At 36.3% G+C, this 144,179-nt stretch overlaps 8 protein-coding genes across 11 annotated transcripts; 3 read left to right on the forward strand and 5 right to left on the reverse strand.

Annotated features, from left to right (window-relative positions):
* Nucleotides 1-253: 253 nt before the first annotated feature.
* LOC115920756 lies at nt 254-4,775 on the reverse strand. The gene is made up of 2 exons (XM_030977337.1): nt 4,456-4,775; nt 254-2,436 (listed from the first exon to the last, which is right to left on the reverse strand). The coding sequence occupies exons 1-2, from the start codon at nt 4,761-4,763 to the stop codon at nt 1,749-1,751; spliced, it is 996 nt and encodes a 331-aa protein (XP_030833197.1). The 5' UTR covers nt 4,764-4,775; the 3' UTR covers nt 254-1,748.
* Nucleotides 4,776-7,659: 2,884 nt separating this feature from the next.
* On the forward strand, nt 7,660-57,019 carry LOC579438 (band 4.1-like protein 4A). Of its 3 annotated transcripts, XM_779556.4 has the most exons (22): nt 7,660-7,984; nt 17,564-17,668; nt 18,868-18,910; nt 20,035-20,211; nt 30,319-30,439; nt 30,967-31,143; nt 31,602-31,662; nt 35,974-36,125; nt 36,820-37,062; nt 37,744-37,839; nt 38,405-38,530; nt 38,855-38,929; nt 39,254-39,301; nt 42,797-42,925; nt 44,920-44,970; nt 45,915-46,025; nt 47,058-47,162; nt 47,843-48,065; nt 48,665-48,823; nt 49,306-49,547; nt 50,733-51,470; nt 53,367-57,019. In XM_779556.4, exons 1-22 carry the CDS (start codon nt 7,901-7,903, stop codon nt 53,452-53,454), a joined length of 3,354 nt encoding a protein of 1,117 aa, XP_784649.3. In that variant the 5' UTR covers nt 7,660-7,900; the 3' UTR covers nt 53,455-57,019. The 3 variants fall into 3 exon arrangements, with proteins under 3 accessions (XP_784649.3, XP_030832476.1, XP_011673331.2); XM_030976616.1 differs by lacking the exon at nt 53,367-57,019 and having other exon boundaries at nt 50,618-50,828; XM_011675029.2 differs by lacking the exons at nt 50,733-51,470; nt 53,367-57,019 and adding an exon at nt 50,256-50,583.
* A 2,135-nt stretch (nt 57,020-59,154) lies between these two features.
* LOC100888705 (zinc finger protein 687b) lies at nt 59,155-68,699 on the reverse strand. Its single transcript, XM_011675032.2, has 3 exons — nt 68,587-68,699; nt 65,292-65,668; nt 59,155-64,096 (listed from the first exon to the last, which is right to left on the reverse strand). Exons 2-3 carry the CDS (start codon nt 65,632-65,634, stop codon nt 61,371-61,373), a joined length of 3,069 nt encoding a protein of 1,022 aa, XP_011673334.2. The 5' UTR covers nt 65,635-65,668; nt 68,587-68,699; the 3' UTR covers nt 59,155-61,370.
* A 28-nt stretch (nt 68,700-68,727) lies between these two features.
* LOC105442689 lies at nt 68,728-77,029 on the forward strand. Of its 2 annotated transcripts, none has more exons than XM_030976585.1 (4): nt 68,728-68,796; nt 73,398-73,490; nt 73,985-74,145; nt 75,372-77,029. In XM_030976585.1, exons 2-4 carry the CDS (start codon nt 73,449-73,451, stop codon nt 75,556-75,558), a joined length of 390 nt encoding a protein of 129 aa, XP_030832445.1. In that variant the 5' UTR covers nt 68,728-68,796; nt 73,398-73,448; the 3' UTR covers nt 75,559-77,029. The 2 variants fall into 2 exon arrangements, with proteins under 2 accessions (XP_030832445.1, XP_030832444.1); XM_030976584.1 differs by having other exon boundaries at nt 68,746-68,771.
* A 1,857-nt stretch (nt 77,030-78,886) lies between these two features.
* Nucleotides 78,887-88,624, reverse strand: LOC582090 (coatomer subunit epsilon). The gene is made up of 11 exons (XM_030976842.1): nt 88,441-88,624; nt 87,973-88,035; nt 86,829-86,929; nt 86,049-86,151; nt 85,440-85,489; nt 84,915-84,968; nt 84,043-84,124; nt 82,264-82,419; nt 81,440-81,508; nt 80,883-80,957; nt 78,887-80,372 (listed from the first exon to the last, which is right to left on the reverse strand). The coding sequence occupies exons 1-11, from the start codon at nt 88,540-88,542 to the stop codon at nt 80,328-80,330; spliced, it is 900 nt and encodes a 299-aa protein (XP_030832702.1). The 5' UTR covers nt 88,543-88,624; the 3' UTR covers nt 78,887-80,327.
* Nucleotides 88,625-93,958: 5,334 nt separating this feature from the next.
* Nucleotides 93,959-109,050, forward strand: LOC105442685 (EGF-like repeat and discoidin I-like domain-containing protein 3). Its single transcript, XM_030977426.1, has 10 exons — nt 93,959-94,025; nt 96,624-96,678; nt 99,732-99,893; nt 100,982-101,086; nt 101,780-102,124; nt 102,808-103,139; nt 104,954-105,110; nt 106,362-106,554; nt 107,337-107,504; nt 108,382-109,050. The coding sequence occupies exons 1-8, from the start codon at nt 93,999-94,001 to the stop codon at nt 106,382-106,384; spliced, it is 1,206 nt and encodes a 401-aa protein (XP_030833286.1). The 5' UTR covers nt 93,959-93,998; the 3' UTR covers nt 106,385-106,554; nt 107,337-107,504; nt 108,382-109,050.
* A 5,051-nt stretch (nt 109,051-114,101) lies between these two features.
* On the reverse strand, nt 114,102-116,097 carry LOC115920564. Its single transcript, XM_030976485.1, has 2 exons — nt 115,999-116,097; nt 114,102-114,389 (listed from the first exon to the last, which is right to left on the reverse strand). The coding sequence occupies exons 1-2, from the start codon at nt 116,055-116,057 to the stop codon at nt 114,134-114,136; spliced, it is 315 nt and encodes a 104-aa protein (XP_030832345.1). The 5' UTR covers nt 116,058-116,097; the 3' UTR covers nt 114,102-114,133.
* A 2,332-nt stretch (nt 116,098-118,429) lies between these two features.
* Nucleotides 118,430-138,722, reverse strand: LOC100892266 (angiopoietin-1 receptor-like). Its single transcript, XM_030976427.1, has 14 exons — nt 138,677-138,722; nt 135,996-136,304; nt 133,728-134,003; nt 132,961-133,095; nt 128,409-128,557; nt 127,297-127,420; nt 126,374-126,502; nt 125,086-125,379; nt 124,526-124,831; nt 123,922-123,992; nt 122,951-123,182; nt 122,030-122,268; nt 119,187-119,256; nt 118,430-118,455 (listed from the first exon to the last, which is right to left on the reverse strand). Exons 1-14 carry the CDS (start codon nt 138,720-138,722, stop codon nt 118,430-118,432), a joined length of 2,406 nt encoding a protein of 801 aa, XP_030832287.1.
* Nucleotides 138,723-144,179: the final 5,457 nt, after the last annotated feature.

Consider the following 144,179-nt stretch of genomic DNA (forward strand, 5'->3'; position numbering starts at 1 on the left):
AATTATACGTAATCGTTGAGTCGAAATAAAGTAATTTGAAATACTCACGGATCTTTATTTCAACTGTTTTAATTAAGAGTACAACATATCAGTAATGTTATTATAATAATAGCATATGGTCACGGTGACAATTTGGTGATCAAAATATGCATTATAATCATGCTTCTAACTCTCTACACTGTCGAACACTGCCAATACGTGGATGAATTAACATGTGTATACATATTATCGTTAGAGTAACATAATTATCACATCATACTTTCTGCTCTCTCTCTCTATATATATTAATTAAGAAATTTAAATGGTATTGTAATTATTGTATGGATTAACATTTTTATACTATGCGCACCGTTTGTCCAATATTTAATTGTTTTAGTTTATATTTCATTTTGTCTTTATTCCCAAAACTATGATTACCGTAGAAACATTTTTTAATGCGTAAAACAATAAAGTAATACATACAAATATTGGTAAAATATATCTGGGATTAAATAAAATGTTGTGTTTTACAGTAGAAATGTTTTGCGAGGCACACCTAAAAAGGCCTAGAGGCCTTTGGGAAAGGTATATCCCACGTAGAAAATAGATGATAGTACAGTTGTAAATAAAAAAAAGGAACACAAATAAGGTTTGAGCATTAACATACTGAAAAGTGGAAAAGTTATAACTCTATAAGGTTTTAAAAAACAGAGAAATTCGGTTGACTAAGTACAGAAGAGAGAGAGAGAGAGAGAGAGAGAGAGAGAGTGAGAAAGAGAGGGGTAGAGAGAAAGGGGGAAAGGAGTGTAGATAAGAATAAATAATGAGAGAAAAGAAGACAAAGAAGATAGACGAAAAGACGGTGGCTCCATGAAAACAAGCACGAGATTACTACAAAGCATTTACTTTTTGTTTTAAACCTGCACGAACCCGCATGCCCTAATAATAGATTACGATCCAATTTTTACTTATGAGCTTCTAAATTATGTTTTTAAGGGTTTTGTTAAAGTGTTCAGAGAAGTAGGACGGTAAATTGTTCCACAGCTTTGAACCATTCACTGTAATGGAATTTTAAGATAATTATATGCATACTTTTTTAAAGGGGTGGACGGAGATGTTTATTTTTCCGGGTGTTATGCGTATGAATGGATTTCACAGTACTAAAATATTACTAAAAGTCATTGGCATTATTGATTCGTTCTGTTCATTGAATTTTGCAAAGTGTGGGAAGGTCTTCTTAACGATTAAAATAAACGTGAGAAGTTACAGAGTAAGTATGTTTGTATTGAATAATCTTCTTTTTGTTGGGGGGGGGGGGGAGGGGTGTTCACCAAATATTTTACCAGATATTATCATTTTGTGATATAACATATAATTATATAGATCAGCTTGATATGATTTGCATTTCGATTTATGTTGTTGAGGACCAATCGGACAAAGTCTGATCTTGGAAAACATCCCCAGATAAGGTTTTATTGGACTTTTAACAAACTGATAACTCTGATGTTGTTCTCTATAGAGGGAGATATTTAGTTATCGCATAGCATACTGAGAGATATAGTTGTGACACGTGAATATGTATACACCTGTATCCGGACCTGTATTTGAAGGAACTATTATGCCATAGAGATCCTTCTAACACAGGATCTCTATGAGTTACCAAGTTATCCGGGAGGTATATGTCCGAGGTAGATTATCTGGGTCGGGTCCAAGTGGTGTAGTTGTCCTGACATAGGTCTTGCAAGCTGGGATACAATTGGAAAACGTCGTTAAATGGTTAATCTTAGATTATACATCTCCTCATAGAAAGGCATTTCTTTTTCGACAACCTCCTTGATATCATCAGTGGCGTCATCGAGGGATGCCGTGGTCGATGAAGCTTTGAAACAGGAGCTCTTGAAGGCATTGGTGAACCACATGGCGTACCTGGGAGAATCACGGACGTTCGAACACGAGCTCTTCCACTTCAGGACGACGTCGGACGATGCGTCCCACGACAGCAGACTCTTAGAGTACGGGATCGCCAACGCGTTGCACAATCGCGGCATCATCGCCGACGGGTTCTCCAGGACCTCATCGATGTCTACAATCACCGGGTCCTTATCCACCGTCTTCCTGATGTGGCTCCAGAGCTCGTGAATGGCCTGGTAGTTGTACAGCGTTCCTTCCCGCGGCGAAGGTATGTCCTTGATGATATGGAAAGTCTTCTCATCGGGCATTTTAATTCCCACATCTTCAGATGCAGGATCAGAGGGGAGTATGAAATTGAGCAGACATTTGCGCAACGACTTGTAGGCTTTGACGGGATGTCTGATGAGGAAGAAGTGCTTAATACCACTTGATCGGTCGGGTAGGTACGGAAAGCGACTCGGTGGCATCCCCAACGCCAAGTCTTTGATGAAAACAAACTTTTTAGCGGGATCCAAATTATCGAATATGCGTTTTAATGACACCGGCCTTGGCAGGAAAGAGAAAGAGAAGGACAATCAGGAGAATAAAAATATGCGATTCAATACAAGTAGGATCTACGGAAGCGTTAAAGTGCCATTCTACTTGACGACATGACGAGATATTTCATCTTGTCAAGTCGACTTAATATCCATATCATGTCGACATGTAAAGATATTTAACCTACCATGTCGACTTATCAACTTTTATTAGTCGACATGGCGAAATAAATTATCTTGCCAAGTCGACTTCACAAAAAGTTCATGTCGTCATGGCGACATAAGTTATCTTACCAAGTCGACTTCTAAAACATACATGTCGTCATGGCGACATATTATCTTACCAAGTCGACTACCCAAAAAGTAATGTCGACATGGCGAAATAAATTATCTTGCCAAGTCGACTTCACAAAAAGTTCATGTGGATATTATGTGGATATTAAGTCGACTTGACAAGATGAAATATCTCGTCATGTCGTCAAGTAGAATGGCACTTTAACGCTTCCGTAAGGATCAGCATAACAAAACTTGGAATTTATTATTCGGTCAAACTTAGTGTTAGACAGAGATTAATAATAATTAATTCACGAATTCCATTTATTTTCGTGCTTCATTTCAGAGTATATTTGTAGGTCTTTATACTTGTATTCGATATAAACATCATGCATGTTTAAAAATCTATGAACTGATAAATAAACTGATATTTCAGTAAAAACTGCACGATATATTTAACATATACGTTCCTATGACAACATAATTATATCAGTTTAAATGCTTGGCCCTAATCAACGTGTTATCAGCGGTGGGCTATAGGGTGCAACAACAGATACACTTAACAACTAAATTATTTATGTCCCTTTTAAGTTTGATGTTTTTGTAACTTAAAGGTAATACAAAGTTTTGGGAAATTTTGAAAATTGGGTGGATAGTGATTCTTTAAAATTTTGATATATTTGGATGCCCCTGTGGATGTATTATAAGCACGAGAAAACTTAGCCCCTAAACTACTTCTGCTTTCGAGAAAAATTGAATAAAAAAATTTACCGGTGCTCCCGGTAAATTTTGATAAATTTCAAATAGCGCCTACGGCCGTACAATGGTAGCTGCGACCGTGAAAATCTCAGAATATGTAGTTGTGATATATAATTTCCGAACGGGAACAACTAATCGGTAGATTTTAGTCACTAGCTTGATTAATATCTTGACCTTGAGAGTGAGCTATACAACATACAGAGTTTATTATTCACAATTTCATAACTTTAGACTCGATTTCAACCGCGACAACGATCACTGAATATTGTAGGACCGCATATGCATCCAATATGTTCATTTGAACCAAATTCATTACCTCATACCAAAACTTTGTATTACCTTTAAGAATGAAATGTGGACTGGTTGCATTAGGGCCTGTGTTGATTACTTTTCGATATAAGCTTTAATATGTCATATTTTAAATAAACATACATCAAGACAAATCAATTTTTCACAATCGTAGAAAATTACAAAACGTGGTGAGTGTATGAATAATTTAGTTGCTAACCGTATGTACCCTGTATTATATGTAAATCTCCCACTGCCCCCGAATGACACCAGTGCCCCAGTGCGCCCTAAATTATGTTGGCCGCGTTGATTTGTTTTATGTGACTGCCAAAAGAGTAAACTATGTGTGAGCTTGTAAATACAATGTAAGCAACAAGGGGATATATTGCTTTGAGCCTCCACGAAAGGACTTGGTTTTAATAATAATAATGATTTTGTTTACACAGGGGAGCCTCATCAGCATCCATACTGATGGCTCTGCAATGGATATTACTCCAGCAATTACCAGATACCCATTTACACCGAGTTGGAAGTGGCATATACATTTAAGTGCCATGCTGGGATCGAACCAGGGAACTCCCGGTTATACAAGACCACTGCTCTTCCACTCAGTCATCGCGCCTCCCCATTAATTATTTACATGTAAAATGGTCATTTATTTATATTGTTATATATATATATTATTTTGCTTCATTTTTATATTCCTTACGATAACAGGTCGAGGTGATCCCGATCGAAATCATCTCCTCCAAGCGCCAAGTTTATCGCAGTTTCTCTGAACGAGTCCTCGTTGCCCTCCAGCTCCAATGGGAAGCTGCTGTCGGGGTGGTGCATGTGGTGGGTGTCGTCGGCGGCCTTGCTGGTGTAATACGGCTCGAGCCAGACTTCGGCTCCCTCGACGAAGCTCATACATTTCGTCATTGCCGTCGATACGGACCGCGACACGCACCACATCATTACGCGAGGGTTCCTGTGCTTGCCGTCATCATTTCCCGGCGGTGATCCATTGGTAGACATGTTGGTGATATCTGGAGTCAATCTCAACCAAAAAACACACAATATATTTTTTAATAAACTGTCTATAATATGTCGGGTAAATAATTGCAAGAGTCTAAATAAATGTGGTTTAGTTGGTTGCCAGATGCTAAGCAATATTGATCATTGATTATCAGTTGATTGATTGATGGTCACTACTGGTAATCAACTGGTTGTTCAACTGTTCCAAGTTAGCGTCGGTTTCAAATATGGAAAGTGGTAGACTGGATCCAACTGGTACCAGTTCATGATTGGTGGTTTCAACTGGTCCTTACTGGTACCAGTTGACAACTGGTATTCCAACTGGAATCAATTGGTTACCAGTTGATTCGAGTATTCCAATATCCATATTGAATCCAGTTAACTAACTGGAATCAACTGGTACCAGTACCAGTTGATTCCATTATACTAATTGCCATATTGAAACCAGTTCACTTTACTGGAATCAACTGGTATTCCAACTGGGATCAATTGGTTACCAGTTGATTTCAGTTTCCAAAATCCATATTGAAACCAATTAACTAATTGGAATCAACTGGTACCAGTACCAGTTGAATCCATTATACCAATTTCCAAATTGAAACCAGTTCACTTAACTGGTATTCCAACTGGAATCAAGTGGTTACCAGTTGATTCCAGTATTCCAATATCCATATTGAAACCAATTAATTTATTGGAATCAACTGGTACCAGTACCAGCTGGTTCAACTGGTATCTAACTGTTTTTTCGACCTGGGTTGTACTATGTCCGAACTCTTTGACCTCAGTCTTCCCTTCTTTGTCCAGAAGAATGGTGCTATTCAGATTAATCATTCAGCATGAAAAGCTCGGGGTGAAAATGGCGTAATGTACATGTCACTCGATGTCTAAAAAAACACAATTTGCCAGTAAATGTGTTTCTCCTGAAAAATATTCCTTTAAAGTCGTCTAGTAATAGCACAGACATATTCCAGTCGGTTTGACACACATTTCAAATCACCTGGTTCAAACAAAATCCGGAAAAACGGCGGAAATCGGGAGCAGTGAAGATTGACGGCTGCCGTTCAAGCGCACGTATACATGTTGCTAATGTAATCATATTTCAATATGTGATGAGAAAAAAGCCTCGAAATTCCCTGGTGTTTAAATTTTTGAAGTATTATATGGGTTTCTTTTATAAGTAAGAGTGAACAAATATCCGCGTCTCGTTAGTTAAAACTAAAAAGAGATTTATCTTCAAAATAAAGTTGTCAAGTTTGTAGTTTATATTTTATAGTTTATACAAGTAAGGCTAGTGGCTTGCTGTGTATAATCCTGCCGAGTTTGTGAAGATTTTTGCGATCTCAGTTAATACAATTGTTTCCCAGTCCAATAAAAAAGGATCTTCTGACCTGACTAGAAGACTTGTTAAATAAATAAAAAATAATCCTGATCGACCTTTGATTCCAGCTGTAATAGTTAAATATAGAGAACGTGACGTTTAAATGATTTAAAAAATGTTTAAATAGATTGTTTCTATCTGAGGAGGCTAGGAACAGTGTGTGGTGGAAGTGTGGTCGGGTGGTGTGTGTGTGTCGCATGCTGGGGAGAGGGGGGGGGGGGGGGGGGTAGTAGTGTGTTTGGTTGGATGGGGTTATTTGTTTTATGTTACAACTGATTTCATATTTTGTTTTCATCAATCGTACAATCTATGTAATGAAAATGTTTTGAAATCATGTCAAGGAAAACAACTGTATTTTATTTTTAAGATTGATTTGTATTGTTTGGAATCAATAAAAAAAAATTATTGAAAAAAAGTGGTAGATCCAGTTGCCATGGTTGCGTAGCGTTGATCAACCGATCTTTAGGCCACGGGCCCTTAAAGGTAATACAAAGTTTTGGTATGGGGTCATGAATTTGGTTCAAATGAACATATTGAAAGCATATGGGATCCTACAATATTCAGTGATCGTTGTCGCGGTTGAAATCGAGTGTTAAGTTTTAAAATCGTAAATAATAAACTCCTTATAGCTCTCTCTCAATGTCAATATATTAATTAAGAGATAAAAACAATGTTTCTTGACAACAAAAAAAATCAACCGATTTGCTATTCCCGTTTGGAAATTATATATCACAACTATACATGTTCTGAGATTTTCATGGTCGCAGCTACCATTGTACGGCCGTAGGCGCTATTTGAAATTCATCAAAATTTACCGGGAGCACCGGTAAATTTGTATATTCAACTTTTCTCGAAAGCAGAAGTGTTTTAGGGGCTACATTTTGTATTGCTTATAATACATCCACAGGTGCATCCAAATATATCAAAATTTTAAAGAATCACTATCCATCCAATTTTCAAAATTTCCCAAAACTTTGTAGGCCTATTTTTATACTGTTAAACCAAAAAAAAGTAAGCGACCCCTACGATTAATAGGCCTATTTCGCAAACTCTCCATGGCCTGGCCAGTCCGCCCCTGATTGTAGTAAACTCTAGGAAGCGCATCACGAAACAAAGCGAAGAGCTCCGCATTGGCATCCATGCAAATAACTGATGTGTCGAAACGTCATTTTTGCACAGCGCCATCTAGTGTCTAATTAACATAATTATTATTTTGTAAACCATTTATTGATTTTTGAATGGAATTTAAATGCTACATAATAGTCAGAGTTTCGAATCACAGACGGCCGAGTCGGTAACGTGCGTGGACACTATCAATGGAAAAGGATCTGCCTAAAACAAAATACTTTTCGCATCGGTAAAATCCTCTGATAGTATAGATCTATGTCTACCATTTTCGCTCCCCCTTTCCTGAAGGGTAACCACCGATCCTCCACAGGTGAATGCATGTATGCAAAGCAATTATCTTGGCGTCTCGAAGCAGAATTTCATCTTGGGCCTGGCGGTGTCGTCGTTCTCAGCGGCTTCTTCATCATCGGTTGATGACTAAGTTGTCAGTTATTTATTGCACATGGATGTTATCGACGCTCTTTTAACGGGATATAAGAATACCTTCATTTTATCATTTTGTGAATGTGATTAAAACATGGCCAGATACGCAATCGCAAATGCTATTGCCCATCTACGTTAGAAAGCACAAAGCAGCTGAAATTCAAACGGATTGTTGACTTCGCTTCTCGCCGCCGGCTCTCCGTTAGAGATGGCTTGTTGTGGTGTACAGACGTCCGACGCGTTCTGCAGTATTCAACTGCTCAACGGCTCCGAAGTAAACATGAATCTTGAGGTGAATATCTCTTGAAATGTAATTGAGTTTGTGATGTAGCACGAATCTGACATCTGCATTGAGATGTTTTTCATTATTCAGTCATACTAACCTCAATAATGTTGAGATAATTATTTTAACTCGATTACATACATCCTCTCTCATTCCATTTTCTCTCATTCTCTCTAATAAATATTAGGCCTAGAGTCTTAGACTATTCTATTTTCATTTATTCTTCAGCATTTAGGCTAAACAAGTATTGAATTGACTTTGTTTTATGAAATGAATCTGAGGCAAATCTTATTTGCTTTCATTTGAAATTCAAGTGAATCTATTTCTGTCTCTGTTGATTGATTGTGGGTGAACAATACAGTGTTGTATATAAAAACAGCTGTAAAATATAGATTCCTTAAATTTCAAAATGACACAGAAAGGTAAGGAAAAAAAGATGGTCATTAGATCTAATATTACTTTAGAAAGAAACAGAATGAACAGTAAGTTAGAAAGTAAGGAAAGGGCTTGTTAGATACAATACCAAAGTCTGGTTCTTTTTTTTTATTTTTTTTATCTACCACCTGCTGAATTATAGGTTGTGGACAAATTATGATAACAATGATAATAATTAATACAAATTATGTTAATGTCAATAATGATACAAAATAGAGAATGAATGAAAATAATGACAGTAACAATAATTATGATGATAATAATTGTAATAATGACATTAATAATTATAATAATTACAATATTAAGAAATACAAAGTAACATAGTTGTAAATAGTACAGTGTATTAAAAAAAACATGATGGTGACCATGATAATATTAATAGTGATTTTTTCGTTAAATATATTTTGAGAAAGGTTTATTGATAACAAGTCATTTGCGGCCACAAGGCCGAATCACAGATTCTTTTACAATCAGAATACATACAATTGATACATAAATTGTTTATAACATTAATATCATGTAGACAAACAACATACATGTAATCCAGGCCAATTCCAGGGTAGCAATAAAAGCTTGTCATGATAAAGATAATAATAATAAAACAGTGCTTATTAAAAGAATACAAAGTTTTGGGAAATTTTGAAAATTGGGTGGATAGTGATTCTTTTCAATTTTGATATATTTGGATGCCCCGGTGGATGTTCTACATGTATAAGCACTAGAGAATTAAGCCCCTAAAACACTTCTGCTTTCGAGAAAAATTGAATATAAAAATTTACCGGTGCACCCGGTAAATTTTGATAAATTTCAAATAGCGCCTACGGCTGTACAATGGTAGCTGCGACCATGATAATCTCAGAATATGTAGTTGTGATATATAACTTCCAAAAAGGAATAGCTAATTGGTCGATTATAGTCAAGAAACATTGTTTTATAGCTTAATTAATATCTTGACCTTGAGAAGGAGCTATATATCTTAAAGAGTTTATTATTTACAATTTCATAACTTTAGATTAGATTTCAACCGCGACAAAGATCACTGAATATTGTAGGATCGCATATATGCTTCCAATATACTCATTTGAACCAGCCTACGGTATACCAAAACTTTGTATTATCTTTAAGTGCTTTTCACCGAGGTCTCTAAGCGCTGTAAGATGGCGTAATGGTCACAATAGGCATAGCATCAGGTGATGACGAATTCCAGCAAATATGAGATTTGTTGTTGTTGTTGTTTACAGAGAGCATGGACCTATAACAGGTCCATGCAGAGATGGAGGTGGGAGGAAAGAAAGAGACGGTGTACCGTGTAAACAAGAGACAGAAACAGATAGAGGGTATAGAGATGGGGATTACACACTAATTGCACTGATTCTCATAACAATACTACTCAGTTAAACTGCAATTTTCTTAATACATGAATGTAGACGAACCTCATTGACAGTTATAGACTATGTTGCCGAATTGTGCTGAATCTATGGTGTCCTCCATATTGCTGAAAGTCCATCTAGCAATGAAGTTTTCAGCTACCTTGCCAAAATTCAATCAATTCAATTCAATTTTATTTCATTCAGTTAAAAAGACAACATTACATATATATATATATATATATATATACAATCAGATATATAACATAATGACATAAAATAAACTGAATAGGTTGCAACCTGAAAGTAAACATAATCCTTATATAAAGGTTGACCCATTTTTGATTTAAAAAATGAAATGAAAATATGATCAGTTAAAGAAACCGGCCTAAGGTTACGGATAGCAGGTTGAGATGACTTGGGTATGGGGACAACAAGTGTTCTTTTACAGCAGTCTGGTACAGGTGAATGACTAAAAGAAGCATTTAAAATGTTTCAAAATGCATATTCTTTGAAAGTCTAGCCAAAAATGCTATACAGTCGGGGAGCTTTTTGTTGTTTAATGACTTTCAACTTGAGGTAAAATTTCTATGGCTGTATAAACTAGGAAAAGTAGTCTATATGACGGTAGACTGGATGGGTCCAATCTTGGAATGTCGTTTGCAATGTTCATGAAAAAGTTGTCACTAGAGGATGTCTGTTCGATGTAAAGAAGCAGGCATCTACAATGTAGTGTGGCTGCTTGTCATTGTCCTGATGCGCCTATAAATACCATTAATGATGGTGGGTTGGCATTTTCAGTTTTCTCACACGATTGTTGTATAGTAGTCCTATTTGATGCATTCAGTGATGATGGTGATAGTGACTACTACTACTACTACTGCTAATGCTGATGGTGCCGATTATGATGATATTAATTTTAAATCGTGAAGCCAGTGAATACTATTGCCCTAAATTATTGATATACCTCTGAAGAAAGACAATGCAACCTAGAACAATTAACTTCTATTGAATTAGTTGTGCAGGATGTAAGAGAGGGTATATAACCCTAGCCTCATTTTGTCCTATCACTTCTATGGCTGCTACAAGTGAATATACCAGTAACTGAAAGTACTTTGCCAAGTTGTCTGTGACTGTAAATCTTGCATATTTTATCATTTTCTATAATAATAGACCTTGGAGGAAAACTGAAAAAAATAACTTTAATTCTGTGTTAATTATACAATTTAACCTTCCTCACTCTTAACATATGACTATGACACGAGGAACTTGAGGTTAAGCATAATTGAGTAATATGAATATTCTTCAAACAGAATAAACCTTCGGCCTGTACATGTACATGTACGTCCCTGCTCAAGTCCATGTTTAAGAATCTCCACAATTTGCAAATATTATGATTTCCTAAGAATTGAATATTGGCTCTGAGCAGCTGAGGTATATTGATATTTGCTTTGAAATTCTCACCTTTTTGATTCGTCAGAATAACTCCTTTGACTGACAGGCAGCTACAGAGAATTGATGAACAAATATTTCTCCACTCCACCTTGAATTTACATGGTGAAAGAATGTCACCTCGCCTTTTGTTGTTTGAATAAACTTTACTCCATGGATGTTCCTCCTAATTGTCGCTCATTTCAGCACCCTGCCCAAGATCAAACAAGGAGTCACAGGGGAGTCTACTTCAGAGTGTTGACAAACTTGACATGGTTTTAAAGAAGAGAAAAAGAAGTTGATGTGTTTGATTTTTTGACAGTGAACTTTCCATCAAGATAATACTGTATGTACACATTTTTCATGCAAAAACATAATCTTTGCAAATGTTTGAGTAATCTACAGTTCTGTATACTATGTGTATGTATCCAGGCCCTAATGAAGCCAATTTGATATTGAATTAATGAACATTCATTTTTGACTCCCCCTTCCCCCTTCCCCCACCCCCCCCCCCCCCCTACTGCTCATGAATACTTGACAAATTACATGTCACCGGACATTGGGAAAGAAGTACACTAATTAGGATTATAGAACATACCTTTTAAATTTGAAATAAAGATTTATAGAAGAATTTGCTACCCCCCCCCTCCAAGAATTTATGAGCCATTAGTACATTGTAGTATTTACTATGCCACTGAGAATTCATTGGTGCTTGAGAGGGACTTTACATCTTTGTAACTAGATCATTTATACAATGGTGGATTATTTAGCTAAATGTACCTGCAATCAGTTGGAGCTTAACTGTTATTCATTTCTTTGTCCCCCATCGAGCCCAGTCAACGAACAGCCATGTTGTCTACCCCCAAATTTGAGACTAAGAGGCTGTAAAAGAATTTCTGCATTCTTGAGACTTGGGAAACAAAAGAAAAACAAATTTAGAAACAGAAGTCTTTCATTTGTTGTTACTCAAGATCTCTCAACCATAACTTCTTTCCCAATTTTGTTACACATGACCATGTACCATATTGCTTTATTTCCCACTAACACTTTTAAATTGTATTCCACTTTTTTTTTCCTTTTGCCTTGTCTTCTACAAGGATGTTCGAAAGTTTGAAACAGATGTAGAATCTTGTTATACACATGTACATGTGTATACTTGATAAACCTTAAAGCTGATACTCTAAGACAATCCCAAATACTGAGATAATTACATAAATAGGAAGCTTTTAACCCCCATAATAACACCAAATGGTGTCCACCCGACAAAACAAGTTTAGAATAATGAATTTATTAGAGTAAACTCTACCAAAATATCTAAGTCTGAAACCCGGAAGTGCACGTAGAGTCGGGCCTCTATCCGTGACGTCACGAACGGGAGTCATGGGCTCAGTGAGAGTGAATGGCAGTGATATCCCTACGTAAATGCTATCCTGTCAGAGCTTAGATTTGTTGTTGTTAAGGAGTATATTTGATGGATTTTCTGTTTTCATTTGAATGAAGAATAACGAAGCAACATTTTCCAGTCGCTGATTTCTTTTTATATCCTCATATTCACCTATTTGGTAGAGATTTAAGACGAGTTTACTGCTTAGGAATTAAAGTTGAATCGTGCACTTATGAATAGGCGGATGCATTATTAGGCGGATAAATTATTGTCATCAGATGTACATGAGCAGTTTTGTCAAACGAATAGGTCTAGAACTATGATAGTACTTATCATAGATGTGTGTGACTGCCTCAAAAAAGGATACAGTACCAGTTAAACATTTTATGTTGTAAAATATCAAACTTGAACGAGATCATGCAAGCGCGCTTCCTCTATAATATTTTGGCGAGTGATGCGGCTCTTGCATGAACGTTCGTGGAGCGAGCAGAATCGGGAGGTAAGACCAAGCCGCTGCTCTAGGCGCTGCTTGCTTGTGATGGAACGTACGTGCGCTAGTTATATGTTTATCGGCAATTGCAAGAGAATGAAAGTGACGTTGCCAGCTAAGAAAAACAACTAACAAAGACTTGCTCCGGACTACCGGTGTCAGAATTGGTAGATGAAGGATGTTCAGGGCCAAGGAAGGCGAAAGACATGGGAAAAAGGAAGAAGAAACCATCGGGAGATCGCTGCAGTGTAATGAACTGTGCATGGGTAGACAGCTACTGTTCACTCCGTGCCTGGGCCGATTTCAACACCAAAACAAAAATTACATGGTGAAAATATCGACTAATAGCACATCGTTGGCATGTATATGTCATAATTTATAAAAGGGGAATTGATATTAATACTATGAAGTACTAGGGGAAGGTAAAGAATTGTACATAGAATTATGATTTATTAGACTTTTCAGCCTTTGAAACAAAAATATGCAGAAAATCGTATCACTCTGCACATGTTTGCTATGGAACATCCGGGTACGTGAATATACTCTCTCCCGGACGTGAGGTCATAAATAGTAGACCAGCGTCGTGACTGATTTTCTATGCAAAGAGAGGCGGATATTTTAGACATTTCAATTGAGGATCTCGAGTAGACAGAATTTTTTTGTGATATACTAAGTAATTGAAAAACTTAAAAATAACATATACTTGCCGTAGGTAACAAATTAAGGGACATTTATTTGCTTAGAGTATCAACTTTAACATTGACATCAACTATGGGAAGGGGAAATGGAGATGAAAGGCCCCCTCCCCCTATATTTGACCAGCCAGCTTCAGGTAATAAAAGCATATTTGGACAGTTTTTATACAGATGAAGGATTCATAAAACAGGCAGTATAGTTGTATAGTTTGATGTGACAAATCTGTGTATTTATTCCTAGTATACAACATACATTCATTTTACAACAGATAAATGAACAGTGTCCTTTTCTCTACTGTTACCTTTATACACTCCATGTACATTGTACATGTGTAGCACATGGTAGTTGTCAACTGAGACACTATTTTTATATATAAAGGCTTACTCCTTGACATGTTATCAAACTTAGCTACCAAGTTTTCTTCCTGCCGTCCATTCCCTGCGGCCTCATTCCAACACGTCCGCATAATCCTCCCAAATCATTAATTTGGCAAGTTAACCAATTTTTTTCAAATCTTGACTCTCCTGTCAGTCACGATGAGGATCACATTTGATGTGCCAGACACCACGGAGAGTGTCCATGGACTGTTACCCAAGCTGACACACAAGGGGGTAACACATGATCCTCAGGCGCTTATTAATTTACCAGTCATCTTGTCATCGCGAGTCTCTGTTTTAAAGCTCGATGGGGGTATTGAGCAGTGAGGGTTCAACAATACAGGCAACTACCGATTGATGGCATGGTGTTGGAAGTATATTCAACTCCACGACTCTGCCATGACTACACATAAATATGTGTTAGCCTTCATTTAACCTCAGCCAATGGGAACCCCAGCCCAAACCCTTTATTATTTATAATGACTTAAATAACTTCAGGATAATTAAAGCCCAGAGCACATTAATATAGGCATTAATTTCAGGAATAGTTTTTACACCCTCCCCCTAATTCCCCCTTCAAAAAAGCAAAAGTACAGTATATAACATTTCATGCGATGAGGACAGTATCATAATTATCTTTTCGTTGGGTAAATATCATATAGCAAAATGAGCATAGGTTTAAACAAGAACTTGATAAGAAAACGGGGTCAAGTCATGACCATTGCACACATTATTTACTCTTATCAATGAATTATGCATTTATAAATCCTGTGTATACCAGAGCTGCCAACTAGTACGGATTTCCCGTAATTGGTACAAAAATCCGTAATTGGTACAAAAAATTAACGATCATTACGGAATTACGGAATTAAAAAAAGTTGTTGTTGTTGTTGCTAATGTGTTATGACCTGATAATCAATATTTAGCAACTTTGTGTGAGTAAAATCACTAAAATTTCAAACAATCATGTGCTCATCCTTCCGCGCAGTGTTGGCATGCCGTTGTTTTACAGATTCATAGCGCCGTTTAGGAAATTACTGATTTATTCCCAAAATTATGGATTTTGAGCCTTGTGATTACTGATTTTCTGTTCTGGAGGTTGGCAGCTCTGGTATACACTCTAATATATTTACATACGCTCTAGTATACTTTCACTAAAGGTTAATGAATGTGACATTATACAAATTGTCCTTTCGTGTGAAAAATGTTGTATGACACACATTCAGGAACTGTAAGTTCAGAGCACCCTGCTCTGATGAAAAAGCTCTCCCGCTGCCACCGATGAATAGTGTTTGATCTAGAGATGAGAATCATATTGATATTCAGTGAACTTCAGGTGGAGAAGTCTGGCATCCATAATAAAAGCTAATTCAATATCTCCACTCACTCGAAATAAACCAACAGTATCTACCCTGTGCTGTTGTTGATAGATGTTGCTGTGGTTACTGGCAGTGATAACATGATGGTCAATTGACTATGCTGGTACTTTTTTTTAGCTATGATAGATACAAATTAAAATATATTGGATGATACATTTGATAAATTTGGAAGATTGAAGGATATCTTTATCAATCAAGAACTGTTAAATTTTAACTTTTAAAATATAATGACATTGACTTTGGATGTTCATATTAATTTTATTTTGAATATATATTATGCATGCAAATCCTTAAGATTGAAGTACAGTGTTATACTCTGTGATGTAAAGATATCAATGCAGAAAAACTTAAAATTTAAGTGTTTTGATGCTTGTTATGGCTAAATTTGCAGTGTGAAAGTCCCACTAGGTATCCAAAGGTTGTACTGTGGTCGTATAAATAACCAGTATCACTTTCATTTTGTTCGTTCTGCACCTATTGCTTGCTATCCACAAACCATACATTTACAAGCAACAGTACACACCCATATTTAGCAAAATATTATTGTTTTGCACATTTACGTGTAGCATGTCAACGAAATACATGTTTTCTACCGACCACTCTGTTTCAGTATCCTAACGATGAACTAATAAAACCCAGTAAGGCTTTGTGTACTTTTATAGGGGCAGCGGCCATAAAATACAGTGTCCAAAGTGAAAAGCACACTTTTTTATTGTGAATTTGAAGGATGAAGTTTGATTTGTACAATTTGTTCATGTAATCTTTCATAAAAGAAGACACTTAAAAACAAATCTGTTGCATTCAGTCTATTACCTGTACTTTGCCGGTGAATGCTTTAAAAATAAATACACCTCAATGGTACTTTATGAGCGAGTTTGTGTTAGCGAGGGGCTTTAGAAAATCAACCAAGCAGAGAGTGACGCAGGTTTTAGACAAGGGGGTAGGGTTTTGCTCTGTTTGGTTCCCCATGAATCGCTTTTTAAATCTTGAGTTGTTTTGTTGGACTGACAACTTTTAAGGGGAGGATTTAATGGGTATGTTTTGGTACATTGTGAGCTGTGAATCTATCAAAATGGTCACCCATCAAGTATTTTACAGTTCTACATTTGTGCTTTCCTTTGTCAAGTTTGAAATATACGTGAGATGAATTTGTATGAAATGAATTGCCTTTGAGTTCTGAGCATTTTGTAGCTACTGTACTCTTTGCTTTGTTGCTTTCTACAAAGTATTCATCTTCTCTCTTACTATCTCTTTGTGTTTTTGCCCTTTCATGTCTTTCTTGCTCTCTGCCAGTCTCACTTTTCATTATTCGCTTTTTTTCTGAACTAGAATATAAATGTAACTAAATGTATTAGGCACTATTGGGAATACTAACTTCAAAATCATAGATTTGTTTTAATTATAGGGTTATAATTGCTATGTTAATTTTGTAATTTTAAACAGGTAAATGTATGTTATACCCCTTTTGACAGAATATGTTAACAACACAGATTTTGTTTTCTTTTACAAGGGCTATTATTAGACATTTGGGTTTACTTGTAGCTACTTGCACCCTCTCTATATTAAACAATGCCTAATCAGTGACCATTGGTCCCCCATGATCCTCTTTTTCTTATGTTAACTGAGAGTTGAGTTGATGAGATAACCACCTGTCCAGTGACCTTGCAGGGCGGTCTAATCCCTCCTGTAAACTAGCACTGATAAGCTTTAAATAGTCTCTAGTACTATCACTTTTTTTTTTTTTTTTTTTTTTTTTAAAGTTCAAAGTATATTTCCAAATTTGATTAAAACAGAACATACATGTATTACAGTATTTGAAACAATATTCCATGTCAACTTCACAGTCAGTACATAACAAAGAATGAAGAAAGATAACAAATGATTAACATTAAAAAAGATTAAATGTACAGTGTATTAATAAGAATAGGAAATATGTATTTCTTATACTCCTTTTACATGTAGTAATTACTTACCATGCATATTTTATTCATGTGTACATTAACTTGTGTTTTAATCCTCCTACATTCAGGTTAAGATGAGAGGAAGTGATATTCTAGACAGAGTCTACAGTCACATGAATCTACTGGAAACAGACTTCTTTGGACTCAGGTTCATCGATAAAGACAACCAAACTGTAAGTAATTACCCATCCCTGCACCTGTTCCTACATGTAAATGGTATTGCTACATTTGAATTCCGGTATGTGTCTTTTTGTAGTCAAAGTATAGTTTCTTTACCTTTCACCATAATGTTCTAGATGCAGTTAAAAGCATGCCATTTTGAATTTGTGTAAGCAGTATTGAAATCAATTTCAGTATGGATCAGATGTATCAAAAAAATGTGACCCCTACTCTCTTGATGATTGTAATCTTTGAGGTGCACACATACATGTATGTAGGTATCAAAGTTATAGTTAATTGATAAATATCTCATTGCATATTATTATTTTTATTGATTGAAGGATTTAATTGAATATTATCCATTTTCGCAGATAAAAGCAATTATACTATAGTTATTAAAACAGTCCAAGCAATCAACGATGAAATTCAAATAAAAGTGATCAAATGACAATAATAATGGCAAGTATCGTTAAATTAATAAGCAATGAAAATCTTAACTGAAACATTCTAAAAATATACTTTTGAAATTAACATTAAAACCATACCATTGCGAAATTGGCATGCCGAAGGGTTGATTTTTTGTCATTGGTGGAAAATATTGGAAATCTAAGAGTTGAATTTCATAATGAATTAAGAAATAATGTGAATGATATTGCAAATTTGCGTAGAATAATACAATTTGTTGATAATTTATAATAAAAAAAAAACATATTGCACTGACTCTAATCCTTGGTGGTCGGTGTGAGTTCATTTATATTCCAGTCATAATCGTTATTGAAAATTCAATGCTATCAATATAAATATTTGTTCACAATTAGATATTAAGTAATTGAAAATTGATTGCAAAATTCAATGATTAAACACCTATTGCAAAATCACTGGCAAATACACCTCGCAAAGGTTTTCATGCATTTCACTATATTACAGCAAGAGTGAATTAGAATTAAAATTCTTTGATACAAAGTTTACTTTTGCATCTTTAAATACAGTCTTTCAGTGATTCTGAATTTACAGTGAATAAATCATTATCAATGAACAGACTAGTTAAGAGTTTTACTATGGTTGCAATATTTTTACAGCATTTTGATTTCTGATGAGTGCTCATTTTGGCTATGGATATACAAGAATGAATGTGTTTGGTCAAACTTTTGAATAAAATTAAAATTTAGTAATAAGAGGACACGATTTTTGTTTATATTTCGTTTTATTACAGCATTGGTTGAATCCTGAGAAACAAGTAGTAAAGCAGTTAAAAAGTGAGTAAGATTTGTTAGTATGTACTATTTAGCTGTTTTTAATTTAATTTTTCCCAAGAGCTTGATTGATGAAGGGTATAATTATATAAAGGAAATATATTTTATAAGTTGAATTGTTTGCTCTCTTTTTACAATACAATAGTATTCTGATATTGCTTCTGTCATTTATTTGTTAACTTTTGGTATTTCAAATTTCAAACACTGTCAACCAAGTGGAACAATCTATGGTATGGTTTACTGCTTATTACGAGCTTTTAATTAAAGCTCAGTTGATATGGTATATTCACACAAGGTTACTTTACTTAGTGTTGTCTTTAAGGCTTGTTCAGATGTGACTAGGTTAACCACCGTGATGTTTTACGTGTGAATGAGTGGCAGCTGCTTGCAACAAGATGCCTGATCTACTTAAATTGTAGCTCTGTGCTATAACAAAAAGTGTGCAAAATTGTGAAGCATATTACCATTACATCATCTTAAAGAAATGCAGCGGTTTTGCCACGTTGTATCTGAAAAAGGCTTTACTATGAAGTAACACGTATCAGTGTATTTATGTGAATTTTTCTTGGTTACAGAGTAATGATGTGTTTGATTTTGAGTAGGTTACCTCTCTAAATTTATTATGGAATAATTCTCATACATTTACATTGTACATGTACATGTAGGTGCTATAAATACTCAAAAAGGTACCGTCCAGTATCATTTCAGAAACCCTCATTTTTAAGTGGCATGGCAGATCACCAAAGTAACATTACAATTTCCAAAGAGAAAGTACTTTACTATAGTCTATACAGTCTGTTTAGTTTTATATCAGAGGTAAAGACCTAATCAAGTTATTCCATAGAGAGTAAAGAGGTAATATTTTTTGTATGCATAGTTTCCTATTCTAATAATTTTAAACCTGTTGATGAATGTGAGCTCAGTCTAAAGTTGAGTTTAACAAAGGAAATGAGACCAAGGCATTAGTTTTCATTTTGTGTGGCATAATGTTAATACATGTACTTGCATCAGGTTTAGCTGATTGAGTAGGATTCATTCCATTTGGGTTTTATAAGGAGAGTTAAACAGTTACCTAACAATCTGACTTATTATTTCCATCCCATTCTACGTACTCATCCTCATCTCAGACGTGAGTCCGATGACCATGTACTTTGGGGTCAAGTTCTACGTGGAGGATCCCTGTCGGTTATCAGAGGAGGTGACTAGATACCAGTTCTTCCTCCAGCTGAAGATGGATATGCTTCAAGGGAGACTTCCATGCAGCTTTAACCTGGCTTCAGAACTCTTCGCCTATGCAGTGCAATGTGAGTAGCAAAAGCAGACACCAATGGTGTACAGTTAAACCTGCTTTAGTGACCACCTGTCTACAAAGGCCACATTTTTTGTTCCCTTGAAAATGGTTTCTCATTGAAACATGTACTAAAGGAACCTGTCTACAAAGACCACATTGTGTGTTTCCCTTGAGCGTTCGCTATGGACAGGTTTCACTGTATCAATGTCCAACTTATGCCTCAGTCAGACTGACCGATTCTTGGCCATTCGTGTCTCCATTGGTCCCTTGTCAGTCTGGTCTTGGGTCTTGTTGGTGTGGTTGGGATATGAAACCTTAATGAAGTATCGAGAGCCAGAGGGGCGTTAACTCTATGTGAAATGGTATGAGTTAATGCCCTTTTGGCTCTCAACCAGACATTTTTTAATTTTATTGTGAGATGCTCCCACCAGTATAAACAGTTCTTACACAGTAGAAAAAAATAAAGGGATTGACACAAATCATTTATCCTGAAAGGTCTTTAGATCCCTCATGTATTGTTTAGGATGTTTGCTGTATGTGTAGTAAGTACTTACGAAAGAAGGTACCGGTATCATATTTTTGGTTCAAGATTGTATCTACAGAAAGAACATCAAATCCCACATTTATGGTTACAGAAATGTATTTCTTATTCTTATTCTTAATACAATTACAACAACAAATACTGAGTTCTTTCAAATTCCTTTTGTTGTGTTGTAAAACTGTTTCTTTTTAAATGGAAATGTTTCATTCAGATCTGACTTATTTAGCCAGGGGCAAAATCTGTTTCTGTGCTTTTTTTTTTTTTTTTTTTTTTTTTGGGGGGGGGGGGGGGTGGGAGGGGGGGCTCTCTGTGATGTCATGAACTTTTCTAATGCCACATACATGCATCATTCTTGTACTTCAAAAACTGAAACGACTTGTAATGAGAGATAATTCATTATTGATATTTAATACAACCTTGAAATGCTGAAAATGTGATTTGCTGTGGATTACTTAAATAATCATCAGTCAAACATTAATCCATTTTGACAATTACGTTACATACCATTGCCCTGCTCCAAGTTATTGATTGCCGTTATTTGTCATCATATGCCTCTACTCCACCACACGCAGCCCCCCAAAAACAAAATCGAGCGCTAGACAAGCCAAATTCTTATTCCAGTGGGTATTTCTCCCGTCAAAACAGTCTCAACGAAGTATGATGACACTTCATTACTGCCAGGCCATGGAAACGATCAAATGTTTCATTGCAGTGTGGATTACAACTTTCAATTTCGGAAACTTAGACCAGCATTGCACTACTGGTGAAATTTAGCTCACTGGTTACTAAGCAAAACAGCAGTAGAAAATATACACTGCTGTGCTTTCTTGTCACAGAAGCTCTTGTTTGGAGTAAAAGTTAGAGTTTCTTGCAGTACGTGATTTCATGTATTTTGTTGTTTTTATACCTGATCTCTCTTTAAGTTTCCAGAGCTCATGAAAGATTTTTCACTGGTTGTAGGGTATAGCGGCAAACTCTATGTCGCGAGTGTTATGAGCAGCCAAATTAATGACCCTCATGAAATATATTTGAACTTGTTCTCTATTTACATTTCACCTTCAGATACCTTGTCAGTTTTTCTCCTGACAAAAAGATGAAAATGCAATATGATTTAGGTTGTCACTTTAGTTTGCAAGAAAAAAAGCTAGTACCTTCAGTATTTAGGCTGGTTTGATAGGCAAACAAGAGATTTTGGCGCAGTTGTACACACTGTATTTTGCACATCTATTGATAAAAAATAATATTTTTTCTTCAGAAAGATATGTGTCTATTAAATGCAGTTTGCATGACTTCTTCTTAATGGACACATAGTTATAGTTGAAATGTTCATTGCTTGAAATATATTGGAATTGAAGTATCGAAAGTATACATGTTCCATACAGAATGAAATAGAATTCTAGGTTCCCATCCGTCTGACCCCATACAGTAATTTTTGCATTATGAGCAAACTCTTCCTGGCCTTTCAAAAATTCTTTGTGAGCTTATTCTAATAATATCTTAAAGAATGATATCATACTGTGCCTCAGAGAATCGTAAATCACCTGTCACTTCTGTATGGTATAGCATCTATTGAATACCAGGAGTCATTCTCTGTTTGTGATATATATGGTAATTTATTTCACCCATTTCCTGCCCCACCAGAAAAAGTTCAAAGAAATTTGACTATGTGAGTTTGAGGTTTGAACAAAAAAGGTATATAAGAAGAAAAAATTGACTTATGGCACTTTTCCAAAAGTCCTTTTATTCATTTCAATAAAAAAGAGGATTCTATATATCAGCATGCTCTGAAAATCGAACTTTTGGAATTTTCTATTCTGGAAGATGACATGTTGTTCTGATGCTTATGGTACTTGAAGAAGAAGGAAATGTGAGAGAACAATTAAGGGCATTTTGTCACTAGATTGAGGGGATGGTATTGGAGGGGTTGTACTTGTATCATCTTAATTTCAAGTTCCCTCGCTACTCTTCCTTTCTCTCTCTCCCCCTCCCCCTTTGCCTTTTAAGTGTAGGAGGGGGGGGGGGGTCCTTACTCCCTACAAGTGATGATAATTGCTGTTAGCATTAAATTCATTTCACAGGCTACAAACACTGCTATTAAATCTGCCTTCACTGAAATGTGCTGAATTATGTCTCAAGAGTTGGGATTCTGATGACAAGATTGCCATACAAACATGTAGTACTGTTTTCACACTGGCAATATTTTGCTTAACCCTGTACTATAGGTGGGGTTAAGGGGGGGGGGGGGTCTTAGCCCCACCTATAGTACGGGGTTAAGCCTATTCCACTTTCTGTTCAGACTGGCTTTTACCAAAGTGGGCTAAAGTTGGCTAACCCCACCTATAGTACAGGGTTAACTAACCCTGCAAAATAGCAGGGCTAACTCCACAATTGTGGTGCTAACTCCTGCTAACCCCGCAATTGCGGTGCCAAGCAAATGAATGAGAACAGAAACGAAAAATAGTCTGGTACTACGCAATGGAGCGTATCGCAGCTGGCCAGATGCGAAGTATATGTCCAATCATAACATTCACGATATCCGGGGTTAACGGATTGCAGTGAGAATAGCATGAATTTTCTTATTCCGGAATAGGCGCTAGTCCGGGACTAAAAACAGCGTGTGTGAAAAGCCAAACAAAATAGTCCTGGGTTAAGGATAGTACGGGGCTAAGCAAAGTACGGGGTTAAGCAAAACCAGTGTGAAAAGAGTATAGGAGGGAGAATAATGTCTGAATGTTGTGGAGAGATTCCTTGCAGTCCTAGCTGCCTCTTTGATGGGTTTCAGGTCTGTTTTAATGGTAGTTTGATATCCCTCTCCGTTTACCGCTAAACCAACAAGTTAGAAGCAGGGTTAGATTTCTGTTTGGGCCAAGGTCTCATGCCGAAGTACCTGTATTCATGACATGAATGTTCAAATGATGTGAGAAAAGAAGAAAGCAAAGGGAATGAAAGTGTGGTGGGGTGAAAGAAAAGGGGGAAGAGGCAGATTGATTGAGAAATGAGATAGAAACGTGTTATTTAATACTTGAATGGAAGATGATAGATAATACAGAGGAGGGAAAGAGAGACAGACTCAGATAGAATAATACGAAGAGCAAAATCGGAAAGAGAGAGAGAGAGAGAGAGAAAGAGAAAACAATGGGAGAGAACATCACTCATTTTTTTTTGTTTTTTTTGTTAAATTGCATGCAAAACATTTTTTGTAATCACAAATGAGTTAAAAATTTGTGCAGGTGTGACAAATGGTGTTGCAAACTACAAATTATGAGCTTCCTTTTTTTTACTCAAATTCTCAAACATTTGAAAGAGCATTTATGTGGAAAAAATGGAGAATGATTCTAAAATTGTTCAACTTAAAGTAGACCCCAAATAGAAACTTGACCCAAATGCATGTTGATTCTGGAGGGTATATTTAGAAGTGAAGACCTTTCATATCTGTAAGGTTTAAATTTTCCAATTTGAGTTTTTCTTTTGCTCGTAAACATTGTCTTCAACTGCAGTTAAAGTCTTCACTAAAAAAAATATTGTTCTCATGAACTTAACATGACAGGAAAGATTAAAGTTGCTGAACTTATGCATGTAAGAATGCACAAGCATGAAATAGACATACCAAACGTGTTGATCCTTTCTTTACATTTCACATCCATGAAAAAAAATCCTAATTTAGAATTAGGGTCATGCCAAAAAATATAGCGAAGTTTATGATTTTATGATGAAGTGTTTTCAATCACAGGCGTCTTTGGAGGGAAAACACTGTTTGCTCTGTAGTTGTAACCACACGCTGGGCGTCTGTCTGAAGCATGATCAGAAACAAAAACTGCCTCCAGGAAAAATTATAGGCTTTGATCGTGTTGAATAAGAGCTTTGTGAGATTATGTTGAATGACTATAATGGGTTTTACCTCCCTGTCGGCAGATCAATCTTATATTTTTATGATTTAGCAGGAAGTTTTTTATTGTACTTTTTACAATGTATGTGCCTTTGAGGTGGAAATAGCATGGGTTTATTCCATATTTCCAATATCAACAGTAGTACATGTATGCCCCTCTATACAGTGAAACCCCCATCATTACCGGTACCAACTCTTTTTTTGTTGTACCGGTAACTTATTGTAGCACTGACTTTTTAATTTTTTCGCTGTTTACTCAAAAGCTTTTCAAAGTTCATGCATAGTTTAGTTCTTTTATATTTCTTAGCTGGTTTACAGCTTGAAATATTTACCCAAAGAAGTGTCCTCTTATAGTGCATTATAATATGTTTTGAATTTATAGCAGGATAATGTTGAATTGTATGTTCATGTACTTATACATGTAAATGCATGGTTTACAAAAACTCCAGATAACCTTTACTCAAATCATATTCATCCTGCCTCAAAAGGAACAATTCAATGTCATTCTCAGATAAAGCCCGCTGGTTAGCCAGATCCTCAAGCGGCCAGTTACTGTTCAAAAGAAAAATGATTGCTTTGGATCTAACAGCTCCCAAATTGCATCATAAAAGTCCAAAGTTATTTGTTCCCAGCTCATCATAAATTTTTGTCCTGAGACCACAGTCAAGATCGTTTTGAATGGTTTGATAGTTTTTATGGCTTGCAGGACATGTAAGGCTACATTTGACCTTTGACCTGACACAGTGGGACAGAAAGCAAATAGCTATAAATTGCGCGTCTATTTGGAGATAGAAGGGCAAAACTGTTAAGAAATTATATGAGTTTATACCCTTTCTGGCTCCAAAGAGACAGTGTGATAATCATGCTGTTTTGTAGATTTGGTCCTACCACTAGCTCTCAGACATGATGTGAAGATAAAGAAAAATTTGTAAAATGTTTTGTGTCACTCAGAGAGAACACTTTCAAAACCTTTTAGCAGAGATAAAAATTCACGAAACTTGAGTGTCTTTATAGTGATTTGTCTGTGTTTAGATTACAGTAAAATTACATGTAGTTTGGTTTTAAGAAAGTTTACTTCATATGCCCCACACAACTTTGATATACTGACTTTGTAAGAGAAAACAAAGAAAGAGTTTGTAAGTTTTTAATGACAGAGATAAAAGGAAAGAAAGAAAATCATGAGAGAGAGAGAGAGAGAGAGAGAGAGGGAGAGAGAGAGAGAGAGAGAAGGGGTGAGGGATGGGGGGGGGGGATGAGAAGAGAAATAAAGTGACTTTTGTATTTATTTCAAGTGTAAGGTTCTTTGAAGTATCTCGTTATTGTGCATCTCCATAAGGCAAATTCCATTAGTTATTTATGAATGACAAAAGCATTGAGTGAAGTGTAAGATATGCAAAAAAAAAAAATAAAGAAACCATCAATGTGTATCATCATCCTATATTTTGCTAACCCTTCTAGATTTATTTTTTCTATAAAGATACATGTTCATCTGTATGGAGCAAGAATAGCCTTAACTTTAATATATACTTTAACACAGACTTAATGTCGTTCTGGCTCTAAACAGACAAGTTAATGCCTTCTCTATAAAACAACCCAAATAAAACTTCAACAGAAGACAGTGAACTTTATGTTGACAATTCTAGAGAAACATTTTTTTCTTCCTGACAATGCAGTGATCTAAATGTTCCTTTTAAGGGCTCCTTGATACGAAGAAAAGTTCATGCAGCTTCCGAGATCGTCAGCATGAAGCTCACTTTGGACATGTGTGTGTTTCCTCTTTCCCTTCCAGTCTATTTTCAGCGGATCAGGGATGTATTTAGTTAACTTTTTAGAATGACAATGTATAAAAGGTGAACTGTGAAGTGATTTATAGAAGAGCTTTTAAGGGACTGACTAGAGGAGAGGCATCTAGAATAAATCAGTGAATAAATCGTGAAGTTTTCTTGTAAGAGGTCAAAGACCCATGTTCTGTAAGTCCCAGTATTGACTTTTGAATAGCGCATTGAAATATTTATTCACTTCAGATGAGATATAATGTTATTTATGAGTATATATGGCAAGAGTAATCCTATTTCATCATAACCAGTTGAACTTTTCTCTTTCTTTCCTCTTTGCCATTGAATTGATTCTGTTAGCAGTCTCACCATACTAGCCACTGGCTTGATATAAACCTAGATTTGTCTTTTCAAACAGTAAATGATGTACGCTGTGGTATGTGAATTACAGGGAGAGATCATAGAGTGGAGTGGCAATAAATGGGAAAAGAGACTAAAAATCACTATTTTCGATTTAAGGAACTCTTTAATTAATCGATATTCACTCCTAACTGAGTGATCACTGACATGGCTCACAAGGGAGTGAAAATGAGAGAAAAATCACTTTATAGGGGGAGAGAGAGAGAGAGAGAGAGAGAGGGTAAATCTAAAGCTGAAGAGTATCACTCTTGAAATGATGAGATGTATCTGAGAATCATATCTGTATCATTCATGAAGCTTATGTATAAATCACATCATTGCTTTCACTCACTCAAAATAAACCAATATTCATCTGTTCAGATCCAGAGGGGTGCTAACTCTGTGTTAAAGGTACAATGTCCCATTTGCAGGCCAAAATATTGAAAAGGTTAAATTCCAATGGCATTTGAAAGATAATATACTAATTGAGAACATCCCTTACAAAAGGGCTTGAAAATGTCTTTAAGTGGGAAAATAACAACCACTAGTTGTCAAATCGACTTTGTGATTGCAATTCATCTAATAATAGTTTGATTTTCAGATCCTTGTACTGAATGGTTGTACATTTTGTGCTCCGCAAAGATTCAATCAGTTTAATTTTGGCTGTTACAAGATGTGGGTTATTGATGTAGACAAATGCTCATGTACCCTTTTCAGCTCATTTTCTGTATGTTATTACCAAAGAAAATAAAGAAGTCAGTCAGTCACTAAATAGTGTCTGACAGAGTAATCTAGAAAGTGAAATAGTTTTCTTGCATTACTTGAATATTAGGACACTGCTAACGTTTAAATTTCACAGATAGGACATACAGTACATGTATGTGACATATCCATAATTCCTGCAAAGTTCTACAGAATTTGATGTTGGCTGCAAATGGGACATAGTACCCTTAAAGCGAACATGAGTCAACGCCGTTCTGGGTCCAAATAGATGTTTATTAATGAAGAAATTATGTTGACTTCATATAGCTTAAATTTTATCATTGCTTACACTCACTAAGAATAAACCGATATGGAATAAAGACAAATTTATGTTAATCCGCAAGTACACTCAATCGCTATTTGCATAATCTTGTTGGATCATATTGGATCAACAAATGCACTGTTACATGTACTGTAGCAGGAGAATGAACTTCCATAATAAGCGAAATGTTTAGCTCTATTGCTTTGCCTCTCGTACTGCGTCCTTAAAGGGGAGCAGACTCAAAATAACAAAAACAGATAAGAGGATATTTGAGGGGGAAATCTGATGAAGAAGAAAAAATAGTTATGCAGTATTGAATTTGCGATCAATCAAGCTCAAATTGGCAAATACACCTTATAAGCACCTCTCCCATAAATTTGCTCTGTACTAAAAAATTCATAATTAAAAAAAAATTCTTTGTGGTAATTCTACGTCCTAGATATATACCGGTAATAAAAGCACACGCTTTTTTTTCTTCAGAACAGCTATTATCATGAAACAGATCTATTCTGTCTTCAACCTCAAAGAAAATGAGAATTTATGCAATTTTCAGGACAAAACAAATGGGACAGGTGCTCAAGCGGTATGGCACAGAATTGCTAATTTGTGTTTGATTGATTGTCAACATTAACTATTCATAACTTTGTTATCCTCGGAAGGATTTTCCTCAAATTATCAATGAACTGTTTTTTATTTCTCTGGTTTTAAATTGATACCAACTGAATAGCAGGGTGGATTTCTGCAATATAAGAGGGATTAAGGTCTTTTTTGGTAAGAGATTTTAGGCATGTATCAGTGATGTATCATTCAATTTTAATTTGGAACTAGGGGTGAAAAACATGTGTTTGTCTGTAAATATATTATTTAGTGTGTAAAAAAAAGAGAGAAAATAGCTGTAGATTTTTATCTTCAGCAACATGTTTCCATACTTCTAACTTACATTGAAAATTGTCATGAGAAATGGATACATTCAGAACATAAGCCTTCCACTTTTTTCTTCCTTTTTATTGCATGGAACATTAGGTTGAAGAGGAGTGTGTAAATATGACTCTTTTGTGAGAAAATCATTGTCGGTCAACTAGTTTGTTTGCACATTCTTTAGAATCAGCCAACTTTGAATCAAACCTTGTGCAGAGCTTCCCAAACATGTACAAGTGTAGTGTTTGTACAATTTCAACCAGGAAACAAAAGGATTGTTTGCTTGCCCAACCCTCTGAAGTCTGAAAGGATTACTTTTAAAAAATTGCAGTTACTACTATTTGTACTTGTGCATCCGCCAGTGCATGTAATGTATAAATTGGCAAGGACGGGGACAATGCAGCAAAAACAATACAAGGTTTTGATATTGATATTAAATTCTTATGTGGTAATTATGGTGTAAGTCTTATTCTATTTTAAATCTTCAACGTATTGCTTGTTTATGGATTATAAATACCAAAGAGAGAAAAAAAGTTCGAACTTTAAGAACAAGCAACAGAAACAGCTTTAAGTTACGGTAATTGCCATGCATTTGAAAAATAACATTTATTAATTATCCTCTGGGGTATATATTTTTCAGCGTGCCTGATTATGAAATATATTTGTACTCTTATCTTCAATTGTGTCATACTTATAATTGGCTTCATATTGCTTATATACAAATATTGATAAATCATGATAATGAAGATATAGTATGCTTATAATTAATCTTTTTTTCAAATTGTTTCAGTTTGTGGTTGTTTGTTTGTCACGCTCTATGGATGCAACTTTAATCAGATAAAATAATTCTTAAACAAAACCTGGGCAAAGTCCCATTAGGATAAGACCAAATACAAATATATCAGTCATAAAGTAAATATATGTATTGTTTTATTTTGTTGGTGGTTTTACATACACTTACATGTATTGAGACATGCATATGACACTTACCGGTACCATATTGATGGAGCATACATGCGTTTTTGTATTCAAATGTCTAAGCAATGTGTGCAAATATTCATTCATGTTTAGAAACAAGTGTACTTGTATGACTCATTGTTTGATCAAAGGTATATTTATTTTACTTTATCTTAGAATGTGCATCTTGAACATAAATAAAGAAATAGTTGAATAAACATCTGGTTCTCTTGATATTGAGTAATCATTTCATGTGACTAACCTTTTAGTACTGGGGCAACAAGAAAACATGAATATCCCTCAATGAAAACAAAAATATTGGAATGCTTCCAAGAGAGTTGGCCAGGGGTGTACTTTATTTTAACACAGTATACAAGGCTTATAAGCCAGAAGTTTGTATTATTGTTCACTTTTTGTCAGATTTTCACCAACCAAACCAGAACAATGTGTCTAATACTATTACCATGACAACAGTATAGTATAAATTAAAAAGTCATTAAGGACAAAAGGAAATCATGTACATGAAGACTATTCTCTTTGCTGAAATTGTATTATCATCAAAACGATTAATCATTCAGTATGATTCAATTAATTTTCCCTTTTATCTTTGACTCTTGAAGCTGAATTAGGAGATTATGACCAAGAGCTTCATCCAGCGAGCTATGTTTCTGAGTTCCGTTTCGTTCCTAATCAGACTGAAGAGCTGGAGAAAGCTATCTCAGAACATCATAAAAAACTCAGGTAAGATTCACACTTCCAATTTAAAAAAATCATATCCTCTCTTGCACAATGCACAAAACTACTAGTTTTCGTATCATTTTGCCATCTCTGCTCTTCGTAATCTGAATTAAATGCAACTCTGTAAATCACTATTAACTGTCAGTGGTCTCACCAAGCAATTTAAATCCAGTACTTCATCCATTTCAGATACATTTCGCTATCATCAAGATTGACAAATATCTTTGAATAGGATATACTTCCAACTGTGCATTAGGTACCCTCCCTCCCTTGATTTCTTCTTGTCCCAGGCATCCTCCTCATTTAGACCAACCTTACTGCTTTCTTTCTTCACCATATTTATCCATGAAATCTTTGGTCTCCCTTTCTCTCTTATGCCACCCACTTCCAGATCCCATGTTCTTTTCACAGATTCATCATTTTCCCTTCTCAACCCATGACCCAGTCTCAATCCACTTCTCTTTACCACTGCCATCACAGTTTCTTCCAGACCATGAGCTCACTTGTGTTCTTTTCTTTCTTTATTTCAGGAGTCTTCAACCCTCGAAAGCAGAGATGGGGTTCCTGGACAGGGCCAAGCGCCTAGAGATGTACGGGGTAGACCTGTGTCCAGTGGTAGGCGGAGACCACATAGAGTACTTCCTAGGGACCACGCCCAAGGGTGTGGTCATCTACCACAACAAAAAGAGGGTTGCTTTATACAACTGGTGAGTAGAGCCGAGCAAATATTGTGAGGGTTATAAGAGAGTCAAAATTACTTGTCTATCCTTTTCTATTACTACCAAACTATATTTAGTTTGTGATACATGTAGATGATTAGTCCGTACTTTTACAAAGATTTTACTGTTTTGGTATAGAGTAATGCAGAGAAATACATTATGCACTTTTGGTGATTATTTCAATTTTCCATCGTACTTCTAAAGATAGGGCAAGATTATTATTCTCAGTCCTTCTCCATCAACCTAGTTCTCTCCTCTCCCCCTTCATTCTCTCCTATCTTTCGATTCTTTCATTCTCATCTTCTCATTTTTTCCCATCTCCTTTTCATAATTTTGTACAATCTTTTTATAATCCATTATCTTTCCTTCATTAATATCTTTTCTTATACTCCTATCCTACCAAACCTATTTAATACCAAAAAGCTCTTATTTTCTCCTTGTTACAGGTCAAAGATCAAACAGATGAACTTCAGACTTACAGAGTTCAAGATCACGGTTGAAGGCAAGGTAATGAGGAGATCTTCTTTCTTTATAACCTTCATAAATTTCACTGATTTATTTAATATGTTCAGAGAAATGATGCTTTGGTATTCAAGAGCATGACACTATAACATTATTTCGCTGAAAATGGAATGACGATGAGTTTAATTCCAAGTCTCTGTAGAAGTTCTTTGGTCCCAGGGGGGCATAACTCAGTGATGATTGTTGTGTCATTTGTTTGTTTGTTTGTTGTTGTTTTGTCTTCTTCTTCTTCTTCTTTTTCCCTCCTTATATTCTTCTTTCTCTTTTTCTTTTTCTTCTTCTTGTGTTTTCCTTGTTGGGGTTGGGTTATTGTTTTATTCATTCAACTTGCCATTATTTCTCATTAAATGTTATCATTTTTTGAGAAATTATTTACCAACTTGAATTTGATAGTTAAACAGCATTCAGTGGAGAAAACAAGCAAGTGTTTCAGACTTGACCTTGGCATTTATAAGATTTCAGACATTGTGATTTACATTCTACATTGTATATCTCGAAGATTTTGACTTTTTTCTGTGGATGTACTTGTCATATTCATGTAATATTGACTATTTATATTGATTTTGTCAAGACCATGGAAGAAATTAACCCATTGAATGCAATTTGATTTCAGCATAACATACAGTAGTCATGTACCCAATTTTTGGTTATCTCTGGCTTAGGATTCGGTTAATATGATAGTGGCAGCCGATTTCATTTAGTTTTCAACACTTATTCCTTATTGAAACTTAGGTGATGTCAATTGTTATTTATATACCCTTTGTGTATTTGTTCACTTATTTATTCATTCATTTAATCATTTTACATTAAAAAAAAAAAGCTTTAAGAAAGCCTATAAAACTACTTTTGATCTGCATTTTAAGTACAATTTTTATTAAGAAAATAAATAATATCACTGTATGAAATATCTTATAGCTGTAGAAAGATAAGCTTCATTTTTCTGTCTCCATAAAGGAGGTTATAAGGATCAAAACAAGTAGTTTTATAAGGGAAAACATGTCTTGTGTTATTTGATTTGATAAGGCTCATCTCACTCATCAAAACCATTACACTTAGAGAGAAAATAAACCCCCAAAATCCCCAGTACTCTCTCCCTCTTGGTATGTATACTCTAGCTCGATGTTGATAGATGAGAACGAAACAAAATTATAAAACTTGTTTTGTTTAATAGTGCTGTAAAATTGGAGGGGGTGGGTTGAATGTGCAATGAAGAAATGGAAGATGAGATAGAGAGTGGAGAGAGGAGAGCGAGAGAGAGGGAGAAAGAAAGAAGGATAGAGAGAGAGAGAGAGAGAGAGGGAGAAAGAAAGAAGGGAAGAGAGAGAGATAGGGAGGGGGTAGTAAGGGTGATAGAGGTGGACGATGATGAAGGGACAGTAGGAAGAGGTAATGAAGGAAAAGAGGGAAAGAGATAGAGGTAGAAGGAAGGGAGAACAAATTTTAAAAAATAGTGAGATATAGAGAAAAGTGACCGTAAGGAGATTGAGCAGTGCAGAAGTATGATGAAGAAAGAAGGAGAATTAGACAGATAGATGAGAATAGGAATTGAGGAATGGATATAGAGATAAATGAAAATGACATAATATGTATAAAACGAGTGGGAAAGTGTGTGTGTGTGTGAGAGAGAGAGAGAGAGAGCGAGAGAGAGAGAGAGATGGAGTGGGAGACAGCTTTAGACAGAAACGGGTAGAAATTTGACATGAATCGAAGGAGACAGGCCAATCCTACCCCCTGGCAAAGTGGAATGAAATAGATACTGTTGACAAATTGTTGTGTAGCAACAAATCAGAAGAGGCATTCATTCCTGTAATATAAGTGACATTTATGTTCCTTAAACACACAATGAAATCACAGATAAAACATACCTCAACTGTTCTGACACCTGACTCATCAATCAACAGGGGCAAACATATATTTTTAATTGGCGTAGCCCATATTTTCAAAACTTCAGCTGTCAAGCATTTACAGCCCCCCCCCCCCTTCATTTATGATTTTGGAGAAGTATGTGGATGTTGAATTTTATGGCCCATTTGTGTGTCTTGTTTACTATGAGATCATGCTCAGCGTTCTTTAAGATCATAAAATTGATGAAAAGCTAACATTAGGTGAGAATTTGAAGTTGAAGAGAATTGAAAAGGGGAAAGAAAATCAAACATATTTTTCGACTCTAGTTAGACAAACAATGTATTTTAACTACCGTAGACAAAGAATAGTGCTCACTCTCTCTTTATTTCTCCCATCTGTATTTCTTCTCTCACCCTTTTTCCATTATAATTGTTATGTACTCTTTGTCTTCTCTCTCTCTCTGTCTCTCTCTCTTCTTCTTGTCTCTCTTTCTCTCTACTCTCTCTTTTTCTATCTCTCTCTCTCTCTCTCTCTCACACACACACACACATTTCTCTCACCCTCTCTCACTCTCTCAATCCTCTACTCTTCTCTTCTCTCTCTTCTTCTTTCTGTATCTACCTGTCTCTCTGTGTCTTTCTTTATTTTTTTTCTCCCATACCTAGCATGCACAAAAAGCAAACTGTTACCGTATCTTACAGTTACACCCAAACTTTCCAAGTGTCTCCCAATTTTCTGCGCGTTAAAGGTACTATGTCCCATTTGCAGGCCAAAAAAATGAAAAAGTTAAATTCCAACTGCATTTGAAAGATAATACATATTTAGAACTTCCCTAAAAAAGGTGGGGATTGAAAATGTCTTCAAGTGGGAAAATAATGACTATTAGTTGTCAAATCGACTTTAGGGCTATAGAGCCCAAAAGTAATAGTCTTGATTTTCAGACAATTGTACCAAATGGTCATACGTTTTATGCTGGGCAAAGATTTAATCAGTTTAATCTTGGCCATCACAAGAAGTTGGTTATTGATGTAGACAAACGCTCATGTACCCTTTACAACTCTTTTCATGTATGTTATTACCAAAGAAGGAAAAAGCCAGTCAGTCACTCAATAGTGTCTGACAGTGAAGTCTAGCAAGTAAACAGGTTTCCTTGCATAATTTGAATATGAGGACACTGCTAATGTTTAAATTTCACAGATAGGACATACATGACATATACCATAATTCCTGCAAAGTTCTACAGAATTTGAGGTTGGCTGCAAAAGGGACATAGTACCTTTAACTTGGCATCCCTACCTTCCAGTTTCACTTCACTCTTTGTATTGTTTCAATAAACAGCAGGCCAGGTGGTCGGCCAACATGAATGTTGTTCTAATGCGGCATATGCAACGTGCCCAACACTTAAAAAACCTGCCGTGCTTGTTCATGACCTAAATATTGTTATTTGATACCTGTTAGCAATGAGGCACTTGACTCTAGAGCACTTCTTAGCAGTCCTGTAGTTTTGTTGGGTGGGATAGATGGATGAGGAGTTAAAAATAACTTAAAGTATCTTTTCCTCAATCTTCAAGACTTAATGGCAAAAACTGATATGTCTTCTGTCATACCAAGACAGCTTCCCAAAACATGTCAGGTACAATACTTTTTTTTTCAAAAGCAGAAGTATTTTAGGGGCTAAATTTTCTAGTGCTTATAATACATCCACAGGGGCATCCAAATATATCAAACTTGTAAAGAATCACTATCCACCCAATTTTCAAAATTTCCCAAAACTTTGTATTACCTTTAACTATGGTAAAATGTCTGTGAGGTGTGTTAGAAGAGTACTTTCCTAGGAAAATTAATGTTTCAGGTTTCCTGTGTATGACAACACAGCTATTTGTTTCTCATAATCCCATGTCAGACTTAGCTCAGAGATTGGTTCATTTGTTTGTTTCTTTACTTGACTGCTATAAGAAAGCATGTGTATGTTTGTAAGTAAGCAACCAGGAAGCCGACGGCTTCAGGTCCTCTCTGAGGGACTTTGTAATGAGGATTAATACCTACCAAAGGGCAAAAGCATATCGACTTGGGCTTCAAAACCGAGGCTAGAATGTCATGAGACCACTGTTCTACCACTGAACCATTGCGCCAATGCAAAAATTGTACATTTTAGAGTTCTAATGCTGTCTGCTCAGTTACAAAGGACTGTCCTTAAACTCATGGGGCTTCTCTTCTGTTATCGTAGGCCATTAAACTGCTCTAACAGCATGTATGGGTAAGGTTTCACAGGTCTCTCCTAATGGTATTAGGATGTTATAGCTATAATAAGGGAATCTGAACTTTGAAGGTGACTGGAGGAAATTGAAACTAACCCTGCCTTCCCCACCCCCATGCAGTTACACCATACCATACAGCCACATGTTCAGTGCTCTTAAACACTCCTGTTCCATACACCCTTGTGTCTTTCAGGAGTCCTCTTGGTCCCTTCCATCGCACAGATCCTGCAAGCATCTATTCCAGTGTTATATAGAGCAGCATATGTTCTTCAGGTTAAGACCGTCAATGCTAGAACGCAATGGAACGCTCACAAAGTCACTCAAGAGCAATGGCAGCAGATACAGGTATTTATAGTTTATTTCTCTCTTAGTACCGTACTTTTTATACAACATTATACTATTTTATATTTCATCACCTGACAAAGTGTTGCAGCAGCGCACAAAACGTCATGACCTTTTATATAGATCCATTGTTGACCATACATTGCGAGACAAACGAATATCATTAGTGATATTTTTTTCGATTATACTAACTTTTGTTCAGAGAACAGCTGACTCCTCCATGAATGCTCTTGAAAATAAGTTAATGCCATATCATATATGAATTCACTTTTATTACTACTGCTGCTCAGAACTGCTTTGAAGTTTAGAAAACTATGACACAATTCATATATACGTAATATAATAATTTCCTTGTTCCTTCTGCCAATGAATGCTTGTGATGGCTTTAAAGACTGTTCTTTGTCCTGCACGACTGACCTCGTACTAAATCACTTTTAACAGCAATGACTTTTGAACAGGTGAATGTAACCATCGTTTCTTAACGTGTAATTAGTTGAGACTCCATAGACTGACGTAATATCATTTTGATACATGTGGCAGAGTTATATGTGAATGTGAAATATGATAGATGATCAGGCATCCCAAGCCTCAGGTCCAGAATGTCCCTAGGTGAATAAATTATTCTAAATTTTCACATAAAAGGTTTGATAAAGTTAAATTAATAATTTGTCTAACTTTCTCTTTTTTACCTCTTCAGTTTCAGAACCCAGGAGGAGGCACTGCAGAACTCGATGAGGCTGAGGCGACCTGAGCCCCAAGTCCAGAGGGTCCCAAGCCGACGCTACCTCAGGAGAGTTGCTGGCAATGATGTGGATGAGAGCCTTTACATCAACCATTCCTCTCTGATGATGAACGGATCACTGGGTGTGGAGGAGGCAGATGGGATGATGATGTCATCTGGTAGGGTTGCCAAGACCATAGCTCCTGAAGCAGTTAGGAGGTGAGTTATTGGAACTTTAGACATCATGTAGATATCAGTAATAAGTCAGGTAAGGGATTTCAGTCTGAAAACTTGATGCCTGGCTGGCAGAAGGGTGTAAGCTCCAATTTCAGGTAAAAAATGAAGCGCTAAGCAGAAGGGCGTAATCACTATAAATCGCCTCAAACTTTTATTAAACTGACTTATTTCCGAAAAGAAATTGTGGCCGTGTTCTACTATAACATTTCTATTAGTCTTTTAAGTTGTAAACCAATTTTCGGGATGTAAAGCAGTAAAGCACAAATCTTTAAATGCAAATAATTTGAAAAGTAGTTTTCGAGTCGCTAACCACGCCCTTCTGCCAGCTGGGCAACAAACTACTGACGTTCAGCTAACATGGACATGAAGCTTGTCCCACAAAAAATCTAGAACTGTGAATTGGCTTACTTTGCTTTCGCAGTAAATTCTCTAACCTACTCACTATGATGTTCCTGCTGTGAGAATTGTCATTGATTGCATTTGTCATAACTGGTAGCTGATAGCAATCTGAAGTAAATTCTTGGAGATGATAGTTAAAACCTTCCTTATGTTCATCTTAGATATCTAAGTACAGGCCTTAAAACCATGGAAAAATTACAAAGATTCATAACTTGTATTATTCAAGTAGAACTTAATAAGCATATTCTTTCTCTTTGCCTCCAGGGCACACAGTCAGATGAGTGGTAGAGAGAGTCCAACCTCTGGTATCAGTATCAGGTCTGTACCGTGGGATGATGCTGATGGAGCTCTATCTGATAGGTAAGGATGAAGAGGATAATGATGGTGATAATGGTGGTGGTGATGGTGGTGATGGTGATGATGATATTGATGATGATGATGATGATGATGATGATGATGATGATGATGATGATGATGGTGGTGGTGGTGGTGGTGGTGGTGGTGTTGGTGGTGGTGGTGATGATGATGATGATGATGATGATGATGATGATGATGATGATGATGATGAGGATGAGGAGGATGAGGATGATGATGGCAATGATGGTGAAAATGATAGTGATGATGATGGTGATGTTAATAATGATGTTGATGATGGTTATAATGATGACGGTGATGATAGTGAAAATAAATGATAGTGATGGTGGTGATGATGGTGATGATGATGGTGAGGGTGATGGTGATGATGATGATGTTGTTGTTGATGTCTGTAGCATGCAATTCTTTGCTCTTCATTCTAAGGACAAACTTGGATTTGTTTTCCATAACTTAAAGATCATTTGATGAAGACACTTTAAGTCTGTGTGCTCACCTGGGAATAAAGAAAGGAAGGACAATGTTCATTGCTATTCCTTTCCATGGCATACAGGGGTTTGTTCACACGGAGCGGTGAGTCACCTGTCACAACAAGAAGTGCACACAAACCAAGGAGGAGACATCACCATGGTGACAGATCAGGCAGCGAGACAGAGTCTATTAGCTCTAGGAAATACAGGTAAATGATATTCAGAATCGATTACTCACAGAATGCCATTTGGTGCCTTGACTAGGAATTCATGAAATAAAGCCACCAGGGAATAGCCTTGAAATTGAAGAATGTAATGAATCTTTGTATTCATTGTATTGGTAGTCTATAAAACATAATTAATTGATCTGTTACTTTTACTTTGACCCAGTTGTAGTAATATCATATACTTTGGCTTGATTCTAAATCTTTTTTCCCCATGTATATATCAATATCTCATAATGAAGAAGTATTGAAATTATCTGTTCCTATGATCCAAATTAATTTAGATGTGGCTCTTTTTCATCTGTACAGGTACCGAAGGTCATTAACAGGGTCAGAGGCTAGCGGAGATGAGACAAGTCATCGGAGGAGGAGGAGAAGGAGAAAGTGAGTGAATAAACAAACTAACGTGGAGAAAAGATCATAGAGTATGGAAAGTGTAACACAGAAGGGCACGTAATGGCTACCGGTGCTCATCATCCACCTGTCATAATTGTGCATTTACTCTTTAGACGTTTTAATGATTTTTTTAAAATTTGACTCAATATTTTCTAATTATCTCCAAGCTATCTCCTGCGTTATACCTTCTTTAATTGCACTTTTGTTTGTAATTTGTTTTTTTCTTCTTCTAGTTTGAGATGTGTTTTTTTGTACAAACAAATGCTTCCACCTAAAAAAAAAAATCTATATTTTGTTTTTCTTTATGTCTAGGTCACGAGATAGTAGTGGGAGTGATGGAGAGGGAAGGCATCGGAGAAGGTGAGTTTCAATGCCTTTTAGTATTTATTTATATACAGATGATATGACCATGTGTAAAACTTTTGTTTGATTTGTTTGCCTTCATGCTTGATTCTCAAATTTAGCCTTAGAAAAGTATTTTTACTTTATTTTATTGATCTTAAAATATTGTATTTTATACCTGTAATATGTCTGCAAAAAGCTCTTATGTATCAAGAGTCGCTAACAGTCTAACATAGCTAGATCCAAACAACAATGAAAATTGATAAAAGAAGTTAGGTGGAAAGAAAATGGGGGAGATGTATGAGAGCACATGTGGAAGTGACACTTCATCTACCAAGGGATAAATTACAGAGCTGCCAAAAATGGCAAGTTCCAACTCCCCAAACAGGCCTATTCCCATCGACATAGGCATATCCTACATACAGGCAGTGTGATATGCTAGGTGCACAACCCCTAAATGTGCATAACAGTTATGGAAGAGAGCATATTGCGATTAAGTGAGGCAAACGTGCATGGGCACAGTGCCAAGCATGTACTGTATGGCTACAAACTTTTTGTTATAGCTTGTTTGTACATGATCCGCATGGAGAGGTCTTAACCCTGTGCCCTGTCTTTAATTTCCGTATGAAAAATTAATGAAGATGAATGATCGGGCTCCCTCTGTTTTCATGATACTTCCCAATGTTCATCAGTCAGACGTCTTGGTTTTTAACCCATAATGATTTGATACCATGCGGGAGATATTGAAAGGAATGAGCAATTGGGAGTGAGAAGTAAATGTCAATTTTTTATACTTGATGTTGAACTGCTATCAGTCTAGAAAAGGAATTGCTATCTATGATACGATTCAAGCAATAGGTTATGCTCGTGAGAGTTTGGTGTAGATTTAATTTGGAAGGGGGCGGGGTAGCAGATTCCTTGGTTTCTGTCTTTTCTATTTCTTTCGTTTTCTATCCCACCTGTTCACTGAAGACAGCTCAAATTGACAATGATTGAGGGTAAATGCAAGATCAGATTTACTGTCTTTTGGATGATGATCAACTTCAAATCCCTTACTAACCTAACTCTCTTTGGCATTTGACCTTGCATTGGCATCTAATCAATATGCATGTGATTCTCAACTAAGATATATAACTATGGTTTGAGTCACCAGTCATTTTCATGGCATGGTTTTATATCCCACCTCTGTCACCACGACAATAAAGAACTTTCAACCTCATTTGTTACCACAACATAGGACCATTGTTTTGGGGTGGTATTAAACTGAACACAGTCACAGTGCACTGGTTTAAGTCAATGGTCATTTTGATTGCATGTGTTCATATCCCACTGCTGCCACCATGATGGTAAAGAACTTTCAACTTCAATTATTACCATAACCTAGGACCATTATTTTGATGTGCTTACTGAACACAGACACAGTGCTCTGGTTTGAGTCACTGGTCACTTTGATTGCATGGGTCCATATCCCACCGATGTCAGCATAATTCTTCTTTCTGTTATGGGAATGGGGAAGGGGGTACCTGGCCCACTCATTTTTTCTGTTGGGCATTATCACCCAACCATGCACTGAGGGGGACCTGGCAGAGGCCACTGATGTGGCTCTTACTTTTGCTAGATAGTGGGAAACAGTATTGTGATATATGTATAAAAATGATGATGACCCCTTCATTTTTAAGAAAGTTTTTACCTCCTTTCAGAAAAATGTGCCATCTCCATTGATTCATATTTGAAAAGAAAACATGATACCAAAGCAGATTTGATAAATGGTGCATTAGCTTCTATTCTACATGTATGCTCTGAAATCGGATCGTACAGGGGAGATGAAACAAGATGAAGAGAGGGCGGGAGGGGAAGAGATACAGAGACAGACATGAAAAGACAGAAGGATTCAGAATGAATACCTTCCTTCATTTCGCATGCCATACACCCATTAAATCATCCAAAGTCACTGCCGCTGCTATTTAGCCCAAATTAAAAACAGGTGCCATGTACGTGTGAGATATGTCGACACCACCTGAACTTTGTGATGTGTTTGCACTTTGTATCATATGGAATTCATTTTCATGTAATGGCATCTTTACTCTATACACATGAAAGAATAATAGATGAGATGTTAAATTCATTGTGAGGAGAGGAGGATTGAGCGATAGATCACACGGAGGGTGAAATATTAAACGATTTTTTAGGATTTTCAAAAACCTTTCATTTGCCCACAAAAGTCAAACACAATCAATTTTAGAAGTCATTTAATCTGGGTCTTTGATAATGTCATTCACATTGCTCAAAAAATTATTAATAAAAAAAATCATGTGAAAATGCTACTCATTTTTATTAGTTTACAAAAGTGAACTAAATGTTATCTATAACTGCTATATGATTAACTAAATATATAATTTCTATTGATACATGTATACGTTTATAATCACTATACCCCACACTCATAGCCATGTAGTTATTTCTTATAAAATCCATCCAAATCCTAGTATCAGTTTGGATTATTCAATACTGCCATGTTTAGTGTGATCAGATGGATAGATAAGATTAGTGGTGCGTACAAAAGTCTCTTGCATGCTTTCTGGTTGTCAATAGTTACTTGTTTTGGTGGGCGTTTTTGTCAGTCAGCAAGATTTGTTCAGATGATGGTGTAGTTTGTGAATATACTTATCTGTGAAAATTGAACATTAAATGTTAATTAGGCTGTAGGAGAATAATATAAAGTGTACATCTAATATAATGTCATGATGAAGACTGTATAGAGCATGGAATGAAAGTTCTGCACGCTGCATGAAAAAAGAATTTCTCAGTCATTCATATGGAAGATATTGACACATGGTCGTACTTTGCGTAAGAACTGTGAGAAAATGCTGGCATACTTGTATTTAAAAGTTCAGTGACATTTTACATGTTAAGTTCCCTCCTTAACACAAAACATGTGCTTGACACTATGAACATGACGGACAATGAAAGTGAACAAAATATACAGTTCCTCAGGTAGACAAAGGAACATCCCTTCACTGCTATTATGTAAAAATGTGTCACATGCATTCACCTGTTCTACACATTTTTACATAATAGCAGTGAAGGGATGTTCCTTTGTCTACCTGAGGAACTGTATATTTTGTCCGCTTTCATTGTCTGTCATGTTCATAGTGTGAGGTATGTGAAAAGATAAAGCTGGATAAATGACCGATCCAAAATTAAATTGTATATCATTTGAAAAAAGGGGTTCACTCGTTAATTTGCCTTTTAGATACCGGTAAATAAAACTATGAGACATCAAATGAAGGTCACTAAAGTGAAGCACTTTTTAAGGTCCATAGGCATATTTACCTTTCTTAATCTCTGCATGCCTATAATCTCTATAGATTTGCATCAATTATTCACCTATCAAATCAAAACTACTGTATATGTCTGTATGAAATTCATCTTAAAAATTTATGTGATTATAAGCACTTGTACATATATAACCACTAATTTAATTAACAATTTGCTGTGTTGTGATTGGTTCAGATCAAAGTCACGTGATCACATGGTAGAGTCGGAGTCTCAGTGGAATGCCATCCAGACAGGAGAGTTAGAGCAGAGTCGAGGGGAGGTGAGAGAACCAGGAGAAACGATCGTCAAGAATCTCAAGAACGGGTAAGAATATACAAATCTCTGAAGAACTCATGTGGTGTTATTTGGATATACAAACTTGAACAAATTTGAACTTTAACATTATCTATAAAAAAGACTGAAACCCCAAATCATATCCTATTTAAAGGGTCAACAAATATGGAGCAAAATAGATCAATAGTGTTATGATGCTACTGTTTAATACACATTTGTTGTTAGTTTGGGTATGGTCACTATTATGTTCAGTTATTCTCATCCATTCTTCTTTGACTATTGCTATAGATTGTGTCAATTTCATCATAAAAAGTATGGAAGAGTTTCAGAAACAAAAATTCTGCAATTTTCTGTAATTTTGAAGTTAGAAACAGGAGCTGAAAAATTCAAGACTTTTTTCTTTCTTGGCTTTGTTACGTCATTCTCCCAACCCCCTTTAGTGCATAAACAGTCTCCAGCACCTGTGGTCTATTATAGAAAAAGACATCAGTTTGATTTGGACCTATTTGTTTTGCTCGCTTGGTATTTTTCCTTGATCCTCGACAGACCTGTATTTTTCTCCCCTGTCTCTCTACATCTTGTCATCATACGTCAGGTTTATGAAGTGAAAAGGAGCGGGGAGGAGGCGCAAGCACGCAATCATTCAAATTCTCCCCCTCCCACGTTCCGAGGTGACACAGGCGGTCTTACGGCAAAGCATTCTCGGATTTAGAAATAATTTGGGGCATTTTAGCAGAGATCCTTCGGTAAATGGGCTGGAAATCCCTCAGGATCAGATCGAGTCACTACACTTTTCCACTTTGTCACTGTGATCTCTCTTTCCATTTTTTCTCTCTCCTTCTGTATCTCTCTGTCTCTCGCTCCTCTCATCTCATCTCTCTCTCTCTCTCTCTCTCTCTCTCTCTCTCTCTCTTTCTCTCTTACTCTCTATCTCTCTGCCTCTCTCCCTCTCTCTGACTTGCATCATGTCTGCAGCTAAATAGATCAAATCAATTGACATCATAACTTTATTGGTTGGTTCACATTTACCAATTCGCAGTCATCTTACTTTCCAAATGTGATCGAACTGCCCTTCCTCCCTTTTTTTAAAGCTTTACATGTTACAAAATTTTTATCTCTTATCATCACAAATAGTTTGAGTTGTAGTTTCTCACAGGTGGAACTTCTTTTCATTCATTTTCATTAAATGTATTTGCTGCAATTAGAAAAATACAGGATTTACAACATGAAAATGGATCTGTGTGTGTAGCATAAAAATGTGCTTGGTGGTATCATGCAAAGGACACTACTGTTAATAGAATACATGAATTTCTTTGTAAGTAGGAACATGGACCTTACCTGGTCCTTACCTGATTGGAGATTAGTCTCACATCCAAGACTGTACTTGGCATTCAGTTAAACCTCAATAAAACACTTTTCCTAATATTAACAAGCAGGCCAACAAGTTTCATGAGGTATTTAGGCTCTCATGCACAATAGACCAAAGTCTAAATCTACTCATATTAAAGCTGTCCATGGTATTGTATAATTGTATAATTCGGTCCGTTATGAAAAAAGTTGTTATGGACAGACTAGTTGGAGAGCAGGAGGGCTTTAGGGGTGATTGTTATAGGAGTTAACAGAGGGTCCTTAGAGGGTATAGGGAGTAATTGGAGAGGGCATGGTGAACCCTTGTTTGAAATGGGATATGTTTTCTTGCTTTTCTTGCCTAAGGGTATAGGATTTAAAAGAAGGAGGAAGAAGCAGGGGAGGGGTGGGGGCAGCATGGTGGTAATCAGAAAAAGAAATAGAATTCAAGGTTTTAGACCTGTAATTCAATCTAGGGTGTTCAACTCAATTTAAAAAATGATTTCTAGCTGCAAAATTTCAAAGTTACACAGAATATGATATGAACATACATTTTTTGTTTTAAATTGAAGTTTGAGATTTGTACCTGATTGAAACATTCTAAAAGTTTTGACAGAAATCTGTAATGAATATACATTTGCATTCACTTTTATGTTCCATATATCTTCACGTACTAGGTATCCATCGCCAGATACACCGGAGGGATACACGTGGTATAAAGAAAGAAGGTTAGTGATTGAAGATGGGTTAGGATTATGGCTCTTGAAGGGGATGTCCACCCTAATATTAATAGATCGAATCACAGAAATAAGAGGGACAGGTCCGGGAAAGTTTTAGGAAATCAGATAAAAAATCAAAAAGTTATCAATCAGACACATATTGGCTTATTTGCAACTCTGTGATCTATCTTGCAATGTTCTCTTCCATTTGCTCTGTACTAAAAAATCCCCCCAAAAATCAGAAATGTCTATTTTCCCTTTTATAAATATGCAATCATTCATGCACCCTAAATATGATTATTGCAAATATGTTTTTATTCAACCCTAGTATGAAAGAAATCTATTCCATCATCAATAACTAAGAAAATGAAAGTTTATGAAATTTTCTGGACGGAGCGAATTAGAGAGGAGCTTGCAAGATACGTCACAAAGTGGCCAATTTGTGTTTTATTGATCGCAGCTCCAAAAATTCTTAACTTTCTTATTTTTAATTAAATTTCGCTCAAACTTTTACTGAACTGTTCTTGTAATTTTTCTGCTTCTATTTAAACCAACTTAATATCAGGGTGAAATTCCCCTTTAATAGCTTCTAGCATGTACATGTATCTAATTAAAATGATCTGACATCTAATTGATGGAGAGAACTCCCTGTTTGCATCAGTGATTAAGGATGAAAGGGGGGAAATGTAAAATTCAAGTGAAATATTGGCTCAAAAACTAGAAAAGACATTTGTCCAATAAACAGATTGTTACATGGACATTCTTTAGCAGAATAACAGATGAGAGTCAATTACAAACATTCTAGCAAAATATTGGCTATTTCCACTTGGAAATAATCATGGAATGCACTCCATTTTGGGAGGTGTCTTAATCTGCACTTGTTTATTTACCTGACAGAACATGTTAAGAAAATATTGCGCTAAGAAATGTATTGATTTTGCTTTGTACAACAGACAACTTGAAGACATCAAGGCTTCCACCGAGCTAAGGAAACACATCCAGCTCGGTCTTCAAGAACCTGGCGTAGAGATAGATCCATTAGATATACCATACACCCAAGTAGTGTGAGTACCAGTACAGCTAGTTCAAGACCAATCCTCAGGGTTGCACTGGGACTGAAGATCAGTTAGTTAGGGAATTTGGATAAGACCGACCCACTGGACCTCTTAAAGGGATTGCTTGACAATGTTAAATCTGAGATACACGGTCCTACATGTTACCAGTGTCTGTGATATGGTGTAATATTGAAGCCCTAAAAAAATTGCGCTTCAAAATGATCAAGAAGTGCCTCAAAAAAGTAAAAATCAATGAGTGACCGGTTTTACCATACCCGTTTTTCCCAATAGACTGCAGTGTTATGAAAAACGTTCGGTGAACGGTTTTTTAAAAATTTGTAATTCCAATCATTAATATCTTGATAATCAGACAGGCAATCAGCTGGTAAAAGTCATGGGATTCCTGCCTGACCTAAAGATTTATAATTATCATTGCAGCATGAGCTAAATCAAGGATTATTTCTAAAGGATCTAAGACAAAGTTACCGGATCCCTTTAAGATACATATCAACCAACCTTCAGACCACAAGTTGACCAGCCCTCATGCCAAAGAATTAAACAATCCTTTAGGCACCCCCCTCCCCCCAAATCTCCATGGCCAGTTTACCCTTGCCAGTTCTATAGTTCTTTAGCAACCACCTGTATAGAAAGACCACTTGTTTATGAAGACCTCATATTTTGTTTCCATTGAATATGGGTTCTCATTGAGACCTGTGCTGAAGGAACCTGTACATAAAGACCACTTTTTATGTTTCCCTTGAGCAGGCTTTATATACAGGTTTCACTGTATATGTATTTTATCCCTGAATGAATAAATCTCTTGATATGACAATCACTAATGGTAGTGATACCAGAAAGCACCATTATTTTCATTCTCTTTTCTTAGGACGTATATCATGGACACATGACACAGAGTCATCCTTCAGATGAATAACAACTCTATATAAAACATGTCTCATATGTCAACTATATTCATACAATCTATTTCTATAATGCACTTTACAATATTCATCCTTACTACTATCTATCTCTCTGCCATAGTACTGAGGATGGTGTTGCTATCAGAGTATCTCACTCTCCTACCCGTCAGAGATCTCGCCCTTCCAGTCATGCCTACAGGAGGAGTAGAGGGGACTACCCTGATGAGTAAGCATCTATTTTCCTGCTTGATACCTAAGATATAGTTATCATTTATTTGGGCATTTTCTTTATATTATTTTGGTTGATTATTGTTTTACCCGATTGCTAAGAAAGCATGTATATGCTTGTAAGTAAGCAACCAGAGGACTGATGGCTTTTAAGTTCTCTGTGAGGTACTTGGTAATGAGAATTAATGCCTTACCAATTAAAGGGCACAAGCACATGGAATTGATTTTGATCCTGGAAGCTCTCGGCTAAGAGGCCACTGCTCTATCACTAAGCCATCATGTCTCCTTCTGGCGACATTTTGCAGACAAACTATATCTGTAAATTAACTGAGTCCTATGTTTCCATCATGATTGTATTTTTTATAGCTTATATCATATTTAATCATGTAATTTTTAAGGTGACCTGAATATTGACATTAGTGACAATTGCTCCAGTCTTTATTTCATCAGAAGGTTAGGGTTGCAACTGGGTTTTAAGTTAGGTGTAGGGTTGGGGTTAGGTTTAGTACTTGGTCCAGGATTGAAATAAGGAATTCAGTTAGTATAGGAAATTTCTGCAAAGCAGTTGTCACAGGAGCATGTGTTGTGTAACTCTATTTGCTAGTTTGTTTGTTGCCAGTTTAATTATTCTGTAATTTTATTAATGCTAAAAATATATCTTATTTCTCCTCGCTATAGAACGGAGAGCATGCACTCAGCTCAGGGCAGTGTTCGCTCTACAGCCACCCGCAAGACCGATCCTGGTCCACACAGAAGCCGTCAGAATAGAAACGCAATGCCCTTTGACCTTGTCCAGCCAGGGTCAGGAGGTCAAGGTCGTCCAACGAGAACGGCGACGTCGACGTACGAGAGTGATGACCAGCGGGGTGGCAGAAGGAGACATAGAAACCAGCAAGACCAGGTAAACTCACTATTGATATTTCACCTTCGCTGTTAAATTTACAAATTATTATTAAAAATAGTAGAGAATGTTGCTGTAGATCTCATAAGTAGTTTTTCTCCAAAGTTTATATTTTAAACACATTGAAATTTAACAATGATGTGATATTAAAGAACTGGTGAGCATCATGTTTCATGCATAGTGTCTGCTTGGAGCCAGAAGGGCGTAAACTCATATACTTCAACACAGAGTTAATGCCCTTTTGGCTCCGAATGGACGATAGATCAAAACTACGGCCAATTGCAGCCAATACAGAATGACAATTAAAACGTCTTGGTTTACATATTACGCAGATATGTGTTGAAACTAATGTCCATGGTAGTAATATCTGTGCAAAAGTATTTTAATTAATAGAGACTTTCATGTGATTTGTGTTAAGTGCTTTCTTATCCAACCTATTACTTTGCAATAGTGCAGTTTTTTTTTTGACAAGGAAAAGCAAGTTTAACAAAAAGCTACATGCATCAACTGTACACAACTCTATGTTCTGTTGCTGAGGCAGATCTTCAAGACAAAATCCCAAACCGATGATAAGATAATTACTTTTATTTGATATCCAGGTAAACAACAATGGGAGGCCCTCTAGGTCAGACGTGAGTAGAGGAAGAGGAGATGATATACCTGGTTATCTTCTAGCCCAGAGAGGTCAGGGAATGTTTAGCCATCAACAACAATCTGAAGCAGACCAATATGACAGTGCAATAAACCAACAACGAAAAGTAAGTACATGAACAGTGTTTTATTAAGGAAAGCTCTTTCCTTCTGTACTCATTATATATTCCATATGATGAGAGATAATCAAACTTCCCGTTTGTCTTGGATTAATATGAAATTAATCTTTCTGAAAGACAAATATTTTTCCTAAAATTTCTTATAATACGGTGGTTGATAGTGGAGAAATCTTTTTTTTCCCAATGTGTATGAAAAACTTTGTAAACATCAAATTTTTATAGTTTTTACGTTCAAACATTTTTTGTCTATATATGATCATCCTTGCAATATCGTTATTTGAATTTTTTGTTTCAAACTAGTGTTGAAAAACTTGAAAATAAAGGCATTATAATTTTTGGGGTGGGTGGGGATGAAATTTTACTTGATATGTGTGTTTTTGCTTATCCTGGTGCCAGTTACACTTTATTTATTAAAGAAGATAAATGACAAGTTTAAACACTTATGTTCTCTTTCTTTATGAATCTTGAAGCATAAACAGCCATCCGTGCCTCATCCAGAACCTCCACCATCAACAAATTCAAAGCAATATCATGCCGACCAGCCACCCCCACCGACCTATCCTCCACCCCCTGGGTACACATCTTCCCATGCTGCTGTTGCCAATGGCAACCCAATCAGACCCAATCCTGCATCTTCCATCAGACCTAGCGTACATCACACCAGAGAAGACTCTGGGTTTGAGCAGGAAGAGACTAATTCATATAACACAAGGTAACATTCTCAGCCTTTTATATGTTTTGGGGTTGTCTGTCAGTACGTCCCGTTCTCATGATCGCGTTATCTCAAGAACCAATTGATTGTTTCCTGCCAAACTTAAGTCATGTATGTATCTTGCAGAGACAATGAACTGATTAGATTTTGGAGTCATGAGATCCAAGGTCAAATGTCACAGGGCTCATTATGTATGCAAAACGGATAACAATCAAAATTGAATTTTAAAAATTGTATCTGTTTTGGTTTGTAAAATTGCGGAGGCATAATTTTCGACTGCGCGCAGTTGAAGGTCCATCTAGTTATTCAAGTCATTATTAGGAATCATTGGGTCTCTCAGTTTTAATTACTGCAATATATTGCCTGTTTTTGAAGAAAAAAAATGTTGTTCACAACTTTCTAAAATAAGCTCAGCAGCTACATCAAATATTTTGGAGTAATTTTACGTATGAAAAAGGGCCTTTAATTTCAAAGAAGATTGTTTGTAAAAGACATATGCATTCATTTCTCTTCCACCCCTTCTCATACTTCTTTATTTCTAAATGAACGTACTACTCTGCTCATTACTTTTCGAAAATGAAATTCCAGCCTTCCATAATCACATTAATATTACAATTTGTATTTCTTTTGGGAGATAAACTTTTTTGTTGTTCTCGCTTTCAATTTAGTAGATTAATATTTGTATCATCATTGTTTCTTCTATTACAGCTCAGAAAATAACAAGGGTATACTCAAAAAGAGGGATATCTTGTTAAACTAGTACTCCCTGGTAGACCAAAAATGGAGAGGTAACTGATGGGCGGTCATGCGTAACAACGATTATACCTAATCCAAAGCATGTGTTGAATTCATATTTCTTATATACCTCAAATATGCTATACTCATTTGACTGTGTAACCACATATTGCATCGGAATGAAAGAGTGCTGATTATAAAGGTATATATGCTTAAAAAGACACTAATATTTAACCAATCTCTTTCCCTTGTCCATTTCTTTCTGCCTTTCTTCCTTACTGAAACTTTATTCCAAACATGATGTGATTTGTGTATTCCTCTTCTCTCGACTATAGACATACAAATATAGTGTTTGTTTAGTATCCATAGCAATGCATGCGTTTTCATTCATTTCTCATCTGCTCATCATTCTGTTCTTCTTTCACCTCCTCCTCCTCAACTATTCGCTAGGTTGCAGCAGAGACCCGTCCAAACAAATGCCCCTCCTCCTTTCAGAAATAACCCCAGCAAACCTAGCAACACCTACCGTGGACACGCCCGGCAACCACCACCGCATCCATCCATGCAGCATCGTCAAGCCTCTAAGCAGCAACATCCATCTTCAAACATTGCTAGTGATTCCACTGCCAAAAACAACAACTATCAAAAACCTTCCATGCTACCACCATCATCTTCCTCTACCACTCATCAAAACCCCCTCCCTCGCTCCCATCCTCTGGGCGACAGGCAAAACTCGTCGCAAAGTGACAAATCATCTAGACCTCATAGATCTGATGGGTCTGTCAAACACATACAAGTTCCAAATGGTGGGCTTGAACAACGCAACAGCTATAACTCTAACATCAGCTCCGGCAGCCAGCAACCTCCACTCCGCAATGGACTGCATCCCGCCACCGGTGGGAGGCTGCATTCGGGAGTAGACATCCTAGCCGTAAGTGAACTCCTTAATGAGCTGGACAAACTCGGCCAGGGAGCCAGGAGCAGCAATAGATCAGTCCAATCCAATTATAGTAATATTGAAGGGCGAGGTCCATCGTCACGGCAACAGGCAGGGACTGGTGCCAGGAGGGGGAGCTATGGGCATCCTCCCGTTCCTCAGAACAAGGATCGATTGAGTGGAAGACAGAAGCCTGATTTCATCCCTGATGTGCAACGTCCTCCACCACCTGTTGTAGTCAAAGGAGGGGGGTAAGTACTTTTTAGGATGTATCAGCTAAAAAGTAAAGATGATTGATAGGTCCTTTATTTTATTATTTATCAAACCATTTTCTAATTGTTATAAAATTGAATTCAATATCAGTGAATTCCGAATTTCCGATATTACAGTATTATCTTGGATGCATTGTAAAGTTCTTTGTAAAATTTATCCCTTGTCATCTGCTGCATAAAAGTATGCATGGAAAAGCTAGTACCGGTAATTTCTAAAATTTCTTAATTTAACTTTATGTATATTACTTTCATTCCTTTATTTATTGTGCCTCTGTGCTGCATGTTTAAAAAAAAAATTAAGGAATGATAAGATGGTTAACATCAAAATTTGTCAGGGTGACTCATTTATATTTCAGGCTCCTTTCCTTATAAAGTCCCCCACCTTCTTCAAATCTTTATTCAATCAAATCATATTCAGTTACATTTTCCTTTCCCCCCTCCTTCCTCACATCATATGCCATTCTACACAACCATGACAATCATTGATACCCCCCCCCTCCCATGTCACTCTCAATACGCAAACTATGGTTTTATCTTTGTCACACAATTTTTATTTTTCGTTATTATATAAGAAACATTCCATGGAATTCCATTTATAATCTTTGATTATTACTACCCCTTCCTCATATCACTTTCAATACACAGACTATAGTATTTTCTCTCATAGTATATATATATATATATATTTGGATATTACATGTTTATATAAATCAAATATATTCCAAAGATTCCATCAATATGATTATACAGTCAAACCTGCTTTAGTGACCACCTGTCTACAAAGGCCACCTGTCTATAAAGGCCACATTTGTTGTTTCCCTTGAAAATTGTTTCTCATTGAATCATGTACTAAAGGATCCTGTCTACAAAGACCACCTGTCTACAAAGGCCACTTTTTGTATTTCCCTTGGGTGGTCGCTATAGACAGGTTTGACTGTATCTACCTATTCCCCTCCTTTTGTCACATTCAACACCCAGACTGTTATCACTGTACACACATATATATATATATATATATATATATATATTTCATGTTTATTCTAAAAAAAGAGTATATTACAAAGACTTCCGTCACTACCACTCATTGGTTTTCAAATACATGATCAAGTGTATATTTCACATTTGTTTAACAAAAGAATGATATATAATTCTCTTAAGTACAATAATCAATAATGTTATTTCAAATTACAATTATTCAAAACCTTGCTAATATAATCCTACCCCTGAATGTTATGCTTTGAATGCATATTTATGCATGATAAAAGTTGCTGTTATCAATTATGCAGAGTCTGATGTGAACTGATTTTAATATTGCTAGCTTTTTTAATTTTTATTTCTGCAAATTCATTTGTATGATGATAACACTATTGTAAGTTGTATCTAGGAAGTCTTGAAACACCATACATAACTTCTGAATTTGATGCTGTCAGGAGTTCAATATAATATCAAGAATCGTTTAATTCCTCATTCTCCACCTCAAAAATTTTGTAGGAAGTGAATATTCAAGTACTGGGATGTCTATTTAAATATGTCTAGTCATGTTGTACCGTGAAGGAAGAAGAGGTCAGACATTCAAATGATGGAAAATTGAGAGTCAATATCTAGGGAGCTTTTTTTGAAATATGGTCATGAGAGATCTGTAGTATGGGCATCAACCAAAATGATGACGGTTGGAATTTATAAAAAAATGATGGGTTCTTACCTCTGAGCTAGGACAAGACTTTTGATTATAAGTCAGTCAGTCTTCATGTTTTGATATTAGCTTTTAATAGTATATTGTCAATATCAAAATCAAAGATGTCATACATGTAAAGTTATGTACACTCACTATTGACCCTCATTACCAATTCTTCTTTATTTCCTTTGACCATTTAGGAGCAAAAGAATGAGCATCACAACTTCAGAGATACTACGGGTGAGTCGATCTGATGGCCACAATCGCAATCTACTCACAGAGCTCTGATCTGACGAAGAGCTGCCTGGTGTATTAATGGTTGACACCAATAACCTGATAATTATCATGTATTCTATTTGGTATATGTATTCATATTTATTTCATTCATATCAGAATCCATACATACAGCTGTTTGGAGCCAGAAGGATGGTAACTCATGTACTTTGATACAGAGTTAATGCCCTTTCGGCTCTGAACAGACGATCAATCATACATTGATGAGGTTTTAATTAGTTTTTATGTTGGATTTTAGAAACACATGAAGAAGATTTAGAATTTTTTTGGGAAACAACTTAAAAAAAACACAGATGAGTTCAGTCATTTGAAGAATGCCAATTCAATAGGCTAACTTTCTCAGTAAAGAAGCAAAGTGAAGATTTTGATGACAGAACTTAGATGAAGAAATCCCTATTTTGTTTAAATTTCTTCAAATGTATCTGAAATAGACAAATGGGGGGGGGGGGGGGATGAAGAAGAAAATGTCAAGGAACAGCTATTGTGAGACAGATAATAATCAAGACGCACCTATTGACTGGCCTTTTTAAAAAGTTTTCTAATCAAGTTTTCACCAATCTCTGGTCGCATTTATAGAGAAACAGGTGACAAGTCATTGGTGTGTGTGCTTTTTATGCATTTTGATATGTATTTTATTACTTTTTAATATATGCATCATATTTATATAAATTTTATATGGGTGTATGATGAAGTTGTTCTCAGGATATACATGTTGGAGGACGAGTCTATCAGAACTTCAAATCCCCACATCTATCCACCTTTTCTGGGATCCTATTCCTTGTTGCGCTCTTGATATGTCTAAGGGCATTTAAGTGAATCCATAGTTTTCAGAGAGCAATTTGCAGTATCATCTGTACACAGCCAGAAGGGCGTTAATGCTGCGTTGATGGATCTGAGTGACTCCCTTCTGGCTGCAAACACATATATAGTATGAATAAAAGAAATGGAAATTTTTATTACAAGTTCAAATGATCAAAGATTGACAATTCAAATTGTTATAAAAATGTCTCTATTCAGAGTCATTACATTGAAATGAACACTCTGAGGATTAATTTCTGATTAAACTAGAAAGCATCGTCTTATCTCCTTAATTTCAAATGAGTTCTATCATTTTGTGATACTATATTATTCCTACAGTGCAGATGCATGCTATGATATGTATGTGTCTTCGCTATGTATCCACTAATGTTTTTGACATTTGAACTATGCAATCAGTTTCTACAAAGTTTCTATGAAGATTCTTCAACACTTTTCCTTGTTTTGTAGTAAATGGGTGCTTTTCAATAATGACAAGAATCTTTATCTGTAATTTATTCCTGGTGAAATTGTGCCTCACTTGAAAAGAAAAGAAAAGATAATAGTGTTTTGAAATTTAATCTAATTAAAACAGAAAAACATCATCACCTTCTTCATTAATACTGTTAATGTTATTAAATCCATCATAATTTCATGAAATACCAGTAATAGGTATAAAATAGTACAATGTAATTAGATTGAAATACTATCGCAGAAATATAATATCTTTGATACCTTACAGATAAAGCCTTAAACACCTTTGATCCAAATATAACTGGGATGCATGTCTTTATTTACAGACACGTTTTGATATTCTATTGTGTGAGAGATAATGTTGTAATATTATTCAAACATATATTTTTAAAAATGCATACATGTGTTGACTGTGATTATACATTTTGAACTATGTTTAAAATATGTTGATATATATAATTATACACAATTTTTTTGATATTGGCTTCTTAATTATTCTATTACCTAGATATATCTCTGAAATACAGTCCTGAAGATATTTATTTTGACATGCACAAATAAGTGCAATTGAAATTTTAACACAAAAAGCTGCATGAAGTACTTTTAATCTATTTATTCTATTCTAGTATCATCAATATGAAATTCAGCTGAGCTAATGAAGTATACATTTAGATCTGTCTTATTAGCATATTGTATATAAATTTGTGTCCAAACTTTGCTGCAATGCACTGTGTTCAATTTGCTGATATTTCGGCGCTACTTAGAAACAGTTCAAAATAATTTACAATTTATTTCCAATGGTTGAAGTTTAACTTGGATTTGTGGTCAGTAGGTTAAATTTGAAAATGTGTAAAGATAGTCCTGCACCGATTACGTTGGGAGGGTTTTTGAAACAAGAAGGCAAGAAATGCTCATGTAATAGTTATGTATATCTATTTTCAAGGCATGTTTCCCCTCATGAAGTTGATGTGACAACAGAAAAATTGAGCTTATATTTAGCATTTGTTCAAAAGAGGGTTTAACAAAGGAAGTTAGTCTGAAGTTTTCCTTTATTGGACAGGATCTAAATATATATTGCATTTTGAAAAAATATGATTTTCAGATTGTGATCACTTCTGGCTCAAATAGATATTTCTACCTAGTTCTTGAGTTCTAAAAAGAAGCAAAAAACTTTCTTGAAGTGTTCCTCTTACTATCCTCTACCTTTCTTCACTGTTCATATTTTATCACTTCTTTTAATTTTCTTTTTTTAATTCATGAATTAAAAAACGTCAGTACTTTCAAAAGCACAAGAATACAAACTTGAATCATGAAAATAATGTTGAATGTTATTTATTGAGTGCTATTTTTGTACATTTTTGCTTCTATTTCTATTTTTCATAAGATGAATGAGTCTTTCCATTTTTAAAATTATTTTTAATATTGCTTGTGATATATGTAAATTTTGCTAGAGAAAAAGATAACATTGCAATATGTTGCAGTGCCTTAATTGATTAATTTTCTATTTCTTCACTTTGATACATTTTTAGTACCGGTACCATATTAAGCAATTTCTTGCAATTTAATGTAAGCATTAGCTGAAAGCTTTGTTTTTATTTCTTTGTTAGGTTTTGTTTCATTCTTTTTACCCAGTTAACCTGTTACCATTTTTATATGTGCAGATGCAGTTGATCATGAGGTTTGGTGCATTCACAGAAACAAATTCAATTTTATGAATATTTTTTATGTAACCTTTATAAAATGATTGATGAAACATTAATTGTTAGAATTTTCCTTCACTCATACAAAAATAAACCCTGTAAAATTAACAATTACCTTAAAAAAGAACGAATATGTATTTCAGCTAAGATTTGACATTTACTAAATATCACTGTTGTGAAATCATAGGTCATTATTATACATATGAGCCTATTTCCAAGAAAATAAAATCATGTATTTGATTCCCATTGTTTGATCAAGTTAAGTATTGTGAGCATATTGCTTTTCCTCTGTATATTAACTCACTCCACCAATCATGGAGCATCAGCATGTAACCTACTGTGGGCGCAAGCTATTGAAGCCAGCAGCCGGCACTGCTTGTGAATAGATGCTCTTGTGCATTACAATAGTGCATGCCGAGCGTGCTTACTCTTGATATTCAATCCTGTGCATGTGCAAGAGCATTTATTTGCAAGCAGTGCCGGCTGCTGTTTTCAGTCACTTGCGCCCTTGGTAAATTTCACTGTAGATATATTTCATCAAATTTTTATGTATTATAATAATAATATTGGCTTTCTTTTGTGGTATATCAGATCTATTGCATTCACCGAGCATGAATATTGCACTCGTATAATTCGACTCGTGCAATATTTGCACTAGGTGTATTAAGGCAATGTATTTGATATACAACTCCATCCTCCACTTATATCCCCTCTTTTGCAACACTCAATCTTTACAATCATTTAATCTTTTGTCTCCCCTTCATGTAAACAAATTTACTCTCACTTTTTTTTCTTTCATAAATACAAAATTAAATGAAACTGAGCTACCTGTGTTGGGCAAGAAACATTCTATGAACTGAATTGCTAAAGTCCACTTTATTTGTCTCAAGATGCTAGGTAACTACGATTATGTTGCATAGAAGGCCATTAGAATTCTACTCAAAAATATGTTTGAATTTAATAAAGGCAGGGGCCATTATACATGGACCCCAACATTTGAACTAGGGCCTCTTGCACATTGGCCCTCTAAATGCGTCATATCTCCTCAAAGAAAAAGGTGTAGAGCCCTGATGAAGATGTTTATTACATATAAATGTATCAGGATTCCAACAGCATGGTTAGTGGTATAATCAAGGAGTTACTACACCTTGGTATAATCATGTCTGAGCATAATTATTTTAAGGTCATCTCTTCTTTTTTTTTTTATCTACCAAGGTTTTGTAATGATTTTAATTGTATATTTGCATTACACCACATTCTTGATGCTGGTTAGATACAACTAATTTATCATTACACAATGAAAATATGTCAATTTCAAATCCAGTTTTGTAAAGAAAAGGTTACATTTGCCTATTTAAATAAATGATTATTTTGAAGTACTACCACGTTTTGACTTTTTTTTCATTTACGTTAGCGTTTTGAGAGAAGAGGGAGAGAGAGAGAGAGAGAGAAAGAGAGAGAGAGAGAAAGAGAGGGGGGGGGGGGGGTGATAACAGAGAGAGAGAGAGAGAGAGGGAGTAAGAAGTAAGAGAACAAAACAGGTAGGGAGAAAGAGGGAGAGGGAAAAAGAGCAGGGGAAGGTGTGGTTGAAGAGAAAATAAGAAAGTGAAGAAAAAAATATATCGATATATTTTTTATTGTAAATGTACAGTAAGTGGAATATTAAGGATTTCAGATAGTAATTCTGTTCATCTTTTGGAAATAATTATACATGTACAGTGGAACCTTAGTATAAAGAGCTCTGATATTACAAGGTGGTTTTGCTGGTCCCAGCTCTTTATATTCTTGTGTTTTTTTACCCCGATATAACAAGGTAATTTCCTTGGTCCAAAGGACCTTGTTATAACAACTTTCCACTGTAGTTTACTTATTACTTCAAGGCTTGACAATGCTGTAAAATGTTGTAAATGGTCTTATATGTGTGTCAACATGAAGGAAGGAGTCGTAAGAGTCATGAACTTCATCTATACAAAGGTATATATAAAGATTGATGGCCTTCTGGCTCTTATAAGCCAAACTGGTGATTTTCATGATTTTGTGACTATCGGAATGATCCACCATGCAATCACATTGAGGGTTCAGTGACACAGACTTAACTCCATATTTTGCCAAAGTGAGCATTTGATATCAAAATGTTCAGAAAAATGTGGGCTTTCCAGGAAACACAGACTTAAATCCACCCAACACCCCATTGAAGTCAATGGCTAGTGAAACATAGAATGAAGGCCAAAGTGCTCAGTGACACATAAACCACTTTTTCTCAAAATGGAGTTACGTCTTTGTGACACTGACCCCTCAACATATACATGCTGAATTATCATCACTGGTTCACTCATTGGCACTTCGTTCAATCACTCAGAACACAGACATTAGAAGTGTAGTCCCGAATCCAGCCAGGTTTTTATCCTGTTTCGCAATCTCTCCTCCTTCCTACTGCCAGCTCAAGATGGCATGATCCATAAATTTGTACGACAAGCCTGCGACTTCGGGATAAATTGGTCATCTTCGTCTGGCAGCAAATAGGAGGAGATCGCGGGATAAGGTGCATAACAATAAAAACAGCCAGATTCTGGACTGTTACAGGCACAGCACTAGTATTTGTGTGTAACAGAGATAGAGACGCACAAAAAAAAACTGTCATGCATGCTCACACACACACACACACACACACAGACTAACATCTTGGCACTAACCTTACCTGGCGAAATAAAAGCCAATAAATGCATTTAAGAAATGAGAAATATCTCTATTACAGGAGCACTTGATAGAAGAAATAAATGTGCACACACAAATACTGTTGTGGGTTCTCATAAATTCATTCCAAACAAAAGCCAGAGCCCAAATTATCCAAACTGTTCCTAACTGTTACTAAGTTACAGCAAAACAAAACAAACAACACAAATGATACACAGAATAACATTTCACAAATTAAATTTGTTGCAGTATAATTTCAGTAATGATCGATAGCCAAAAACATAAAAAAAACATGTCATAGACAAACCCCAAGAAGAGGCCTTTCAAGCAATAGATTTTGTTTTTTCGCTGACTCCTGACATTTTGAAAATTAATTTTATGCAAAATGAAAGAACAAAACTTGGAATAAGTAAAATGAAACTGAAAGTTTAAATCTTCCAAAAACAAAATAAATCAAACTTAACTCCAAATAAAATACTTCTTGTTCAAGATTTCATTTTCGACCCAAATGTATACAAACATATCAGAATTCAAAATTTACATAAGAAATACAAAACATTCCAGTATAGTATAAATTTACAAGATTGACAATATCTGTGTACACAAATTGTACATCTGTCTTGTGCAAATTATGCTCTTGGTTATATAAACCCTTTTCCCCGGCTACGGTTCTGTGCATATATGCCTACCATTTTAAATGGAATAAATCAATGAAAGAGACATGACTCCACTACTCCAGAGAAATTACATCAAAAGAAGAGGTTTTTTTCCCTGTACGAAAACGATTGATACACATACAGTAGATTAAAGTGAACCAGTAACATTGTTGAAGATTGATGAAAATAAGACATAAAACAGGCTTTTTAAAATCTGTTAACGCTTAAATGTTTGGAACGGTATACAGAGTCAATTTATTGCTTTGTGACGATATACATTCACATAAATTTCAATTAAATTACAATATTATAGTTGGGAAAATTTAGGAATCGATCAGATCAGTTTTTCCTGATTTCTATCATTAATAAGGGTCTGTTTTCTCTCTACCTTAGCATTATTTTCTCTCATCTGAACAATGTTAGCATTATTTTCTCTCATCTGAACAATGTTACCAAGTCCCTTTAACATACATTTGTTCATTCAATGTTGGTAGTTTGATCAGTAAACATCGTTGACACCCTATAAAGAAGGCCTTTACTACCATTGATAATACACAGCTGTTATGACCTTCTTGCAGGTTGCCCACTAGTCCAGATTCAGTCCGTTTTTTGTTTTTATTCTTCTATCACACGCATCGATGAACTGTTTGAAATTGGTATTGAGCAAACATGGACCGAGCATGACTGTATATGATTTTTGTCGCTATATGCTGAATAATTGAACACATCCATTGGCGCATAGGAATGTTCCCTAATATGCAGCCAATAATACTCCAATACTAGTAACTAACACTTATCGGAGGCTTAATATTTTTTTAATCACCAAGGTTACATTGAGATCAAAATCTTTCCATTCAATAATTCAAATACCCTTATTTATAATCTTGTATGATAAAGAGAGTTAATCAGCACGATTCCATCATTTTTGTCACATTTGATAATGTTGGATCATATTTAATTCAACGAAGATGATGCAAAACAAGTGACCATGTAAAATTCTGGTTACATTTCTTTTACAAATATGTACATTATTTCTTGACAATAATCGTAAAATCCTCAACAATAATTGTAAAAGATAGATGTGTTGTTTTACTATTTTATTGATACCTTGAATATTTGAAAACCTAAAGAAAATCAATGTCTTATTGAAGATCTAGTTGTTAAGCTGAAAGGCTGGACACGCATCATTAACGACAATGAGAACGATAACAATAAAATGACCACATTTCATGTTTTCTTGTATTTTACTGTAAATATGACAATATTAGTCTCTGGACTATTGCCATGTTCTTTTTTACAATAAAACTTAAATTTAATTAATTGATTTGAATTGAAAATTGGTCTTTTTTAATAGAAGGTACTGTATCTGTGAAAAATGCTCATTAGAACTGATGAGGATTTCCACTAAATATCTATAATTCATAGACTAATTTAATAATGTGATCGTTATATAAGTGATATGTGAGCAGCCCTTTAACAGCATCAAACATTAAACAGCCATTAGCTCCCAATCAGCTTTGCTCTCCCGAAAATTATAACTTACAGAATTCAAAGTACAGACACACTTAGAGAGAAATAGAATGTTTGTGAACTAATCCCCATTCTGACCGTCGATTGAACTGATGTCCTCACTAGAGATGCTACTATCTGTATCTGAAGGAATAGTTCCTTTCACACTAGGAGGCACAATGGGTTTTATCTCTGGCTTGTCTGCCACATCTGGTGATCTCTCCTCCATCTTTATGGGCGATGCTGCGGGTTTGGAAACCTGCATTCGGACAGCTTTCTCTGGCGATTTTGTGAGTGTGTGTTGAAGATAAGCCAGCCCATGGCTTCGTGCATGAACAGTTAGGGCTTTATCGTTCTCGAACTCAACTTTGCAGACTTTACACTTAAAGAGGCTAGTCTCATCTACTTTCTCTTCTTCCATCTTCTCATCCTTTGCTTCTGCTGGCACCTTGGTTTTCCCCTCATTCTCCTCATTTATCTCTGATCTCGTGGATTCTTTCTCTTTCTCCTCTACTTTCTTCTTTTTCATGTCCTCTTCCCATTTTGGCATGTGATCCTCATAGAAAGAGTTGAAGAGTGCCATGTTCTTGATCCTATGTTTGATGAAGAGATGTTTCTTCAATGACCCTTCAACTGTGAAGCAAAGACCACATTGGTGACATTGGCTTAGAGAATCCTCCGTTTTGTGCCCTAGAATGTGTTTCTCAAACAACAGACGGTCTCTCCTCATGAACTGACATTTGCCACACTTCAGATCAGTGAAGCGCTCTACTATCAACGGTGCCTCCCTTTTTGCAACCACAGGGGTCTTTACCAGTTCCTCTGTGCCCTTTGGCTTGATGGCTTCTATTTTGTCCTTAGCAACAGTTGTTACCTCCTGCTTCTTCTTCAGACCTGCCAAGTTCATTTCCATTTTGTCTTTGTGTTTTTCAAACATGTGCTTTTGGACGGTATTCATGTTGGGGATCATGTCCCCACATTCCCCACATACAACAGGCTTGTTGGTTGGTTGAGCAGCATTCTTCTCTTCCGGCTGAGCTGGTTTGGTACTGATCTTTATTTTAGGCTTCATAGCACAAACGTTTCTGTGGTGCATGACACTGTCTATAGTACTGAAGGAACAGAGACACAAGTCGCAGTTGAACATGTTGCTGCTGGATCTACCATGCTCATCGGCCAGGTGCTTACGCAGAGTCCGGCCAAAATCAAAAGGCTTAGAGCATAAGGGGCATGAAAACACAAACTTCTCAATCTTAATGAGCCCAGCTTGGTAGTGACAATCAAAGTGGTTAGACAGCATGCCCCGCTCTGAATAGACACTCTTGCAGAAGGGGCACTTGCGCAGCAAACTATAGGTCACAGTCGTGAGTTTATGAACTTGGAGCGAGTGCTCAGATGCTGACTGGTTGTTGCGAAAGGCCAGCTGACAGAGGGGGCATTTGAAGAACACTTCCACATGGTTCTGCTCAAAGTGTTTAATCAGTCCCTGGAAGGTAGTGGCATACTTGGTGCAGAATGAACACTTGAAGAGCGGTCGTGTCATCCAGTGAAGACATCCGTCGTTTTGATGGATCAAGAGTGATTTGAGATCGGTAAACAAGCATCCACACTCTGGACATGGAATAGGGGTCTTAATTTCCGCAGTATGAATGATGTTGTGCATGATCAGTTTGCACGCGTTAGCCACAACCAATTTACAGATGGTACACTGCTGTAAAGGGCCTTTGTATCCAGGTGTACTTGGTTCAGGATGAGGCCTATCTAAATGAGCTCTCAGATGGGACAGCCTTTCATATCTTCTTTTACATCCCATGCATACAAATGAAGATAGCTTATCTAAGTGTATCACTTTATCCATATTGTTTGGGAACATGGTGATGGCTTCCCTTTTGGTTGTATTCCCTTGATTGATCAGAGCATGAGGAGACTTTGATGTTGCTTGTAGGCTAACTAGAGACTGGCTTTTGAGGTGAGGAGTATTGGATGGTATTGATGACTTCTTCACTGTAGGTTTACTGGCAGCATCCATTTTAACTGGAGCTGTCAGCTTAGTGAATATCTTAAAACAGTCCAGAGCATTCACAGGACTGATCGAAGCTTGCAATTTCACTTTTTCAATTTCGCTTTCAGTAGCATCATGATTATGCAAGTGAGCAAGGAAAGTGCACTTGTTGTAGAAGACTAGGTTCTGTCTCCCTGTGCACCACTTGCAGCGGAACGTCACCAGGACTGTTCTGCGGTCCAGGTGGGCATCCAGACTAGCCTTGAAGAGGTATGTGTCATTGCAACCAGGGCACTGGAAGATCTCCTTGCCCATGTCAAGAACCTTCATCTGTTCCTCAGTAAGATTAGGGCACTGATATGTTGAAACGCAGCTGGCTCTCCCCATGATTGCAATCTTCATCCCCATCAATTCACGATTCTCCTTACAGCGATCAAGAAACGAGTTAAAGTCATCTGTAGATGTCAGAGACTCTAGCGGGGGTTCCTCCACATCTGGCTCCTCAGGAACACCAAAAGACGCATCAGGGGGTGGCAGATCATCTTGAAGCCTAGAAGTCATCACTGGTTTGGACGTGGACTTCAGCAGTTGCTTGATCAAAGACGACTCCTGGTTGGTAGTCTCACCCTCATGCAGAGAAGCTACACTCTGTTTTAGACCAAGGTCAGGGATATCCTTCTGAGGCTGCTCTGTGGATGTCTCTGTTTTCCCATCTTGAGAGGGTGCTTCATCTTCATTTTGGCTGACAGCAGCACTGCTATCTGTACCTTCATCGGTCTCCATTGCTGCATCCTCTTCAATACTCCCTGCAGATGTACAGGAATTAATAAGAGGAACATTTCAAATGAGTAAAATTAAGAGTACGATGTACATAAAACTTGGGGCCAAATTTCAAGTACAGAACATCATTCTAGTATGTATTTTGTCTTCTTGCAGAGAAAGGCCACCAGTCTACAGTGGCCACTTTCTCAGTTTCCTTTGGGTGGCCTCAATCCTCCATAGCTTGTATTTCTGTAACTACATTTGTAAATGAATACAACATGAGTATACAAATATTGACTTCTTTGAAGGGCATGGTTAAAACTATTTCCCAAGGTGATCTCATAAGTACTGTGCCCAAAATAAAGTCAAGAATCAAGATGCATTGTGCAGTCCCAAGATCACAGAGGAGCTAATTTTAACTGTGACCTGAATATAGTCAGTCAATATTTTTGTTATATGAACCATCCAAAGTGTCAACTCTCAAAACAGATATTTTAATCAAAAGTGGGGCTGAAGGGAAATTAACTTGTTTAATAGTATGGCACGTATATCACTTCATGTATCAATTGTTAACTTCATGCGCAATCATTGCATCCTTGCAATGTACGAAGTAGCTTAACTATGCCCGGTTAGTATTTTTTCACTATACTGCCAAGCAGTCAGTAGCGTATTTAATGCCTGCACTTTTGACCAATCAGAGGCCTAGAATCTTCATGTGAGGTATATCATTTTTGACAATGAATGAATCATTGTTTTCTCTTTGATATCATCATCCAACATTTGCTGCGACAAAAATAAATGTGGGCTACATCTATTCAAAGATGTAGGGTTAGGACTTTGGTTTCATTGATGCCATTAGACCTTTGGTTTTATAGAGTTTGGGTAAAGTATTAACCCAGGTTTAATGTTTGGAATTTGACTAATGTTAGAAATTTGTCTAGTCAGGGATGCCAGTTAGAATTGATCAGAGGGCTTGAAAATCACCTAGAATGAGCTATTTTGTACCGAAAAAAAAAGAAGCCTAAACTATGGTCTGAAAATAACTTGCCAGGGCCTGAATTCAGGCTATTGCCTGAAAATTGGCATCCCTGGTCTAGTGTTTGAAACTGAACACTAATTAGTTAAACCATGTGCAAAGGTATGCCATTTAGTCAATTTTTTTTAACACACTGAATTTTGACAATTAAGACTGGATAAAATACATGCATCTGCTAATGTACTTTGTAAAGTAATTTGTACCTTGGTCATCCTTTATCTCTTCCTCTCCTGTTGACTTGGTAACCTTGTCTTTACCGTCACCATCTTTGCCAGACTTATCAACATCCATAGCAGCATCTGACGCATCCTTCTCTTTGTCGGCCTCCTCTTCCCCCTCCTTCTCTCCTTCCCCCTCCTTCTCTTTCGGCTTATCCTCCTTTGGATGATTCTCCTTTGACTCATCTTTTGGTTTCTCCTTCACCTCGTTGTCGTCGTCCTCATCATCGAGGGGTGGTAATGGGATGGGGAAGATGTGCTTGGCTAGGTCTGGGATCCCAAAGGCAGATAGGATGTCCCCCATCTGTTCCTCGACTATGTCGGCCATGCTTCACAGGTCCAGGTGCGCCGTCAGAGGCACCCTACATAAATTCAAGTTAAAGAAAATATAGTGACTTTTTAATGAAAAAGATTTAATATCCAAAGGCTTTTTTTTCTTGTAAAATATTATGTAAGAAGTCTTTGCAATTTGTACAATTCTGTTGTCTCACACTAATAAGTGTGGCAAGTTAACTTGATCACAATTAATGACCAAGGTAGAACAGACAGTCACCACATGCTAATGTGATTACCATGGCATTTTACTGATTAAAGGTATTACAAAGTTTTGGGAAATTTTGAAAATTGGGTGGATAGTGATTCTTTATAATTTTGATATATTTGGATGCCCCTGTGGAAGTATTACAAGCACTAGAAAATTTAGCCCCTAGAACACTTCTGCTTTTGAGAAAAATTGATTATATCAATTTACCGGTGCTCCCGGTAAATTTTAATAAAATATATAAAAAAATATTTAAAAAAATAAAAGAAGAACAATGAAAACTCGAGTTACAGGATTTCGCTACAAGCTACTTTCACAATTGATTTAACAATTTGTTCTCATTGGTGTTAAAGAACTATATTGGAAAGATCTCTCAGAAATAAAATACCCTATTCCTACCACAACCCCCACCCCCCCCCCAAAAAAAAAAATCCAACCATTCATCGATCTTCTACAATCTGACGAAACACACTCATGGATTTTGTTTTTCCTCTTTTTTTAAATAATGTCTTGTTTTGTCTAACACAACAATGTCTAGACCAAAAAAATTGTGGGAACGAGGGGGGGGGGGGGATATATTTTACAAACAGTAGAACATATAGAACTATAGATTTAATATTAAATTATATGTTTTTTTATTAAAGGTATTACAAAGTTTTGGTAAATTTTGAAAATTGGCTGGATAGCAGACCTGCCAACCTCTGGAGTTCAAAAACTGTATTCTTTAATCCCAAAAGTTGTATTTTACTGACAGAAGTTGTATTCTTAAAAATAAACACGGACTGTTACGCGGATCAATTTTTTTTATGGATCATTTGTTGAATATGCATGATTTCGGTACGACTGTTGTGTTCGATGAACCAATGAACATCCCCAAATTGCCAATTTGAGATGCTTGTAGGATACTTTACAGGACACAATGGGCATTTTGCCATTGAAAACGGCTAACACACACACAAAATACCCACACACACAAAAAAAAAAAAAAAAAAAAAAAAAAAAAAAAAAAAAAAAAAAAAAAAAAAAAATCGTTTTTTTTATGTTTTTTGAAAATCGTATTTTATTCAGGAAAATCGTACTGTCGTATTTGCTTCTAAAAATTGTACTAAATACGACTAAATCGTACTGGTTGGCAGGTCTGGGATAGTGATTCTTTACAATTTTGATATATTTGGATGCCTCCATGGATGTAGGCCTATTATAAGCACTAAAAATTTTAGCCCCTAAAACTCTTCTGCTTTCGAGAAAAATTGAATATAAACATTTACCGGTGCTCCCGGTAAATTTTGATAAATGTGAAATAGCGCCTACGGCCAGACGATGGTAGTTGTGACCATAAAAACGGTAATTCCAAACGGTAATAACAAATAGGTTGATTTTAGTCAAATAACATTGTTTTATAGCTAAATTAATATCTTGAACTTGAGATGGCGCTATACAACATAAGAGTTTATTATTAGCAATTTCATCACTTTAGACTCGATTTCAACTGCGATAACGATCACTGTATATTGTAGGATTGCATATGCTTCCAATATGTTCTTTTGACCCAAATTCATCACCCCATACCAAAACTTTGTATTACCTTTAAGACCAAGTAATAAAGAGTAAGAGCTAGGCAAAACTAGGCAAAACCACAGGGGGTATACCCAGAGCTACCAAGTGTCACGCATTAGGCGTGACATCATGCATTTCGAGGGTCTGAAAACGCTCTCACGCACAACGCGCGCGCTAGATTAAAAAAAAAACACTATACCTTATACGTGTGTTATACCCTCGCACGTGTGCTTGCGCGCCGAATCATGAAAATGTCACGCATTGCGGATCTTTGAACCTGGCGTCTTTGTATACCCCCTACACACACACCCCAAGTCTGCCATAAAACTACCTAATATTAGAGGAATATCCTACTGCTGGCGCCCCCCGCCACAACCTCAGTTTGCATTAAATGCCCCCTAGCTATTATACCCGAAATGTTGATGTGGCCAGTGCTTTATGTCGATCAGTTGGCTTACACAACTACTTTTCTCCCCAGGGGGGTCACTCTCATACACAAATGCTACCCACCCGTGTACATCAACATCTGAAATGGACCCTATAAATGGCGTATCACGCTTTTTCTGAAATGACCCTTTTTTAAGAAAACGTCGAAACCTGTGATCCTGAAAAGGTACCCTTTTTTGGTTACTGTGCGATCAGCGCTTGAAAAACACCCCTTTTTGAGGAAAACGTTGACGCCGCCGTATAGCTGAAAAAGACACCCTTTCGCTGCTTTTTCTGGACGCGGTCGCGTAGCCAGTCATGTTGGGAGTGACCCCCCTGGGCTAATTTTCTCATGCTAGTTCGACCTTCGCCTTCGATCGGCTACACTACAGTTTTATCCTTTCGGCACAATCGCACAACACTCCGCTGGCCTCTAACCTCTATCTCAAAATAATTTTAGCAACTTTTCCCGGTTTTAACTTTGAATATTAATTTAGAAATCAAAACTTGCCATCTAGGACTAGAATCAATGTTTCAACCATAACACTGCACACCACAACCACTACTACTTAGGCCTACATCATTTACTTGCATGGCCATGGGCATGGGATAATTAATGCAACATGATTTCAGCCACTTTTAAAATGAATTTCTCACACAACCAACCTTTCTAAGCTTTTTATAGACAACTTTTCTTTGTTGTACAATGTTCTTCTACAAATTGAATTAGTTATTGATGACCTTATTCATACTTACAACAAAATTTGGTTGGCACTTTGACTTGTGAATGATAATTTGCTCAGATAGGCACATAACAAGTAGCCATAATCTAACAACATGTGCTGAATCTGTGTTACATGGTGGCGCCCTTTTTAAATTACATTGCATTGTGGGATTTGTTTTGAAAGTTCAGTGAGCTAGCAGTAGCAGATCAAAACAGGGTAGACCCTAGATGTAGGCGAATTTGTAAGTATTATGTCAGATTATAACACATTATTATGAATCGTGTAGACGGTGTAAAAGTTCGGCGTCCCGACTTTATCTTTTCTTTGCTGAATTAAATAATGAATTGGCTAATTTGGTAAAAAGTTACAAAAAATACAACCGCGCCCGGAACCGACCGGAATGTCGCCAAACTCGCCCCAAGAGCTCGGGCAGGCTGGATATGCGTGGGTGCTACTGACGACTCGAGCTGCTCGTCTGGCCCGATGGCCTGGTTCTTCCTCATCATTTGCTTATTACCGTATGCGCAGTTCAGCACATTTCGTCTTTTTATTCTGGAACTAGGTGCTGCATACTGTCGTCTAGGTTGCATAATGTGAACTTTTGTTTGTAGAGGTCTATTTTCATTTTAGTTTTTGTTGTCCTGTTTCACTTCCAGTGTTTGTTCTTACTTTTTAAAGTTTTAGTTGGTCTGTCTTAAAAATTAAGTTCAACTTTAGTTTAAGTTGATTGTTGTAGTTGGTTTTTTAAGGCGTTTGTTTTTATGTAAAAAAAAAACCCTCCGAGGAGCTTTTAGTTATATAAGTATCACACTGTTCAGATCAGCAGAGTATAGGTGTCACTTTATGTTGGCAGTGTTAGACTCTACATCCTAGTTAAAATTTCTCCAAAAAAATAGGGGTGATATTCGGGGATGTTCACAAACATATCCATGTTCATGGATTTCTAGGTAGACCTGTTTTTCTATTCTTTAGACTTTACACTTTTCTTCAATGAAAGAATAAGAACGTTCATGAAATAGGGTCATATATAGACCCTACTTTGACTAATTAAGTAACCTAAACCTCAAAAAGCAAATTCTGAGAAAACAAGGTAGACTACCGGCAGTCTACTTTGTGAATTTGTATCCCGATAAGCTTTAAATAAGATTAGTCATAGCTAGAGGATTCAGAGCACATTTTGTGCTAGACCAGAATGTCAGTATATTTCGTTCCTGAATATGTTCCACTGAGAAAATGTCAAGCATCTGTATATGTTCCGCTGAGAAAATGTCGAGCATCAAAAAACAAAAGTTGTTAAAGTTGAAACTCTAAGCTAATAAATGTCCCTTAATTTGTTACCTACGGCAAGTATTACATGTATGTTATTTTAAAGTTTTTCAATTACTTAGTATATCACAAAAAAATTCTGTCTACTCGAAATCCTCAATTGAAATGTCTAAAATATCCGCCTCTCTTTGCATAGAAAATCAGTCACGGCGCTGGTCTACTATTTATGACCTCACGTCCGGGAGAGAGTATATTCACGTACCCGGATGTTCCATAGCAAACATGTGCAGAGTGATACGATTTTCTGCATATTTTTGTTTCAAAGGCTGAAAAGTCTAATAAATCATAATTCTATGTACAATTCTTTACCTTCCCCTAGTACTTCATAGTATTAATATCAATTCCCCTTTTAAAAATTATGACATATACATGCCAACGATGTGCTATTAGTCGATATTTTCACCATGTAATTTTTGTTTTGGTGTTGAAATCGGCCCAGGCACGGAGTGAACAGTAGCTGTCTACCCATGCACAGTTCATTACCATACACTACAGCGATCTCCCGATGGTTTCTTCTTCCTTTTTCCCATGTCTTTCGCCTTCCTTGGCGCTGAACATCCTTCATCTACCAATTCTGACACCGGTAGTCAGGAGCAAGTCTTTGTTAGTTGTTTTTCTTAGCTGGCAACGTCGCTTTCATTCTCTTGCAATTGCCGATAAACATAACTAGCGCACGTACGTTCCATCACAAGCAAGCAGCGCCTAGAGCAGCGGCTTGGTCTTACCTCCCGATTCTGCTCGCTTCACGAACGTTCATGCAAGAGCCGCATCACTCGCCAAAATATTATAGAGGAAGCGCGCTTGCATGATCTCGTTCAAGTTTGATATTTTACAACATAAAATGTTTAACTGGTACTGTATCCTTTTTTGAGGCAGTCACACACATCTATGATAAGTACTATCATAGTTCTAGACCTATTCGTTTTACAAAACTGCTCATGTACATCTGATGACAATATAATGCATCCGCCTATTCATAAGTGCACGATTTAACTTTAATTCCTAAGCAGTAAACTCGTCTTAAATCTCTACCAAATAGGTGAATATGAGGATATAAAAAGAAATCAGCGACTGGAAAATGTACGTTGCTTCATTATTCTTCATTCAAATGAAAACAGAAAATCCATCAAATATACTCCTTAACAACAACAAATCTAAGCTCTGACAGGATAGCATTTACGTAGGGATATCACTGCCATTCACTCTCACTGAGCCCATGACTCCCGTTCGTGACGTCACGGATAGAGGCCCGACTCTACGTGCACTTCCGGGTTTCAGACTTAGATATTTTGGTAGAGTTTACTCGAATAAATTCATTATTCTAAACTTGTTTTGTCGGGTGGACACCATTTGGTGTTATTATGGGGGTTAAAAGCTTTCTATTTATGTAATTATCTCAGTATTTGGGATTGTCTTAGAGTATCAACTTTAAAAAAAACTCCTACAAACGACTAACATTACCTTATTTTTGGTGGAAAATGCTTTTGTAAGTCTGCAAATAGAGCGTCATTGTTAATGCTTCTATTAAACAAATAGTGCATCTTCCTTTGCATATGTGTATCAACTCCATAAATTAGCTATTTGTGTTTTTATGTATCAATTATTGAATGACAAATTGCCACAGTCTCTAATTCAGTGTTGCTGTTTCATAGAGCACAACTATGAGACTAGACAAAGCTAAGAGAAAGTAAGAAGTTAAGTGTGCCTAAAGTAAGGACAACGCAAGGTAAATTTTCAATGTCATTCAGAGGCACCCGCTATTGGAATGATCTACCCCTTTCTGTACGGAAGAAAGCATCAGTGTCTTGCTTTCGTAGAACTCTTATATCACAAATGTTAATAGAATAATTGTTTATAACTTAGAACCAAGGCTCTTGCCTTTTTGTAAATATTATGTTATATAATTCTTCATCTTTTATTTAGTGTAAAGTACCAAAGCTTTGTATATAAGCACAGAACATATTTACCCTAGATGTAGAATAGTTTGTAGCTTAAGTATGCATTCAATAGTTATGCATATTTATTTATTACATTCTCATTTATTGCTGTGATACTTTTGTGTGTTAGTGGTACTAGACACGATTAGCATTAAATGTTATTTTCTGGTCCCATTTATCCTTTCAATGTTAATCATTCACATTTGATTGTTATATTGATGTACTTTTTGTTTTGGATAATAAACTTCAAACTCAAACTCAAACTCATATAAACTTGTTGACACTATCGTGCTAGATCTATCTATTTTGTAATATTTTTTTATTATTTAAAGATAGTGAAAAGCTGCTATTATTTTGTTCAAAATTTTACTCCCTCAAACTTTCTAATTTTCAATTCAGCATAATCATTCAATTTTTGATAAGAAAAGAAATATTAATATTTTTTTCTTCTTTCTATTATCCAAAATTCCCAAAATAACTTTTTGTAATAAAAGTCTATATGTTTAAAAATGCCATAATTGTTTTTTATTGTTGTTATCATATTACTTTTGTGAATTTAAGAAGTCATCAATAATTCGGTTGGACTGATTTTTCTATAACAATTATTATATAGAAGTCCTGGAAGTATTTTTTTCTTTCATTTTATTTTAGAGCCTACTGAAAACTGCCTTTTCTATGAGTAAAGGTAAACCATGTAAATGGTGAATTGAAATAAGTTTGATAATAAATACGAAGTACACATAAGGGTAGAGGTCATTCAGTCTCACAGAGAGCAATTTTAATATGTAAATATAATGTAATGATATATTTATCTATGAAACTGAAGCATATGCAGACTTGACCTTTAAACCACCCATTTTCTTTCTTTCTCTTTCTTTCCTTTCTTGCCGCGCTTTTTCATTGTCCGGCAGCTTTTCGATAGAATATGATAGTCTCACTTTGTTCAATAGCAGGTGCATGGGTATTTCTAGGTCAGCTTACTGAGTGCAAATATTTTCATAAGGGCCGGACGTGAGAGATACTTGTCCATATTTACAGATCACTTTTGAAATGGTAGAAGACAGATATTTCTTAATTCAATAGTAATAACTACCCATATTAGACCCAGTACACTCAATCGATGAACCTATAACAAATGTAGTATACTAGTATTCTACGCTTTTCTTTCAATTCTACACTGGCCTCCAGAGAACTACATGTAAGTGCATTACCTACTATGTGTGTCCAGGTTTTTTTGTTTTTCCTTTATTTTGAGGATTTAGTCTGTACAAACTTAAATCTGCACACTTCTGTGATTGTGAATAGGACTATATGTAACTTTTAAATATACTTTTGTTTCAAGACTTATCAAAGTTTGTCATTAGTGTAACATTTGTTCACTCTAGTGCTTGTCATGATTTGAACAGAAACTTGTTGAAAGATCTACCTTGATTGTTATACTATTCCTATTTACTTAACTAGTAAATTACTATACTATATTGGGGTTGTTTCTTTATGATCGAGCTATGAATTGATACAAAAGTATGTACAAAATTAACAAAGACATTGTTGTGATTTTGGATTGTTCTCATTTTAACAGGTACTTGATTGACTCATATTCAGGAAACCAGAAAGACAAACAACAAACATCATGGGCATTCTAGGAATCATAATCTCTACCGTTGCTTGCCAGGTATACATCACATTACCAGTAGTTGTAACAGGAGCTTATAGGCAGTGGCTGTGGTATGATGTTAGTGGTGGTGATAGTGGTAGCGATGCTGGAGATGGTAGTGGTGGTAGTAGTTTGTGGTAGTGGTACATGTAGGTGTGGTAGTGGTAGTGCTTTAGCAGAAGTTTCAGTGTTAGTGTAAATGGTTAGTGAGTACTTGTAGTAATGATGGTAATTGTAGTGGTAGTAGTATAACAAGAGGTGGTAGTGCTAGTGGTACTGTATTAGAGATTGTAATGGGAACAGTACTAACAGTGATAATGGTTGCAGGTAGTTGTAGTGCTAGAAGTATAGATATCTGAATGGTATCATGTTTGATAGATCTACAGTGTATACCTTACCTAAAAACAGAAAATAAAGCAAATCGATAAAACTATTAACTGAAGGATTGACCAAAGCTATAAATTCTGCTTCATTAGATCAGATTGAATATATTCTATATGTTCCCTTTCCAGGTGATTGGTTTCATATGGTACGGTCCAAACCCTATCGGTAGAATGTGGTTGAATGCTTGTGGCAGGAAGAAACAAGAGTTGCAGAAAACAGGCAATCTTCCCTACCTGGTTGCTACACTCTCTAAAGCCATTACAGCTTACTTTCTAGATGGATTCCTCAGGTAATATACTTGATAAGTGATTACTTTTTAAATTGTGGAAATTAGGGTTAGGAACATTGGACTTACCATATTATAAGAAGCTGGAATAACAGCATAACAATTTTTTAAATATTTAACCTTTGATTAAATCACGAGACTCATAGCCCAGTTTCTCAGAAAATTGAAAGGTAAAGACCAGTTTTGGAAACGCCCCCCTCTCAAAAAATGAAATGGCAGCTCTTATTACCAATCATGTGAAAGAATATGTTTTGACTAATACATGATCATACTAATTTTGCAGAGAAACCGCCTACTAATTGATATATTTGATAAATTATTATATCTATTTGGACCTGATAGATATAACGCACGTGTCGTGTACGTGTTTCGGGGTAGTCCCATATACATCTTTCTGTGTACAGTGCTTGTAACTTTATCAAGACTGGGCCAAATTTCTTATCATTTTGATGATTCTAGAACCTTGCAGTACACACCAATACTTATATGCTAGATGATTAACCATTTCTGATCAATTCCACAACGTTTTTTTCACAATGCAATCGCATGACCATAACTGGTCTTTATCTTTAAGCCCAATGCTGGGTTTCTATGGTCCAAAATCTGGTTTAAAAAATAAATTATTCAGAGTTTTAATTGTTCCTTTTGTTAAACATGATTTGAGACCCAGGGTTTAACTGAACTACTAGAAAACAGACCATAAACTGAAGGCTCTGGCATATAGGATATATGCTCTGTCTTGATAATTTGTGCTTATAGTTTGAATCATGTTCAAGAGAACATGTTCTTCTTATTGGAGATAGGCCTACCATTTAACAATTTTGGGGTAAGAAAAATGTCATTCCAAAGTGTTTAGAACAGCAACATAGCCTCTTAGACCAAAAAAAAGGTAAAATATATTACTCTAAAAACTATATTTTGAAGTATTTAATGCATTTCTGAAAAACACCTGTAGGACAGAGAAATACAAAGGGGAAATTTTCCTTATACCATAAAATCCGATCCACAAAGAACTTGCCCATTTTTCAGTTGCAAATAACCTTTTGTCCTAAAACCTTTGAATATGCTTTTCCAAGTAGCTATTCATTAGGCTATATATGTTAGTGTGTGTTATTACTTTGACTTTGTACTTGAAACAAGTATAATAGTTCTACCCTTTATTTTTGTAGTACCTTTATTTTTTATTTATAAAATAGAGATCTCAAATAACCTATTCTTATTGATTACAGAGCTGGAATGGGAGTGGTTACGTTAGAGGAAGCATTCTATGCCAGTATCAATCTGTCAATCATCGTTGCCTTGCTTGAAGCTACCCACGCCCCCTTTCACGGAGTGGGTCTACCGGCGTACCTAGTTAATGTCGGCTATGATGCTGCATGTTTGATTATCATTGCACTATTAGTGATAGCATTTTAACCTTTCCCCAATCAACCCCCCCCCCCCCCCACACCCTATTTTGTGTTTTCAGGTATGTGATCATCCAATCCAAATCTCGTGATTAGAAGAGGGCTGCCAAATAGAACATGTAATCATGATTTTTGTGTTCTTGTGGGAAAATTTGGACACATGCATTGTGCTTGGCAACCCTTCATATACAGGCTGATTCACAAACGTAGCTCAGTTATTTTTTTTATTTTTTATTATTAATGACAAGCATAATGTGCTTCATATTTCTGTGTCTTAAAACACACAGGTAAATGAGTATGCATGGGACTTTGCTTCCCACGCCTACTTTTTTATCTTCTCACCCATTCACTTGCCATTTCTTAGCACATGAACATAAAAAGGCGCTTGCCTGCATCGTGTGTGAACAAGCCTAGCTAAATAATGTGGTGAGCTTTGTATCACATTAATTTGGTCCTGATTGAGATTTTATCGTTAGGCTGGAGATCACAGATCATGTTATCATCAGTTGCTTTTTGTAATACATGTAGATGAAGTTCAAAATTGTTTTTGACCCCATTACTTACTGAAGATTAGAAGCCAATCACTTACTGGGCATTAATTAGTTTGTATTTAAGAGATCAAAGGTTGATATCAGATGTGCCGAATATCATTTTTTTAACTTTGCAATATTTACTTGTTTCCGTAGTTATAACTTATATTAAAGGTATAGTTTTCAGTGTACTTCCTTTTCATGCACAAACACCTAAAGATGTGCTCTACGGCTTGACTTTATTCGTCTGTTTTTTACTTATACATCTATACTATACACTATGCCTTTATTGCGTTTATAATAGAAAAACTTAATATTACCAACTTGAACGTATATATGAATGTAAACATACTGTGACCAATGACAGGCATCAAATGAGATTACTCTAACTATAATCTATTTTGTGATTCTTTTGCAAGCTTTTATATTTGATTTTATGACAAAGGACAAGTTGTCATGGATGATTTTTTATTAAAATACTGATAAAGTTTAAAATGAATAATTTTTGCAGATTTGGGCGATGTTAAACTAATTCATGGAATCAACATTACAGTTCTTTCATTATATTTCATCTAATGATAAAAGCCTTCATATATGTATTTTGTATTCATTTATATTCTGTATTTATGTAGTTTTTATATATACTTTGTGTATAGGTAGCTGAAGATTACTGTACTTAGTAACTGATAATTGATAATTGATTTATTCTAGTCCACATAAGTGGAAATGTGTCTTCCACCAGCATTTACAATGTATACAATTTAATTTCAGTTGAAACAGAAGTAAATACAACAGAAACATAATATACAAATGCAAAAAGAGGAGAATAGAACAAAATATATTAATTATAATGCTCGTTGATTTGGATGTTCAGTATTTCATAAGAGCTGTGAATGTGTTCCATCATGTCCATAGACTGGTTCTTCGGATAAACAATAACTTGTATTAAAATTAATTTTTTAATTGTACTTATTATTGTAGTCTGTAGAGATTGGTGTTGTATTATGTACAGACGGGTGGTGGATTTATACATATATAATTGATGTCTTCCTGTATGAAATGCAGATTTATATTTTACATCAACATCAGTGTGATTATATGAAAAGCTAAAGCTAACTTTCATGCATGTGGTCTGTCATTGTCATTATCTCTTCATTGACTTGGTCAAGATAATTTACTTTCATCTTCAAAGAAACTGTCTAATCTTTTACACCTCTATGGTAATTATAATTACAATGCAGAGAGCTTAGAAACCTATCAAGTGCTATACCAATGTGACTAATATTTTTCTTCTCATTATAATTATTATTATCGTAATTGTTATTATTATTATTATTGTTCTTATTTTATTATCATTGTTTTATTTAACATTATTAGCCAACAATCATTATTTGCATCACTTTATAACACACTGAAATAATCAACATTATTCTTGTTCCACTTATGTATTATGATGAATGTTATATTTATCCTTATACACATCATGTTTATCCTTATTATGCTGCAAGCTTATTTACTCGTAAATCTGTAGCTGGTAGAATGTTTTATTTAGAAATAATTACGAGGCTTATCTAAAAACTCAGAAGGAAATACTGGAGCACAGTAATACATCGATCATGAATCAGTTTCTAGTTTTTGACTGGTTTTTCTCAAAGTATGTCGATTCATTTCTCTTTCATATTTGTTGTATCCACTTATCAATTAGATTATGAAATTATATTGTATGAAATACATTTTTAATCAAATTATATAATAGTCACAGAGAATGTGTGATTAGAATGTATATGTATAGAAATAGTGTACGTAGTCTTCAGCATTTTCTTTTGGATGAGTCTACCAGTTCAACTAAGAGGGTTTACCTAATGATTATGCTCAGTCAATTGGCCTTCTAAAATGTGGACATGCCTAACTACCGATACATGTAGGTCTTTAGATGAAATATTTTTTAAAAGTTAATTATCATTTATTTTAACGTTGTCACTGCAGTGTGCATAATCTTGAATTCATTTTGTGCATCACTAGCCATATATACTTTTCAGTTTTTAGTGATTATTAAAGTAGTTATAATAAGCGACTTAAACAGATTAGGAAGCTACTGCATACCTGTGGTTACACGGTGCGTATTATCATACTGTCAACAGGAAAAATTGTACTGGGAATAAACAGTCTGTGATGCAAGGAAAAGTTTAATAAGTCATGAATCAGAGTCTTGCATTGTTAAAACCTGTACTCAAATGACTAAAATGCTAATTATCAAATGAACATCAAAAGATCCTGTGTTTATAAGTTGTTTTTAAATGCAAGTAATAATTAACGGGTAAACATTGTTAGAAGAGATGCATTATTGTTCACTATGATACGGTATTTGTGCATTTCCAAAGAGGAGACTAGTTTTTAATTGTATAGTTTGAGACATTTTTTTGTTAAATGCATGAGCAGTTATTCAATCATTTTAGTTGCTTCCCTGAAATATAAACATTTTTATACAAAAAATATTTCTGTTTTAAACTCATTTGTTTGACTTATCCACGAGGTTATGAATATATAGGAATGTACGATACAGAGATCCCAACATGACTGGTCTTCTCTCACCATTATTCACACATCTTTGTATCCCTCTCTCTCGATCTTTCTCTTTCTCTGTCTCTTTCTCTCTCTCCCTGTCCCTCTCTCCCATCTCTCTCTGCTCGCTCTCTCTCATGATGAGAAAAATAAAGTGTACATTTTTTTTCTAAATGGCTTTTAAAAAAAGGAAATTACTACATGATATCACACCATTAATAATGCAAAGCAGAAAGAATAGGCAAGTGAATAAATGCTATCATATTATTTATTCAGTGAGTTATGTCAAGAATACAATTAAGAAAGAAAAACATGTTGTTGAGAACTGCATTTCACAACTGCTTAGGAGCATGTCAACATTGTTGAACTATGTAATAGGAATAAGTACTACATAGTTGCATCATCAAAGTTGCTGTTGAAGTTTTCTGAATTTCCAAAATTGATTTAAAGGTGACCTTCTTGATTTCACAAAAATGAGCCCCTTTTGGGTTGTAGTTAGACTTTGATTGAAAAGATTTTGCAACTGGAAATTACATGTATCATTCTCGAAACTGTGGGAAATAAAATTCTCACAAGTTGATAACAACAGCTGTTTTCACAGCAAGAAACATCCAAGAAAATCCTAAAAGATCTATGGCTTCATCTTGAGAACATTTGTGAAAGTTTCTCAAATGTTTTGGTCTTACGGTTCACTCCTTTCACTTGTTTCTCTCTCTCAAATACTGTTGGAATAACACAGTATACAAATCTATATGTTGTTCAGACAATATAAGTTCTTATAACAGTAAATATTCACATGAAGTGAACAGAGACATTTTTCATTGGGCTTTTCTATAAATATGATCATGATTCTGTTTCAACAACAATTTAATAGACATAAATAATGTTATAGAAACAGTGTACATCACATGATATACTTGGATCTAATCTTTATATATCATATCTTGACAATGTAAAGCGCATTCATTACAAATGTGACCTAGTCTGAAAAGTGGCTGAATGTGTAAAATAACATTGTGCTGATTTTCAGATTTGTTTTCATCTCATTCCATTATCCAACTGACAAAGGGAGATAAAAATACCAAAAAAAAATATACAAAGGAAATCTACCCAGCTTTAGAGACAAAAATCTGTATGTCCAGGTTTAATACATAAATAAATTAATCAAAATAAAATAATTGTTAATCAGTAATCTGTACCTTATTTCTACTATTAAACCTACTTTAACGACCAGCAGTCTCCTACAAGAAAGAAAGCAAGTTGGTATTTCTCTTTTCAAGTTAAACATTGCCAATAAAAAACTATTCATTATTGGGACCAAGGGTATTGTTTCTTAAAACAAAACCTCATAATCCAAGCTTGTCAGGAAGTTCCATTGTAGACTTCCATACATCAGGGCCCAGATCTGAACTACCAGAAAGTACCTATAGCCCGGTATGTGAGTGTAATACTCCGCAACGTAAATTCTAAATTATTATAAAAAAACCCTGACCTAAAGGCACAGGCAGCAGAGCCGTGCATGCAGATTTGAACCTTAAACCTTCAATATGAGACCAAGATCATAAACCACAGTACTACAGGCATGAAGACCTATCTAATGAAAGGGAGGGACATTATATGAATCTATTTACAAGGAATAAAGTTCTTTTTTTTTTCATGGAATGAAATTATTCATAGATTGGAGCCTCTAGCTGGAGACGTACTGTGTAGCCAAGCGGTCAAATTCTGCCTCCTGGAAGATAATGGAAGAGAAAACAAATTTACCAAAATGAAAATTCTCAAAGAAAAATGGTAATACAGTCAAACCTGTCTATAGCGACCGCCCAAGGGAAACACAAAAGTGGTCTTTGTAGACAGGTGGTCACTAAAGCAGGTTTGACTGTATCTATTAGCACTTGACAGAGAAGTATCTTCAAAAGCATAAACATTTGATTTACGAGACAAAATGTAAGTACTTGTACATATTCAGCATCTAGAATTGGAGAGCTAAGAAACATCAGAGGACAAAACTAAATACATGAAATTTAGAAAGCACTAGCTGTTTCATAGCAAATTTTCCCAGGATGGAGGGAGTTTACAATACTTAGAGAATAGTCTCAAATGAAACAAAACTGAAATTTATAATCTATTTAAATCATATCAATTGAAATCAAAATCTTTTCGTATCACACACATTGCATTATTTTTCTTATTTTTACTTGTGATTATTGAAATCGATAAAGGAGATATTTTTGAAATTTACCTTTTCTAAATAGTCCTTCACGAATGGGTGCCGTGCATGTGAATCTTTCAGTTGTGTCAGGTAGCGATTGGTCACCTTGATAAAGAGGAAAATATAATGAATTACATTTTTTGTCCCAAAGTGAAATGGAAGGCTAAAATTACGCTTACCGGTATACAAGAATCTTGTTTGATAGCACATGTGAAATACAGATCATACATTGTGACATTTCTTTTAATTAAATTACATGAGACAAACTATTGTTCACACATAAATTATATGCAGGGGGGGGGGGGGGTATTAACCCCTCAACTAATGAATTATCTAATTCCCATAGGCTTAACCTAGGGAGCACCAGGTTCCAGTAAGCAATGGGTTAAATTCAAAATAATTTTGTTACCATTACTGAAGAAAAAAAATTAACATTTGTTCCTTGCTCTTTTTTCTTCTCTTTTTGTTTGTGTGTGGGGGGGGGGGGGGGGGTATCATTGTAATGTATGAGCAAATGCGGAAGATGTGGGATTTGTTCTTTCTTTTGTATGGGGGAGGACTGGTTCTGCTTCTTCTTAAAAACTTACCTCAGGTGCTTTGCCCATATGTTGTGAGATTACAATCATGTTGATAAGAGTCTCTGGACAGTTGCTATCCTGTACGTGAAGTAAAGAAAATTAATACTTGGTCAAATTTGCGAGATATGTATGAAACAATAGATTTTATCCCTGATTAATGTGCAATTACAGGCGATTCAGGGAGTACTAGTGAAAGCAATTTAATTGAAAAGACGAGAAGAAGAAAAATATCAGTATTAATCCCTGTTAACCTCTGGCAGATACATGAGTAGAGGTTATTCAAAGAGTAATGTGAAGGGCAGTTTTGTTGGTAAAATTTTTTCTATGAGCATAGAACCTCATTTACCCTAAAAATTACATATTATAACAGATGATTAAGGAAAAGTTAATTTGAGGCAGTTTTGAACAGCTTACAAAGTTTAGGCCAGTGTAGGATCAATTCAATTCAATTCAAATTAATTCAATTCATTTATTCACTCAATATATAAAAACAGATAAGTAGAATTGTGTAAGAATGCATATGACAAATATAAAAGATGGAAAAAGTAAAATCAGGAGGTGAAAGCACAAGTAACATAAATTGAGTGGGGATCAGATTAAAGATCTATAGATTTAAAGGTCAATGTGTATTCTTAAAGCCCCACTACACTACTTATAGCTACTTGCGCCCTCTATATGGCAAACAATGCCTAATCGGTGACCATTGGTCCCCCATGATCCTCTTTTTCTTATGTTAATTGAGAGCTGATTTGATGAGATAACCACCTGTCAGTGACCTTGTAGGGTGGTCTAACCCCTCCTGCAAATTAGTAAAGATGGGATTTAAATGATACCTTGTTGATGGCCTCTTGTAAGATATCCTCTGCATCATCCATCTTGTTCTGCTGCATGTATGCCGAGGCTTGACCGTTGAGGAGGAGTGAGGTGGAGGAGTTCTTGTCTGCTAGCTCTTGGAAGATATAGAAAGCATCCTGCAGTTTCTCACCTCCCTGGGATAACATAATAATGATAATAATAGCTAGTTCTTATATAGCGCTTTTCTAGACGAATGGCCCTCTCAAAGTGCTTAACAGATATATATATATATATATATATATATATATATATATATATATTATTACCCCGGTCATCGGATTCAGGCTTACCTGCAAACAATGTATGCACATTCTCCACTCCCTGGGGAGCGTTCCAGCCAGGCTTCATTTTTACATCATGCATTGGTATTTAGAAATTATGTTATATGATCTGATTTTATTAAAATAACAAATATATTCCTCTTCATAATAATAATGATGATGAAGACACCCTGCAAATATGTAACTCCCTAGGATAGATATTACCCATACAAAAAACAATTAAAAATAATTTTATACCAGTAGCCATGATTATGAAAATAAATGCTAGACATGATGATGACGATGGTGATGATGACAATAGTGGTAAACTCATGTTAAACTCGTCTATGTCATTGTCAACTCATGTTTCTAGTATTTGTAAGTCAGTCAGATATCAACTGAGAAATCTAGGTTTTATTAGGAAATACTTAAGTCGTCCAACCACAGAGAAACTTGTACATGCTCTTATTTCATCATGCTTAGATTTCTGTAATTCTATTCTCTATCTTCTCCCTAACACACAATTTGTTCGACTCCCGAAACTACAAAATACTGCTGCACGTATTGCCACACTTTCTTCTCGTAGAACCCACATCACCCCCATTCTCAAAACTCTTCACTGGCTCCCAGTATGTGACCGAATTATTTTTAAGTTGTTGTTGCTAGTTTTCCATTCCTTGTATGACTCTGCTCCTTCCTACAATATCAAGTTGATTGCTAAGTATAAGCCTACAAGACATCTTCGTTCATCTCAGTCCTCCTTATTAGTTGTCCCTAAGACGCGCAGTTCTTGGGGGGATAGAGCATTTTCTCATTCTGGTCCGTCCCTTTGGAATAAGCTGCCACTTAGTATTCGTAATTTAACTGCCCTTCATGACTTCAAAGTTGCTCTGAAACCCATCTCTTTCTAAACAGTGCTATTTAATCATGTCAATGTAGCGTAATAATTTGTGTTGTTTTAGTTTACTTTATTTTAGTTAATAAGAAAGTTATATTTTTGTGATAGTAATACATGTATGTACAGCGCCATGAGCGTCAGAGCCTGGCGGATACTGGCGCTATATAAATATCCATATTATTATTATTATTATTAATGAACATAGAAAATATAACTCCCTTGCGGTCCAAAAAATGTTATATTACACATCCAACCAGTCAATATATGTAAGCCTACTGTATATCTACATCACCATGCAAGCCGATACTTATAATCAGCATCTAATATCTGTGATGTTAGATGATCTCGATTACACTTTGTTATATAAAATTAAGGATAATTGCAATCTCATACCTTGTGTTTTCTTTAGCCATCCAGCCTTCCCCTTAAAATGCATGTAGCTAAGACACTGCAAACACTATTTAAGTGCTAGGGTTGCTTGGATATGGTACGATGCAAACAAAATACTCAATGACCAGTCGGTCAATAGAACCATTGAAAATGACCTTTGTATAGATCTGTAAGAGCAATGTAATATAATCACATTCACATAGACTCACCACTGCCAGATTAAACCATGCCTGTGCTAGTTGTGTCAGAGTGGCATCATCATCTTTATCTTGCATCTTCTTCACCTCTTTCCTGGATAATGAATATAGAAATAAACAAATTACAAGATGTTCATAGATACATGTACTTCTAACCGGTACACAGAAATAATGAAAGCTAAAATTCAGTGTATGGTGGTGTGCAGTGAGTGTGACTATAGTCGCGCGTGACCTTAATTCACGGACAGTTCCATTCCTCAAATAATCTGATATCACCAATAATATGTATTGACGAAAGATCAGCAAATTTTTCCTTCCATCCCCCAAAATATGAACTTACCGACAAGAGTAAGGAAATCTTAATTTTGAGAGAATAAGTCATCAAAATATGTTTTAAATAATGTTAGATGAAGCTCCCGAAAACTTTTGGACCTAACACTTGCACAATGGCATTTAAATGTCAACTGGACTGGAACACAATGGAACCATGAGTTCTTCTGCATATATTTAAAGCCTCGGTCACAAATGCCTTTACGAACTGCTACGAACGCCGTTCGAACGATTTTCAGACAATAGAAATTCGGGAAGACAATGTAAAAACGGAGATTCGTACAAAATTATCGTTCGTACAAACCTTTGTGACCGTAGCATAAAATAAACCAAAACAATTTGTGTGTGCATGCTGTCGCTTACATAAAAGGGTACATAGAACACATACCAAGGACTTTTGTAACAGGAACATACATTGTACACACGATGTAAATCTCAATAGCATGAGCAAAGTTACATGCGCATATAACTATTGTGCACAAGTGGTACTTTCAAACCTATGTGAGGATAACTCAAATGAATCAAAGTTTGGAAATAATTAATTAAACACTTACTTTGCTAGATCAACTTTGTCTAAACTCAGGTAGCACTGTACACTCATTGCAATGCTGTACAAATATGAGAGAGGGAGAGAGAGAGAGAGAGAAAGAGAGAGAGAGATAGAGCAAGGATGTTATATTTCAGACAGTCAAATTGTTTGGATTTAGCAACTCAACAAAGTTATGTCCTGTGTGCAAGTTGCTGACAGGAGTTGGGACTCACAATTAGTTGTTGTAGTGTGGTCAAGGGAATACTGATCAATAATAAAATATATTGTATTTCTTTTATCCCTTTGAATGACTCCATAAACAGCCCCTGTACCACAAATAATGAAGGTATACCGGTAGTAAACTACATTTCCTTGGAAATTGAGGAATAATGTGTTACAAAAGGGTTCTAGGGCATTATCTTGATATCACTGAATCATCAAGTCTCATATTAGATGAAACACGAACAGACCATCTGTTTGGAGCAAGTAGGGCATTACATCATGTACGTTAACATAGACTTGGCGCCCTTCTGGCTCTCACTGTACTTACCACTCCAGTGACTCTGACTGCCGTAAACATCTCAAGGCTGAATCGTAGTTCTGTTAACAAAATAAAATAAAACTGTAAATATTAGCTCATAATTAGCTAGAAACAATGTCACTCTCAATTTTACAATATATTTGGAGGGGTCATAACTGAAGTGAGATCAGGAGAAAACAGCATCTTTGTCTTTATGTGCCTCTGCAAAACATACCATCATTTAGAATAATATATACTTCCTCATACATACAAACATTCGTTTTAATATTTTAGATATAAACAATAGATTTGATATAAACTTACAATACATCAAAGTTTTTAAACCCCTGGCAGGTGATCATTAGTCTGCAAAAACAGAATTATTTTGAACAGGAGCAGCTAAAGTAATAATAATAATATTCAGTTCTTTTATAGCGCATATCACATTATATTACATCTCTATGCGCTTCCAAAGAGCTTTTGAAATTATTACCCTAGCTTTAGTTCTGGCAGCCGTTAACAGCGCACAGTGCATTTCAAGGTAACTTGACACAATTTAGTCTTACATGTCAGACACTGCTTCATGTGTTGCGACTGACAATAGCACAAAAACTATGTGATTATAGTGTCTCAACCGACCTGTTCATGATAGTAGATAGATCCAGCCATGAGTAGAAAGGTATCATTGTTGGCATCCACACTGCTACTCATTTTACGCTCCAAATCAGACACAACCTTGTCCCTACAACAACAGCAAAATAATAACAATAATAATAATTTGATTTATACAGCACATTTTCCTGAGGTTACATGGTGCATAGCCTATATAAATAGTTCTGGCTGTTTTTCATAATATTTGACCTATCATAGGTCAAAGATTAAGCTAAGGTATGTATAAAACTGTAGCCATCATTATAACATATATGCTGATAGGCACCATCAAAGGTATTTGGTCATTGGATGTCCCATACGATATAAATTATGATGGGACTTATGAACATAAATTGACATAACCAGTGTGATTTTACCCCATATTTTGCCTGATCCAATCTCTAGGAGTTTTTTAAATAAAGAATTTTTTTCTTCAGATTAAACTCAATTTTGAGATGTGGTCAATAATACAACCTGTATATGGGACAAACAATGCATGTACAGAAAGGCCACCAAATATAGAGACTATTTACAAACAGAGACCACATTTCTTATTTCCCTTGAGCTGTCTTTACAAACAGGTTTGACTGTCCGTGTAATACAAATAAAATGGGTTTAGCAACCACCTGTTTAGAAAGACTACATGTCTCTTAAGACCACAATTTTTTCCCTTTAACCATTTCTCTTCTAAAGCTATGCTTTAAAACCATTAATACCACATTTTAGTTTCCTTGATCGGTCTTTAATTTCCAGGTTTGTCTGTATTACCTCCTGTCTGGGTTAGCAAGGTAGTCAGCAAAGAGGCGTACTGCATTCAGCTCTAGTGACGATGCGCTAGATAACTCATCTAGTACCACTCCATAACGACCCTGTCATATAACACAATTGAAAACAAACCAGTCAAATTGAAAATCATCAACAGTTTCTCTTTTATAGCACCTGATATTTTTCTGATATTTCATCTTGCATCTAAATTGTATTTGGAATATTCTTGTCCTATCATAATCAAACTCTTGCTCCTTTTCCTTCTTCTCTCTTCTTTTTCCTCATTTTTTTGCATTTTTTCCATTTTTTCCCTCCTACCTTTTCTTGTACATATTCTCCTTCTCTTCTCCTCTTCTTTCTGTTCTTCTTCTCCTTCTTTTCCTCCCTTTTATCCCTCTTCTTCTTTTTGAATTCTTTTCCTTTTCTTCCATCCTCTCCACCTCTCTATCTTTGATTCTCATGAAATTAATTTAGAAAATATCCTTTGTTCAGTAAAAGCAGGCTTCCTAAATCTCACATGATTTAAACAACAGACCAAATATACAAACAGCATACAAAATTACATCTATCATAACAATTTGTATGATTTTACATAACAACGTTTGATTCCTAATCATTCATGTATGCATGGCCCTCGCGTACACAGATAACGCGTGGCGCGCGCGCCACGCGTTCCTGATCGGCCCGACCTAGCGCCACGCGTTCTTGAAAAAAAAAAAAAAAAAAAAAAAAAAAAAAAAATCAATTTTTTTTTTTTTTTTTTTTTTTTTTTTGAAAAATCAGAAAATTCCGGATTTTCTGGTCCTAGAAATCCCCCAAAACAGAATATTCTGAATTATTCGTAAGGGTTGGCAGGTATGGTATTAAAAATTCATCAAATTACTTGTAATACTTGTAAAAAATAAATTTAAATAAAAAAAAAAAAAAAAAAAAAAAAAAAAAAAAAAAAAAAAAAATCAAATTTTTACTTTTTTTTTTTTTTTTTGAGGGGGGGGGGGCAAATTTTCCCTCGGGTCGCGCCACGCGTTTTTAATTTCTTGGCGAGAGGCCTGCATGTATGTACATGGTCTGGAGATGAGAAGAATGCCATGACTGTTTAAATAGTTACATGTATAATTTGTTTACAAGAATTATCAATAAAACTTACAGCAGCAGCATACGCTCTGTACATGTACACATCCCTTGCGAGAGCCAAGTCTGGGCTTGAAGGCTGGTTCAAAAAGAAAATTAGAATTAAAATTAGAATTAGAAAAATCAAGAAAAAACAGACAAGATCAAATCTTTTAAATATCAGGTGAGAAAAAAAGAGTTCTGAAGTCAAGAGTCCACTAACGAACTCCGAAGCTGTTAGATGTTTGTAAAGTTAGCATGAGCATGCCCCCACACTTATACATGACATATTCATAATTCCTGCAAAGTTCTACAGAATTTGATGTTGGCTGCAAAAGGGACATGGTATCTTTGAACTTGCTAGTTCACAGGCGAAGACTTCCGATTTTAGCAGTCTACCGGATAGTCACGAAAGGACCTAAACAACATGAAATGCAGCGCATGGGACCGTTCTATAAAATTAGTTGCAATAAATTGTCGAACAATAGCATTAAACCCATATTACCTTCAATTTTTGGGCTTCATTGATACATTGCTGGAAGCTCCCGATGTAAAATGAGTTCCTTATTTCAAATAATTCATCCACATCGTCATTCTTTGGGGCCATTTTGGAGAATATACTGAGCTGAGCTGCTGTGATGATCAAGTACACGACACGTCACTTTTCACGTCGTCAGAATTATGTAGTCGCTCGCGCAGACTGGATTAATCAGCATTCTTATTCTGACACCAAAAACTGAATGAAATTCTGAATTTCCTCAGTCCATATTTTTCTTTGTTAATAATTTTCAATTTATGATAAAGTGGCATGAATCGAATATTATTATAATAAGCTCTATTTTACTTGATGTTCCATAATTTCTTATTTATTTTTTCAAGCTAGGAACAACTATTCCGAATGAATGGAAGTTGAGAAGATAGATCTAGATGAATTTCTTTGGTGGAGTGTTTTTAATGAGATTTTTCGTCATAGAAAGGGGCAGGACCAGGCCCGTATAGCCACGGGTGGGGGGGGGGGGGGGAGGGGGGGGGGGGAGGGGGGGGGGGGGGAGGGGGGGGGGGCACGTGCCCCCCCCATTGAACTTTTTAAGACCCTCTCCAGGACGTCAATTACATGTATGTGCCCCCCCCCCCCCCCCCAACGAAACATCAAACTCTGGCTACGGCCCTGGGCAGGACATGAACTTTTTAAATTTTTATATTCATGCCAGTAATTCTCTTCAGTGGCGGATACAGGATTTACCAATGGGGGGGGGGGGGGGTGGGAGGAGGGGGGCGGAAATTTGAAAATCGCGCAGACCGTTATTTTAGCTCAGTGAGGTGGGAGGGGGTGTTGTGAAATTACTTTAAAAAAAAATCTTTTCTTATTTCTACTCAACGACCCTCCACCCTCTGCCACCTCGACCTCCAGTTTAAATTCCACTAGGAATCTTTGGGAGGAACAACAACCAAGTACCCGAGTAACGACCCCCCCCCCCCTTCTCTTTACCCTCACGGCCCCCGGGTGGATATTACATAACTTTGTCATGTCACGCAAGATCTAAAAGCCCCGCCCCTGCATAATAAAGGCAACTTGAGCCCATTTCACACTGCCTTTCAACCTCATACCTGGGAGTGACATGATTTGAAAGCCTCGGGTGATTTGTACATTTTCAAACATTTTTTCTGAAAGTGTAGAATGTTGAAAGCGTACATCACATATCTATCTAAATACGATACCAACTAGCTTCGCTTAGGTTTTTTAATTTATATCATTTTGGAAATTAGGAGTTTTAAATTTAAATTCCTCCTTACGGTTCTGACCGACTTTTTATCTCAGGGTGATTTTCTATGGTAGTACATTTCAAATTCAAAGGGAGCTGCAGACATTGTCGAATACTGTTTTCTAATTCACCTGGCTTTCTATTTTTAAAAATGAACTCACAGAAATAAAAGGCACTTGTAGGCCTATATATACTACTTAAAACACGTCTATTTCTGGATTTTAAAATAATAAGTTCCGTTACTTAAAAAAAAATTCTCTGCCTAGCTGCCTCTCCCTCTTTCCTTTATCCCTCATTCTCTTTCTCGGCGCCCCTCTCTTTCCTTCCTTTCTCCACACTCTTCCATTCCTCTCTGTCTCTCTCTTCCTCTCGTTGTCTCTCTCTCCCACAGTTGTCTCTCTGTGTCACTTTTTCCTCTTTAATCCCCCTCCCCTCCCCCTCTCTCTCCCTCTCTCTCTCCCTCTCTCTCTCTCCCTCTCCCTCTCTCTCTCTCCTCTCTCTCTCTCTCCCTCTTCTTCTTCTTCTTCTTCTTCTTCTTCTTCTTCTTCTTCATCTCTCTTTCTCTCTGTTCCCCTCACATTATCATGCAGCACACTAACCAATGACCGTAGTATGCTCAATGGTTGCTCCGACCCCTTCCCTCAACAAGGATGGGGGCAAGGTGACGGTCCGCCTCGCCTCTATACTCCCGAGTTCCCCGTGTAAGTGTATAGACTAGGCCCCTACTATTAAGTTTTAAAATGATGACCCGAGTTCTGAGAGGGAAATCCGTCACACTTATGTTTCATATTCGTTTATCTCTTTAAGATACTGTACCAAAGTTTGATCTAAGCTCTTAACATTGCGGCACAACTTGCTCATAATAAGGAAGATAAATTATCCTATTCAACAGTTGGTGAACACGTAAGTCACCATGTAAGGGTCGAGAACCCTTCCACGACGTCTTCAGCGATCATGACATCGCGTGATTTGTTCAACATCAAGATCATTCATTGGATAGAGATAAAGGAGCTGTTCATTCACCTGTAAGATCAGCCGTCGGGATTATTATGCTGGTTATCTCATTGTCGATAATGCTTTTAGAGTCAGATAGGCGTTATCTAGCATCTAGCAGAAATCCTGCGTGGCCCAAGGCCTCATAATTTATACATACCATGTTTCAGATAAATTATATAAATATTTGAATAGTATATTACGTGAATATCTCAATCCTTGAGAAGTGGAATTGAGAAGTAAGCAGTATATACTTGTAGGTGTAATTATAGGTGCATTAATTGGTTTACTTTCTGATCAATATTTTTTTAGTCATTTGCTTATCTATTTTGTTATTTATTGTTGTATTAATGTTGTTTATATATTCAAATTGTTATGATTGTACAAAACTGTAAAGCGCATAGAGAAATTTACAATTTATTATGCGCTACATAAATATACTCTATTATTATTATTATTATGATTATTCTCTTCCATATAATTGTGAAACAGGTCGAACATTGTACGCAATTTGACACGCGATTGTAAGGTTATAGGTCAAGCACACGAAGAATAACAAGCATGAATTATCATAGATCAGTTCTGATCGGTTCATTATGTCCATTTCAGCCAACCCCCCACCGTAATTTCTCCATTTAGTATCTATAGGCAAGTATTTTGCCGTGGTAAGCAAAAACATAAATTTTCATGATCGCTATGGACTATTCGATTATTTACAGAGGGGTGCAATAAAATTTTTTTTTTTTTGATCCTGAAAAAAAAATTCAATTTGTACCCCCCCCCTTGAGCACCAGGGGGGGGGGGGGGCCCAACACCCAAAAAAGGTAAAAATCACGTGATTTTACATGATTTTTTCTCAAGGGGGGGGGGGGGGGGCCGGGCCCTCCGGGCCCCCCCCCCCTGGATCTGCCACTGCCTAATAATGATGTGCATTGTATAGATAATCGTACAGTATGGCTTTCATCAGGCGAATGGAAGAAAGAGATCGGTGGAAGTTTTAGGAATAGTCTGATAACAAAAGTTTTGAGAGTTTATGGAAGTCGTGAAAGATCAAACACAAATAGGCAACTCTTTGATTTACTTTACGAACACCTCTCCTGATTGCCTTCTACTAAAACGATTCTTAACTCTGTCATTATTCTTACAATATGTTTACTTTGGAGATAAATTATCTATAGGCCCTAGATAATTAGTGCACAATATATCGTGCAAGGAACCCGCCCCTTTACAAAATAAACATTATTTTCCTTCATCTACAACCGAAATGGCAATTTATTTAATTTTCTATGCAGAGCTATTGGGAGAAGGCCTCGTAAAATCACAGCGTTGTCACCTTGACGTGTTTTATTCAATACCGGTACTTGCACTGATGCGTTTCCTTATTTGTCTGTTTTTATTAAAAACAACTTTGATATCATGGTAGACCTGTCCATGAAAGAAAAGTGGAATCGTTGGCATGCTAGATGTATGCATTAGAGTGATTGGATTAGTATGTACACAAAAGAAACCGAGGCTACAACGCATAAATAGATTCTGCTCACTTCAATGAAGTTGTTGTGCATTGTGTTCTATATCACCTTCACAATAAAAAATGTATTAAAAGTTTTTGTTTTTAATAGGCGATCACTTTATTAAATTAGGGTACGCGCCATCGAAATTCGATATAACAATTCAATTGGAATTGCACTCTGCAGTGAATACCCTTTTATTAGAAATAATTAAAAGGGCTTTAATCAAGAAATTTGATGGGGAAGGTTTGAATAGCTTATCCGGGGTAAAACTTTGTGCTGATTCCAAACATGCCAGTCTTACGTACAGACCATTTCAAGATATTTTGAAAAATTTTGCCACTTTGGGAGCCAATACTAACCGTTATGGTCACTTTTGGTCAGAGGAAGGGTTCAATATCTTATCCAGTTTACAAAATAATCGCTGATTCCCAAAAATGTCAGTCTTAGAAAACCTTTTAACGACATTTTGGTAATTTTTCATCTTTTTTTCATCACAAATACCAAATTATTTATAGGCCTAACTCTAAATTTCTATTCTTTATCTGTTTTTCCTAAAGTTTCCGATAATATGATATTCTCAATTTCATGCTCTTATTCAAGCCTATTTGATGCCATGAGTGGACGTTGTCTTAAATATAATGTTAAGTAGGTCTAATGGAAATGCAAGAATGACGAAAATGATAGTTGAAGCAACTGGGAAAGATCAATATACACGTGAGTTCATAAGAATTGGTGTATAATCTGATATTTTATAATCATTAAAAGATCAGAAATTGACTTTATGTTGCTGAAAATCAAGTGCACTGCTCTAAGGAATGGGTATAATTTATGTGGGAGTACGCAGACGAATGACATGGAGGAACGTCTCTAACTATTTAACTGTTTCTCATCATATTTCGTATAAGACGGCATTTTGAAATGCAATCCTTTACGGGGGATATTTCTACCACGATCTCCCTACTGACTTAGCTGACATAAAAAAGAAAGGGAAAACTCGTAAACTCTCTCTGTCCCTACCCCTCTCCCTTATCTTTCCCCTCTGTTAGTTTTTATCCTATTTCCCCCTCCCTCCACCGATCTCTTTCTCTCTCTCTCTCTTTCTCTATTTCCTCTCTCTCCCTCCCCTTTTTTGTCTTTCTCTCATATTTTCTCTCTCCCCTTCTCATTCTCTCCCCTCATTCTCTTATTATCTTCCACCACATTGATGGGAGACGTAATAGAACTTGAGAACAATAACCTCACTCAGCCTTGACGGTTGGGTAGGTACCAGAAGAGCTAGTCACCCCGTGTTCACACACAACATTTTCCGTGATTAGGCGTGATTAGTACTGTTTCGCGATAGTTAAACGATGAAATTGTGTGTGTGGACGCTATACTATACGTCGTATAACGAAACGTCGTATAACGAAACGATGCCCGAACCTGCGTTTCGTTATACGACGTATCAAGAATCACGCCTAATCACGTCTAATCATGGAATGTGTTGTGTGTGGACGTTACTAGTATAACTAGTCGAACTAGAACGGTATAACTGGGCGGGGCTTAACGTGACCTCGAGCGAAAGGAGACCCGACCTCTCATTTCCGCTCCCATTTCATGATCGCAGTAGCAAACTGCGCACCTATACGACATTTCGCTGTAGAGTTTCAGGATTACTTTCTCGTGTTTGTAGACATCCTGGAATTTATACGATGATTCTTTATACGACGTTTCGTTATAGAGCTTCGGGATAACTTGTTTGTGTGTGGACACGCTGTGGATGAAGGTTACTGTATTCGGGAAGCGTTACTAACAGGATGGCGACTGGCGAAAGAGCAGCGCTGGTAAGTCTTTCATTCTGATTATGACTATGATTATTATATATATATCCATCGAACATACCAACAAAAATAAATGATTTCGTCAATGATGTGATGGAACTGAAAAAAATTAAAGATATTATCTGTGTTTTTTTTTTTTTCCTAATTGATTTATAAGTTTGTCATTTACTGAGTATTAACTCAAGAGGTATGCGCAAAAAAAAGGACGCAGCCAAACATTCAGGTAGTCTACACACAAAATAGTGATGGTCTTTTTATCCAAAAAACTCAGTGGTCTAAAGTTCTTGGAAATGTTATTTAGAGTGAATGGATAGATAACGTGTTTTTTGCCGATGATGATGGTCAACTATTGTTAATTAATGGTCAACATAGGATTTTTTTTTTTTTTTTTTTTAAATATATATGCACCAACAAAGAGAAGGCACACAGATTTTTTAAAACAAATTCACACTTGTATTGAAAAAGCAATGAAAAAGAATAAAAGGCACTTAATGATAGGAGGAGATATGAATTGTACAATTAATCCGACAAAGGACAAACGAGGTGCTATTGGTGTATATTACAAGAAACCAACCGCTTTTAAGAATTTATTCGGAAATCTGAAGTTTCTAGATGTGTGAAGGAAACATCACAAAGATATACGCCAATTTAATATTGCTATAAAAAAAACTTCGAAATTGAAATAAATCTATACCACTGGTAGTATCTTCTGATATACGTCCAATGTTAAGAAATGAACACAATGCCATTTCGCTGATATTAAGAATGGGGAAAGGTGTAAAAGGTCCTGGTTATTGGAAAATAAATGTTTCTCTTTAAGAGGATGGATCATTCCGAGTCGAAATTTAGAATATTATTTTAAAATGTGTAAGCGATGAAGATTTGTTTTTTATGAAGTGTGAAATAGATTTTTAAAAATAAGGGCAAAGAATTTTCACAAATATTTGCTGCTAGAAAGTAAAAAAATAAATTAATTCTTCAGATTTAGAAACAAGATTACAAGATTTGGATTTGAAATTAGTAGAAGGAGATCCAAAAACTTTAGAGGTATATGAGTTAGTTAAAGGACAAATATAAAAATAAACCCCAAAAGTATGCAAAGGAGCTGGTATGGAATTCGAAGGATGGACGAAGGTGAAAAGAACACAAGATATTTCATGTCACTAGAAAAACGAAATGGTGAGAAAAAAGCCTTAACACAATTAAAGACACAGGATGGTAAGAATAGGTTGATAAGAAATCAACAAGAAATAATAAGTGAGGTCAATAGATACATATTTAGCGGCTTTACAAGAAAAAAGAAATTAGTTTAGAAATTATTGATGATTTTTGTGTTATGATCAGGGGCGTAAATCCGTACCGAGGAGTGGGGGGGGGGGGATGATCGGCGATAGCACTACACGCCAGGTGCGTACGCAGGATTTTTTCAAGGGGGGGGGGGGGTTAACATTTATAAATCGGGCCGAAAATTTCGCAACGACTCAGCCGACCGCTGAATAAGCGGGGGGGGGGGGGGGGGGGGGGGGGGGTAAGAGGATACTTTTTTGTTTTGTTTTGGGGTCTCCAAAAAATCGCAACGACTCAGCCGACCGCTGAATAAGCGGGGGGGGGGGGGGGGGGGTAAGAGGACACTTTTTTTTTTTTTTTTGGTCTCCAAAAAATCGCAACGACTCAGCCGACCGCTGAATAAGCATTTTTTTTCAGGGGGGGGGGGGATGATATCAGGGGGGATGTTTGTACAGGCCATCCCCCCTACTTCAAGCCAGGGGGGATGCAGCCCCCCCCCCATCCCCCGGGATTTACGACCCTGGTTATGATGAATGTCCTAAACTTAAATATAAAGATACAGAAAGTTGTGAAGGATTAATGACAAATAGGAAATTTGAAAAACAATAAATCACCTGTTATAGATGGATTCCAAAATCGAACTCTATAAAACTTTTTGGAACAAAATAGATCAGATTTTAGTCGATGCCCTAAATTATTCATATGTAAAGCATTTATCTGTTTTTCCAAAGAAAAGGGCTGATAACTTTGTTATTTAAAAAGGCTGTCCTGAGATTTTGAAGAAATGGCGGCCAGTGACATTATTCAACTGCGACTACAAAATAGCCGCTGCACTCTTAGCAAGTCGCTTAATCAAATACTGTGAATGATAACCAGGTTGGATATTTACAAAATAGATTAAGTGGTTTAATATAAGGTTACTTTAAGATATGATAGATTAAATGAATGGAAACAAATTTCAGGGAGCTTTTATGATAGTAGACTTCATGTAAGCTTTCGATGTGGTTACCATGGATTTCATAAAACGAACATTGAGTTGTTCAATTTTGGAACACAATTCCACGAATGGGTCTCTATACTGTATGAGCACACATTTTAATAAATATCGACTTGAAATTCTGACTTCACATCTACATGTATACATTTACGTTCGCAGTATTAACCCTAAATTATTCCCACAAAATCTGAAGGGCGTATCCACCTTATTTTGATTCATATTGAATTTGTTACTTAATTGATTTTTTTAAAGAATTTTAATCAACCGAATAGCCCCTTAACTTGATTTTTGTGAATATTTTCTCTCTTTAATACAAGATCTGGTTGTGCCTTTCCTTTCTTCTGTACGGTTCAGTACAGGGAGCCAATAGAGGTAAGTGTTTATTTGACAAGAACAATGAGTAGTTGGGAGGGGGGGGGGGGGGGAGGGGGAGAGAATGAGAGAAAGAGAGAGAGAGAGAGAGAGAGAGAAAGTCTTAGTGCGAGAGAGAGAGAAAGAGAGAGAGAGAGAGAGAAAAAGAGTGAGAGCGAGAGGGAGAAAAGAGAGAGAGAGAGAGAGCGCTAGAGAAAAACACCACACACAGTATCACAAACGTAACTCCTTAACCCCACCCCTTTTCCAGAGAGAGAGAGAGATGGAGAGAGAGAGAGAGAGAGAGAGAGAGCGCTAGAGAAAAACACCACACACAGTATCACGAACGTAACTCCTAAACCCCACCCCTTTTCCAGAGAGAGGGAGAGAGATGGAGAGAGAGAGAGAGAGAGAGAGAGGGGGGGGGGGGAGAATGGATGCTGCTTAGTGATTAAATTCATATAGCCATTAGTATCTTTTATGATTAAAAAACAAATTCATGAGATTATAACAAAAATCACGGGTACGGAGGGACAATCCTTTTCGCTCTGATGCTAGTAATACAATAAAAGAATATCGTCACCATAGGAAACCTTTGATGAGAATGAAAATATTAAAAATAATAAATCTTAGATTCGGTAGCGATAATTAGTTCGATGATCACCTCTTTAAATAAATAAAACACATAGTGCATGTATATGGAACATAACCAACCATGAAGAAGTGACCGAGGATTACAGGATCTACCTCTCCTCGTAACATGATGATGATGATGATAATCATGAAAATGTCCTCACGTAAATGAAGCTTGGAGTGGAAATAAGCAAATGTTATACCCGAGACATTTTTGCTCTCATTAGTAATTTTATACGCTAAGATATTTCCTGATTTCAACCCCGGACCTAAGCTTAACACTAATCGTAACCCTAACTAAACCTAAACCTAACCGAAAACCAACTTGAACACTCAATAGTAATCCTCACCCTTAGGCCAATATCTTTGATTTATTCAAATGTTGGTTGGAGTATGAAAGTAGGACTTCCGAAATTCACGAATTTATCAATTAACAGTTGGAAATTATAAATCATGGATCTGGCCAGGATTCTTCATTGTATTTATACATGACGTATTATAAGTGACATATCTAGGAATAAGAAGCCCGGGAAAAAACAATAATGTTTTTTCCATTTCGCAAACTTATAAGCTAAACAATTCTAAGTTTTTAATTAAGTGAATCGTTAATGTTAACATGATGATGATGATGATGATGATGATGATGCAATGACGTGGGATGGTAGAATAATGATAGAATAGTAATTGTAAAAGTGGGGAGAGCAAGGCAATCGAGTAGATGACATTTTAATTCTTTAGGCTTTCTGAATTATTTCAAGGGAGCACCGCAATCGAGCGTTAGAGTTCTTCCATATTGTGAACTTTAAAACACGCTATTTTATTCGCTTTAGTTATAATTAATCATCCATTATGTATTCCGAAATACTCAAGGTAGACTCCTCTTCAAATTTGAAATATCCATATGAACATTTTCAATAATATAAGATGGCAAGTGCTTCGGATTAACTACCATGAATAACCAAGGAATTATTCAATTTGAATTCGTCTTTTGTCTACTTGACATGCTTTAGGCAATGGTAAAATAAAGATTAATTGGATGTAGAAACGCACACTTGACCTTGCCAAATAATTCATCCTTGAAACTAGCTTTTAGATCACATCGCTTCCGGATCACAAATTTACCACAAAAAAGAAGGATGCATACAATTCTATGTCACTTAAAATGATTGATTAATTGGCCTGCAAGTGGGCATTTAATATCGTTATAAGTCAAATTGTAAAAGGGCCGACAAAAACTAATCATTAATTCATACGATCGTGCTGATGAATATTTTGTTCATAAATTTCCCAAGCTGCAGTTGTAGAACTATTAAATTGAATATCATTTGACAACGAATAATTTGTTATGGTTTGTCTCAGGAATAGGCTTTGTATCTAGTGCAATAAAACAAAATTAATAGAAATCATTATTACTACCAACGTGACTACTAATATCATGATAATAGTCTGAGTTTAGAGGTCATTTTTGTGTGGTATGTGTTCACGCTTGGATAAACAAGAGGCATTGTTTGCGAGAGTACAAAAATCGACTTGCGCAAAAGTGATGCCTACTGTATGTATTATGTGGGGATTAGCGGAGTGAGAGAATGATTTGAATGTATCAAATGAAATGCATTGCATATGCTTTTTGCAGAAGCAAAGTCACACACACACACACACACGCGCGCACAACTGTTCGTTGATATTTCATATTCGATATTTGATATATGTGGCATGATTAATTCTGTTAGGGATGTTATTTGGATCTGCAAAGACCGAATTAATACCGAAATCCCAATTGTTTTATTCAAACATCACATAAGCAACTTTGGCGCAAGTCGATTTTTGCACTCTCGCAAACAATGCCTCCTGTTCATCCAAGCGTGAACACATACCACACAAATATGATACCAAACGATTTGGGATAAAACATTCTTTCATAAGATGTATAATAATTTACTGTTCATAGATGATTTTTAAAATAATTAGCAATTATCTAGGTGTAAACTTTTTTTTGACTCACACTGTATAGCATACAATGCCTAATCGGTGACCATTGGTCCCTTTGATCCTCTTTTTCGTATGTTAATTGAGAGCTGATTTGATAAGATAACACATGTCAGCGACGTTGCAAGGTGTTCGAATCCCTCCTGTAAACTAATACAGATGGGATTTAAGTTAAGACATAGTGCATATTTGTTTTAATTATTTAAATTATTATGATTATCATTACTATCATTGTAAATGTTATTATTTTTGACATGATCATAATTATAAAAATGATTATGACCATAACTATTATATTAATGAAAATAAAATAATGATTAATATTATCCCAATTACCAACATCATTATCATTATTAGTTCTATAATATTTTTTTGGATTATTATCATAATACTTAATTTAATTCATTCATTTTAATATGATAGTGTAATCGATGTTCACATTACACGCGTTACAGACGTTCAACAGCCTTGCCTGACAAACATAAAATGCCCAACCCGGATCTCTGATGAAGGCGATGTGATAGAGTACGTACTGAAAGAGGCTCCGAAAGAACTACAGACTCTGTTCAGCCTCTTAGATAAGAGGACCGTCTTCCATCACGTTTGCAGAGAACCAGGTAGGAAGCTATCGATGTTAGAAGACGGCCATGATGGCTGCTGTACCTTTAAAATACAACTGACACCACAGATCGTTTTCAGATTATCTCCATATTTATAATTCTATCGCCACCACCACCATCATCATTATTTCATTATTCATTATTGTTATCGTCCTTATCATTGCCAACATCATCATCATCATCATCATCATCATCATAATCTCATTATCCATCATCATTTTCGTCATTATCATTGTCAATTTCATCATCATCAGTACCATCATCATCACCATCATCATCATAATCATCATCATCAGCGCTATCCTTATTCATAGCTGTATGACGATGATAAATGTATGGATTTGTAAGACGTTTTATTTGTTGATATTTTACTTTGTAAACTCCATGTAATTCAGCCCTTTGGCTACTTTGTGGATTTTAGAAATAAATACCATTTTAGTTCGATATTATTCATCATCATCAGCGTCATCATCATCATCATCATCATCATCATCAAAGGCATAGATTGCGTTACGACCTCTGCGAATCAAGCCAATTATAATGAGGCCTCACGTAGAGCTGTGTCAGTGACTTGTGGGGTCCGTGACGGGCAATGTGATGGCCAATGGTACAACAAATAATTGCTAAATCAACAATTCACACACTAGTACTGCGATAAATTTCTGGCGTATAGACTTAAACTCCTTGAGAGGCTTCAACAGCGCATGGAATAACGCAAGCCAAATGAAGTCTTGTGTGCAGCAGGTATTATTTCAAAATAATATCCCTTCTCCCGGGCCCTTCTCCCACAAAATTCTCTGCCATCCTTGCCTTAACGGAGGAACGAAACCTTTTTAGGCTTCATTAGTGCAGGTAATAAATACAATTGAAGTAACGGCTCGGGATATGTAGGACTTTACAGGCTCATTGGCGCACGAAATGACGCTACCGAGTTTACGCCCTATGTGGAACAGGCATATCCCTTTTACCCACAGCATGTTTCAGACATCCGTGCCTCAATGGAGGAACATGTAACGAAAAGTTAGCTTTATTAGCGCAGGTTATGCAGGATACATTATATCACACCCATATCCATTCTCCCACAGCATGTCTCTGCAATCCTTGCTTCAATGGAGGGTCATGCCATGAAACGTTTGAAGGATTTACCTGTTCCTGTCCAGACGGATATATCGGCAACAGTTGCGAAACATGTAAGTTCATTTCCTTTTCATTCCATGAATCAGGAACTTTCCATGCAGGGGCATAGGCTTCTATGCGTGAGCAAGTATGTGTGTGTGTATGTGTGTGTGTGTGTGTGTGTGGGGGGGGGGGGGGGGGCTGGGGGGGGGGGGGGGGCGTCCTACGAAACCTGCCGGCAAGCCAAAAGGATGCTCTTATTAAATCTTAGTTTTCAGACAGAATTGATATTTTAAAGGTGGAGTTTGGAGGGGGCGTTCGCCTGGATAATAAATACCTCTGGTAACTGATTTTCCAGATCGCATACTGAAGTAAGCATCATTCATACAAATTGTCAAAAAGAGTATTCCTATCCTAATTGTCACTGTTATCATTGATATATAAATACCCAAATACATGCACCCATCCAGAACAATTACAATAGGGTGCCATACCGGTATATAGGGTAGTATAATAATAATAATAATGGTGGATTCTTATATAGCGCACATGTCCGTCACGTTGTGACGCTCCTGGCGCTGCCCCGATTGTTACCCGGGTATAACCAAGAAAGTAAAATTGGGTGGTTTATGTTTAACCGAGAAGAAGAACTGCAGATCACATGTGATTCATTGCCTTTAAAAATCATGCTCTTCGATATTGAAACCATTATGTAGTACACTTCGATTTCTTCTTTATAACGCTATAACTTATTTTCTTTAATTCAGTTTCTATGATCCTATCTGTAAGTGTCCATGGAACTGATCATGGCACCAGCGAAGGGAGAGTGGGCTTCACCAGCCACGGTTCTCCTTCCCAAGTTAAACTGTTTACAAATGAGGCCTGGTCCATGAATACGTCCCATCTGGTCTGCCAGCACCTTGGGTATAGTCGGGGAGCCTATGCTACATTGAGCGGCAATGTGTACAACACTACTGATTCCAACTCTAGTCTAGAGTACGGTGATATACGGTGTGGTCAGGATGCGAGGAACATATCAGAATGCTGGTACGAATCCAGACCAAGGGATGGTGTAATCAGTGATATGATCATTGCAGTGGTTTGCTGTACATGTGAGTATTATGCTTCATAGCTTATGCACACGAGGCGTTATATTCGGATTGTGTCACTTCCTGACCGAATCAAGCCTCCTCCTCCTCCACCTTCTTCTTCCTCTTTTCCTTCATCATCATCTTCATCATCATCATCAGCAGCAGCAGCAGCATCATCAGCATCATCATCATTCTTCATTATCTTCTTTTCCTTTTTCCAATCTTCTTTTTTGTTATAATCCGGATCCTATCTATATAGAGAAAGATTTCTCTCACTTTTCGTTTTGTTAATTTGTCTCAGGTTACCTGATTGAGTATTGCTTTAATATCGAACAAGCCCATTTTCACTGCATCTAGCAGCTCTACAGTCTTTTCAGTTTTTTAACTGTCGAAGTTGCAATATATACTTTTTTAAAGTTCAGTCAACATGGAACTGACTTAATTGATTTACGATAAATATATAACTTAACAATATATGCATTTCTTGGTGAGCCCTCAACTTACGTATACTACTTTAAATTGTAGAATTCATTCGTGCATTCTGTCCAATTACAAACAGAAAGAAATAAATAATAATAATAATCTTTTAGTCCACTCCAAATTTTATTAAACCGAAAATGAAAATTCGTTATTGTTTATTGGTGTTAAACAAAATGTAAAGAAATATTTGGCATGATATTATTCTCCAAACAATGTGCGTACAGCTCCTGTATGCGGACCTGAAGGGGAGCCTCTGGGGATTAGTTCCGGCATTATTCCCGATTCGGCCATTACTAAATCAAGTTGTGATGCATCGCTTGATTGTGACAGCACAGCCGGGCGCCTACACTCCAACGCGACCTGGATACCGGCTGCAAACGACTATGCTAGCCCTTGGATTCAGATCCATTTGGAATCCTTGCACTTGGTCACCGGGGTTGTCACCCAGAGTCACCATTCCTTGGATGACAGTACGACTTCGTATACAATATCATTCCGTTTGGATACCGACACCTGGATATCCTACAGGGATGTTTACACGTATTCTAATTCTACGGTAGGCGAATATTAATTAATTTGAAGTTGGATGGGGGGGGGGGGGGGGGGTTGACAAGATTGTGAAGACTTTCGAGAAATCAGCACGCGAGCAACAGTCTTAACACCCTATTGAATTATCTAGTACTGACTCGAAAATATCTGCGTCCGATTTTGTTCCTCTTTCATTTCACGGATGATTAACCGTTTTTGAAATTCGTTATCTACTTTAAAGTAGATTAAAAAATAACTTTATTTTCACTATTGCAAAGTTGAAACTTTGATTCGACAAGGTTATCAAACTTCAATGCTCGGAAACATTCGAAGTAATGATTATTATAAATTACAAAACGCTTAAATACAGCCCCGGAATAGCACCTGAAGAGCTCTCCGAACGCTGCTGAGATGTGTGACATCACAGGATGAACTTGATTTGCACAAGCAGACGATGTCCCATGATATCTCACACATTTTCAGTGCCTGTTTGTCATCTGTTCTTGAGTTCTTTCTCTTACTTCACTACCGTCAGGCTAAATGTATAATATATATAATATATTGCCTTACTCTAAACCACGCGCATGATTTTATTTTAATGACAAATGCAGCGATACAAAAATAAAGGGATCCGTCGCTTGTAAACAAAATAAGACGCCATTGTATTTTCAACTGCACACGCCGCGGTATGTTCGGCGTTTCAAGAGGGAACAAATGCCGTCCTTAATATCACTCCGGGGGGTTTTCAATTTGAAAGTCTGGTTTCTTTGATTGTTAATTAACCCCTATCCTGTGTATTTATAAACAAAATATTTTAGTTATCAGAATCGGTTTCATATCACCTTTCGAATGGTTTGAAATGCCATGACATTTATATACACTAAACTCATGATAATTTGAGAAATAATAGCTTTGCAACTTTGTTCATTCTTTATGGGATGTCATCTGCTTGGGCAGTATTGGTGCATTATGTGACGTCATAAAACATCGTTATCTTTCTGGCGAATCTCTCGTATATCCCAGTTGGTATGGAGTTGGTGTTATTTGTATTTTTTTTTTATATATCACCCCATGTTTACTTGACCTAAAACTTGTAACAAGGCCATCTATTAGCTAACCAGTTTCTAGTGATACATTAGTTGACATATTTGTGATTTTCTTTGAATGTCCACATCCAAGGTGGTGGTCCGGGTGAAGATTTGATAAGCCCATAAATACTGAATTGAAAAGATGTTTTTAATATTCAAATATGAACAGTCTGGTGTTCTACTTCACTTATAGACTTTTAATTTACACGTTTCCTTCTAGACCACCTTACAAAATTAATCAGTCCAAACATTTCTTCCAAATGCAAGAATCGATTGGGGCTAATTAGGATTTATTCATTTCATTCATTGGTAGCATCTGCTGTAATCCGTGGTTTGTTGAACAAACCTTATTTCGTAATTTCTTTTAAAGTCGTTTTTAAGACCGTAGATTTTGGAGTCAGAAGAAGCGAGTTTAAAATCGCTAACTATAATAGTTTTGGGTTTTCAAAGAATACGTATTACGCTACTTGACAGAATACAGAACTAGAAGTTAGAGCAGTTGCCGAGAGACGAATCATTTACATGTGGCGCCAGATTGTTGACTAGGAAATTTGTATGCAATAAAATATCCTGTTTCAAGTGGCAACTTGGCACGGTATGAACTGAGTTTCCATATGGGGATCCATACCGGAACAACCCTCTATGGATCATTATTGCAAAGCCGGGCATTTTACAAAATATAATTCTTCACTATTATTTTCAAACTTGTGTCTCATATTTTTCATTTTAATAATCTGGTTGAACACTTTGTCAGGTATTTCAAGGGAATTTCAGACGTACGACCCCTGTTGAGCATTCCTTTCATCCTCCGTTGATGGCGCGCTTCATTAGACTTCACCCTCGTACTTACGTTGGGTCACCAAGTCTCCGTTTTGACCTTATAGGTTATGGACCACTTGCTGATTACATAGGTAACATTATGTTTGTTTTCTTTATTAACGCTGTTGTTGTCATATCCAATCACAGTGGCGTATCTAGGCATTAACAGCACTCGGAGCAAGCAATGAAATTGACCCCCTCCCAAACGTATTTACATTACTATACAAGCGAGCAAAGTGAGAGAAAAAAGAGACACTACCAATGAGGTGTAAAGATATTTAATTCGTCATGTGAACATTTTCAGTACTTCTCATGTCAAGAACCAGTTTGTTTTTAGATTTTGAGAACGAGCGAGCGAAAATGATCAACTGTTCTTTCTTTGAAATATATTTCATCATGAAAAATCACTAGCTTATGCTACGGTCACAAAGGTTCGTATGAACGATAAATTCGTACGAATATCCCTGTTTTTCCATTGTCTTCCCGTATTTCCATTGTCTGAAAATCGTTCCTACGTCGTTCGTAGCCGTTTTTAATGGCATTTGTGACCGAGGCTTTAGATATCTTCGTGCACCTTGCTGACCGGATATGAAGATAACCGAGCATGTCACTGGCCGGATATGAGGTGATGGTTGCTCGAATATTAGAACTCTAATAATCCTTTGATGAGCCCCCAAGCCCAGCACCTCTACCCCCTTCCCCACCTTGTCCTTGTGCAACAAATGAGAGGGAAAAAGCGACCGGGCTTTAGAAAAACGTCGCATTTTAAACCCTCAAAATTCAATTTCTATTTATACAATTTACCTTTCGTACTTGGGGCGCATAACCCTTGAAGATCATGACTTTTGTTCCTTTTCTCTAACGTGCCCCTGCCCCTCCCCCCTGATACGCCATTTAGCACATGATCGCAGACGATTTTCGAAAAAATGAACCATGGAATATCTGTTCTCCACATTTTGAAATGACTGTTACGTAATCCCAACGTGATTTGTTATCGCAACGCAAAAAAAAAAAAAATTGCCCTGAAGTTGATATCTTGGATTACAAGTTTTTTTTAACATGTTTCGGTATCAATTTCCTGAATTATTTCTCATTCTGTTTGCAAATCCGATGTTGGCTTATTTAAATGTAAATAAAGCGTCCGTCTTTTCAACCGATGTCAGAAAATAAGGACATTTTATTAGGCTTTCGTCATTTTTTTTGCTAAACAACCCCCACCCAGCCGTTCTGTCCATCCCTTTGGTTGTATCGGTGTCTTTGCGATTGTGTTCGATATTCATTTCCTGTGTACCCATTTTCAATATCCGTATCAAGTAGTAGTCCTTCTTTATCGTTCTCTAAAGGTGATATCTACGAGCCGAATTGAGATGTGCTCCACCCTTGGGAAAGAAATTAGGAGTGGCAAATAGTAGCATCATCCCCGATAGCTCATTTTCTTCAACCCATGTCTATGGAGATGGAGTTAAGGCTTACCAGGCACGTCTTTTTGGAAATTCTGCTTGGGGGCCCGCTTCACGCACATCATCCTGGTGGAAGGTAGGGAATTCACTCTTATGGTTTAATTTGGTTTGTTAAATTGTACATTCAACAAAAGTAGTGGCGCCAGTCCAGTAATATAGGGGGCGGGGTGGAGTGGAGAGAATTAGGTAGGCCTACTTTGCATTTATTGTTTACGAATGGAATTAACAATCAGAGGTATTATAGAACGAATTATTGTTATACTGGTGTCGTTGTTATTATCATTGTTATTATTACTTATATCAATATTGTTATAATTGTAATTATTATTATTATCAATATTATTATCCCCTCGCCGACGAATTCGGAGAGGATATAATGACGCTGCCGTCCGTGCTTCCGTCCGTCCGTCCGCATTGTCGTCCTTCCGTTCGTAACAAATCTGGTTTCCCCTCGATAACTTTGACGGATTTTAATGAAATTGGATATGAAGGTACATGGACAAAACACAACCAAAGTTCGATTTCAGAGTATGTAGGTCAAAGGTCAAAGGTCATAGCTGATTAAATTTTGCGAAAAAAAGCTAATTATTCGAAAATTTGGTTTTCATTCAATAACGTAAGTAATGTTGTGAGTATGTACGTCAAAGGTCAAAGGTCACAGCTAATTAAATATGCAAAAATGGCTAAATATAGGCCATTTGTCGGAGAGGGGATGTTACGCTTTGCGTTGAATTTTTATTATTATAATTACTATCGTTATTATTGTCATTATCATTATTGTTATCAATATATGCGTTATTTTTGTTGTTATTATTATTAAATATCGTTATTGTCATTACTTACGACATGCACACTCAGGTTAACCTCGGCACAGTGTATCAGGTGACAGGGGTCATGACCCAGGGTAGACCACCCCTACCTGAATACGGCGATCTCCATCAATGGACAACATCCTACACGCTGTCACTCGCAATCGATAGTGTAACGTGGGTCGGTGTTTCAGAAGAGCATTGTGGATTCTTGAAGGTTAGTTTATATAGTTTAGTCCCTGCCTGTCATGCATTCAATGGATACGTTGTAATGATGACAGAAATTAGTACAATAAAACCGTGAATTATTTTATTCTTTATCATGCAACTGTTTTCTGCACCCACTGGATCACTCAGTTTTCCCAAGAGAGTTATGTCGCCAATTCTTTCTTTTTATGAGGCCGCCATCAATCTCCGGCCTAACCGCTGACGACGGTGGTCTCCTGCGTTCTAAATTACCTCTCTCATTTATTGAAAAATATTCATTTGAAATTTCTTATCTTATTTGTATGCTTCGTACATTTTTGTTGTATGATATACTTGTACACGATTTTTTTTTATTAATTACTTTTGTAAACATTTTATTCATTGTATTTGTTATTGTTCAAATTTTTGTACTTTGAATTCAAGTTTGTTCTCCTCGGCTGCCAACGAACAATTCCATAATACAACTTCGTCTGTTACAATCAATTTCGTCAAAGTGTCATATAAATTCGTCATTCGTTCGTTATAAGATACGACAAATTTGAATGAAACTCTCTGGAAATTAATCGCACAACGACGAATTTGATTATTACATTCTGCAGCGGATCACTACATGTAGGTGAGACGAATTCAAATTAAATATGACGAAAATAGACGGACAAGTCCTGAAATTGATTACCAATTGCCTAACTTGAATGACAAATGACTAAGTTAACTTTGACATTTGGACGATCCCGGGTTCCTAGAAACTAGTCGAAGTGATAAGATAAATTTTGGATTTGAAAAAGGTATACAAGATCGACGGAAAATCCAATACACAGAGGAAATGCATGTACTTATAAAAGATGAATAAATGTTAATAGCCTATTCTATTTCCCCCGTATCTTTAGGAATTTCCCGCCAATTTTGACGGGGGTACGCCGGTGACCAATTTACTTCCAAGCCCACTTTCTGCACAATACGTCAAGATCTACCCCATAGCCTATCACGGTTATCCCCATTTGAGATGTGAAATATTGGGGTTCTAGCGCGGAATGGTCATATAATTTCATTGTAGAAGAAACTGTTCAGAAGCCGGGATGGACGGCCATGTAGAGGTCCGAGTTTGGGGAATATTTCGCTCGGGCTATTAAGAGATGACTTTGAATATGTGTATGTATAATGTAAAAAGACTATTAATTGTATCATACGCACAAATTATGGGAGCTGACACGCGCAAGATTTGACGCACGCTGACGATGGTCTAGTACTTAATTTATACTGGAAATCTCGCTCGATATGCCTAGCTTTTCTGAGATTCCATTTTTTGTATATAAAATATTTGTCTTATTCTCAAACTTTAAGGAAAGGTTGAGTTCTGGGGAGAGGTGAAATACAATTTCTTAGCGTTAACATTATCTTATTCTCAAACTTAAATGTACTCTGTAAACTTATTTTGTTTCGTAGATACTTATCAGTATTCGTTACTTGTGTAATTCATTTGTTATAATGTATGTTGTAAAACTGTATGGTTTATATAAGTACGTTATTTGAATTTTAGATAAATGAGTGGAAAAAAAGTTAAATCAAATCAATAACATTTAGTGGGTTGTAGACTTCGAAACTATTTCTAAGAATATTAGTCACCCAAAATCGTGACCATTGGGTCTATGGGGAAAATTGGTATAAACTCAACTAGAAATTCAATTCCAATATAGATGCTGTTGCAATTAGAAGGAGAAATACAATATATGTATTGTATAGGACAATCCCATAGTGCGGGTTTTATGATTCCACATTGGACAAATTGGAATCGGTGTAAATCTGTAAACACCAACGAGAAGTTGGTATTAATAGAACGTATGTAGCTGTACTGTAACTCTGGTATTTAGGATTTATGTAGCTGTACTGTAACTGTGGTATTTAGGATTTATGTAGCTGTACTGTAACTTTGGTATTTAGGACTTACGTAGCTGTACTGTAACTGGAACAGAGGGACAGAACAAAACCATTGGTACAGGTCTATCCATCGACAGGGGCTGACGTCAGACAGACAGGTCGTCGTCAGGATACTCCAGGCAGGCGCGGATCCAGGATTTCTTAGGGGAGGGGGCCAACTTTTTTTTTTTTTTGCTCCCGAAAATTTGAAAATCGCGCAGGCCGAAAAGTCGCTCAGTGGGGGTTGGGGGGGGGGGGGGGGGGGGGGGGGGGGTAGTGAGCATTAATTTTTTTTTTTTTTTTTTTGCTCCCTAAAATTAGAAAATCGCGCCGGCCGGACATTCATTCAGTGGGGGGGGGGGGGGGGGGGGGGGGGGGGGGGGGTAATGGGCACATTTTTTTGGCGGTCCTCTGAAATTTGCACCCCCCCCCCTTGAGCGCCAGGGGTCAACCCCCCAAAAAGGTAAAAAATCACGTGTTTTTACATGATTTTTTTTCTCAAGGGGGGGGGGGGCGGGCCCCCCTTGGATCCGCCACTGACTCCAGGACCCTGTTTCATAAAACTTTATGTCAGTAACATGTTACTCTAATCGTTATAAGCTACTGAAATCCTTGTATTTGATTGGCTGTGGGGAGATTTGTCACAGATCTGTGGCAGTTGTTATTGATGACAAGTGTTATGAAACAGGGTCCTGGAGCAGGAGATACCCTAACTAAAGACAAAGTTAAAGACCTACATTAATCAGTGAGCTGTATTAATCTACTGTTTAAGTCTCATATGTTTGTAATTCATTTATGTATTCTGTTGTAACCGTTGTGTAGATTAGTTTGCATTAAAAAAGGTTTATTCAACCGAATTAATTGTGTTAATTATTCTTTTGTTTGCCAGGTTCAAATATTAAAGTCTTAGTGGCAGAACCAACAATAGGAAAGATCCCTGTCGCAAGGTGTGGCTCGATTCCCACCTTGTAACAATAATTGTGTGGTGTGAGGGCCGGTTGATATTCGTCTTAAAAATGCAGTAGGCCGGTTAAATCGAAATCCCCCAGCAGTAAATCAGTTCCTGCTCGCCCATCTCTAGAAGGAAACGATTTTTATTTATTGGACAAGAAAGAGAGGTGTTTCTTTCTGAGGAAATGTCCTTACAAATGTGCGTATTATTTTAGGTCTTGAGACCAGTTTGATTATTATATACCTTTGAAATAACTCCCTTTTTAATCGGAATGTTTTTAATTTTTAATGTTGGATAAGGGTAGAAGTTTGTGTGTGTGTGCGTGTGTGTGTATTTGGGTTTACAGACGCATATCAATCAGAAATGATTATTTACGTTTGAGGACCGTCAGTGTTGCAGAGCGGGATGAAATACCATATTGAGTAAATGATAAAATACAACCATATTATTTTCGATACTACATCCGCAGTGAGTAATATATTTAGCAATACAGACACATTGTTTGTTATCAAGTAGCCAGCCTTTAGACAAGGCCACATGTGTAATAGACGCTGAGCGACTAAAAAGAGTCTAATCGCGAAAACCCGAGTGACCGGCAGAGCGAGTGGCCCAGCCAAGTAATCTGGATTGGATTTCTTATGCTAACCGATGTTTCCGACTGGAATTCTCTACCGAAAAAAATGGTAGCGTCCAATCACCGAACGAATCGTCACATGACGTCAGCAGATAGTATCCATCATACCCACACACGCGCGCGCGCGCAAGCTCACACACATAGAGCAAGCATGATTTTTCCTCAACTCAGGAAACTCCCGAAATACCAACACAAATTTCAAGGTTATAAGATGTATAACAAATCCAGGAACCACCACATCCAATAATAATTGTGATCGCGCCAAAAAATACCATGAACAAAATTTGATTCAGAAGTCTAAATAAACTCCAGTTCTCAGAATTTGCTTTATTCCTTCAAGATGAATAAAAAAAAAACTACATCACAAATAATATACTATATTTTTTTGTTAATTCAACGTATTCTTTTTACGTTTCAATAATGAAAAAATAAAAACAAATTCTTAGTACAGATTATTCAGGCCTACAATTTACTAGCGTTGCATGTATACGAAACTACAACTACCTCTTATTTCACTAGTATTATAGTACAGTGCATAATATGTTCTTTCAGGATTACACTTGCATATACGATTAATCAATGATTACTTTTTCAAAGAGCGAGCTAACACTTTTACTAAGTTCATTTGTATAAAAGCAGAGAAATAAAAAATAAACAGAATGGCGACAATTTGAAATAGATTTGAGATGACTAGGTCTATGCGAATATCAAACTGGTAGTTGGTAAGTGAATTTCTGAATTGTGGCGGAGTCGCGGATAACTTTCCCGTCGGTGGTGGAATCTTGGCAAAGGAGTGACGAACAATTCTGCAGGGCAATTCTGAGACTTTGCACAGTCATGGCATATATTTGTTTATGTTGTAAGCATGTGTGTTCCCATTATCGTGTCGAAGGATGAGGGGGCTCTGGGGGTTGAAGCCCCCTCACCCGCGGACACCCCCCCCCCCCGTTACGTCACACTCCAATAAACTACTCTAAAAGAAAACAGAAAATCGGAGAAGCAGATTGGTGAACGGATGTTATTAATTTTGGAATTGTAATCACTACAGTGTGTATAAACCCAACTTTAGTAGCTTCTTATTACAAATTCATAACCATCATGACTTTAAAATCTATTTTAATGATGGAGAGTAACTTGTTTCCTGTCAAACGACACCCTATTTATGATATTTCTGCCACGGGTGACAGAGCACCAGGATCTTTAAAAAGTGTTGTCAAAATCGCTTTACAGTACCAAGTTTGGGCAAATGCAACGAATGTGGGTCAGGCCATATGCATGTGCTTCATTGGTCTTAAATAATTTAAATGTTAAATTATGCTTCGTCCTTCAGTGCATCATTGTTTAACATTATGCAATGTAACTATGCTTTCACAGAACCTTGTTTCAATCCATATAGAATAACCTTTAATTATTTTGAACAGCCTAATAACTTCTTGTCTCATGATATCTACGTTCTTTAAAAATATGATGGTAATTATTTGTCCTTCCTTCGGCAAGAGATTTTGAATAAATCTTTATAAATTACACGTTTAAAAATCTTAAAAGATAACTATGTCATTGAGGAACATTACACCGCCTCAAGTGAAAACAAAATCAAAACATTTACTGTACAAAATAATGTAGCGGATAACTTAAAATAGACATCTTTGCATTGTAAATGAAAGTTAATCGGAAGAATTTACATACAAATTCAACCCTTCATCCCTTTATTCGCTAGCGAGTAATGATTTACAAATCACATTACATATAACCTCTTTCTATAAATTTGGAAAATACTTGTTTAAGTTTCGTTATAGCTCTTGTAACAATTGCAATAGATAAGTACCGTAGAACAAGCACATAGAAAATGAATTAGTATGAGCATCAAGATAAACGTATTACCAACTGTATTGCATAGCATGTTCATCATTTCAATTTCAATTTCATCAAATTTATTTATGTTTCCAAAAAAGCATTACAAATCAATTATAAACATTTACAACAACTTAGGTATACATATTGGAAACAGAGGGGTCGACTTAAAAGCAATGATTGTACAATTGTGGACCCCTCAAATTCAATTAAAGATAAACTTGAGTTCCGGTTTTAAAAAAAGAAAGAATTCTCACCGAATCAAACGAAACTTACACTCTGAGTGTTCAAGATTACAAATAAATGTTATGTGCCAAACAATTTTGGAAGAAACTGTATACTGGCTGAGTAATGAGCATAGAAAGATAAGGAAATCAAGATAAACTAGCCCCGACAACATTTGTGTAGTCCCATATACATCTTTCTGTGTACAGTGCTTGATACTTTACCAAGACTGAGCCAAATTTATTATGATTTTGATGATTCCAGAACCTTGCAGTTCACACCAATACTTATATGCTAGATGATCAACTTCCTCTGATCCATTCCACACCTTTTCTTTCACAATGCAATCGCATTACCAGAACTCACCTTTATCTTTAACATGTTCGCAACTTTACAAGGAACTACAAAATAGGTTTTAAAAAAGAGGGATGCCAACAGAGACGAGAAGGGTACTTTACATGACAAAGGAACTCGGTCACAACACGAGGAGTAGACAATGCCAAAAGGGAGTGAGAGATCGGGGGTACAGAAAATAATACAAAAGGAAGAGCTGCATTTGGGGTTGAGAAGGATATGAGGAAGGAGAAATGCGCATTAGAAAGGAGATAAGCACGAGAGGGCACAATATAATATATCAAATTACATTTTTAGTCACTGAGTTGAGAATGATCTTGTATTCAACTAAAACAACAGCAACATCTTATACCTCAATGAGATTTATATGATTGTAATAAAAAAAAATTATAATCTTTCTTATAAATATTAATCGATGGAGCCTTCATATGTAAATGTTTTTTTGAGCTAAGAGGGTCCGCAAGAGAGGTAAATGAAAATCCTCCGAATGACTTGTTGGGTAATTCTGGACTGAGCTTTTAAAAAAAAAACATTTCTTGAAAAACAGATGGCAACATATTATTTTTATAATCATACATTAATTGACCTAGTTGGACAAAATATAAGTCTTTTACCTTAAGTGTACTATTTTTTTTTTTTTAGCGTATTATTTGAAATTTAGCAAGTATCAATGTTGGCAACATACACCTTTGCCACGCTTGGGTTGCTTCTATATTTCTTCGTAGGTGTCTCCCGGGTCTGATTTTGTGACATTTTGATAGTTAACGTCGATGTTGGGTTTCTTAAGATCTTGATAGGTATGGGGTTCGGTACGATTCTGGTAATTAGGTGTGTCTGTATTAAGATCTTGGTATGTATTGGTATCCGAGTCATCAAATACAGGGTTCCCATACTTCGGAGAGGTCTCTTGTGCAGTATTTGGTGGCGACGCGGCTGGTTCAGCGTTTAAACGTCTTTGTTTGGTCCTGGAAGTGAAATTCAATTCAAAATAACATTAATTTTCTTCTCCTTCTTAATATCATTGAATTTACACACACACGCACACACACACGCGGATATACACACACGCACCACCACACACACACGCCACACATACACACAAAGGTAAGTCAAAATCGAAATAGCAATTTGTCCCTGATGAGCACAGCTGCATGCGTTTGAAATAGAATGCCCCTTATCAGACAAAACCTTCAAATACATTTTTTTTTGGTAGATTTATATTAATGACCTTGAGACTAGGTAAATCCTGCAATCACTTAATTCATTATCACTTTGGCTCACTTTAGATTGTCGAGTATTCAAACTCTTTTAATGTCTCAATTACAAACAATAATTATTATCTTTCTTTGTAACAATGTAATAAGACAGTGGCATAAAATTCACTTGGATTGTGCTACTGTTTTTTTAGTTCTTTCTTCAGAGGTAGTGGTCCAAAGAATTATTTTATTGTTTTAATGGTTCGGATCTTTGTTGTTTGTTGTTTTAACAATTCCATTTCCTTTCTTTCTTCGCTTCTTTGCACGCTCGCTGGTTTGTCACATGTGCAATTTAGCACAAAACAACAGGCACAAATTGATAGAATCTTCTGAACCTTCTGAATTTGGAGTCAGCAAGGCGGTATTCCACATGTCGCTAACTTGTATGGCTGGTGGTGCATGCTAAAGTGTGTTTCTGAAATCCCCAACAGATGTGGCTATTACAGACTGCTGGTCGAGGGCGTTCCATGCTCGTCCAGTTCTTGGGAAAACGAGTATTTATATACGTCCTTTCTGGCAAAGGGGATTTCTATTGAGTGTTGGTGGTTTCTTCTTAACCCTGTTGATACTATGTGGTCCTCTTGCTTTAGGCCTACCTTGTTGATTTTGTACAGCATAACTAGACGACTTGTGCAACACACTGCCTTGCAAAATCACTTCTTCTGTTTTGATTATCTCCACGACAACCATTTAACACCACCAAAGATAACTCTTGCACTGGAATTGGTTCAATAATATCAAAGGCTTTAATATATGTATCCCATGATACAATGCAGAGGGAGATTATTTGTGTGGCTTCTTAAGACTCAATATGCAGCAACACAGCCCAGGTGTGCGCTCTTCAAACCATGATATGAATCGTGCAACAAACCATTAACAAGTGTAAAAAATATTTAAAAAATCACTTATAATTCATGCTTTCTCCATGCACGTAAACATATATGTCACTTTGGTTTCAATTTGAATATTAGATTATCTATGCAACAGTTGACAAAAAAATTCCTTATCAATCCAGCAAAGGTTACATTTTTTGTGCGAAGACTTCCTAATACTGACACAAAGTGGTGTACTGTACATAACCAAAATACTCATCATGATAAAGGAACACTACCGAAGGTAATATTAAATCTTTGATTTCATTTATTTCACAAATAAATTGGGTAATTCTGTAGTTTTTTCTTAAATCATCTTTTTGCAACTTATGCAAACAATGAGAGGAATTCTGTCATTGCTTTTAGTGTATGTCTCCTTTGTGTCTGTATACGGCGTATTTCAACTATCTTAATGACCCTTGGACAATGGTCTCCCTGTCACTTACCTTCTAAAGATGACGAGGACGAGAATAATGACCAGGATGATGATAATAAGGGTAGCCATGACACTCCCTACTATCGGTCCTACTGATGACCTGGGAGAGCCACCTATATAGTGTCGAATAAATGAAATATGACTCGTACCATGTACCAATCAAATACAGGAATCCGGTGGCTCCTGTATCTAATAACGCCTATGTGGACTGGGGATTTCAGTATATATTCTTATTTGTTTGTTTATTTATTTTGTGTGTGTGTGTGCGTGTGTGCGCGTGTGTGTGTGTGTATGTATGATGAAGATAATGCATCGGTTAGAAGGTTGCAATATATTTTTGAATCATTTGAAAAAATTAGTGGTCTTAAAGTGAATAAAACAAAGACACATTTTATGTGGATGGGTGAGGATGAGAACAAACCTGATGGGCCTTTATTTGGAAATTTGGTTAAGGAAATACATATTTTAGGGGTTAGTTATTCATTAGATCGAAGTTTAAAAGATGATTTGAATTATAAAGAAATTCTAAGTAAAATAAAAAAATTGCTTGTATGGTGGAAACAAAGAGATTTAACTATTATGGGTAAAATACATTTGCTAAAAACTTATGCGCTTTCAAAATTAAATTATATTTCATCTCTCGTTATTGTCCCTCATTGGGTATATAAAGAAGTTGCAAAAAATTCATTTGAATTCATATGGAGGGGGAAAGATAGAATTAAACGGGCAATAATGTATCAGGATTATGACTTTGGAGGATTAAGAATGATTAATTTTGAAATGTCCGTTAAAATACAGCGCATAATGTGGATAAAACGTCTTTTATATGGAGAGAAAAGTTTGGGATGGAAATTGTTTTTTGATCATTGCTTACAGTTTGTGGGTGGTAGATTTATTTTTTTATGTGATTATGATTTAAACAAGATTAAACTCGTTTTAGATATTCCACCATACTATATGGAAATGTTGCAAGCATGGCAAGAGACAAGTAATTTAAGATATTTGGAGGGTTATATTAATCCAATTATTTTTAATAATCAGAATATATGTATAAATGGAAAAAGTATATTTGATAGATACTTGTTTGAAAGAGGGATTGTTCAACTGAATCATTTGGTTGAGAAAGGTCATGTTAAGCCTGTTAAATATTTTATGAACCTCGGTATGAAAGGTAATAATTTGCTTATGATTATTGATATTTATGATGCGATACCCAGGTTATGGAAGGATGATTCAGGGTTAATAGAATTCCTCGAGGTTGATTTGATAAGCTTTAATACTTATTTCCATATTTCTAGTAAAAAAATACAGTTTGTGGATGTGGGTTCAAGAACAATCTATGATTATTTCATCAAAGCACTGCAGCGAACGTATGATTTGCAGGTAAGGGATGGGCAAAATGATTATGATTTTATAGATAAAGAATTAAAAGAAATATTTGTGAGACCAAGAATTACTATACTCATTAGAAAACAACGTGAATTTCAATTTAAATTATTGCATGGAGCCATATACACTAATGAGCATCTTCATAGATTTGGTTTTGTTGGTGATAATTTATGTTCGTTTTGTAAGCAGGAAATAGAAACATACAAACATTTATTTTTATCTTGTGGGAGCGTTCAAAGGTTATGGCAGGCTTTAATACAACTTTTTGAGTTAGATGAAATTAAAGATTTAGAATGGCGAGATATATTTGTTGGGTTGGTAGGTAGTTCATATAGAATAAAAATGTGTAATACTATCATTTTCATGGTGAAGTATGTTACATTTATGTCAAGATCGGGGGGGCGAGTACTAACTTTAGAAAAGATGAAAAAAAGCATTTTTAAGTATAGGGATGAGGAAAAGAAAATAGCAATTAAAATGGGAAAGCTAGGATCACATTTTTTAAAGTGGGAGCAGCTTAAGATTAATTAAGATTTGCTTTCTTCTCCACCGTGAGCTTGTTAAAAGCGTAACTCGATTTTGCGGCCTGGATAACTTATTTAGTATATTTTTCTTAAGTTGAGAATGTTGGCAGACATCCACTGAGTGAGTACTGTGTGTGTGTGTGTGTGTGGGGGGGGGGGGGTGGGTGGGTGGGTGAGTATGTGTGTGAGTGGGTGAGTATGTCTGTGTGATGTAGGGGGCAGGGAGGGGGCAGGATTGTTTCAGTAAAATTATCTCCAGATTTTTTTTGTTGTTGTAATATATAAGTAAATAACATTTACAATTGACATATTATGTTTAGGTACTTATACGTTTACTTTGTTGTTAAGTTATATTATACTGCAAATAAGTTTGTGTTTAATTATGTTTATGTAAAAGCATCAATATTGAACACGTTTATTTTATTCAATTGTATGTCATGGTTTGTATTACACATCTGGAGAAATAAAACAAAATTGTTAAAAAAAAAAAAAAAAAATTATGAAATCAGGAACATTCGACACTAAGTATCAACAGATTTTTGCAATGTTCACAGCTGGTCAGAGAAGCAGTTCCTATGATTGAGTAAAGATTGGATCGCTGCTATTTAGGAGTTCAAAATCATGTATAGAAGAACCAATATGCTCTCTAAAAGGATGTTTTTACAACTTAAAACGTACATATGATAGACCCTTGCTATATGCTGTTTGGTTTCCATAGATCCATTTTTTGCCATGATTTTTCGGGATCTCGAGGACAACAGATTAATTACAAGTGGCATCCTGTATCAAAGCTATCTTACTTAAACTTTGTTCGTTGCCATTTTGTGCATAAAATATACACTAAAGGAACAGAATACTTGACGCAGATACTTGTTTGTTTCTGCGTCAGGAAGTAAAACATAACAATTCTTAGTTCAAAAAATTGTTCAATGCAGATATTCTTGGGCAAAATGGGCCATCCATTGAACATAATGAAATAAAAAAGTTATGTTTACCTTGAGATACACAAATCTTTTAAGTACTAGCAGTTAAGATAGAATTTTGTGGAAACATATGGCCCCTGCAATAATATCATTGCAGGGCCCTCAGGGAGAACAGTATGAATACTGATGAGGCTACCCTCAGTAAACAAGACATATTATTATTATTATAAGTAGTATTGTTATTATAAAATATTATGGGAATGAGTAGGATTTAGTAGTCAAAGTTTAAATTTTCATGGAAAAGGTTTTTTTTATTTTTTTATGTATGAACACAATAGTGATAAGTCTAATAATGTACTTACCTGATTGTATCGCCTTAGCATTCACAGGTTCTGACCAGTTGCTAGAACCAGCTCCATTAACAGTCTGTACCTATTATTATTAAACATGGATATCATTACAAAAATAATTCTTTAACATTTATATTTTTTCTTTAAAATGAAAAAGGTTTACTTATAAAAAATAGGGAACTTGCTCTTTCATGCTATTTCCAAAATCGAACTATATTTTCTAAAAGCACATATATAGCTGTCTTTAGAGGCTAAGTGCTGAGGTCAACTCTAAGACGACAAAAAAGCTGTAAAAATTGTTTTATACATCGCATCTCAAGTGCGGATTCTCAAAAAGGGATATTTGACAAAACATGCCATTCAGACGTCTTCAATAGGGTAATTTACCAATCTGAATGTAGCGCATCCTTGCATTGTACGTTATGCATCATGCATTATACATTATGCATTATCTTCATCATTTATTCAATTCAGCATTTTCCCTCTTACGACGGATTACTGACTATCACGCCCTTCCTCCATTTCTTCTTGTCTCGAGCATTCTCCCCCTTTCGACCAACCTTACTGCTTTTTTTTCTTCAACATATCTTTCTATAACATCTTTGGTCTTCCTTTCCCTCTCATGGATAATGCTGCAGAAGGTGATGCGACTAAACTGGCGGATATGATCAACACTTTCTTCGTATCTGTTTCATCTGATCTCCCCCCACTCGACCTCCCTGACACAGACACAGATTGTATTTCCCCTGATGAATATATTATACGTGTGAATGATGTCGAGAAACAACTTAGGTTGATACAAAGAAATCCCCTGGTCCAGACCAAATTCCTTCTTGGATTCTTAAGGATTTCCCCCACATATTAGCAGGACCTGTTTGTTCAATAATGAATGCATCTTTCACCCAATCATATGTGCCACCAATTTGGAAATCGGCCAATGTTATCCCTATTCCTAAAGTGAATCCCCCTACATTAAAAGGAAATCACCTAAGACCAATATCCCTGACCCCTGTTTTAGCTAAGCTTTTTGAAGGATTCATTCACAAATGGTTGTGGAAAGAATATCTACCACACGTTGATGAAAGTCAATATGGTAGTGTACCTGGTTCATCCACTACCTTGGCTCTACTTTATCTCCTACACCATTGGTATGATGAAACTGACTCTAAGAAACAGGCAGTAAGAATACTTTTAGTAGATTTCAAAAAGGCATTTGACCGTATTAATCACAATGTGTTAATCAATAAGCTTGTCAGGCTCGGTGTTCATGATAAAATTGTCAGTTGGATAAGATCGTTTTTATGTCAGAGACAACAGAGGGTTAAACTCGGTCAATCCACCTCCGAGTGGAAGTACGTTCAAGGCGGTGTTCCGCAAGGGACCAAACTAGGTCCCCTTTTGTTTACCATCATGCTATCCGATCTAAAGCTTGAATTCCCCATGGTTAAGTATGTTGATGATACCACTGTGTATGATATATGTAAGGTAGAATCCCAGTGTTCCTTACAACGTGCATTAGACGAATTACTTACATGGACAAAGGCCAATGATATGCAGATCAATCCACAGAAAACAAGTGAAATGGTAATAAATTTTACTAAAGATGCGATTGTTTATCCACTTACCATTGATGGCAAACCCGTAGGCTGTGTCCAAGAAATAAAGTTGCTAGGATTATGGATCAATGATAAATTGAATTGGAATACTCATGTGGAAAAGGTTTATGCAAGGGCTGTAAGTCGTTTGTTTCTCTTGGTCCAATTACGTAGAGCCGGTCTTGTTCAAGACGATTTGTGCAGGTACTACAAAGCTTGCATAAGGTCTGCATGTCAAGTCTTTCACGGGGGCCTAACCAAAGAGCAATCTAATTTATTGGAATCAATACAAAAACGTGCCCTGATAATAATCACCCCAACCTGACTTATACTGATGCTTTAAATGTACTGAACATTGATCCCCTAGCTGATCGTAGAAATAATATGTGCCTGCAATTATTCAACCAAATACAGAAACCTGAACACAAACTAAATGACCTTCTCCCACCAAAACGAGAGACAAGATTTAACCTTAGGAAAAGTAAATAAGTGAGTCTGCCCAGGTGTAAAACTAACCGATTTAAGAATAGTTTTATCCCTTGGTGTGCGTATAATTCATAATAAGCAGGTAATTAGTGCAATATACATTTTCAATCATTCAATATTCTTTTGAACTTGTACCCCGACATATGCAGCTGGTTTTTAATTATATATATAAATATTAACTTTGCTTCAGAGGATCAATTTGGAATAATTATTCAGTACATGCAGTTTTTCAGTTTATACCCACACGTTGACTTTCTTTATAATTATATTATATATTTTGATATTTTGATGTAGAGTTAACTTGATTGATCATTGCAGCTTTTTCACTTTTTCACTTTCTTTTCTTTTTCCCTCTCTTGCTCCCTGTTCTTGTCTATTCAAGTTCATGTTGTTTCTCCCTTTTTCTTGTAATGATTTATTTGTAATATGATATACCTGAATGATTTGTAATGTTGTTTTTTTTTTTGTTGTATTAATGATCTACATTGTATTTCTATTCATAATTTATCAATTTCATTGTACTGAATTTAATAATGTTCATAATCATGTTGAAAATGTATACAATCCAACCCTTTGGTTGCCATGAATGAATAAAATAAAATAAATAAAATGCCATCCACTTCCAGATACCACACTCTTTTCACATGTTCATCATTTTCACTTCTCAAACATGACCCATACTTGTTAATCCACCCCTCCCCTTTACCACTTCCAACAGTTTTTTTTTTAGGCCCAAACTTTCCATGCAGTATATAAGTACATGACAAGTATTACCTGAACTGAGTAGTTGGACTTTGCTGTCAGGTCTACAACAGTATGCTCTCCTTCAAACGCACCATTCAATACTTCCTCCATCTGAAAGTCATCATCAACAACGGGATCAGTTTGCTTGAAGCGGATGATATACTTCTGGATGTTACCATTGATGTTAGAAGGTAGAGGGGTAGACCAGGATACAGTGAAGGAGCTTGTAGTACTCTGCGGTATAGCCACATTGATAGGACTAGGTGCAACTGTATTATAATAAGATTAACAAACTTTTATCAACTTTGTATGAGAGGATGCACTTCTCTTTTGGGGGGAGGAAGGGGAGGGTGGGTAATGGTAAGGATTATATGAATGAATAATTTGGATAATCCACAACTCTTTATGAGACGGGGGCCTAGTAGTACTTTGTCTTGTTTGACATTGATTGCAATAACAATGTAAGTTAATGTCATACAGGTTTCATATAGACAGCTAGCTATTACAAGCAGCAGAGTGAAACAGTCCTTTACACACAAAAACACAAATTCATTATAAATTATTAAACAATTAATCGTCTGAGACGGGTCTCAATAAATCACAGGCTAGGGTCTACAAAATATATATCTAATTCAAGGTGTATACAACTGAATAATATTTATTTGATATCATTTCCCAGCATAACAATACTTGCATCAAAAGAATGACATAAACATTTATTCTGTATTCGGCAGGCAAACTCTCACTTTCTTCAATTCGTTTTGCGGATAATACGTCTCACTGCTTCTGTCAATTCTCCTCACCTTTAATTGGCAGCACTCGTTGGGAAATGTGTTCAATTCAAACTATAATAAATGAATTGATAGCAATTTGCACATCTTTTACTATATCTATCGGAATAAGACTATTTTCCTCACAGGAATCCAAGATAACTAGCTGATGAAGTCTCACCTTCTTCAAGTGTTTTGCCGATAATCTCACTGCTCCTATCACTTTCCTCGTCTTTATTTGATGCACTTATTTGGATGGTATAGTCCAGATAGGTTTCTAAACCTCTTATCAGATAGGAGCTATCGTCACGAGAGACCAAGATAGAGTTTGAAGAAGTTGATCCAATGATAGCATAGTAGATCATATAATGGGTCACTCCACTCCTGCATTCTGCTGATTCTGAGGGGGAATGCTGAAATATAAAGATGCAAATACATGTTACATGCATCACAACCACAATAGTAAACAAAAACTACGAGATGTTAATAATTTTTGTGTATAGTTTCTCGGATTAATTATGATAATGAAATCAACGTGATAGAGCATTCTGTTAAACAAGAATCTTGTGATCATAAAACATATTTATATCAGCTTCTTACTTTAAAATCAAATTTAATCTGTATTATATAGACCCCAAAGCAAACACTTTCAACTGGCAAACATAGACATTGGTACACCTGTTTTTTAATTAGGAAGCAATTAATTTAGTTAAATATTGAGGTACGTGAGGAAAGCCAAAGGCATACTAATGAAGTGAGTGAATTAACCGTTCATATTTGACATATCTTGATGAAGTTAGGTAAAATCTCGGGGATCTCAGCTGTCATGTCGAAATACTGAAAGCAACCGTGACCACATGCTTTCCAGACACCCCCTAAACGAGGATTTCTTTCCAAAATACCCCCTAAATGATATACGCGTTTTTTTTTTGGTCACGCATGCTAGCAGTATTTATATTTGACTGAGACCCCCGGGGTAAAATTAAGTCTAACCAAGGTAGTAGATTTACCAGCTCTATGGCCTAACAGTGTGGTTTTACCTCAATAAATTGTGGCTATTAACAATTATATATTTTGTGTTCTGGACGTGTTTTTTCATCCAACTACATTTAACTAAGTGACCAAAACAGCCTTTCTTCAAACAGTTCATACCTCCCATGTTACGTCTAGCTCTTTAGGGTTGATGGCTGAAACGAGTAGTCCAGTTGGAGAAGCACTGGGTTCTGAAGTTTAAAAGTATATAGAACATACTAAATGGCTTGGACTTGTAGTACATGAATTCATTACATGTACATGCACTTCGTGATAAAATCATACATAGCTACAACAATCCTGATGTGGTTTTTCATCAAACGTCAACTAGTGAAACATGAAACTAACCATGGGCAAAGCACAACGAAGGATACTGTAAATATATTTCAGTTGGGAAAATGCATATTTTATAGAATACATTTTCGGTTTCAAATATTAGAAAGATAGAACTATTAAAAGGAGAATGTATGGAATTGAAAATACAAATATTTCTATGGGACAGATGTTACTCACATAACTATATAAGTTAAAGAGCTCAATCATTGGAAAATGCATAAATATCCCAAATGTATTTACAAATAATTTACTTACAATGTAATACATGTACTTTCTTGTAAATAACTGTACATTTAAAAATAAGTATCTTCAAAATGTTTATTCTGAACTCTGAAATCATGACAAACCCTTGGCAGATTCAATTATTTATCTTCTGAACATAACTTACTTCCACAGCGAGTTATTGTGTTGTCCCTAGGAGACATGGGGCCTGTTCCACCTGTTCCTTCCCTCACTGCTGCTATACGAAACATGTATTCTGTGTCGGGTATCAGGTTACTAACGATGGTTGATGTTGTGAGTTGGTCTACTCTCTGATCCGTTACCCAGTCATCATCCTTGTTTACAAAGACATCATATCCTACCAGAGGAGGATCACCTTTGTCATCTTCTTCAGACCATGCATTCCATTGAAGACCAACTGTAGTTGACATGGTGCTCACTATCACTGGTGCTTTTTCTATGACTGGTAGAACTGACAAAAATGGAAGGAAAAGAGACAGAAATAATTAATACAATTTATTGAAATAACCGTCAAAATCAATGACACAACTATATAATCTAAGTTTCTTCCATTAGTTCCATCAAGTCAACATATAAATAAAATTTACCAGAGTACATACAACAAAAAAACGGATCCCTTGTAACCATGTACGTAGACATTTAAAGATAGTGAATTCCTGCTTTCTATTACACACGTATCTCACATAAGTCACACAGTTTGCTCACCATAGGTTGGGTTGGTAATTGGCGTACTGGGATAGCCTATGTTTTCAAATGTAAGACTGCACTCATATCCCCCAACTTCCTGTGGAAACACATTATCAACATCAAAGACAACAGCTCGTTCTGACCCTGAGACAGTGCTAGATCTCCTGGTGATTCCTGTCCTGTCATTGGTGCTTCCAGTACGTCTGTAAAGATCAACTGAGGATGCATCGGGAGGTGGGTTACCCTCAACATAACACGTGAAGGTAGATGGTCGGTATGGGTTCACTCTCACTGGAACCAATCTTGATATTCCTGTCAAGAACCAAACCAGACTTTATACACATAATTATGCACATCGACATATCGAGACATAGCAAACCCTAAGGCCAATCATTTTATTACAAATCTGCTCGCTTTATGTATTTAACTTGCAATACATATGGCAAACAAATCCTACATTTAAAAAAAAAAATTGACCACGAACATAATCATCAATGTTTAAAAGAAACAGTTACTGATAATCTTGATATTCATGTAAAAAAACAAGCATAAGTACAAATCATTACATACAACTTTTCTAGAGCAATAAAAGATTGCAACTCCGTCATTTCATAATTAGCATTACTATCAAGAACTAAGCTAAAAGATAATGTAATTATATGCAATACACTTGTACATGTACAAACATGCAGGTGTACCTAAACTAGGGAAGATCTTCATCTAATTATTTTGTTTAAAGTCTAATTGCTTAATGTATATCAATGCAAAACGCTAAACCACTGACTATTATCAATTAAGATGTCTATCCACTTGTAATGAGAAAACTATTTTGTTCTATAAAGATAATCAAATAACAGATACTCATTTGGAGGATTTTTCATATTTTTAATTTACATTACCGTTACACTCCCGCGTTGTATCGTATAGGAGAAGCTTCATTAAAATAAAGATTGGAATTCGTACAGAGCAAAAAATACGAAATAGTTTGCGAACTTAAGTGCACATGTTCAAGTGTCTGAAAAAACAAGATAATACTCATAATCATAATGGCTATTCATATAGGGCCGGTATCACCCAGGTACTGATGCTCATGGGGCTCTAGGAAGAAATTAAACTAAAGTAAAAGTACTTGCTCCACGTACTTCTGGAGCAAGTTGGTGAATAATATCTTAAAATAAGCAAATACATGCACATATAGTTATATACATGTATATGCACTCTGAGATAGTTTTAATCCGAACCACTTTAAGCTGAACAAGAAAACAAACAAAACAAACCCAGAACACAAAATGCTAGGTATAATTACTTTGACAGTATGGTCCAATCCAGCTATCAAGGCATTGTCCCTTGCAAAAACCCCTCTCTGTTTCACAAGCTTCTGGAGCACAATTACATTGTTGAAGACAATCCAAACCAAAAGTACCCCCTTCACACTCTGAAAAAAATGAAACAAAAGTCGAATATATGGGAAACATCTGGTCAATGATCATACCTCAATACCAAGGCCTATTCTTTGGCTGAGGTCTACTGGAAATAGGTTTGTAAACACAAAAATCAAATCATTTCAATCAGGTGAAATTATTCGATTTTCTTCTGGCTCACGTCTTTGCAGGTAAGATTAACTTTGTAATAATCAAAATGGCAATGATGTATTCATAAAGCGCATTTTCCATATACGTGTTCAAATGTACTTTACAGTTATATTGTTAACAGAAGAAGTGAGTTTTTAGATAATTTTTGAAGGTATTGACAGATTGTTGGTTAGAGATATCAGTAGGTTATTCCACAATTTGGGAGCAGCAGTTGTGAATGCTCTATCGTCAAGTGTGGGTAGCATCTTGGGAGATGGGTGGTTCAACGTGATGCCTTGAGAGGAGTGAAGGGAGTAGCGGGATGGTTGGCTGATAGGTAGGGAGGAGCCAGACCATGGATGCATTTGAAGGTGAGACGAAGTATGTTGTATTAAATCCGGGACCTCAGTGATGGGTAGCCAGTTCAATTGACGAATGATAAATTTCATTTAACAGAACTTGGGTAAACATGGTTCCATAGAGTAGATCATTACAGTAATCCATGTGGCTGGTGATGACGGCGTGAATAAGGGTAAATAAGGAATGACCTCTGGTCTAGATACTTGCGAATTCGACGGATATTGTTAGAAGAAAGAATATGCTTTGCATACATTCAAAACATGTCGATTCGTGGTCATGTTCGAATCAAACATGCAACCCAAGTTCTGGACATGAGATGCAAGGAAGATGTCAGTATTGCCGGTCCTGATGCGGGCCGGGGTCCTGATGTGGGGGATGTTGATCTTCGGCCTCTGACGCGTGCCAATAATGAGGAACTCTGTCTGGTCATCGTTGATCAGCAGATTGCTTATAAGAATTAAAGATCCAGTACTACTAGAAATATGTTAAGGCCTGACTGTTCAGGGACCACCTCTAGATCTGCTGTTTATCTTGAAAACCACTCTCAGATGCACAGCTCACCATGCTGGCCGCAACTCTTCATTTCAGACAATAACTTTTCACAACTAGTGCAGCTCTTACTACGGAGGATTGTTGTGTAATGCTATTCTACGGAGACCAGACGTTTGTTCCTAGAACAATTATTCTGAGCTGTATTTCAGCAAATGTATGGGTTAGGGCTCGGGTTGCAATTGGGTTTTAGGTTTAGGGTTAGAGTCAGTTCACTGTTGGGTCAAGGGTCGAAGACAAGAACTTGGTTAAGTGTAGAATTACAGGGAACAATTATGGCAGGTGCATAGGTATCGTATAACAAAGAATGACTTCTAATTTAGGGGTCATCATTTTAATCAACTCAAGTGTGTTCAAGGGCAGAGTACATTATGGGCAATAGAGTATCAACTTTGCCCCTCAAAGCAGTCAATATTTGTATACTAGAATCCCCATCCAGAGTATACATCCATAAAATTGTATTTACTATATCACAGCACTATGTACATATAATTATATATATATATTTGTATATGGTTGATATGACCAATATACATACATGTACATGGATTTATGACTGTTCATACATAAAACAATCCTGGTGTGTCAGGCATAGGCGGATCCAGCCGGCGGCAGGGGAGGGGGCCCGATTCGTGAGAAAATATTTAGCGGCGATTTTGCCCAAAACAATGAATATCACACCCCCCCCCCACCTTGAGCACCAGGGGAGGGGGCCCCCTCCCTGGATCCGCCACTGATGTCATGCACACTGCACCAAACTTGATGAACATGTTGTATGTAGTTTGGAGAAAAATGAACAGGAATTGATATGGAAAATTCAACACCCTTTATTGAAAAATAGTATTTACCTTGACATATGACCTGGCCACTGCGTACTGCCGGTATGTATCCTAGAGCACACTTCTGCTCAGGGCACTCTCCAGCATTGTCATCACATGGTTCATCATTCAAGCAATGACATTTATCAGTGCATTGAGATCCGTAGTAACCGTCTTCACATTCATCTGGAACTGGGGTTGATAAGAAAATATTTTACAAATCACAATTTAACAAGTACTACAACTACGTAATATGATGTATTCACTAGATTTAATTGATGTACTCTATTATAGTAAGCGTTCATTTCCTCTAGATCAATAAGCATGCAAATAGTATACACAAGGAGTTGTCCGCAAACCGCTACTTGATGCGATTTGTCTACCAAAATAGAAAATATAACAACCTAAAGTGATTATATTTGTGAATTATCGTATTTCAAATGAGTATAGTACAGGCGCCACCCAGGTCCTGTAGACGATGGGGTTACAAAATTAACAAAATAATATAAATTACAAAGCTAGAGTCACAGCTTTCACACAATGGACAAATTCTTTAAAGCTGATTAGTTTAACCCTAATAAGGCCGGGGGGCCATTATGCCCCCCCCTCCACGATTTTTCTGATTGTTCGGGAACGCATATGGATAGCGCCCCGCCGCTCGCTGACTTTTTTCTTTCGAGTCTTGCGCATCTTTAAAAAAAAAAGTGAAAATCGGACCTACAGTTACCAGGTCACGTGACCTTTTGTCTTTGCATGTCAGCCCTAAAATCCCTCATTTTCGTGATTTGTGTACAAAACATATAAGGAAATGTCATTTTTCCTAAAAATAGATAAAACATTGGTTATTGGTTCTTGTTTAAAGTTTAGTTGAATTGTAGTTAGAAATATAATAAAACAACAAAAACAATAAGTTAACAATAAGTTAAGTTAAAATACAATGAAATACATAAGAAATCATCAAAACAAGAGATAACATAAGGAATTTGTTGTATTATTATTCCAAATGGTCTAATGAATATATGTAGTGAAAAAGAATGCTTAAATATGAATAATATATAATTTATGGGTACAAATGTGATTTATGACCTTATTTGCATAAATTATCATAAATATGCAAATAAGTGAATTTTTCAAAAAATTGAAATTATCATAGTATTCAATACACTTCACTTGACATCTGTGCAAATTTTCGCGGAGATCAGCAGTTTCACGGCGAAGATCTTAAGTGGGGGCCATAATGCCCCCCCCCCCCCGGCCGTACTAAGACCTCATATAGCCCGGGCTTTTTAGGGTTAAAGAGATTTACACACAGAAAATATCGGTACGGTCGTTCGAGATGAGTCACTGCTCGTAAATGCGCAATGGCCCTACTAAGCGAGCAGTGCCCGGTCTGAGCTACACAAAGGAGGTTTGTCGACAAACAGGTTCAAGTGCGTCATATGACGCGCTTCAACGCGTTTTAGACCAAGGTTTGTAATAAATTTTAAAAAACTCCTTTTTGAATTCGGGCCTAAATGTCTTGCTCTCTAGATACGAACCTCGTATCTGCAGCCTGCTCTGACCGGCGTATAGATCGCGACTACGAACATCGTATAAACGACGTTCACAAAGGGAACTCACATATCCCTGTTTAAAGCTTTTTGGTTAAACAGCTTTAAACTATTCAGCTCTTTTCACACAGGGGTAAAATTCTTTAAAGCTGATTAGTTTAAAGAGCTTCAAACTAATCAGCTTTAGATACAACATCCAGCCTTTTCACACAGGGGTAAAATTCATCGTATCTAGAGCTGATTAGCTTTAAAGAAAATTTTCCCTGTGTGAACGTCGTTTATACGATGTTCGGACAGAAACACCGGCCAAAACGTTCAGTAGGGCCATTGCGCATTTACGAGAAGTGAGTCACTGCTCGTTAATGCGCAATGGCCCTACTAAGCGTTTAAAGAGCAGTGAATCGCGAACGACCGTACCGAAATTTCTGGGTGTGAATGATAAAGCTGATTAGTTTAAAGCTCTTTAAACTAATCGGCTTTAAAGAATGTTACCCCTGTGTGAAAAGGGGGATCATTCACACATAGAAAATATCGGTGTTGTTGTTCGAGATTCACTGGTCTTTAAACGATCAGTAAGGCCATTGCGCATTTACGAGCAGTGCCCGGTCCTAGCTCCTCCCAAGTTAAGGACGTATACCGTTCACACACACGGGCCCGAATTCACAAAGGAGGTTTGTCGACAAACTTAGGTTTGTCGACAAACCTCCTTTTGTTTCAACAAACCTCCTTTTGTTTCAACAAACCTCCTTTTGTTTCAACAAACCTCCTTTTGTTTTTTACAAACCAAGGTTGTAAAAACGCGTCAAAACGCGTCGTATGACGCACATAAACCTCGGTTTGTCGACAAACCTCCTTTGTGAATTCGGGCCACGATGTCTTGCTCTCTAGATACGGACTTCGTATCTGCAGCCTGCTCTGACCGGCGTATAGATCGCGACTTCGTATCCGTCCGAACATCGTATACGACGTTCACAAAGGGAAAATTTAATTTAAAGGGCCAATGACATCGAAATACAAGTGTATTCCTGTTGGTGTGCAGTCCTGCATACATCTCGTATTTTGATGTGTAAACTTCTGAATTTGTTTCATAGATTTTTAAATATTTTTTGGAAGTATTTAAATTTTGTAAAAATTTTTTTTTTCAAACTCGCTAAGCTCCACCCCAAAACCTCCAGATCTCAATCCCCTTGTGACATCATCTGTGACATGTCTGACATAGCAACTTATATGTTGCTATTGTTTGTGGTATTGTAACAGGTGGTCAACTTTGGCAAAGATACATGCCACTTTCTCAAGTTAGCTCATTAATGACTGACAGATGATGTTACAAGTGGAATGAGATCTGGAGGTTTTTGGGATGGAGCTTAGCAAGTTTGAAAAACAAATATTTCAAAAAATATTTAAAAATCTATGAAACAAATTCAGAAGTTAACGTATCAAAATATGAGATGTATTCAGGACTGCACACCAACAGGAATACACTTGTATTTCGATGTCATGGGCCCTTTAAAGCTGTTTAGTTAAACTTTAATCTAATCAGCTCTAGATACGATTAATTTTACCCCTGTGTGAAAAGGTTAGAATTTTACCCCTGTGTGAAAAGGCTGCGTGTACAATGGCTTCTATTGGTAAATCAATAATGATAAAATTCTGATCTATCATACTTCGGGAATGCATTTTCATATCATTTATTATCATTGTTGATCATGACTTACTTTGACAGTTATCCCCTGACCAGCCAGTCTGACATCCACCTGTACATATTCCACTATAGATATCACATGATGAACCACCGCCTGTGCAGTGACATGTCTGTGAGCATCCTGGACCATATGTACCAGTAGTACATACTGTAATAGAATTTAAAAATCAAAATACATTGATCGGAAAGAAATGTCGTGCATGTTACGATAATTTCTTATTGTTAATTTTTCCTCTTCTTCTCCTTCTCATTCTCCTCCTCCATCTTCTTCGTCTTCTCTTCTCCACTGAGTAGCGCCTGGCCTCACTCATGATTCTAGCCATACCATGGTATGTGCTTTTGATGATTTACATGTATGATAACTGTTAGATCTTCTAGATATATGTATTATAATTATTATAATTTGAGCACAATAATATATCGGAAGGCTTACGTGTGTTGCATGCTGGACCATGAGCACCGACGTCACATGAACATCCATAAGAATCAGGTAGGCAAAAAAGAAGCCCATGACATCGTTTGACAGGATCATCGTCTCTAAATGAACATCGAAACTCGCAGTTCAATCCAAATCGATTTCCACCATGATTTCTACAAGCTGAAAAAAAATAGTTGCAATGTTGAATCAAAACCTTATAAAGTGGCATATGAAATAAGATTTCATGAGATAAATTTCAAATATGTTTGGTTGCTTTCCTGTAATCTCCTTTGCAAATTATTGATGGTGTCTAATGCTCTTTAAACATAACAGTTTTTACTACAACGAATAAAGCCCTCAATTCCATGGATAGCAAAGTTCGTCGATCATAAAAGTTAATGTTATTGAGACATTTATTTAGGCGTTATTTAGACATTCATGGTATTAAGGAATAAGAAACAAAAGCAATTCCTTTCCCATGCTGTTAAATATTTTTCATTCGTAGTTTGTATTGATGTATATTTATACATGTACATGTAGAATGACCCGCAGCTCTGGTAGAGAGGGTCACTTTACAAAGTATTTACAAACTTAGTCATTTTACGTTATATAACAGACTGTTCATAATACATGAGAGATAATACGTTATAACCAGAATCATAAATGGTAAATTAACATTATTCTTGAAAACGATTCCTGGTCAGATGACGCTATAAAGGAAATATATTAAATTTGAAGAAGACATGATGTATAATACTATTCTGATTTCTCTATTTCCTCGGCAGGTAGAAGAATATTTGAAATGAACATAGATGTACATTACTCTGTTCATTTACAATGGAATAAGTCAAGAAATATCTTCCTCAATTCATCTATTAAGAGAGAAAAAACACCATTCCACATGAAGTTATACAAGCCTACTTACTTTCTAAACAATTCGTTCCCTTGAAGTTGTTAGGACAGATACATAGACCAGACTTGTCATGACAGACTCCACCATTGTAGCATTTATCACAGATACCATAACACTCAGGGGGACCCCACTTACCAGCAGTGCATTCTAATATGAGATAGGAAGCGTAAAACATAATGATGTAAAATACATGTCACTAAAGATAACATTTATATATTTTTTAATAGATAGGAGATAAGCAGGGTAAAAAAAATTTGAAGTAGACAATTGAAAAGTCGGTTAGACTATATAGTGATCGCACAAAGAACTATAGTGTATTTCATTGGCTCTGTTACATTCTGAATATATTTACAGGTAATTTTGAACTACACCTCTGTACAAATTACATCATAGATTATGACATGCTTAACACCTAGATTTCATATTGTGAAGTGTCATACATCTTTTGAAATTAAATGTGCAAAGGGGAACAACCTATCCATCTTATGTGCCAAGCCCAATGGAACAGACTTGGAAATCATCTAGCAGAATGCTCTAAACTAACATTTTACAGAATTTTTCACATTCATTTATTCATTAATATAAAAATATGAATGGATATGTAAGGATCATCATCTTTTAACTTGCATAATCCAACCAATCTAAAAAAGATCAATATTTTGGGGGCAAAATATATAGCAAAACTTGGTTACATGCATCATAACAAACAATTTTATCTCGGACAAGAAATGACCCCTTTCAAGAAGTCTGAATTTAGCACGAAAACACTTAACATGTACCTCTGACGATGAGTCTGTATAATCCTCCTCTATTTTGATCCCTCTCGTTATCATAGTAGATTTCATAGATTCCTTGATCTGATGTCTGGATTGGGTTTGGGAAGCTGATCTGAGTCTGCCCATCAAATGATGTAAGAACCTCACTTCCATCTTTCATCCAAGTAATCACATTGTCACTCTCATCAGGATTAATACGACTATCCATGCTGATCATCACTCCGATGTCATTCACATTAACTGTCTGTGTAAACAATCCATTACTTGATATGAATTTAGCTGTAAAAAGAGATAATAAATTTAAAATGAGAAAATGTTAACTATGCAACCACTTACAGGTCACGTACACTGCAGCCATTTACTCACCAAAGGAAACCACATTGCCTTTGTAAGATTTTGCATTGAACTCAGGGGCGGCGATTTCTTTTCATGACCGGGAGGGACAAAATGCGAGATTTTCTACAATATTTACTTGAAGATTTTGAAGGATATTATGCGAGGAAGCGTAGCGACCGAGAGAGAAGATTTTTTTATTTTTATTAGTCTTAACGCTGCACTCTTGGGCCCTTCAGAGCCTAAAAGTGTGTTGCATTTTTTTTTTTTTTTTTTTTTTTTTTTTTGGGGGGGGGGGGGGGCGCTTTTTCAAATTTTCCCGTCACCCCCCCCCCCGGGATCGCCGCCCCTGATTGATCTAGTTTACTGTGATATTTTAAAATAACAAGTTGAGATTATTTCCAAGATGAAAACATAGAAAATAGTATGGTGTATTTCAAAATCTGTTTGAACTTTCCTTTGACTAGTCGAATGTAAATAAACAGCATCAACGTAATTGTGATAATTATTTTATGTAATTGAGGTTAAAATTGCCTAACAGAATTCTACTCTAGAATCTCAAGATTCATTCTCATTATATAACAGTGTGAGTCCAAAAAAAAGTTAACACCAAAAAATATTGCTAATTATTTTTAAAATCATCTATAAACAGTAAATTATTATACATCTTATGAAAGAGGGTTTTATCCCAAATAATTCGGCATCATTTGTATGTGGTATGTGTTCACGCTTGGATGAACAGGAAACAATGTTTAAGAGAGTGCAAAATTCTACTTGCACCAGGAATGCTTATGTGATGTTTGAATGAAACAATTAGGATTTGCGTATTAATTCGGTCTTTGCAGATCCAAATAACATCCCTAACAAAACTAATCATGCCACACATATCAAATATAAAATATCTAATATCAAAAAAACATTTGTGCGCGTGTGTGTGTGCGTGTGTGTGTGAATTTGCTTCTACAAAAAGCATATGCATTTGCATCTCATTTGATACATTCAATTCATTCTCTTACTTTAATACTTTGGCGCAAGTCGATTTTTGTTCACGCTCGCAAACAATGCCTAGATCATCCAAGCGGGAACCTATACCACACACAAATAATACCAAACGATTTGGGATATAACACTTTTTCAAAGAATTTATGATAACCTTTCGTTTATAGCTGACTTTTGAAATAAGGACAATTTTCTGAATGTAAACTTTTGTATGACTCACACGGTATCTTTCATTTATCTGAGTGTGCGAGTGCGCGGAATTGTGTCTGTGTGTGTGCATGCGTGTGTGTGCGTTTGTATGTGACTGACTAAGTGTGACTCTCTGTGTGTTTTGATATGTGTGGCATGATTAATTTTGTTAGGGATGTTATTTGGATCTGCAAAGACCGAATTAATACCCAAATCCCAATTGTTTTTATTCAAACATCACATAGGCATCACTTTAGCATCACTTTAAGTCATTTTTACACTCTCCTGTTCATCCAAGCATGACCACATACCACACAAAAATGATACCAAATTATTTATTTGGTATAAAACACTCTTTCATACGATGTATAATAATTTACAGTTCATACATGATTCTTAAAATAATTAACAATTTTCTATGTGTAAACCTTTTTTTTGACTCACACTGTATGTGAAACATTAAGCCTTTGTAATATAGCCATTCTCAACCATTCATAAGCGATGCCATTTTATTGAATCACTCTCGCTTCTGTTCCTTAGTAAATCGTCTTGCAGTATAAAGTCTCTACTCTACGCAACATCTTCAACGCGGATTATAAATGAACTATATCCAAAGATACTTAACACAACAGTTTATAGCTCAATATCTCTGCTGTTACAGTGCATCATGTATAGTCTACATTTGAAGAAGAAATCTTTAAAAATAAGGGAATCCTAAAATTGATATAATGAATGGAATAACTATCTTACCATCACTACGTTGGAAAAATGTAGTAACCCTTGTAACATCTCGATCAGGTTTAGAAGCCTCACAGTAGAAAGGACCAAAACCATCACTATCCCAGTCTCCTGCAGGGAATGTGACATCTCTGACCAATGGATTAGTTGAGTGTCTCTCATCCGCTGGTGGTGATCTGTCTGTTGTTATGGGTGCTGATCGACCAAATGATAGTGTAGCGTCTGCATCTGGTTCGCTGGGGTAACATTGATACTGCACATTGTTAGATGTATCTATATTGGTGTATCCCACGGTCAGCACTGTGATATGAACAACCTCACCTAGAACACCAAGAGAGAATTTTTGTTTTAATTATTCAAACCTATTCCAAGTTTTGCCCTATTTTTAAGGAAGGAAAATAATTGATTTGTCCGAACTATGTTTAATGTGACACATTCAATTCAATTCGTTTTATTCATTTACATTTTCAGTAAAAACAATACAAAGACATAAACAATGGTGAGCCTTTGCAATATATTAGAAAATGAAAATAGGGAAATAAAAAATAAGGCCAAATGGCCTTGTGGAGGCACAGTTCCCCTAACAATAGTTAACAGATTTACATATGAAAACGACACTAAAAAAGAAACATACATGACAAAACATGATAGGGAAATCATTCATGGCAGGTTATACAAATGGAAATAATCATTACAAAATCATGAGTTTGAAAACAGTTATAGGTAATGTTGTATATTTTTAATAAGAATATTGGTAAAAGAATCAATGATATTAAGATATAAGATGCGGCTTCTAGTTTCTTTTAAAATAATGTTAAAGACTTGCATGAGGATATTTCAGGAGGAATAGAGTTCCAAACAACAGGAGAATTGTTTCTTACAGATTTCAAATATATTTTTGTCTTTTATGGCCAAAAATGAAAAGAGTCTCGCCCATGAGTATTATAATTAACACTTGCATCAAAAAATATATAACAAAGACCCTAATTCAACCAATCCACCTTTCATTTTTGAGTTATGAAAAGAAAAGAAAATTACACGGGGTATGAATAATGCAGTTGTTAACTGTAATAATAATAATGCAAGATCGACCTCTGACCTTCCGAACGGTGTAGACGTGAATTTTTTTGCGGAGCCTTCGCTGTTTTTAATCACCTGTATCTTCGGTTATTTTTCACCATCCGCACCTATCCTCGATATATATGAATCTTCAATAGTGTTTCTTCGATGTTTTATGTTTTTTACGACAATTTGTGATTTTTAACATTGGATATTTTTAGCTAAAACTTTCACCCGTGTACATGTATATCTACGTAGTCGACTGGGCACAGTGCATCACACCGGCAAGCGACGCGACGGAGAGCCCATCTTTCTCCAACGCTATACTTACGGCAGAGGTCTTTCATAGGCTTCGCTAGAAGCTCGCCAGCCCGTCAGCAAATTGTGTTGTTATTTTCGTACTTTTCAATGTATTTTTAACATTTTTATAATAAAATTTTAAAAAATAGCCGCCTGGCCTGGCCGCCATTTTTTTTACAACCATGCATTCTCTACGTACGCTAACTACCTTAGCCGTCTTCTTGCTTTCTATGTGGATTGAACAGGAATATCATCAATTAGATTTAGATGACAACAAGGAATTGATTCTGCGCCACAGTAAGGTAGGATCCAACCATTTTTTTTCTGGATCAAATTCAATCTTTCCTGGCAACGCTAGCAATGTCGTCAGTAATGTTGTGAATTCATTCAGTAAACAATTTGACAATGCTATCTTGCTGTATTCTTCATGCAAGCTCAGAAAACAACAGCTTGCCAACAGAGGCATATATTCCTCCATGTTGATCAATTTTCAACCTGGAAAAAACTCAACTACTGCTGCCAATTTACTTTCACTTTTGGGACTTTGTGGTGACGTGCACCCCCACCCAGGGCCTTCGAAGTCTAGAACTAGATCTAGAAATTCTACAAATAAAATAAAATTTCCCTGCACCCAGTGCGATGAAGAGGTTCGTGACAACCAACGTGCGCTAAGCTGCGACGGCTGTGGTAGGTGGACCCACACCATTTGTAGCGACATCAGTAACGAGGAGTATACTAAACTCACCGAAAAAGGTGACTTTGCATGGCTATGCCCTGCCTGCGTCACTGTAAAAGCTCCCACCGAAGCGAAAGATCTTCCAGTACACAAAAGGAGATTTTATATCTGTGCGTGAAAGCTTAGTTTCCTTTGGGAAAACCATGATTGATAACTAATTAAACCAAAAATTTGTTCAAGAAAATTGGATTAACCTCACTGAGCACATTACGACTTTGATGAACAAGCATATCCCCACAAAGATGACTTCAAGCAGACACAACTTACCCTGGTTCAATGGCAGGATTAGACGAATGAGACGCAAACTTCAGAAACTGTATAACAAACAAAAAAGGACCCAACCTGAAAGCGACGAACTACCCTTCAAAGCCCAAAGAACTAACTACAAAAAAGAGCTTCGACATGCTCAAGGCGACTATATTAAAAACACTATGTCTGGAAACTTGCACCAAAACACTAAACAACTTTGGAAAATTTTTAAATCAAAACGAATTGACAACGGAGGTGTCCCTCCATTGTCTACCAACGACGGGAATACAACTGACGTCAGCCAAGAAAAAGCTGAAATTTTGAATAGCTACTTCAAATCAGTCTATACACAAGAGGACCTTGAAAATATCCCTGATATGTCTGGAGATCCCCATCCGGAAATGCTTTCCATCACAATCACACCAGAAGGTGTGAAAAAGCTTCTGTCCGACTTAAAACCCAATAAAGCATCTGGACCTGATCAATTGCCAGCTAGATTCCTCAAAGAGTGTGCCAAGGAGCTGGCTCCCATTTTATCAGCAATCTTTAACCAAAGCCTTAACTCAGGTGATCTACCGTCTGACTGGCTTATGTCCCACATCACACCTATCTTCAAAAAGGGCAACAAAAACTCACCCGGCAACTATAGACCGATCGCACTAACCTCAATCTGCTGTAAGATCTTTGAACATATCCTTACTAGTAATATCATGTCACATCTAGATCAACTTGATATTCTTGTGGACTCTCAACACGGCTTTCGTAAAAGAAGGGGGTGTGATACTCAACTAGTATCTACAATCAGCGACATCGCAAAATACTTTGATATAAATATGCAAGTCGATGCTGTTCTATTGGACTTCTCAAAAGCGTTTGATCGCGTTCCGCATACACGACTTCTCAAGAAGCTCCACCACTACGGGATAAGAGGAAAAGAACTTGGCTGGATTAAAACCTTTCTAACACAAAGAAAACAACGAGTAACACTTGATGGGAAACTGTCTTCAGCCGCAGAGGTTACATCAAGTGTCCCCCAGGGAACTGTCATCGGCCCTCTGTGCTTCTTAATCTACATTAACAACATGCCTGACTGTATCTCCAAAGGTACCAAGATACGTTTATTCGCTGACGATGCATTAATCTACCGGGAAATAAATTCGGAAATGGACCCCCAAACCCTTCAAAAGGATCTTGACGCCCTCTCCAAATGGGGTTCCGACTGGCAGATGGCTTTTAATATGGACAAATGCTTTACCATGCATTTCACATCGAAGAAATCTCCAAACATTACCCCCTATAAACTATGTAACAACTCTCTACAGGTAACTTCTAGCCACCCCTACCTGGGCATCACCTTCAGCAGCGATCTAAAATGGAACTCTCACATTAACAACATCACCAAGAGCTCTAAGAAGGTACTGGGAGTCATCCGACGCAACTTTAAAGCATGTACTGTTGACGTCAAATCACGACTTTATCTAACACTTGTAAAACCCAAACTAGAGTACGGCACGACTGCATGGTACCCTAGCACACAAAAGGAAAAACATCAGCTTGACATGGTCCAAAGAGCTGCTGCAAGAATGTGCCTCACCGACTACTCAAGAGAATCCAGCGTGACAGCCATGATAACCTCTCTCCAGTGGACTGACCTCGAGACCAGACGAAAGATTGCCTGACTCAATATGATGTACAAAATCAACTCAAACCTCGTAGACGTTGACTGGAACCCCTACTTAACCAGACCATCTCGCCAACTTAGACGCACACACCCATCATCCTTCCAGAGACCTAGAACCAACACAACAATTTACTCAAATAGCTTTTTCCCATGGACTGTTAAATATTGGAACGACCTGCCTCATGACATCCTAGACGCCCCAAACATAGACATTTATAAGAAAAGAATCTGCGATTTTTTTCACAAACACCAATCGGAAATAACTCCACCAGGTCAACCCCCAGGTCAGCCCTCTGACGTGATGCGGGATCCCGCTTTGTCGGAGTAAAATCTAGAACCAGAATGATAATAATAGCTAGTTCTTATATAGCGCTTTTCAGGACCGAAGGCCCTCTCAAAGCGCTTTACAGATATATATATATTATTACCCCGGTCTATACCCATTTTCATTTTCCACATGCAGTTTGGATTTCAAACCATCAAGTAATTTATATGTACTATATGCAATCACTTAAACAATACAATAACTGTCGAATAATCTAAATCTAAATCAATTGATGGCCGATTGAGAAGCAACGCATGTGAGGGCATGCCCCTTTTGGAAAACTAACGTTACAAATACGAACGGATAATATAATTTTAATAATATTGCGTATTGCACAGATCCACCAAGCAAGATACATGACTATACCACAGCTATAGGCTACCGATTTCGGTGCTCACAGCATTCGGGGAATTCCTTTCTACCAGTACCCATTGAATACTCGGGAGAAGAGTGGCAATTGCAGATTAACGTCTTTCCAAAACAGTCATGTTGTTAAGCCACTCGACTGCGACTATATTATGCTTAATCGAATATTATTGCCTGGGATCAGAGTTCTTTACAAGAAAAAAGTACGAATAATTGAAACCGTGATAAATAAATTCTTGAAAAAACCTAAAATTGGTGGAAAAAAATATTGTTGACAAATTTGTTGCAATTCTCTGAACTGACTATTAATTAATGCCGAACGCATATTACTTCTACCTGCTTTCAAAAACCACATTAACTAAACAATGTTTTGAAGTATGACCTTCAGGGTGGAACACGTTGCATTTCGTTTCATGCTCTTACCTGAGAAGACAGAGGCTTTGCATTCACTAGAATCATCTAAATTGAGATAGGAACATTCCTTCAATATCACACATAGGATATTTATTACCATTAACATTAAAAATGCACAATATCTTGATAATTTGAAAATCATAATATACAATCGTGGGACACCTTTAGAAGAAAATGTAAGCAAATTTAAAAAAAATGGAAAATATAGTATATGAGAAACAAAACTTACAAACAGACCACCTCGCTGCTCAAATACGAGGTAATTGTTACCCAAACATTGCCGCAGATCCCAACCCCCTTAATCGCACAACGTTTTTTGTTATGCCCCCTAACAAAATAACAGAAAGAAGAAGAAAAAAAAGATTTGCAGTCTGTAATTTTCCTTCATAATATTACATGTATTTTTCATTTTTTAATACTACAGAGCTGTTTAAGGTGATAACAGCACACGTCGAATTGTTATTTTGACTAATTTTGCTATTTTCCTGATATTCTTGTAGGGGCTACTGGTTTACCAATTATAATTTAAAGTGGTGCGTCCCCTACCCTTTTTGATTGCATAACCTACATCAGTAGTAAGTCCTATGGGATATTTAAACAAATCTCTACCGATTGTAATACACTGGTTCAAGTCTGTGATGATCACGGACTTATGATTTGCAATGTTTACGATGTTTATATTTAATGCGAGGCAGTGTAGCACCTGGGAAAGAAGTATAATCATTCCCATGAATACACCGATAAAATTTAAACAAATAAAAATGGGAACACCCCCGAATCACCGACACTAGCAGCAAGCAAACAGACATCTCACACTTAACAAGCATTTCTCTCGCGATCGAGATACTTCTGAATAGGAAATTAACTGTGTATAAATTGAAAAGGACCGAGATTTTGTCCCTTCAAGCATTATACATTTTTTCTTTCAAGGTTAATAGTACACATACTGTAACTGACCCCCCCCCCCCAACACATGATCGATGTAGATCACAATCTTGTATTACGATCACTGAGGGATGGTTAAGTGTTTGCTTTTAAAAACGGAAGTATTTGGATTTAATTTATAGTTCAAATTCTACTCAAATATGGCCAGAGTCAATTTATATGAACAATATACAAATACGATACACATGATGTGTAGTGTACATCCTTTTTGAACGGCTCTATATTTGCACATATCGGCCGATATTATCAAAGCCATTTTCCCCAGACTATGATGTAGGATGGAAAGATGTTATAGTAAGTTTCGATTTCTGAACAGAAGGATTTCTCAGCTCATTTGTATCCCGAGTAGTTTGAGAATATGAATGATATATAACAGTCTCGAGCAAATTTATATGCGAATAATGCGATAATACGGAACTAAGTTTTAGTGACCCTACATATATATTTTCTCAATGGTTCATTTTAAGCTATATACTTTTTTTGATTTCGATTTAGAGCAAGGAGAAGAAATTTTTCCAAAACCGTGATGGAGCGGTACCTGAGATTCTTCACCTTCACTACAACAATTGTTGACAAAATATTCTCCTTTCAAAATAAAAACTGTGGACGGTATTACACAGAAAGAAGGCGCTTTTGATCTCAGATTTCAAAATGTTGCTAGTCCATATTCACAATATTTGGAGGATCAGAAAATATCTGAATCAGATAGCCGCTGAGCAGATTGCTCATTCTTTTATTACATGTCGTTTGGATATGTGTAACTCACTGTATATTGGCCGTCCTCAAAATCAAATAGCCCGTCTGCAACGAGTTCAGAAAATGGCAGCTAGGCTCGTCACTCTCCGCAGTAGATCAGACAGTATTTGAGATATATTGAAATCTCTGTATTGGTTATCAGTCTCAAAAAGTATTATGTATAAGCTGTTACTCATTAATCAACTGTTCATTTTAATGCATTTTTATATGATACAATGTGAGCGATGTACTTTAACTTATTACTGAATTTTTAAATCTGCTGTTTTTATGCATTTTTATATGATACACTGTGAGCCAATTATTGTTAGTCTTTGGACTTTTTATTTGGTATATTTGTAAAAAACCGAAATGGAATTGAATTGAATTACAAAACACTTCTTCATTCTTTACCCCGTTACTTGTATCAGATGTTGAAACCGTACACCCCACAACGGAATTTACGTTCAGGTCCACAGCTCCATTTATGTACACCCAAAACCAATAACAAATGGGGGGGGGGGGGGACAGGCTTTTGTTAACGTTGCACCCAAATTATTGAACACTTTACCATTACAAATAAGACAATCATCATCAATTGAAATATTTAAGAAGAAACTTAAGCACCATTTGGTTATGTCGTAGTTTTAATATTGTATAATTATTTTGATGTTGTACAAAACCACCTTGAACAGTTTTTTAGAATGGATATGTGCGCTTTATTAGTTGACATTATTATTATTATTATTATTACTCCTTATATTTCAAGGCCAAAGTTAGAGTTTCAGCCAAATGAACAGAGCCAGTCTTTAAAGCATCAATATCTGAAACCTTATGCATTTGGGCCTTTTCCCCTCCGATTAGTTTAAAAACTTTGGACATATCATAGGTCGGTGATAATCTTTAATCTTATGATAACTATTTTAGCAGGAGAGTTGACAATTTATGACTAAAAGCATGTGAAATAATTTCTACGGAATGTATACGAAGTCAAGATTGTGAAATTTTGCTTATAAAATGCATTCTTTCAAATAATGAATCAAACAAAGAAACAAGCACACATACAAAAGAAATGCATGGGGGTTAAAAATGTCAATTTTTGTTTGTTTTTCAGACACCTGTACAATCCGCAAAAGGTTGGGCATAAAAAACGGAAAATTGATTTTGTTGACAATTCTCAGGTATACCGCCCCTTAAACAATATGAAACAAATGATTTACAGCAGTGAGGGCATTAGTAAGAATTACTCACACAAGGTACCTTTGGGACAGTCTAAGGGTGTTTGGACTGTCTTGAAGGTGCAGAGCAGGGTCGGATCCAGCCGACGGCAGGGGAGCGGTGAAACAGCCAGCCGGTGAATAAGCGGGGGGAGGGGGGGGGGGGGGGGGT

This window comes from Strongylocentrotus purpuratus, unplaced genomic scaffold (genome assembly GCF_000002235.5).
Source record: "Strongylocentrotus purpuratus isolate Spur 01 unplaced genomic scaffold, Spur_5.0 spur5_scaffold_9, whole genome shotgun sequence".
NCBI lineage: Eukaryota > Metazoa > Echinodermata > Echinoidea > Camarodonta > Strongylocentrotidae > Strongylocentrotus > Strongylocentrotus purpuratus.

Coding starts and splice junctions, on each gene's coding strand:
- LOC115920756 (XM_030977337.1), bottom strand. CDS start 4,763: ATGTCTACCAATGGATCACCGCCGGGAAATGATGACGGCAAGCACAGG. Junction 2,437..4,455: donor GATCACCTCGACCTGTTATC/GTAAGGAATATA, acceptor TTTCCTGCCAAG/GCCGGTGTCATTAAAACGCA.
- LOC579438 (XM_779556.4), top strand. CDS start 7,901: ATGGCTTGTTGTGGTGTACAGACGTCCGACGCGTTCTGCAGTATTCAA. Junction 31,663..35,973: donor AGATCACGGTTGAAGGCAAG/GTAATGAGGAGA, acceptor TGTGTCTTTCAG/GAGTCCTCTTGGTCCCTTCC. Junction 42,926..44,919: donor GTCAAGAATCTCAAGAACGG/GTAAGAATATAC, acceptor TTCACGTACTAG/GTATCCATCGCCAGATACAC.
- LOC100888705 (XM_011675032.2), bottom strand. CDS start 65,634: ATGGCCGACATAGTCGAGGAACAGATGGGGGACATCCTATCTGCCTTT. Junction 64,097..65,291: donor AGAGATAAAGGATGACCAAG/GTACAAATTACT, acceptor GTACATCTGCAG/GGAGTATTGAAGAGGATGCA.
- LOC105442689 (XM_030976585.1), top strand. CDS start 73,449: ATGGGCATTCTAGGAATCATAATCTCTACCGTTGCTTGCCAG. Junction 73,491..73,984: donor TCTCTACCGTTGCTTGCCAG/GTATACATCACA, acceptor TTCCCTTTCCAG/GTGATTGGTTTCATATGGTA. Junction 74,146..75,371: donor TTTCTAGATGGATTCCTCAG/GTAATATACTTG, acceptor TATTGATTACAG/AGCTGGAATGGGAGTGGTTA.
- LOC582090 (XM_030976842.1), bottom strand. CDS start 88,542: ATGGCCCCAAAGAATGACGATGTGGATGAATTATTTGAAATAAGGAAC. Junction 86,152..86,828: donor CTTGCTAACCCAGACAGGAG/GTAATACAGACA, acceptor CTGTTGTTGTAG/GGACAAGGTTGTGTCTGATT. Junction 85,490..86,048: donor CTATCTACTATCATGAACAG/GTCGGTTGAGAC, acceptor TTTTGTTAACAG/AACTACGATTCAGCCTTGAG.
- LOC105442685 (XM_030977426.1), top strand. CDS start 93,999: ATGGCGACTGGCGAAAGAGCAGCGCTG. Junction 96,679..99,731: donor AGTACAGGGAGCCAATAGAG/GTAAGTGTTTAT, acceptor CACGCGTTACAG/ACGTTCAACAGCCTTGCCTG. Junction 101,087..101,779: donor CGGCAACAGTTGCGAAACAT/GTAAGTTCATTT, acceptor TCTTTAATTCAG/TTTCTATGATCCTATCTGTA.
- LOC115920564 (XM_030976485.1), bottom strand. CDS start 116,057: ATGGCTACCCTTATTATCATCATCCTGGTCATTATTCTCGTCCTCGTC. Junction 114,390..115,998: donor GTCCTCGTCATCTTTAGAAG/GTAAGTGACAGG, acceptor TTTCACTTCCAG/GACCAAACAAAGACGTTTAA.
- LOC100892266 (XM_030976427.1), bottom strand. CDS start 138,722: ATGGGGATCTCCAGACATATCAGGGATATTTTCAAGGTCCTCTTGT. Junction 123,183..123,921: donor AGCTAGACGTAACATGGGAG/GTATGAACTGTT, acceptor TTTATATTTCAG/CATTCCCCCTCAGAATCAGC. Junction 122,269..122,950: donor CGGCAAAACACTTGAAGAAG/GTGAGACTTCAT, acceptor ATTATAATACAG/TTGCACCTAGTCCTATCAAT.